Source organism: Buteo buteo, chromosome 22 (genome assembly GCF_964188355.1).
Source record: "Buteo buteo chromosome 22, bButBut1.hap1.1, whole genome shotgun sequence".
Taxonomy (NCBI): domain Eukaryota; kingdom Metazoa; phylum Chordata; class Aves; order Accipitriformes; family Accipitridae; genus Buteo; species Buteo buteo.
This window is the reverse complement of record NC_134192.1, coordinates 13,001,899-13,141,220: the sequence shown is the minus strand read 5'-3', so window position 1 is coordinate 13,141,220 and position 139,322 is coordinate 13,001,899. Positions and strand designations below refer to the sequence as shown.

The 139,322-nt window shown below is 51.6% G+C and overlaps 5 protein-coding genes across 14 annotated transcripts; 3 read left to right on the top strand and 2 right to left on the bottom strand.

Moving 5' to 3' along the window:
- Positions 1 to 75,894: 75,894 nt before the first annotated feature.
- On the bottom strand, positions 75,895 to 81,793 carry BRCC3 (BRCA1/BRCA2-containing complex subunit 3). Its single transcript, XM_075053906.1, has 8 exons — positions 81,655 to 81,793; positions 81,103 to 81,222; positions 80,371 to 80,458; positions 79,584 to 79,672; positions 78,897 to 78,952; positions 78,177 to 78,308; positions 77,565 to 77,608; positions 75,895 to 76,637 (listed from the first exon to the last, which is right to left on the bottom strand). The coding sequence occupies exons 1-8, from the start codon at positions 81,757 to 81,759 to the stop codon at positions 76,486 to 76,488; spliced, it is 786 nt and encodes a 261-aa protein (XP_074910007.1). The 5' UTR covers positions 81,760 to 81,793; the 3' UTR covers positions 75,895 to 76,485.
- A 389-nt stretch (positions 81,794 to 82,182) lies between these two features.
- CMC4 (C-X9-C motif containing 4) lies at positions 82,183 to 92,779 on the top strand. 4 transcript variants are annotated; one of them, XM_075054357.1, is made up of 4 exons: positions 82,187 to 82,238; positions 82,636 to 82,691; positions 87,844 to 87,911; positions 91,284 to 92,779. In XM_075054357.1, the coding sequence occupies exons 3-4, from the start codon at positions 87,854 to 87,856 to the stop codon at positions 91,451 to 91,453; spliced, it is 228 nt and encodes a 75-aa protein (XP_074910458.1). In that variant the 5' UTR covers positions 82,187 to 82,238; positions 82,636 to 82,691; positions 87,844 to 87,853; the 3' UTR covers positions 91,454 to 92,779. The 4 variants fall into 4 exon arrangements, with proteins under 4 accessions (XP_074910460.1, XP_074910458.1, XP_074910457.1 ...); XM_075054356.1 differs by lacking the exons at positions 82,187 to 82,238; positions 82,636 to 82,691 and adding exons at positions 86,399 to 86,612; positions 86,694 to 86,876; XM_075054359.1 differs by lacking the exon at positions 82,636 to 82,691 and having other exon boundaries at positions 82,183 to 82,238.
- MTCP1 (mature T cell proliferation 1) lies at positions 86,004 to 91,297 on the top strand. The gene is made up of 5 exons (XM_075054355.1): positions 86,004 to 86,133; positions 86,237 to 86,407; positions 86,561 to 86,612; positions 87,844 to 87,911; positions 91,284 to 91,297. Exons 1-3 carry the CDS (start codon positions 86,026 to 86,028, stop codon positions 86,606 to 86,608), a joined length of 327 nt encoding a protein of 108 aa, XP_074910456.1. The 5' UTR covers positions 86,004 to 86,025; the 3' UTR covers positions 86,609 to 86,612; positions 87,844 to 87,911; positions 91,284 to 91,297.
- Positions 92,780 to 93,489: 710 nt separating the features above from the next.
- On the bottom strand, positions 93,490 to 101,714 carry FUNDC2 (FUN14 domain containing 2). The gene is made up of 5 exons (XM_075054352.1): positions 101,628 to 101,714; positions 100,970 to 101,120; positions 99,514 to 99,589; positions 98,182 to 98,316; positions 93,490 to 96,405 (listed from the first exon to the last, which is right to left on the bottom strand). Exons 1-5 carry the CDS (start codon positions 101,644 to 101,646, stop codon positions 96,328 to 96,330), a joined length of 459 nt encoding a protein of 152 aa, XP_074910453.1. The 5' UTR covers positions 101,647 to 101,714; the 3' UTR covers positions 93,490 to 96,327.
- Positions 101,715 to 101,778: 64 nt separating this feature from the next.
- On the top strand, positions 101,779 to 139,054 carry F8 (coagulation factor VIII). 7 transcript variants are annotated; one of them, XM_075053736.1, is made up of 28 exons: positions 101,779 to 101,809; positions 102,516 to 102,623; positions 110,984 to 111,160; positions 114,900 to 115,024; positions 115,318 to 115,440; positions 115,929 to 116,141; positions 117,198 to 117,269; positions 117,736 to 117,843; positions 119,765 to 119,986; positions 120,266 to 120,500; positions 122,167 to 122,341; positions 123,334 to 123,427; positions 125,546 to 125,757; positions 126,050 to 126,200; positions 126,347 to 126,556; positions 127,848 to 130,614; positions 130,926 to 131,094; positions 131,928 to 132,134; positions 132,712 to 132,940; positions 133,038 to 133,220; positions 133,427 to 133,543; positions 134,805 to 134,876; positions 135,192 to 135,277; positions 135,770 to 135,925; positions 136,734 to 136,878; positions 137,750 to 137,898; positions 138,214 to 138,390; positions 138,625 to 139,054. In XM_075053736.1, the coding sequence occupies exons 3-28, from the start codon at positions 111,009 to 111,011 to the stop codon at positions 138,778 to 138,780; spliced, it is 6,705 nt and encodes a 2,234-aa protein (XP_074909837.1). In that variant the 5' UTR covers positions 101,779 to 101,809; positions 102,516 to 102,623; positions 110,984 to 111,008; the 3' UTR covers positions 138,781 to 139,054. The 7 variants fall into 7 exon arrangements, with proteins under 7 accessions (XP_074909837.1, XP_074909838.1, XP_074909839.1 ...); XM_075053737.1 differs by having other exon boundaries at positions 101,792 to 101,809; positions 110,988 to 111,160; XM_075053738.1 differs by lacking the exons at positions 101,779 to 101,809; positions 102,516 to 102,623 and having other exon boundaries at positions 110,885 to 111,160; positions 130,929 to 131,094.
- Positions 139,055 to 139,322: the final 268 nt, after the last annotated feature.

The following is a 139,322-nucleotide window of genomic DNA, read 5'->3' as shown; positions in this document are numbered from 1 at the left end:
GGATCCGTGCTTGCCCAGGAACGGTAGACCTCACGGTGTTCGTTCTCAGCAGAGCCTCTTTCCGAAAAGGCAAACGTCCATCTCCTTCTCCCACAAGGAAGGTGCCAGCCCTGAAAGCTCTTGCTGCTCTTCACTGACCCCGTGCAGCCTATTCACAGGTACAGCAGTACTCGGGATATGTACTTGCCCGGGAACGGTATACCTCACGGTGTTCGTTCTCGGCAGAGCCTCTTTCCGAAAAGGCAGACGTCCGGCTCCTTCTCCCACAAGGAATGTGCCAGCCCTGAAAGCTCTTGCTGCTCTTCACTGTCCCCGTGCAGCCTATGCACAGGCACAACAGCACTGGGGATCCCTGCTTTCCCACAGGCGGCACATCTCACGGCGCTTGTACTCGGCAGACTCTCCTTCCGAAAAGGCAAACGTCCGGCTCCTTCTCCCACAAGGAATGTGCCAGCCCTGAAAGCTCATGCTGCTCTTCACTGTCCCTGTGCAGCCTACCCACAGGCACAACAGCATTGGGGATCTCTGCTTTCCCACAGCCGGCACATCTCACGGTGCTTTTACTCGGCAGACTCTCCTTCCGAAAAGGCAAACGTCCGGCTCCTTGTCCCACAAGGAAATTGCCAGCCCTGAAAGCTCTTGCTGCTCTTCACTGTCCCCGTGCAGCCTATCCACAGGCACAGCAGTACTTGGGATATGTACTTGCCCAGGAACGGTACACCTCACGGTGTTGGTTCTCGGCAGAGCCTCTTTCCGAAAAGGCCCACGTCCGGCTTCTTGTCCCACAAGGAAGGTGCCAGCCCTGAAAGCTCTTGCTGCTCTTCACTGTCCCCGTGCAGCCTATCCACAGGCACAGCAGTACTTGGTATCTGTACTTGCCCACTAAAGGTACACCTCACGATGTTCGTTCTCGGCAGAGCCTCTTTCCTAAAAGGCAAACGTCCGGCTCCTTGTTCCACAAGGAAAGTGCCAGCCCTGAAAGCTCTTGCTGCTCTTCACTGTCCCCGTGCAGCCTATCCAAGACACAGCAGTACTTGGGATATGTACTTGCCCAGGAACGGTAGACCTCACGGTGTTCGTTCTCGGCAGAGCCTCTTTCCGAAAAGGCAGACGTCCGGCTCCTTGTCCCACAAGGAAGGTGCCAGCCCTGAAAGCTCTTGCTGCTCTTCACTGTCCCCGTGCAGCCTATCCACAGGCACAGCAGTACTTGGTATCTGTACTTGCCCCCTAAAGGTAGACCTCACGATGTTCGTTCTCGGCAGAGCCTCTTTCCGAAAAGGCAAACGTCCGGCTCCTTGTCCCACAAGGAAAGTGCCAGCCCTGAAACCTCTTGCTGCTCTTCACTGTCCCCGTGCAGCCTATCCACAGGCACAGCAGTACTGGGGATAGGTACTTGCCCAGGAACTGTAGACCTCACGGTGTTCGTTCTCGGCAGAGCCTCTTTCCGAAAAGGCAAACGTCTGGCTCCTTGTCCCACCAGGAAGGTGCCAGCCCTGAAAGCTCATGCTGCTCTTCACTGTCCCCGTGCAGCCTACCCACAGGCACAACAGCACTGGGGATCTCTGCTTTCCCACAGGCGGCATATCTCACGGCGCTTGTACTCGGCAGTCTCTCCTTCCAAAAAGGCAAACGTCCGGCTCCTTGTCCCACAAGGAAAGTGCCAGCCCTGAAAGCTCATGCTGCTCTTCACTGTTCCCGTGCAGCCTATCCACAGGCACAACAGCATTGGGGATCTCTGCTTTCCAACAGCCGGCACATCTCACGGTGCTTTTACTCGGCAGACTCTCCTTCCGAAAAGGCAAACGTCCGGCTCCTTCTCCCACAAGGAAGGTGCCAGCCCTGAAAGCTCATGCTGCTCTTTACTGTCCCTGTGCAGCCAATGCACAGGCACAACAGCACTGGGGATCCCGGCTTTCCCACAGGCGGCACATCTCACGGTGCTTTTACTCGGCAGACTCTCCTTCCGAAAAGGCAAACGTCCGGCTCCTTCTCCCACAAGGAAAGTGCCAGCCCTGAATGCTCTTGCTGCTCTTCACTGTCCCCATGCAGCCTATCCACAGGCACAGCAGTACTTGGTATCTGTACTTGCCCAGGAACGATACACCTCACGGTGGTCATTCTCGGCAGAGCACCTTTCCTAAAAGGCAAACGTCCGGCTCCTTCTCCCACCAGGAATGTGTCAGCCCTGAAAGCTCTTGCTGCTCTTCACTGTCCCCATGCAGCCTATCCACAGGCACAACAGCATTGTGGATCCGTGCTTGCCCAGGAACGGTAGACCTCACGGTGTTCGTTCTCAGCAGAGCCTCTTTCCGAAAAGGCAAACGTCCATCTCCTTCTCCCACAAGGAAGGTGCCAGCCCTGAAAGCTCTTGCTGCTCTTCACTGACCCCGTGCAGCCTATTCACAGGTACAGCAGTACTTGGGATATGTACTTGCCCGGGAACGGTATACCTCACGGTGTTCGTTCTCGGCAGAGCCTCTTTCCGAAAAGGCAGACGTCCGGCTCCTTCTCCCACAAGGAATGTGCCAGCCCTGAAAGCTCTTGCTGCTCTTCACTGTCCCCGTGCAGCCTATGCACAGGCACAACAGCACTGGGGATCCCTGCTTTCCCACAGGCGGCACATCTCACGGCGCTTGTACTCGGCAGACTCTCCTTCCGAAAAGGCAAACGTCCGGCTCCTTCTCCCACAAGGAATGTGCCAGCCCTGAAAGCTCATGCTGCTCTTCACTGTCCCCGTGCAGCCTATGCACAGGCACAACAGCATTGGGGATCTCTGCTTTCCCACAGCCGGCACATCTCACGGTGCTTTTACTCGGCAGACTCTCCTTCCGAAAAGGCAAACGTCCGGCTCCTTCTCCCACAAGGAAATTGCCAGCCCTGAAAGCTCATGCTGCTCTTCACTGTCCCCGTGCAGCCTATCCACAGGCACAGCAGTACTTGGGATATGTACTTGCCCAGGAACGGTACACCTCACGGTGTTCGTTCTCGGCAGAGCCTCTTTCCGAAAAGGCCCACGTCCGGCTTCTTGTCCCACAAGGAAGGTGCCAGCCCTGAAAGCTCTTGCTGCTCTTCACTGTCCCCGTGCAGCCTATCCACAGGCACAGCAGTACTTGGTATCTGTACTTGCCCACTAAAGGTACACCTCACGATGTTCGTTCTCGGCAGAGCCTCTTTCCTAAAAGGCAAACGTCCGGCTCCTTGTTCCACAAGGAAAGTGCCAGCCCTGAAAGCTCTTGCTGCTCTTCACTGTCCCCGTGCAGCCTATCCAAGGCACAGCAGTACTTGGGATATGTACTTGCCCAGGAACGGTAGACCTCACGGTGTTCGTTCTCGGCAGAGCCTCTTTCCGAAAAGGCAGACGTCCGGCTCCTTGTCCCACAAGGAAGGTGCCAGCCCTGAAAGCTCTTGCTGCTCTTCACTGTCCCCGTGCAGCCTATCCACAGGCACAGCAGTACTTGGTATCTGTACTTGCCCCCTAAAGGTAGACCTCACGATGTTCGTTCTCGGCAGAGCCTCTTTCCGAAAAGGCAAATGTCCGGCTCCTTGTCCCTCAAGGAAAGTGCCAGCCCTGAAACCTCTTGCTGCTCTTCACTGTCCCCGTGCAGCCTATCCACAAGCACAGCAGTACTGGGGATAGTTACTTGCCCAGGAACTGTAGACCTCACGGTGTTCGTTCTCGGCAGAGCCTCTTTCCGAAAAGGCAAACGTCTGGCTCCTTGTCCCACCAGGAAGGTGCCAGCCCTGAAAGCTCATGCTGCTCTTCACTGTCCCCGTGAATCCTACCCACAGGCACAACAGCGCTGGGGATATGATCATGCCCAGGAACGGTAGACCTCACGGTGTTCGTTCTCGGCAGAGCCTCTTTCCGAAAAGGCAAACGTCCGGCTCCTTGTCACACAAGGAAAGTGCCAGCCCATGAAAGCTCATGCTGCTCTTCACTGTCCCCATGCAGCCTATCCACTGGCACAGCAGTACTTGGGATATGTACTTGCCCGGGAACGGTAGACCTCACGGTGTTCGTTCTCGGCAGAGCCTCTTTCCGAAAAGGCAAACGTCCGGCTCCTTGTCACACAAGGAAAGTGCCAGCCCATGAAAGCTCATGCTGCTCTTCACTGTCCCTGTGCAGCCTATCCAAGGCACAGCAGTACTTGGGATATGTACTTGCCCAGGAACGGTAGACCTCACGGTGTTCGTTCTCGGCAGAGCCTCTTTCCGAAAAGGCAGACGTCCGGCTCCTTTTCCCACAAGGAAGGTGCCAGCCCTGAAAGCTCTTGCTGCTCTTCACTGTCCCCATGCAGCCTACCCACAGGCACAACAGCACTGGGGATCTCTGCTTTCCCACAGGCGGCATATCTCACGGCGCTTGTACTCGGCAGTCTCTCCTTCCGAACAGGCAAACGTCCGGCTCCTTCTCCCACCAGGAATGTGCCAGCCCTGAAAGCTCTTGCTGCTCTTCACTGTCCCCGTGCAGCCTATCCACAGGCACAGCAGCATTGTGGATCCGTGCTTGCCCAGGAACGGTAGACCTCACGGCGTTCGTTCTCGGTAGAGCCTCCTTCCGAAAAGGCAAACGTCCGGCTCCTTCTCCCTCAAGGAAGGTGCCAGCCCTGAAAGCTCATGCTGCTGTTCACTGTCCCCGTGCAGCCTACCCACAGGCACAACAGCATTGGGGATCTCTGCTTTCCCACAGCCGGCACATCTCACGGTGCTTTTACTCGGCAGACTCTCCTTCCGAAAAGGCAAACGTCCGGCTCCTTCTCCCACAAGGAAGGTGCCAGCCCTGAAAGCTCATGCTGCTCTTCACTGTCCCCGTGCAGCCTACCCACAGGCACAACAGCACTGGGGATCTCTGCTTTCCCACAGCCGGCACATCTCACGGTGCTTTTTACTCGGCAGACTCTCCTTCCGAAAAGGCAAACGTCCGGCTCCTTCTCCCACAAGGAAGGTGCCAGCCCTGAAAGCTCATGCTGCTCTTTACTGTCCCTGTGCAGCCTATGCACAGGCACAACAGCACTGGGGATCCCTGCTTTCCCACAGGCGGCACATCCCACGGCGCTTGTACTCGGCAGACTCTCCTTCCGAAAAGGCAAACGTCCGGCTCCTTCTCCCACAAGGAAAGTGCCAGCCCTGAAAGCTCTTGCTGCTCTTCACTGTCCCCGTGCAGCCTATCCACAGGCACAGCAGTACTTGGGATATGTACTTGCCCGGGAACGGTACACCTCACGGTGTTCGTTCTCAGCAGAGCCTCTTTCCGAAAAGGCAAAAGTCTGGCTCCTTGTATCACAAGGAATGTGCCAGACATGTAAGCTTATGCTGCTCTTCACTGTCCCCGTGCAGCCTATCCACAGGCACAACAGCATTGGGGATCCGTGCTTGCCCAGGAACGGTAGACCTCACGGTGTTCGTTCTCAGCAGAGCCTCTTTCCTAAAAGGCAAACGTCCGGCTCCTTGTCCCACCAGGAAGGTGCCAGCCCTGAAAGCTCATGCTGCTCTTTACTGTCCCCGTGCAGCCTATCCACAGGCACAACAGCATTGGGGATCTCTGCTTTCCCACAGCCGGCACATCTCACGGTGCTTGTACTCGGCAGACTCTCCTTCCGAAAAGGCAAACGTCCGGCTCCTTTTCCCACAAGGAAGGTGCCAGCCCTGAAGGCTCATGCTGCTCTTTACTGTCCCTGTGCAGCCTATGCACAGTCACAACAGCACTGGGGATCCCTGCTTTCCCACAGGCGGCACATCTCACGGTGCTTTTACTCGGCAGACTCTCCTTCCGAAAAGGCAAACGTCCGGCTCCTTGTCCCACAAGGAAAGTGCCAGCCCTGAAAGCTCATGCTGCTCTTCACTGTCCCCGTGCAGCCTATCCACAGGCACAACAGCATTGGGGATCCGTGCTTGCCCACAGGCGGCACATCTCACGGCGCTTCTACTCGGCAGACTCTCCTTCCGAAAAGGCAAACGTCCGGATCCTTCTCCCACAAGGAAGGTGCCAGCCCTGAAAGCTCATGCTGCTCTTCACTGTCCCTGTGCAACCTATCCACAGGCACAGCAGTACTTGGGATATGTACTTGCCCAGGAACGGTAGACCTCACGGTGTTCGTTCTCAGCAGAGCCTCTTTCCTAAAAGGCAACGTCCAGCTCCTTCTCCCACAAGGAAGGTGCCAGCCCTGAAAGCTCATGCTGCTCTTTACTGTCCCTGTGCAGCCTATGCACAGGCACAACAGCACTGGGGATCCCTGCTTTCCCACAGGCGGCACATCTCACGGCGCTTGTACACGGCAGACTCTCCTTCTGAAAAGGCAAACGTCCGGCTCCTTCTCCCACAAGGAAGGTGCCAGCCCTGAAAGCTCATGCTGCTCTTCACTGTCCCCGTGCAGCCTACCCACAGGCACAACAGCATTGGGGATCTCTGCTTTCCCACAGCCGGCACATCTCACGGTGCTTTTTACTCGGCAGACTCTCCTTCCGAAAAGGCAAACGTCCGGCTCCTTCTGCCACAAGGAAGGTGCCAGCCCTGAAAGCTCATGCTGCTCTTTACTGTCCCTGTGCAGCCTATGCACAGGCACAACAGCACTGGGGATCCCTGCTTTCCCACAGGCGGCACATCTCACGGCGCTTGTACTCGGCAGACGCTCCTTCCGAAAAGGCAAACGTCCGGCTCCTTCTCCCACAAGGAATGTGCCAGCCCTGAAAGCTCTTGCTGCTCTTCACTGTCCCCGTGCAGCCTATCCACAGGCACAACAGCATTGGGGATCCGTGCTTGCCCAGGAACGGTAGACCTCACGGTGTTCGTTCTCAGCAGCGACTCTTTCCTAAAAGGGAAACGTCCGGCTCCTTGTCCCACCAGGAACGTGCCAGCCCTGAAAGCTCATGCTGCTCTTTACTGTCCCCGTGCAGCCTACCCACAGGCACAACAGCATTGGGGATCTCTGCTTTCCCACAGCCGGCACATCTCACGGTGCTTTTTACTCGGCAGACTCTCCTTCCGAAAAGGCAAACGTCCGGCTCCTTCTGCCACAAGGAAGGTGCCAGCCCTGAAAGCTCATGCTGCTCTTTACTGTCCCTGTGCAGCCTATGCACAGGCACAACAGCACTGGGGATCCCTGCTTTCCCACAGGCGGCACATCCCACGGCGCTTGTACTCGGCAGACTCTCCTTCCGAAAAGGCAAACGTCCGGCTCCTTCTCCCACAAGGAAAGTGCCAGCCCTGAAAGCTCTTGCTGCTCTTCACTGTCCCCGTGCAGCCTATCCACAGGCACAGCAGTACTTGGGATATGTACTTGCCCGGGAACGGTAGACCTCACGGTGTTCGTTCTCGGCAGAGCCTCTTTCCTAAAAGGCAACGTCCAGCTCCTTCTCCCACAAGGAAGGTGCCAGCCCTGAAAGCTCATGCTGCTCTTTACTGTCCCTGTGCAGCCTATGCACAGGCACAACAGCATTGGGGATCTCTGCTTTCCCACAGCCGGCACATCTCACGGTGCTTGTACTCGGCAGACTCTCCTTCCGAAAAGGCAAACGTCCGGCTCCTTCTCCCACAAGGAAAGTGCCAGCCCTGAATGCTCTTGCTGCTCTTCACTGTCCCCATGCAGCCTATCCGCAGGCACAGCAGTACTTGGTATCTGTACTTGCCCAGGAACGATACACCTCACGGTGGTCATTATCAGCAGAGCACATTTCCGAAAAGGCAAACGTCCGACTCCTTCTCCCACCAGGAATGTGCCAGCCCTGAAAGCTCTTGCTGCTCTTCACTGTCCCCGTGCAACCTATCCACAGGCACAGCAGTACTTGGGATATGTACTTGCCCAGGAACGGTAGACCTCACGGTGGTCGTTCTCAACAGAACCTCTTTCTGAAAAGGCAAACGTCCGGCTCCTTCTCCCACAAGGAAGGTGCCAACCCTGAAAGCTCATGCTGCTCTTCACTGTCCCCGTGCAGCCTATCCACAGGCACAACAGCATTGGGGATCCGTGCTTGCCCACAGGCGGCACATCTCACGGCGCTTGTACTCGGCAGACTCTCCTTCCGAAAAGGCAAACGTCCGGATCCTTCTCCCACAAGGAAGGTGCCAGCCCTTAAAGCTCATGCTGCTCTTCACTGTCCCTGTGCAACCTATCCACAGGCACAGCAGTACTTGGGATATGTACTTGCCCAGGAACGGTAGACCTCACTGTGTTCGTTCTCAGCAGAGCCTCTTTCCTAAAAGGCAACGTCCAGCTCCTTCTCCCACAAGGAAGGTGCCAGCCCTGAAAGCTCATGCTGCTCTTCACTGTTCCCGTGCAGCCTATCCACAGGCACAACAGCATTGGGGATCTCTGCTTTCCCACAGGGGGCACATCTCACGGCGCTTGTACACGGCAGACTCTCCTTCTGAAAAGGCAAACGTCCGGCTCCTTCTCCTACAAGGAAGGTGCCAGCCCTGAAAGCTCATGCTGCTCTTCACTGTCCCCGTGCAGCCTACCCACAGGCACAACAGCATTGGGGATCTCTGCTTTCCCACAGCCGGCACATCTCACGGTGCTTTTTACTCGGCAGACTCTCCTTCCGAAAAGGCTAACGTCCGGCTCCTTCTCCCACAAGGAAGGTGCCAGCCCTGAAAGCTCATGCTGCTCTTTACTGTCCCTGTGCAGCCTATGCACAGGCACAACAGCACTGGGGATCCCTGCTTTCCCACAGGCGGCACATCTCACGGCGCTTGTACTCGGCAGACTCTCCTTCCGAAAAGGCAAACGTCCGGCTCCTTCTCCCACAAGGAAGGTGCCAGCCCTGAAAGCTCTTGCTGCTCTTCACTGTCCCCGTGCAGCCTACCCACAGGCACAACAGCATTGGGGATCTCTGCTTTCCCACAGCCGGCACATCTCACGGTGCTTTTACTCGGCAGACTCTCCTTCCGAAAAGGCAAACGTCCGGCTCCTTCTCCCACAAGGAAGGTGCCAGCCCTGAAAGCTCATGCTGCTCTTTACTGTCCCTGTGCAACCTATCCACAGGCACAGCAGTACTTGGGATATGTACTTGCCCAGGAACGGTAGACCTCACGGTGTTCGTTCTCAGCAGAGCCTCTTTCCTAAAAGGCAACGTCCAGCTCCTTCTCCCACAAGGAAGGTGCCAGCCCTGAAAGCTCATGCTGCTCTTTACTGTCCCTGTGCAGCCTATGCACAGGCACAACAGCACTGGGGATCCCTGCTTTCCCACAGGCGGCACATCTCACGGCGCTTGTACACGGCAGACTCTCCTTCCGAAAAGGCAAACGTCCGGCTCCTTCTCCCACAAGGAAGGTGCCAGCCCTGAAACCTCTTGCTGCTCTTCACTGTCCCCGTGCAGCCTATCCACAGGCACAACAGCATTGGGGATCTCTGCTTTCCCACAGCCGGCACATCTCACGGTGCTTTTTACTCGGCAGACTCTCCTTCCGAAAAGGCAAACGTCTGGCTCCTTCTATCACAAGGAATGTGCCGGACATGTAAGCTTATGCTGCTCTTCACTGTCCCCGTGCAGCCTATCCACAGGCACAACAGCATTGGGGATCCGTGCTTGCCCAGGAACGGTAGACCTCACGGTGTTCGTTCTCAGCAGCGACTCTTTCCTAAAAGGCAAACGTCCGGCTCCTTGTCCCACCAGGAACGTGCCAGCCCTGAAAGCTCATGCTGCTCTTTACTGTCCCCATGCAGCCTATCCGCAGGCACAGCAGTACTTGGTATCTGTACTTGCCCAGGAACGATACACCTCACGGTGGTCATTCTCAGAATAGCACCTTTCCGAAAAGGCAAACGTCCGGCTCCTTCTCCCACCAGGAATGTGCCAGCCCTGAAAGCTCTTGCTGCTCTTCACTGTCCCCGTGCAACCTAAACACAGGGACAGCAGTACTTGGGATATGTACTTGCCCGGGAACGGTAGACCTCACGGTGGTCGTTCTCAACAGAGCCTCTTTCTGAAAAGGCAAACGTCCGGCTCCTTCTCCCACAAGGAAGGTGCCAGCCCTGAAAGCTCTTGCTGCTCTTCACTGTCCCCGTGCAGCCTATCCACAGGCACAACAGCATTGTGGATCCGTGCTTGCCCAGGAACGGTAGACCTCACGGTGTTCGTTCTCAGCAGAGCCTCTTTCCGAAAAGGCAAACGTCCGGCTCCTTCTCCCACAAGGAAGGTGTCAGCCCTGAAATCTCTTGCTGCTCTTCACTGTCCCCGTGCAGCCTATCCACAGGTACAGCAGTACTTGGGATATATACTTGCCCAGGAACTGTAGACCTCACGGTGTTCGTTCTCGGCAGAGCCTCTTTCCGAAAAGGCAAACGTCTGGCTCCTTGAACCACAAGGAAGGTGCCAGCCCTGTAAGCTTATGCTGCTCTTCACTGTCCCCGTGCAGCCTATACTCAGGCACAAGAGCGCTGGGGATCTGATCATGCCCAGGAAAGGTAGACCTCACGATGTTCGTTCTCGGCAGAGCCTCTTTCCGAAAAGGCAAACGTCCGGCTCATTCTCCCACAAGGAAGGTGCCAGCCCTGAAAGCTCATGCTGCTCTTTACTGTCCCTGTGCAGCCTATGCACAGGCACAACAGCACTGGGGATCCCTGCTTTCCCACAGGCGGCACATCTCACGGCGCTTGTACTCGGCAGACTCTCCTTCCGAAAAGGCAAACGTCCGGATCCTTCTCCCACAAGGAAAGTGCCAGCCCTGAAAGCTCATGCTGCTCTTCACTGTCCCCGTGCAGCCTATCCACAGGCACAACAGCATTGGGGATCTCTGCTTTCCCACAGCCGGCACATCTCACGGTGCTTTTACTCGGCAGACTCTCCTTCCGAAAAGGCAAACGTCCGGCTCCTTCTCCCACAAGGAAGGTGCCAGCCCTGAAAGCTCATGCTGCTCTTTACTGTCCCTGTGCAGCCTATGCACAGGCACAACAGCACTGGGGATCCCTGCTTTCCCACAGCCGGCACATCTCACGGTGCTTTTACTCGGCAGACTCTCCTTCCGAAAAGGCAAACGTCCGGCTCCTTCTCCCACAAGGAAAGTGCCAGCCCTGAAACCTCTTGCTGCTCTTCACTGTCCCCATGCAGCCTATCCGCAGGCACAGCAGTACTTTGTATCTGTACTTGCCCAGGAACGATACACCTCACGGTGGTCATTCTCAGCAGAGCACCTTCCCGAAAAGGCAGACGTCCGGCTCCTTCTCCCACCAGGAATGTGCCAGCCCTGAAAGCTCTTGCTGCTCTTCACTGTCCCCGTGCAACCTATCCACAGGCACAGCAGTACTTGGGATATGTACTTGCCCGGGAACGGTAGACCTCACGGTGGCCGTTCTCAACAGAACCTCTTTCTGAAAAGGCAAACGTCCGGCTCCTTCTCCCACAAGGAAGGTGCCAGCCCTGAAAGCTCATGCTGCTCTTCACTGTCCCCGTGCAGCCTACCCACAGGCACAACAGCACTGGGGATCTCTGCTTTCCCACAGGCGGCATATCTCACGGCGCTTGTACTCGGCAGTCTCTCCTTCCGAAAAGGCAAACGTCCGGCTCCTTCTCCCACCAGGAATGTGCCAGCCCTGAAAGCTCTTGCTGCTCTTCACTGTCCCCGTGCAGCCTATCCACAGGCACAACAGCATTGTGGATCCCTGCTTGCCCAGGAACGGTAGACCTCACGGTGTTCGTTCTCAGCAGAGCCTCTTTCCGAAAAGGCAAACGTCCGGCTCCTTCTCCCACAAGGAAGGTGTCAGCCCTGAAATCTCTTGCTGCTCTTCACTGTCCCTGTGCAGCCTATCCACAGGTACAGCAGTACTTGGGATATATACTTGCCCAGGAACGGTAGACCTCACGGTGTTCGTTCTCGGCAGAGCCTCTTTCCGAAAAGGCAAACGTCCGGCTCCTTCTCCCACAAGGAAGGTGCCAGCCCTGAAAGCTCATGCTGCTCTTTACTGTCCCTGTGCAGCCTATGCACAGGCACAACAGCACTGGGGATCTATGCTTTCCCACAGGCGGCACATCTCACGGCGCTTGTACTCGGCAGACTCTCCTTCCGAAAAGGCAAACGTCCAGCTCCTTCTCCCACCAGGAATGTGCCAGCCCTGAATGCTCTTTCTGCTCTTCACTGTCCCCGTGCAGCCTATCCACAAGCACAGCAGTACTTGGGATAGGTACTTGCCCGGGAACGGTAGACCTCACGGTGTTCGTTCTCGGCAGAGCCTCTTTCCGAAAAGGCAAACGTCTGGCTCCTTGTATCACAAGGAATGTGCCGGACCTGTAAGCTTATGCTGCTCTTCACTGTCCCCATGCAGCCTATCCACAGGCACAACAGCATTGGGGATCCGTGCTTGCCCAGGAACGGTAGACCTCACGGTGTTCGTTCTCAGCAGCGACTCTTTCCTAAAAGGCAAACGTCCGGCTCCTTCTCCCACCATGAAGGTGCCAGCCCTGAAAGCTCATGCTGCTCTTTACTGTCCCCGTGCAGCCTACCCACAGGCACAACAGCACTGGGGATCCCTGCTTTCCCACAGGCGGCACATCTCATGGTGCTTTTACTCGGCAGACTCTCCTTCCGAAAAGGCAAACGTCCGGCTCCTTCTCCCACAAGGAAGGTGCCAGCCCTGAAAGCTCATGCTGCTCTTTACTGTCCCTGTGCAGCCTATGCACAGGCACAACAGCACTGGGGATCCCTGCTTTCCCACAGGCGGCACATCTCACGGTGCTTTTACTCGGCAGACTCTCCTTCCGAAAAGGCAAACGTCCGGCTCCTTCTCCCACCAGGAATGTGCCAGCCCTGAAAGCTCTTGCTGCTCTTCACTGTCCCCGTGCAGCCTATCCACAGGCACAACAGCATTGTGGATCCGTGCTTGCCCAGGAACGGTAGACCTCACGGTGTTCGTTCTCAGCAGAGCCTCTTTCCGAAAAGGCAAACGTCCGGCTCCTTCTCGCACAAGGAAGGTGTCAGCCCTGAAATCTCTTGCTGCTCTTCACTGTCCCCGTGCAGCCTATCCACAGGTACAGCAGTACTTGGGATATATACTTGCCCAGGAACTGTAGACCTCACGGTGTTCGTTCTCGTCAGAGCCTCTTTCCGAAAAGGCAAACGTCTGGCTCCTTGAACCACAAGGAAGGTGCCAGCCCTGTAAGCTTATGCTGGTCTTCACTGTCCCCGTGCAGCCTATACTCAGGCACAAGAGCGCTGGGGATCTGATCATGCCCAGGAAAGGTAGACCTCACGATGTTCGTTCTCGGCAGAGCCTCTTTCCGAAAAGGCAAACGTCCGGCTCCTTGTCCCACAAGGAAAGTGCCAGCCCTGAAAGCTCATGCTGCTCTTCACTGTTCCCGTGCAGCCTATGCACAGGCACAACAGCACTGGGGATCCCTGCTTTCCCACAGGCGGCACATCTCACGGCGCTTGTACTCGGCAGACTCTCCTTCCGAAAAGGCAAACGTCCGGCTCCTTCTCCCACCAGGACTGTGCCAGCCCTGAAAGCTCTTGCTGCTCTTCACTGTCCCCGTGCAGCCTATCCACAGGCACAGCAGTACTTGGGATATGTACTTGCCCAGGAACGGTAGACCTCACGGTGGTCGTTCTCAACAGAGCCTCTTTCTGAAAAGTCAAACGTCCGGCTCCTTCTCCCACAAGGAATGTGCCAGCCCTGAAAGCTCTTGCTGCTCTTCACTGTCCCCGTGCAGCCTATCCACAGGCACAACAGCATTGTGGATCCGTGCTTGCCCAGGAACGGTAGACCTCACGGTGTTCGTTCTCAACAGAGCCTATTTCCGAAAAGGCAAACGTCCGGCTCCTTCTCCCACAAGGAAGGTGCCAGCCCTGAAAGCTCTTGCTGCTCTTCACTGTCCCCGTGCAGCCTATCCACAGGCAGATCAATACTTGGTATCTGTACTTGTCCAGGAACGGTACACCTCACGATGTTCGTTCTCGGCAGAGCCTCTTTCCGAAAAGGCAAACGTCCGGCTCCTTGTCCCACAAGGAAAGTGCCAGCCCTGAAAGCTCATGCTGCTCTTCACTGTTCCCGTGCAGCCTATCCACAGGCACAACAGCATTGGGGATCTCTGCTTATCCAGAGCCGGCACATCTCACGGTGCTTTTACTCGGCAGACTCTCCTTCCGAAAAGGCAAACGTCTGGCTCCTTCTCCCACAAGGAAGCTGCCAGCCGTGAAAGCTCATGCTGCTCTTTACTGTCCCTGTGCAGCCTATGCACAGGCACAACAGCACTGGGGATCCCTGCTTTCCCACAGGCGGCACATCTCACGGCGCTTGTACTCGGCAGACTCTCCTTCCGAAAAGGCAAACGTCCGGCTCCTTGTCCCACAATGAAGGTGCCAGCCCTGAAAGCTCTTGCTGCTCTTCACTGTCCCCGTGCAGCCTATCCACAGGCACAGCAGTACTTGGGATATGTACTTGCCCAGGAACGGTAGACCTCACGGTGGTCGTTCTCAACAGAGCCTCTTTCTGAAAAGGCAAACATCCGGCTCCTTCTCCCACAAGGAAGGTGCCAGCCCTGAAAGCTCATGCTGCTCTTCACTGTCCCCGTGCAGCCTATCCACAGGCACAACAGCATTGGGGATCCGTGCTTGCCCAGGAACAGTAGACCTCACGGTGTTCGTTCTCAGCAGAGCCTCTTTCCTAAAAGGCAACGTCCAGCTCCTTCTCCCGCAATGAAGGTGCCAGCCCTGAAAGCTCATGCTGCTCTTTACTGTCCCTGTGCAGCCTATGCACAGGCACAACAGCACTGGGGATCCCTGCTTTCCCACAGGCGGCACATTTCACGGCGCTTGTACTCGGCAGACTCTCCTTCCGAAAAGGCAAACGTCCGGCCTCTTCTCCCACAAGGAAGGTGCCAGCCCTGAAAGCTCTTGCTGCTCTTCACTGTCCCCGTGCAGCCTATCCACAGGCACAGCAGTACTTGGTATCTGTACTTGCCCAGGAACGGTACACCTCACGATGTTCGTTCTCGGCAGAGCCTCTTTCCGAAAAGGCAAACGTCCGGCCTCTTGTCCCACAAGGAAAGTGCCAGCCCTGAAAGCTCATGCTGCTCTTCACTGTTCCCGTGCAGCCTATCCACAGGCACAACAGCATTGGGGATCTCTGCTTTCCCACAGCCGGCACATCTCACGGTGCTTTTACTCGGCAGACTCTCCTTCCGAAAAGGCAAACGTCCGGCTCCTTCTCCCACAAGGAAGGTGCCAGCCGTGAAAGCTCATGCTGCTCTTTACTGTCCCTGTGCAGCCTATGCACAGGCACAATAGCACTGGGGATCCCTGCTTTCCCACAGGCGGCACATCTCACGGCGCTTGTACTCGGCAGACTCTCCTTCCGAAAAGGCAAACGTCCAGCTCCTTCTCCCACCAGGAATGTGCCAGCCCTGAAAGCTCTTGCTGCTCTTCACTGTCCCCGTGCAGCCTATCCACAGGCACAGCAGTACTTGGGATATGTACTTGCCCGGGAACGGTAGACCTCACGGTGTTCGTTCTCGGCAGAGCCTCTTTCCGAAAAGGCAGACGTCCGGCTCCTTCTCCCACAAGGAAGTTGCCAGCCCTGAAAGCTCATGCTGCTCTTCACTGTCCCCGTGCAGCCTATCCACAGACACAGCAGTACTTGGTATCTGTACTTGCCCAGGAACGGTACACCTCACGATGTTCGTTCTCGGCAGAGCCTCTTTCCGAAAAGGCAAACGTCTGGCCCCTTGTACCACAAGGAAAGTGCCAGCCCTGAAAGCTCTTGCTGCTCTTCACTGTCCCCGTGCAGCCTATCCACAGGCACAGTAGTACTTGGGATAGGTACTTGCCCATGAACTGTAGACCTCACGGTGTTCGTTCTCGGCAGAGCCTCTTTCCGAAAAGGCAAACGTCTGGCCCCTTGTACCACAAGGAAGGTGCCGGCCCTGTAAGCTTATGCTGCTCTTCACTGTCCCCGTGCAGCCTGTCCACAGGCACAACAGCATTGGGGATCCGTGCTTGCCCAGGAACGGTAGACCTGACGGTGTTCGTTCTCAGCAGAGCCTCTTTCCTAAAAGGCAATTTCCAGCTCCTTCTCCCACAAGGAAGGTGCCAGCCCTGAAAGCTCATGCTGCTCTTCACTGTCCCCGTGCAGCCTACCCACAGGCTCAACAGCACTGGGGATCTCTGCTTTCCCACAGGCGGTATATCTCACGGCGCTTGTACTCGGCAGTCTCTCCTTCCGAAAAGGCAAACGTCCGGCTCCTTCTCCCACAAGGAATGTGCCAGCCCTGAAAGCTCATGCTGCTCTTCACTGTCCCCGTGCAGCCTATCCACAGGCACAACAGCATTGTGGATCCGTGTTTGCCCAGGAACGGTAGACCTCACGGTGTTCGTTCTCGGCAGAGCCTCTTTCCGAAAAGGCAAACGTCCGGCTCCTTCTCCCACAAGGAAGGTGCCAGCCCTGAAAGCTCATGCTGCTCTTCACTGTTCCCGTGCAGCCTATCCACAGGTACAGCAGTACTTGAGATATATACTTGCCCAGGAACTGTAGACCTCACCGTGTTCGTTCTCAGCAGAGCCTCTTTCCGAAAAGGCAAACGTCTGGCTCCTTGAACCACAAGGAAGGTGCCAGCCCTGTAAGCTTATGCTGCTCTTCACTGTCCCCGTGCAGCCTATACTCAGGCACAACAGCGCTGGGGATCTGATCATGCCCACGAAAGGTAGACCTCACGATGTTCGTTCTCGGCAGAGCCTCTTTCCGAAAAGGCAAACGTCCGGCCTCTTGTCCCACAAGGAAAGTGCCAGCCCTGAAACCTCTTGCTGCTCTTCACTGCTCCCGTGCAGCCTATCCACAGGCACAACAGCATTGGGGATCTCTGCTTTCCCACAGCCGGCACATCTCACGTTGCTTTTACTCGGCAGACTCTCCTTCCGAAAAGGCAAACGTCCGGCTCCTTCTCCCACCAGGAAAGTGCCAGCCCTGAATGCTCTTGCTGCTCTTCACTGTCCCCATGCAGCCTATCCGCAGGCACAGCAGTACTTGGTATCTGTACTTGCCCAGGAACGATACACCTCACGGTGGTCATTCTCAGCAGAGCACCTTTCCGAAAAGGCAAACGTCCGGCTCCTTCTCCCACCAGGAATGTGCCAGCCCTGAAAGCTCTTGCTGCTCTTCACTGTCCCCGTGCAGCCTATCCACAGGCACAGCAGTACTTGGGATAGGTACTTGCCCAGGAACGTTAGACCTCACGGTGTTCGTTCTCGGCAGAGCCTCTTTCCGAAAAGGCAAACGTCCAGCTCCTTCTCCCACAAGGAAAGTGCCAGCCCTGAAAGCTCATGCTGCTCTTTACTGTCCCTGTGCAGCCTATGCACAGGCACAACAGCACTGGGGATCCCTGCTTTCCCACAGGCGGCACATCTCACGGTGCTTTTACTCGGCAGACTCTCCTTCCGAAAAGACAAACGTCCGGCTCCTTCTCCCACAAGGAAAGTGCCAGCCCTGAAACCTCTTGCTGCTCTTCACTGTTCCCGTGCAGCCTACCCACAGGCACAACAGCATTGGGGATCTCTGCTTTCCCACAGCCGGCACATCTCACGGTGCTTTTACTCGGCAGACTCTCCTTCCGAAAAGGCAAACGTCCGGCTCCTTCTCCCACAAGGAAATTGCCAGCCCTGAATGCTCTTGCTGCTCTTCACTGTCCCCATGCAGCCTATCCACAGGCACAGCAGTACTTGGTATCTGTACTTGCCCAGGAACGATACACCTCACGGTGGTCATTCTCAGCAGAGCACCTTTCCGAAAAGGCAAACGTCCGGCTCCTTCTCCCACCAGGAATGTGCCAGCCCTGAAAGCTCTTGCTGCTCTTCACTGTCCCCGTGCAGCCTATCCACAGGCACAGCAGTACTTGGTATCTGTACTTGCCCAGGAACGGTACACCTCACGATGTTCGTTCTCGGCAGACTCTCCTTCCGAAAAGGCAAACGTCCGGTTCCTTCTCCCACCAGGAAGGTGCCAACCCTGAAAGCTCTTGCTGCTCTTCACTGTCCCCATGCAGCCTATCCACAGGCACAGCAGTACTTGGGATAGGTACTTTCCCAGTAACTGTAGACCTCACGGTGTTCGTTCTCGGCAGAGCCTCTTTCCGAAAAGGCAAACGTCTGGCTCCTTGTATCACAAGGAAGGTACCAGCCCTGAAAGCTCTTGCTGCTCTTCACTGTCCCCGTGCAGCCTATCCACAGGCACAGCAGTACTTGGTATCTGTACTTGCCCAGGAACGGTACACCTCACGATGTTCGTTCTCGGCAGAGCCTCTTTCCGAAAAGACAAACGTCCGGCTCCTTCTCCCACAAGGAAGGTGCCAGCCCTGAAAGCTCATGCTGCTCTTCACTGTCCCCGTGCAGCCTATCCACAGGCACAACAGCATTGGGGATCCGTGCTTGCCCAGGAACAGTAGACCTCACGGTGTTCATTCTCAGCAGAGCCTCCTTCCTAAAAGGCAACGTCCAGCTCCTTCTCCCACAAGGAAGGTGCCAGCCCTGAAAGCTCTTGCTGCTCTTTACTGTCCCTGTGCAGCCTATGCACAGGCACAACAGCACTGGGGATCTCTGCTTTCCCACAGGCGGCACATCTCACGGCGCTTGTACTCGGCAGACTCTCCTTCCGAAAAGGCAAACGTCCGGCTCCTTCTCCCACAAGGAATGTGCCAGCCCTGAAAGCTCTTGCTGCTCTTCACTGTCCCCATGCAGCCTATCCACAGGCACAGCATTACTTGGGATATGTACTTTCCCAGGAACGGTAGACCTCACGGTTTTCGTTCTCGGCAGAGCCTCTTTCCGAAAAGGCAGACGTCCGGCTCCTTCTCCCACAAGGAAGGTGCCAGCCCTGAAAGCTCATGCTGCTCTTCACTGTCCCCGTGCAGCCTATCCACAGGCACAGCAGTACTTGGTATCTGTACTTGCCCACTAACGGTACACCTCACGATGTTCGTTCTCGGCAGAGCCTCTTTCCGAAAAGGCAAACGTCCGGCTCGTTTTCCCACAAGGAAAGTGTCTGCCCTGTAAGCTTATGCTGCTCTTCACTGTCCCCGTGCAGCCTATCCACAGGAACAACAGCATTGGGGATCCATGCTTGCCCAGGAACGGTAGACCTCACGGTGTTCGTTCTCAGCAGAGCCTCTTTACTAAAAGGCAAACGTCTGGCTCCTTGTCCCACAAGGAAGGTGCCAGCCCTGAAAGCTCATGCTGCTCTTCACTGTCCCCGTGCAGCCTATCCACAGGCACAACAGCATTGGGGATCTCTGCTTTCCCACAGCCGGCACATCTCACGGTGCTTTTACTCGGCAGACTCTCCTTCCGGAAAGGCAAACGTCCGGCTCCTTCTCTCACAAGGAAGGTGCCAGCCCTGAAAGCTCATGCTGCTCTTTACTGTCCCTGTGCAGCCTATGCACAGGCACAACAGCACTGGGGATCCCTGCTTTCCCACAGCCGGCACATCTCACGGTGCTTTTACTCGGCAGACTCTCCTTCCGAAAAGGCAAACGTCCGGCTCCTTCTCCCACAAGGAAAGTGCCAGCCCTGAAGGCTCTTGCTGCTCTTCAGTGTCCCCATGCAGCCTATCCACAGGCACAGCAGTACTTGGTATCTCTACTTGCCCAGGAACGGTAGACCTCACGGTGTTCGTTCTTAGCAGAGCCTCTTTCCGAAAAGGCAAACGTCCGGCTCCTTCTCCCACAAGGAAGGTGTCAGCACTGAAAGCTCTTGCTGCTCTTCACTGTCCCCGTGCAGCCTATCCACAGGTACAGCAGTACTTGGGATATATACTTGCCCAGGAACTGTAGACCTCACGGTGTTCGTTCTCGGCAGAGCCTCTTTCCGAAAAGGCAAACGTCTGGCTCCTTGAACCACAAGGAAGGTGCCAGCCCTGTAAGCTTATGCTGGTCTTCACTGTCCCCGTGCAGCCTATACTCAGGCACAAGAGCGCTGGGGATCTGATCATGCCCAGGAAAGGTAGACCTCACGATGTTCGTTCTCGGCAGAGCCTCTTTCCGAAAAGGCAAACGTCCGGCTCCTTGTCCCACAAGGAAAGTGCCAGCCCGGAAACCTCATGCTGCTCTTCACTGTTCCCGTGCAGCCTACCCACAGGCACAACAGCACTGAGGATCTCTGCTTTCCCACAGCCGGCACATCTCACGGTGCTTTTACTCGGCAGACTCTCCTTCCGAAAAGGCAAACGTCCGGCTCCTTCTCTCACAAGGAAGGTGCCAGCCCTGAAAGCTCATGCTGCTCTTTACTGTCCCTGTGCAGCCTATGCACAGGCACAACAGCACTGGGGATCCCTGCTTTCCCACAGCCGGCACATCTCACGGTGCTTTTACACGGCAGACTCTCCTTCCGAAAAGGCAAACGTCCGGCTCCTTCTCCCACAAGGAAAGTGCCAGCCCTGAAAGCTCTTGCTGCTCTTCAGTGTCCCCATGCAGCCTATCCACAGGCACAGCAGTACTTGGTATCTCTACTTGCCCAGGAACGGTAGACCTCACGGTGTTCGTTCTTAGCAGAGCCTCTTTCCGAAAAGGCAAACGTCCGGCTCCTTCTCCCACAAGGAAGGTGTCAGCACTGAAAGCTCTTGCTGCTCTTCACTGTCCCCGTGCAGCCTATCCACAGGTACAGCAGTACTTGGGATATATACTTGCCCAGGAACTGTAGACCTCACGGTGTTCGTTCTCGGCAGAGCCTCTTTCCGAAAAGGCAAACGTCTGGCTCCTTGAACCACAAGGAAGGTGCCAGCCCTGTAAGCTTATGCTGGTCTTCACTGTCCCCGTGCAGCCTATACTCAGGCACAAGAGCGCTGGGGATCTGATCATGCCCAGGAAAGGTAGACCTCACGATGTTCGTTCTCGGCAGAGCCTCTTTCCGAAAGTGAAACGTCCGGCTCCTTGTCCCACAAGGAAACTGCCAGCCCGGAAACCTCATGCTGCTCTTCACTGTTCCCGTGCAGCCTATCCACAGGCACAACAGCTTTGGGGATCTCTGCTTTCCCACAGCCGGCACATCTCACGGTGCTTTTACTCGGCAGACTCTCCTTCCGAAAAGGCAAACGTCCGGCTCCTTCTCCCACAAGGAAGGCGCCAGCCCTGAAAGCTCATGCTGCTCTTTCCTGTCCCTGTGCAGCCTATGCACAGGCACAACAGCACTGGGGATCCCTGCTTTCCCACAGGCGGCACATCTCACGGCGCTTGTACTCGGCAGTCTCTCTTTCCGAAAAGGCAAACGTCTGGCTCCTTGTCCCACAAGGAAGGTGCCAGCCCTGAAAGCTCTTGCTGCTCTTCACTGTCCCCGTGCAGCCTATCCACAGGCACAGCAGTACTTGGGATATGTACTTGCCCGGGAACGGTAGACCTCACGGTGTTCGTTCTCGGCAGAGCCTCTTTCCGAAAAGGCAAACGTCTGGCTCCTTGTATCACAAGGAAGGTGCCAGCCCTGAAAGCTCTTGCTGCTCTTCACTGTCCCCGTGCAGCCTATCCACAGGCACAACAGCATTGGGGATCTCTGCTTTCCCACAGCCGGCACATCTGACGGTGCTTTTACTCGGCAGTCTCTCCTTCCGAAAAGGCAAACGTCCGGCTCCTTCTCCCACAAGGAATGTGCCAGCCCTGAAAGCTCTTGCTGCTCTTCACTGTCCCCGTGCAGCCTATCCACAGGCACAACAGCATTGTGGATCCGTGCTTGCCCAGGAACAGTAGACCTCACGGTGTTCGTTCTCAGCAGAGCCTATTTCCGAAAAGGCAAACGTCCGGCTCCTTCTCCCACAAGGAAGGTGCCAGCCCTGAAAGCTCTTGCTGCTCTTCACTGTCCCCGTGCAGCCTATCCACAGGCACAGCAGTACTTGGTATCTGTACTTGCCCAGGAACGGTACACCTCACGATGTTCGTTCTCGGCAGAGCCTCTTTCCGAAAAGGCAAACGTCCGGCTCCTTGTCCCACAAGGAAAGTGCCAGCCCTGAAAGCTCATGCTGCTCTTCACTGTTCCCGTGCAGCCTATCCACAGGCACAACAGCATTGGGGATCTCTGATTTCCCACAGCCGGCACATCTCACGGTGCTTTTACTCGGCAGACTCTCATTCCGAAAAGGCAAACGTCCGGCTCCTTCTCCAACAAGGAAGGTGCCAGCCCTGAAAGCTCATGCTGCTCTTTACTGTCCCTGTGCAGCCTATGCACAGGCACAACAGCACTGGGGATCCCTGCTTTCCCACAGGCGGCACATCTCACGGCGCTTGTACTCGGCAGACTCTCCTTCCGAAAAGACAAACGTCCGGCTCCTTCTCCCACAAGGAAAGTGCCAGCCCTGAAAGCTCTTGCTGCTCTTCACTGTCCCCGTGCAGCCTATCCACAGGCACAGCAGTACTTGGGATAGGTACTTGCCCAGGAACTGTAGACCTCACGGTGTTCGTTCTCGGCAGAGCCTCTTTCCGAAAAGGCAAACGTCTGGCTCCTTGTATCACAAGGAATGTGCCGGACCTGTAAGCTTATGCTGCTCTTCACTGTCCCCGTGCAGCCTACCCACAGGCACAACAGCACTGGGGATCTCTGCTTTCCCACAGGCGGCATATCTCACGGTGCTTTTACTCGGCAGTCTCTCCTTCCGAAAAGGCAAACGTCCGGCTCCTTCTCCCACAAGGAAGGTGCCAGCCCTGAAAGCTCTTGCTGCTCTTCACTGTCCCCGTGCAGCCTATCCACAGGCACAGCAGTACTTGATATCTGTACTTGCCCAGGAACGGTACACCTCACGATGTTCGTTCTCGGCAGAGCTTCTTTCCGAAAAGGCAAACGTCCGGCTCCTTGTCCCACAAGGAAAGTGCCAGCCCTGAAAGCTCATGCTGCTCTTCACTGTTTCTGTGCAGCCTATCCCCAGGCACAACAGCATTGGGGATCTCTGCTTTCCCACAGCCGGCACATCTCACGGTGCTTTTACTCGGCAGACTCTCCTTCCGAAAAGGCAAACGTCCGGCTCCTTCTCCCACAAGGAATGTGCCAGCCCTGAAAGCTCATGCTGCTCTTCACTGTCCCCGTGCAGCCTATCCACAGGCACAACAGCATTGTGGATCCGTGCTTGCCCAGGAACGGTAGACCTCACGGTGTTCGTTCTCAGCAGAGCCTATTTCCGAAAAGGCAAACGTCCGGCTCATTCTCCCACAAGGAAGGTGCCAGCCCTGTAAGCTTATGCTGCTCTTCACTGTCCCCGTGCAGCCTATCCACAGGCACAGCAGTACTTGGTATCTGTACTTGCCCACTAACGGTACACCTCACGGTGTTCGTTCTCGGCAGAGCCTCTTTCCGAAAAGGCAAACGTCCGGCTCCTTCTCCCACAAGGAAAGTGCCAGCCCTGAAAGGTCATGCTGCTCTTCACTGTTCCCGTGCAGCCTATCCACAGGCACAACAGCATTGGGGATCCGTGCTTGCCCAGGAACAGTAGACCTCACGGTGTTCGTTCTCGGCAGAGCCTCTTTCCTAAAAGGCAACGTCCAGCTCCTTCTCCCACAAGGAAGGTGCCAGCCCTGAAAGCTCATGCTGCTCTTCACTGTCCCTGTGCAGCCTACCCACAGGCACAACAGCACTGGGGATCTCTGCTTTCCCACAGGCGGCATATCTCACGGCGCTTGTACTCAGCAGTCTCTCCTTCCGAAAAGGCAAACGTCCGGCTCCTTCTCCCACCAGGAATGTGCCAGCCCTGAAAGCTCTTGCTGCTCTTCACTGTCCCCGTGCAGCCTATCCACAGGCACAACAGCATTGTGGATCCGTGCTTGCCCAGGAACGGTAGACCTCACGGTGTTCGTTCTCAGCAGAGCCTCTTTCCGAAAAGGCAAACGTCCGGCTCCTTCTCCCACAAGGAAGGTGCCAGCCCTGAAAGCTCTTGCTGCTCTTCACTGTCCCCGTGCAGCCTATCCACAGGCACAGCAGTACTTGGTATCTGTACTTGCCCATCAACGGTACACCTCACGATGTTCGTTCTCGGCAGAGCCTCTTTCCGAAAAGGCAAACGTCCGGCTCCTTGTCCCACAAGGAAAGTGCCAGCCCTGAAAGCTCATGCTGCTCTTCACTGTTCCCGTGCAGCCTATCCACAGGCACAAAAGCATTGGGGATCTCTGCTTTCCCACAGCCGGCACATCTAACTGTGCTTTTACTCGGCAGACTCTCCTTCCGAAAAGGCAAACGTCCGGCTCCTTCTCCCACCAGGAATGTGCCAGCCCTGAAAGCTCTTGCTGCTCTTCACTGTCCCCGTGCAGCCTATCCACAGGCTCACCAGTACTTGGTATCTGTACTTGCCCAGGAACGGTAGACCTCACGGTGTTCGTTCTCAGCAGAGCCTCTTTCCTAAAAGGCAAACGTTCGGCTCCTTGTCCTACCAGGAAGGTGCCAGCCCTGAAAGCTCATGCTGCTCTTCACTGTTCCCGTGCAGCCTATCCACAGGCACAAAAGCATTGGGGATCTCTGCTTTCCCACAGGCGGCACATCTAACGGAGCTTTTACTCGGCAGACTCTCCTTCCGAAAAGGCAAACGTCCGGCTCCTTCTCCCACAAGGAAGGTGCCAGCCCTGAAAGCACATGCTGCTCTTTACTGTCCCTGTGCAGCCTATGCACAGGCACAACAGCACTGGGGATCCCTGCTTTCCCACAGGCGGCACATCTCACGGCGCTTGTACTCGGCAGACTCTCCTTCCGAAAAGGCAAACGTCCGGCTCCTTCTCCCACATGGAAAGTACCAGCCCTGAAACCTCTTGCTGCTCTTCACTGTCCCCGTGCAGCCTATCCACAGGTACAGCAGTACTTGGGATATGTACTTGCCCAGGAACAGTAGACCTCACGGTGGTCGTTCTCGGCAGAGCCTCTTTCCGAAAAGGCAGACATCCGGATCCTTGTCCCACAAGGAATGTGCCAGCCCTGAAAGCTCTTGCTGCTCTTCACTGTCCCCGTGCAGCCTACTCACAGGCACAGCAGTACTTGGTATCTGTACTTGCCCAGGAACGGTACACCTCACGATGTTCGTTCTCGGCAGACTCTCCTTCCGAAAAGGCAAACGTCCGGCTCCTTCTCCCACATTGAAAGTGCCAGCCCTGAATGCTCTTGCTGCTCTTCACTGTCCCCATGCAGCCTATCCGCAGGCACAGCAGTACTTGGTATCTGTACTTGCCCAGGAACGATACACCTCACGGTGGTCATTCTCAGCAGAGCACCTTTCCTAAAAGGCAAACGTCCGGCTCCTTGTCCCACCAGGAAGGTGCCAGCCCTGAAAGCTCATGCTGCTCTTTACTGTCCCCGTGCAGCCTATCCACAGGCACAACAGCATTGGGGATCTCTGCTTTCCCACAGGCGGCACATCTCACGGTGCTTGTACTCGGCAGACTCTCCTTCCGAAAAGGCAGACGTCCAGCTCCTTGTCCCTCAAGGAAGGTGCCAGCCCTGAAAGCTCTTGCTGCTCTTCACTGTCCCCGTGCAGCCTATCCACAGGCACAACAGCATTGTGGATCCGTGCTTGCCCAGGAACGGTAGACCTCACGGTGTTCGTTCTCAGCAGAGCCTCTTTCCGAAAAGGCAAACATCCGGCTCCTTCTCCCACAAGGAAGGTGTCAGCACTAAAAGTTCTTGCTGCTCTTCACTGTCCCCGTGCAGCCTATCCACAGGCACAGCAGTACTTGGTCTCTGTACTTGCCCAGGAACGGTACACCTCACGATGTTCGTTCTCGGCAGAGCCTCTTTCCGAAAAGGCAAACGTCCGGCTCCTTGTCCCACAAGGAAAGTGCCTGCCCTGTAAACTTATGCTGCTCTTCACTGTCCCCGTGCAGCCTATCCACAGGCACAACAGCATTGGGGATCCGTGCTTGCCCAGGAACGGTAGACCTCACGGTGTTCGTTCTCAGCAGAGCCTCTTTCCTAAAAGGCAAACGTCCGGCTCCTTCTCCCACAAGGAAGGTGCCAGCCCTGAAAGCTCATGCTGCTCTTCACTGTCCCCGTGCAGCCTATCCACAGGCACAACAGCATTGTGGATCCGTGCTTGCCCAGGAACGATAGACCTCACGGTGTTCGTTCTCGTCAGAGCCTCTTTCCGAAAAGGCAAACGTCCGGCTCCTTGTCACACAAGGAAAGTGCCAGCCCTGAAAGCTCATGCTGCTCTTCACTGTCCCCATGCAGCCTATCCGCTGGCACAGCAGTACTTGATATCTGTACTTGCCCAGGAACGATACACCTCACGGTGGTCGTTCTCGGCAGAGCACCTTTCCGAAAAGGCAAACGTCCGGCTCCTTGTCCCACCAGGAATGTGCCAGCCCTGAAAGCTCTTGCTTCTCTTCACTGTCCCCGTGCAGCCTATCCACAGGCACAACAGCATTGGGGATCCGTGCTTGCCCAGGAACAGTAGACCTCACGGTGTTCGTTCTCAGCAGAGCCTCTTTCCTAAAAGGCAACGTCCAGCTCCTTCTCCCACAAGGAAGGTGCCAGCCCTGAAAGCTCATGCTGCTCTTCACTGTCCCCATGCAGCCTATCCACAGGCACAACAGCATTGTGGATCCGTGCTTGCCCAGGAACGGTAGACCTCACGGTGTTCGTTCTCAGCAGAGCCTCTTTCCTAAAAGGCAACGTCCAGCTCCTTCTCCCACAAGGAAGGTGTCAGCCCTGAAAGCTCATGCTGCTCTTTACTGTCCCTGTGCAGCCTATGCACAGGCACAACAGCACCGGGGATCCCTGCTTTCCCACAGGCGGCACATCTCACGGCGCTTGTACTCGGCAGACTCTCCTTCCGAAAAGGCAGACGTCCGGCTCCTTGTCCCACAAGGAAGGTGCCAGCCCTGAAAGCTCTTGCTGCTCTTCACTGTCCCCGTGCAGCCTATCCACAGACACAGCAGTACTTGGGATAGGTACTTGCCCAGGAGCTGTAGACCTCACGGTGTTCGTTCTCGGCAGAGCCTCTTTCCGAAAAGGCAAACGTCTGGCTCCTTGTATCACAAGGAATGTGCCGGCCCTGTAAGCTTATGCTGCTCTTCACTGTCCCCGTGCAGCCTATCCACAGGCACAACAGCACTGGGGATCCGTGCTTGCCCAGGAACGGTAGACCTCACGGTGTTCGTTCTCAGCAGCGACTCTTTCCTAAAAGGCAAACGTCCGGCTCCTTGTCCAACAAGGAAAGTGCCAGCCCTGAAAGCTCATGCTGCTCTTTACTGTCCCCGTGCAGCCTATCCACAGGCACAACAGCATTGGGGATCTCTGCTTTCCCACAGCCGGCACATCTCACGGTGCTTTTACTCGGGAGACTCTCCTTCCGAAAAGGCAAACGTCCGGCTCCTTCTCCCACAAGGCAGGTTCCAGCCCTGAAAGCTCATGCTGCTCTTTACTGTCCCTGTGCAGCCTATGCACAGGCACAACAGCACTGGGGATCCCTGCTTTCCCACAGGCGGCATATCTCACGGCGCTTGTACTCGGCAGACTCTCCTTCCGAAAAGGCAAACGTCCGGCTCCTTTTCCCACAAGGAATGTGCCAGCCCTGAAAGCTCTTGCTGCTCTTCACTGTCCCCGTGCAGCCTATGCACAGGCACAACAGCATTGTGGATCCGTGCTTGCCCAGGAACGGTAGACCTCACGGTGTTCGTTCTCAGCAGAGCCTCTTTCCAAAAAGGCAAACGTCCGGCTCCTTCTCCCACAAGGAAGGTGTCAGCCCTGAAAGCTCTTGCTGCTCTTCACTGTCCCCGTGCAGCCTATCCACAGGTACAGCAGTACTTGGGATTTATACTTGCCCAGGAACTGTAGACCTCACGGTGTTCGTTCTCGGCAGAGCCTCTTTCCGAAAAGGCAAACGTCCGGCTCCTTCTCCCACAAGGAATGTGCCAGCCCTGAAAGCTCTTGCTGCTCTTCACTGTCCCCGTGCATCCTATCCACAGGCACAACAGCATTGTGGATCCGTGCTTGCCCAGGAACGGTAGACCTCACGGTGTTCGTTCTCAGCAGAGCCTCTTTCCGAAAAGGCAAACGTCCGGCTCCTTCTCCCACAAGGAAGGTGTCAGCCCTGAAATCTCTTGCTGCTCTTCACTGTCCCCGTGCAGCCTATCCACAGGTACAGCAGTACTTGGGATATATACTTGCCCAGGAACTGTAGACCTCACGGTGTTCGTTCTCGGCAGAGCCTCTTTCCGAAAAGGCAAACGTCCGGCCTCTTGTCCCACAAGGAAAGTGCCAGCCCTGAAAGCTCATGCTGCTCTTCACTGTTCCCGTGCAGCCTATCCACAGGCACAACAGCATTGGGGATCTCTGCTTTCGCACAGCCGGCAAATCTCACGGTGCTTTTACTCGGCAGACTCTCCTTCCGAAAAGGCAAACGTCCAGCTCCTTCTCCCACAAGGAAGGTGCCAGCCCTGAAAGCTCATGCTGCTCTTTACTGTCCCTGTGCAGCCTATCCACACACACAGCAGTACTTGGGATAGGTACTTGCCCAGTAACTGTAGACCTCACGGTGTTCGTTCTCGGCAGAGCCTCTTTCCGAAAAGGCACACGTCCGGCTCCTTGTCCAACAAGGAAAGTGCCGGACCTGTAAGCTTATGCTGCTCTTCACTGTCCCCATGCAGCCTATCCGCAGGCACAGCAGTACTTGGTATCTGTACTTGCCCAGGAACGATACACCTCACGGTGGTCATTCTCAGCAGAGCACCTTTCCGAAAAGGCAAACGTCCGGCTCCTTCTCCCACCAGGAATGTGTCAGCCCTGAAAGCTCTTGCTGCTCTTCACTGTCCCCATGCAGCCTATCCACAGGCACAACAGCATTGTGGATCCGTGCTTGCCCAGGAACGGTAGACCTCACGGTGTTCGTTCTCGGCAGAGCCTCTTTCCGTAAAGGCAAACGTCCATCTCCTTCCCCCACAAGGAAGGTGCCAGCCCTGAAAGCTCTTGCTGCTCTTCACTGTCCCCGTGCAGCCTATCCACAGGCACAGCAGTACTTGGGATAGGTACTTGCCCAGTAACTGTAGACCTCACGGTGTTCGTTCTCGGCAGAGCCTCTTTCCGAAAAGGCAAACGTCTGGCTCCTTGTATCACAAGGAAGTGCCAGCCCTGAAAGCTCTTGCTGCTCTTTACTTTCCCTGTGCAGCCTATGCACAGGCACAACAGCATTGGGGATCCGTGCTTTCCCACAGGCGTCACATCTCACGGCGCTTGTACTCGGCAGTCTCTCCTTCCGAAAAGGCAAACGTCCGGCTCCTTCTCCCACAAGGAATGTGCCAGCCCTGAAAGCTCTTGCTGCTCTTCACTGTCCCCGTGCAGCCTATCCACAGGCACAACAGCGCTGGGGATCTGATCATGCCCAGGAAAGGTAGACCTCACGATGTTCGTTCTCGGCAGAGCCTCTTTCCGAAAAGGCAAACGTCCGGCTCCTTGTCCCACAAGGAAAGTGCCAGCCCTGAAAGCTTACGCTGCTCTTCACTGTTCCCATACAGCCTATCCACAGGCACAACAGCATTGGGGATCTCTGCTTTCCCACAGCCGGCACATCTCACGGTGCTTTTACTCGGCAGACTCTCCTTCCGAAAAGGCAAACGTCCGGCTCCTTCTCCCACAAGGAAGGTGCCAGCCCTGAAAGCTCATGCTGCTCTTTACTGTCCCTGTGCAGCCTATGCACAGGCACAACAGCACTGGGGATCCCTGCTTTCCCACAGGCGGCACATCTCACGGCGCTTGTACTCGGGAGAGCACCTTTCCGAAAAGGCAAACGTCCAGCTCCTTCTCCCACCAGGAATGTGCCAGCCCTGAAAGCTCTTGCTGCTCTTCACTGTCCCCGTGCAGCCTATCCACAGGCACAGCAGTACTTGGTATCTGTAATTGCCCAGCAACGGTACACCTCTACGATGTTCGTTCTCGGCAGAGCCTCTTTCCGAAAAGGCAAACGTCCGGCTCCTTGTCCCACAAGGAAAGTGCCAGCCCTGAAAGCTCATGCTGCTCTTCACTGTTCCCGTGCAGCCTATCCACAGGCACAACAGCATTGGGGATCTCTGCTTTCCCACAGCCGGCACATCTCACGGTGCTTTTACTCGGCAGACTCTCCTTCCGAAAAGGCAAACGTCCGGCTCCTTCTCCCACAAGGAAAGTGCCAGCCCTGAAAGCTCTTGCTGCTCTTCACTGTCCCCATGCAGCCTATCCGCAGGCACAGCAGTACTTGGTATCTGTACTCTCCCAGGAACGATACACCTCACGGTGGTCATTCTCAGCAGAGCACCTTTCCGAAAAGGCAAACGTCCGGCTCCTTCTCCCACCAGGAATGTGCCAGCCCTGAAAGCTCTTGCTGCTCTTCACTGTCCCCGTGCAGCCTATCCACAGGCACAGCAGTACTTGGGATAGGTACTTGCCCAGTAACTGTAGACCTCACGGTGTTCGTTCTCGGCAGAGCCTCTTTCCGAAAAGGCAAACGTCTGGCTCCTTGTATCACAAGGAATGTGCCGGCCCTGTAAGCTCTTGCTGCTCTTCAATGTCCCCATGCAGCCTATCCACTGGCACAGCAGTACTTGGTATCTGTACTTGCCCAGGAACGGTACACCTCACGATGTTCGTTCTCGGCAGAGCCTCTTTCCGAAAAGGCAAACGTCCGGCTCCTTATCCCACAAGGAAAGTGCCAGCCCTGAAAGCTCATGCTGCTCTTCACTGTTCCCGTGCAGCCTATCCACAGGTACAGCAGTACTTGGGATAGGTACTTGCCCAGTAACTGTAGACCTCACGGTGTTCGTTCTCGGCAGAGCCTCTTTCCGAAAAGGCAAACGTCTGGCTCCTTGTATCACAAGGAAGTGCCAGCCCTGAAAGACCTTGCTGCTCTTTACTGTCCCTGTGCAGCCTATGCACAGGCACAACAGCATTGGGGATCCGTGCTTTCCCACAGGCGGCACATCTCACGGCGCTTGTACTCGGCAGTCTCTCCTTCCGAAAAGGCAAACGTCCGGCTCCTTCTCCCACAAGGAATGTGCCAGCCCTGTAAGCTTATGCTGCTCTTCACTGTCCCCGTGCAGCCTATCCACAGGCACAACAGCGCTGGGGATCTGATCATGCCCAGGAAAGGTATACCTCACGATGTTCGTTCTCGGCAGAGCCTCTTTCCGAAAAGGCAAACGTCCGGCTCCTTGTCCCACAAGGAAAGTGCCAGCCCTGAAAGCTCATGCTGCTCTTCACTGTTCCCGTGCAGCCTATCCACAGGCACAACAGCGCTGGGGATCTGATCATGCCCAGGAAAGGTAGACCTCACGGTGTTCGTTCTCGGCAGAGCCTCTTTCCGAAAAGGCAAACGTCCGGCTCCTTGTCCCACAAGGAAAGTGCCAGCCCTGAAAGCTCATGCTGCTCTTCACTGTTCCCGTGCAGCCTATCCACAGGCACAACAGCATTGGGGATGTCTGCTTTCCCACAGGCAGCACATATCACGGCGCTTGTACTCGGCAGTCTCTCCTTCCGAAAAGGGAAACGTCCGGCTCTTTCTCCCACAAGGAATGTGCCAGCCCTGAAAGCTCTTGCTGCTCTTTACTGTCCCCGTGCAGCCTACCCACAGGCACAACAGCATGGTGGATCCGTGCTTGCCCAGGAACGGTAGACCTCACGGTGGTCGTTCTCAGCAGAGCCTCTTTCCAAAAAGGCAAACGTCCGGCTCCTTCTCCCACAAGGAAGGTGCCAGCCCTGAAAGCTCATGCTGCTCTTCACTGTCCCCGTGCAGCCTACCCGCAGGCACAACAGCACTGGGGATCTCTGCTTTCCCACAGGCGGCACATCTCACGGCGCTTGTACTCGGCAGTCTCTCCTTCCGAAAAGGCAAATGTCCGGCTCCTTCTCCCACAAGGAAGGTGCCAGCCCTGAAAGCTCTTGCTGCTCTTCACTGTCCCCGTGCAGCCTACCCACAGGCACAACAGCGCTGGGGATATGATCATGCCCGGGAACGGTAGACCTCACGGTGGTCGTTCTCGGCAGAGCCTCTTTCCGAAAAGGCAAACATCCGGCTCCTTGTCCCACAAGGAAAGTGCCAGCCCTGAAAGCTCATGCTGCTCTTCACTGTCCCCATGCAGCCAATCCACTGGCACAGCAGTACTTGGTATCTGTACTTGCCCAGGAACGATACACCTCACGGTGGTCGTTCTCGGCAGAGCCTCTTTCCGAAAAGGCAAACGTCCGGCTCCTTGTCCCACAAGGAAGGTGCGAGCCCTGAAAAATCATGCTGCTCTTTACTGTCCCCGTGCAACCTACCCACAGGCACAACAGCACTGGGGATCTGTGCTTTCCCACAGGCGGCACATCTCACGTCGCTTGTACTCGGCAGACTCTCCTTCCGAAAAGGCAAACGTCCAGCTCCTTCTCCCAGCAGGAATGTGCCAGCCCTGAAAGCTCTTGCTGCTCTTCACTGTCCCCGTGCAGCCTATCCACAGGCACAGCAGTAGTTGGGATATGTACTTGCCCAGGAACGGTAGACCTCACGGTGTTCGTTCTCAGCAGAGCCTCTTTCCGAAAATGCAAACGTCCGGCTCCTTCTCCCACAAGGAAGGTGCCAGCCCTGAAAGCTCTTGCTGCTCTTTACTGTCCCTGTGCAGCCTATCCACAGGCACAACAGCATTGGGGATCCGTGCTTGCCCAGGAACTGTAGACCTCACGGTGTTCGTTCGCGGCAGAGCCTCTTTCCGAAAAGGCAAACATTTGGCTCCTTGTACCATAAGGAAGGTGCCAGCCCTGTACGCTTATGCTGCTCTTTACTGTCCCCGTGCAGCCTATCCACAGGCACAACAGCATTGTGGATTCGAGCTTGCCCAGGAACGGTAGACCTCACGGTGTTCGTTCTCGGCAGTGCCTCTTTCTGAAAAGGAAAACGTCCGGCTCCTTGTCCCACAAGGAAGGTGCCAGCCCTGAAACCTCATGCTGCTCTTCACTGTCCCCGTGCAGCCTATGCACAGGCACAACAGCGCTGGGGATCTGATCATGCCCAGGAATGGTAGACCTCACGGTGTTCGTTCTCAGCAGAGCCTCTTTCCGAAAAGGCAAACGTCCAGCTCCTTCTCCCAGCAGGAATGTGCCAGCCCTGAAAGCTCTTGCTGCTCTTCACTGTCCCCGTGCAGCCTATCCACAGGCACAGCAGTACTTGGGATATGTACTTGCCCAGGAACGGTAGACCTCACGGTGTTCGTTCTCGGCAGAGCCTCTTTCCGAAAAGGCAGACGTCCGGCTCCTTGTCCCACAAGGAAGGTGCCAGCCCTGAAAGCTCATGCTGCACTTTACTGTCCCCGTGCAGCCTATCCACAGGCACAACAGCTCTGGGGATCTGATCATGCCCAGGAACGGTAGACCTCACGGTGTTCGTTCTCGGCAGAGCCTCTTTCCGAAAAGGCAAACATCCGGATCCTTGTCCCACAAGGAAGTGCCAGCCCTGAAAGCTCATGCTGGTCTTTACTGTCCCTGTGCAGCCTATCCACAGGCACAGCAGTACTTGGGATATGTACTTGCCCAAGAACGGTAGACCTCACGGTGTTCATTCTCGGCAGAGCCTCTTTCCGAAAAGGCAGACGTCCGGCTCCTTGTCCCACAAGGAAGGTGCCAGCCCTGAAAGCTCATGCAGCTCTTTACTGTCCCTGTGCAGCCTATGCACAGGCACAACAGCACTGGGGATCCCTGCTTTCCCACAGGCGGCACATCTCACTGCGCTTGTACTCGGCAGACTCTCCTTCCGAAAAGGCAAACGTCCGGCTCCTTCTCCCACAAGGAAGGTGCCAGCCCTGAAAGCTCATGCTGCTCTTCACTGTCCCCGTGCAGCCTACCCACAGGCACAACAGCACTGGGGATCCCTGCTTTCCCACAGCCGGCACATCTCACGGTGCTTTTACTCGGCAGACTCTCCTTCCGAAAAGGCAAACGTCCGGCTCCTTCTCCCACAAGGAAGGTGCCAGCCCTGAAAGCTCTTGCTGCTCTTTACTGTCCCTGTGCAGCGTATCCACAGGCACAACAGCACTGGGGATCTGTGCTTTCCCACATGCGGCACATCTCACGGCGCCCGTTATCGGCAGAGGCTCTTTCCGAAAAAGCAAACGTCCGGCTCCTTCTCCCACAAGGAAGGTGCGAGCCCTGAAAGATATTGCTGGTCTTCTCCATCCCCGTGCAGCCTATCCACAGGCACAACAGCACTGGCGCTCTGTGCCTTGCCTCAGACGGCACATCTCACGGCGCTCGTTCTCAGCAGAGCCTCTTTCCAAAAAGGCAAACGTCCGGCTCCTTCTCCCACCAGGAATGTGCCAGCCCTGAAAGCTCTTGCTGGTCTTCACCATCCCCGTGCAGACTATCCACAGGCACAACAGCACTGGCGATCTGTGCTTTCCCAGTAACGTCACATCACATGGTGTTTATTCTCGGCAGAGCCTCTTTCCGAAAAGGCAAACATCCGGCTCCTTCTCCCACAAGGAAGTTGCCAGCCCTGAAAGCTCTTGCTGGTCTTCACTGTCCCCGTGCAGCCTATCCACAAGGCTCAACAGCACTGGGGATCTGTGCTTTCCCTTAGACGGCACATCTCACGGCACCCGTTATCGGCAGAGCCTCTTTCCGAAAAGGCAAACGTCCGGCTCCTTCTCCCACAAGGAAGGTGCTAGCCTTGTCAACTCTTGCTACTCCTCAACGTCCCCGTGCAGCCTATCCACAGGCACAACAGCACTGGCGATCTGTGCTTTCCCACAGACGGCATATCTCATGGCACTCGTTGTCGGCAGAGCCTCTTTCCGAAAAAGCAAACGTCCGGCTCCTTCTCCCACAAGGAAGGTGCCAGCCCTGAAAGCTCTTGCTGGTCTTCACCTTCCCCGGCAGCCATTCCACAGGCACAACAGCACTTGGTATCTGTGCTTTCCAAAAAACTGCATATCTCACGGCGTTCGTTGTCGGCAGAGCCTCTTTCCGAATAGGCAAACGTCCGGCACCTTCTCCCACAAGGAAGGTGCCAGCCCTGAAAGATATTGCTGGTCTTCACCGTCCCCGTGCAGCCTATCCACAAGGCTCAACAGCACTGGGGATCTCTGCTTTCCCTTAGACGGCACATCTCACGGCGCCTGTTATGAGCAGAGCCTCTTTCCGAAAAGGAAAACATCCAGCTCCTTCTCCCACAAGGAAGGTGGCACTTCTGAAAGCTCTTGCTGGTCTTCACCATCCCCATGCAGCCTATCCACAGGCACAACAGCACTGGCGATCTGTGCTTTGCGTCAGACGACACATTTCACGGCGCTCGTTCTCGACAGAGCCTCTTTCCGAAAAGGCAAACGTCCGGCTCCTTCTCCCATAAGGAAGGTGCCAGCCCTGAAAGCTCTTGCTGTTCTTCACCGTCCCCGTGCAGCCATTCCACAGGCACAACAGCACTGGGTGTCTGTGCTTTCCCAAAAACAACACATCTCACGGCGTTCGTTCTCGGCAGAGCCTCTTTCCGAATAGGCAAACGTCCGGCTCCTTGTCCCACAAGGAAGGTGCCAGCCCTGAAAGCTCTTGCAGGGCTTCATCGTCCCCATGCAGCCTATCCACAGGCACAACAGCACTGGCGCTCTGTGCCTTGCCTCAGACGGCACATCTCATGGCGCTAATTCTCGGCAGAGCGTCTTTCCAAAAAGGCAATCGTCCAGCTCCTTCTCCCACAAGGAAGGTGACAGCCCTGAAAGCTCTTGCTGGTCTTCACCGTCCCCGTGCAGCCTATCCACAAGGCTCAACAGCACTGGGGATCTGTGCTTTCCCTTAGACGGCACATCTCACGGCGCCCGTTATCGGCAGAGGCTCTTTCCGAAAAGGCAAACGTCCGGCTCCTTCTCCCACAAGGAAGGTGCCAGCCCTGAAAGCTCTTGCTGGTCTTCACCGGCCCCGTGCAGCCATTCCACAGGCACAACAGCACTGGGTATCTGTGCTTTCCCAAAAACAGCACATCTCACGGCATTCGTTCTCGGCAGAGCCTCTTTCCGAATAGGCAAACGTCCGGCTCCTTCTCCCACAAGGAAGGTGACAGCCCTGAAAGATATTGCTAGTCTTCTCCATCCCCGTGCAGCCTATCCACAGGCACAACAGCACTGGGGATCTTTGCTTTCCCTCAGACCTCACATCTCACGGCGTTCGTTCTCGGCAGAGGCTCTTTCTGAAAAGGCAGACGTCCGGCTCCTTCTCCCACAAGGAAGGTGCCAGCCCTGAAAGCTCTTGCAGGGCTTCACCGTCCCCATGCAGCCTATCCACAGGCACAACAGCACTGGCGCTCTGTGCCTTGCCTCAGACGGCACATCTCACGGCGCTAATTCTCGGCAGAGCCTCTTTCCGAAAAGGCAAACGTCCGGCTCCTTCTCCCACAAGGAAGGTGCCAGCCCTGAAAGCTCTTGCAGGGCTTCACCATCCCCATGCAGACTATCCACAGGCACAACAGCACTGGCGATCTGTGCTTTCCCAGTAACGCCACATCACACGGCGTTTATTCTCGGCAGAGCCTCTTTCCGAAAAGGCAAACATCCGGCTCCTTCTCCCACAAGGAAGGTGCCAGCCCTAAAAGCTCTTGCTGGTCTTCACTGTCCCCGTGCAGCCTATCCACAGGCACAACAGCACTGGCCATCTGTGCATTCCCACAGACGGCATATCTCATGGCGCTCGTTGTCGGCAGAGCCTCTTTCCGAAAAGGCAAATGTCCGGCTCCTTCTCCCACAAGGAAGGTGCCAGCCCTGAAAGCTCTTGCTGGTCTTCACCGTCCCCGTGCAGCCTATCCACAAGGCTCAACAGCACTGGGGATCTCTGCTTTCCCTTAGACGGCACATCTCACGGTGCCCGTTATCGGCAGAGCCTCTTTCCGAAAAGGCAAACGTCCGGCTCCTTGTCCCACAAGGAAGGTGCCAGCCCTGAAAGCTCTTGCTGCTCTTCACCGGCCCCGTACAGCCTATCCACAGGCACAACAGCACTGGGTATCTGTGCTTTCCCAAAAACAGCACATCTCACGGCGTTCGTTCTCGGCAGAGCCTCTTTCCGAATAGGCAAACATCCGGCTCCTTCTCCCACAAGGAAGGTGCCAGCCCTTAAAGGTATTGCTAGTCTTCTCCATCCCCGTGCATCCTATCCACAGGCACAACAGCACTGGGGATCTTTGCTGTCCCTCAGACCTCACATCTCACGGCGTTCGTTCTCGGCAGAGGCTCTTTCTGAAAAGGCAGACGTCCGGCTCCTTCTCCCACAAGGAAGGTGCCAGCCCTGAAAGCTCTTGCTGGTCCTCACCGTCCCCGTGCAGCCTATCCACAGGCAAAACAGCACTGGGGATCTCTGCTTTCCCAGGAACGGTACACGTCACGGAGCTCGTTCTCGGTATTGCCTCTTTCCGAAAAGGCAAACGTCCGGCTCCTTCTCCCACAAGGAAGGTGCCAGCCCTGAAAGCTCTTGCTGCTCTTTACTGTCCCTGTGCAGCGTATCCACAGGCACAACAGCACTGGGGATCTGTGCTTTCCCACATGCGGCACATCTCACGGCGCCCGTTATCGGCAGAGGCTCTTTCCGAAAAAGCAAACGTCCGGCTCCTTCTCCCACAAGGAAGGTGCGAGCCCTGAAAGATATTGCTGGTCTTCTCCATCCCCGTGCAGCCTATCCACAGGCACAACAGCACTGGCGCTCTGTGCCTTGCCTCAGACGGCACATCTCACGGCGCTCGTTCTCAGCAGAGCCTCTTTCCAAAAAGGCAAACGTCCGGCTCCTTCTCCCACCAGGAATGTGCCAGCCCTGAAAGCTCTTGCTGGTCTTCACCATCCCCGTGCAGACTATCCACAGGCACAACAGCACTGGCGATCTGTGCTTTCCCAGTAACGTCACATCACATGGTGTTTATTCTCGGCAGAGCCTCTTTCCGAAAAGGCAAACATCCGGCTCCTTCTCCCACAAGGAAGTTGCCAGCCCTGAAAGCTCTTGCTGGTCTTCACTGTCCCCGTGCAGCCTATCCACAAGGCTCAACAGCACTGGGGATCTGTGCTTTCCCTTAGACGGCACATCTCACGGCACCCGTTATCGGCAGAGCCTCTTTCCGAAAAGGCAAACGTCCGGCTCCTTCTCCCACAAGGAAGGTGCTAGCCTTGTCAACTCTTGCTACTCCTCAACGTCCCCGTGCAGCCTATCCACAGGCACAACAGCACTGGCGATCTGTGCTTTCCCACAGACGGCATATCTCATGGCACTCGTTGTCGGCAGAGCCTCTTTCCGAAAAAGCAAACGTCCGGCTCCTTCTCCCACAAGGAAGGTGCCAGCCCTGAAAGCTCTTGCTGGTCTTCACCTTCCCCGGCAGCCATTCCACAGGCACAACAGCACTTGGTATCTGTGCTTTCCAAAAAACTGCATATCTCACGGCGTTCGTTGTCGGCAGAGCCTCTTTCCGAATAGGCAAACGTCCGGCACCTTCTCCCACAAGGAAGGTGCCAGCCCTGAAAGATATTGCTGGTCTTCACCGTCCCCGTGCAGCCTATCCACAAGGCTCAACAGCACTGGGGATCTCTGCTTTCCCTTAGACGGCACATCTCACGGCGCCTGTTATGAGCAGAGCCTCTTTCCGAAAAGGAAAACATCCAGCTCCTTCTCCCACAAGGAAGGTGGCACTTCTGAAAGCTCTTGCTGGTCTTCACCATCCCCATGCAGCCTATCCACAGGCACAACAGCACTGGCGATCTGTGCTTTGCGTCAGACGACACATTTCACGGCGCTCGTTCTCGACAGAGCCTCTTTCCGAAAAGGCAAACGTCCGGCTCCTTCTCCCATAAGGAAGGTGCCAGCCCTGAAAGCTCTTGCTGTTCTTCACCGTCCCCGTGCAGCCATTCCACAGGCACAACAGCACTGGGTGTCTGTGCTTTCCCAAAAACAACACATCTCACGGCGTTCGTTCTCGGCAGAGCCTCTTTCCGAATAGGCAAACGTCCGGCTCCTTGTCCCACAAGGAAGGTGCCAGCCCTGAAAGCTCTTGCAGGGCTTCATCGTCCCCATGCAGCCTATCCACAGGCACAACAGCACTGGCGCTCTGTGCCTTGCCTCAGACGGCACATCTCATGGCGCTAATTCTCGGCAGAGCGTCTTTCCAAAAAGGCAATCGTCCAGCTCCTTCTCCCACAAGGAAGGTGACAGCCCTGAAAGCTCTTGCTGGTCTTCACCGTCCCCGTGCAGCCTATCCACAAGGCTCAACAGCACTGGGGATCTGTGCTTTCCCTTAGACGGCACATCTCACGGCGCCCGTTATCGGCAGAGGCTCTTTCCGAAAAGGCAAACGTCCGGCTCCTTCTCCCACAAGGAAGGTGCCAGCCCTGAAAGCTCTTGCTGGTCTTCACCGGCCCCGTGCAGCCATTCCACAGGCACAACAGCACTGGGTATCTGTGCTTTCCCAAAAACAGCACATCTCACGGCATTCGTTCTCGGCAGAGCCTCTTTCCGAATAGGCAAACGTCCGGCTCCTTCTCCCACAAGGAAGGTGACAGCCCTGAAAGATATTGCTAGTCTTCTCCATCCCCGTGCAGCCTATCCACAGGCACAACAGCACTGGGGATCTTTGCTTTCCCTCAGACCTCACATCTCACGGCGTTCGTTCTCGGCAGAGGCTCTTTCTGAAAAGGCAGACGTCCGGCTCCTTCTCCCACAAGGAAGGTGCCAGCCCTGAAAGCTCTTGCAGGGCTTCACCGTCCCCATGCAGCCTATCCACAGGCACAACAGCACTGGCGCTCTGTGCCTTGCCTCAGACGGCACATCTCACGGCGCTAATTCTCGGCAGAGCCTCTTTCCGAAAAGGCAAACGTCCGGCTCCTTCTCCCACAAGGAAGGTGCCAGCCCTGAAAGCTCTTGCAGGGCTTCACCATCCCCATGCAGACTATCCACAGGCACAACAGCACTGGCGATCTGTGCTTTCCCAGTAACGCCACATCACACGGCGTTTATTCTCGGCAGAGCCTCTTTCCGAAAAGGCAAACATCCGGCTCCTTCTCCCACAAGGAAGGTGCCAGCCCTAAAAGCTCTTGCTGGTCTTCACTGTCCCCGTGCAGCCTATCCACAGGCACAACAGCACTGGCCATCTGTGCATTCCCACAGACGGCATATCTCATGGCGCTCGTTGTCGGCAGAGCCTCTTTCCGAAAAGGCAAATGTCCGGCTCCTTCTCCCACAAGGAAGGTGCCAGCCCTGAAAGCTCTTGCTGGTCTTCACCGTCCCCGTGCAGCCTATCCACAAGGCTCAACAGCACTGGGGATCTCTGCTTTCCCTTAGACGGCACATCTCACGGTGCCCGTTATCGGCAGAGCCTCTTTCCGAAAAGGCAAACGTCCGGCTCCTTGTCCCACAAGGAAGGTGCCAGCCCTGAAAGCTCTTGCTGCTCTTCACCGGCCCCGTACAGCCTATCCACAGGCACAACAGCACTGGGTATCTGTGCTTTCCCAAAAACAGCACATCTCACGGCGTTCGTTCTCGGCAGAGCCTCTTTCCGAATAGGCAAACATCCGGCTCCTTCTCCCACAAGGAAGGTGCCAGCCCTTAAAGGTATTGCTAGTCTTCTCCATCCCCGTGCATCCTATCCACAGGCACAACAGCACTGGGGATCTTTGCTGTCCCTCAGACCTCACATCTCACGGCGTTCGTTCTCGGCAGAGGCTCTTTCTGAAAAGGCAGACGTCCGGCTCCTTCTCCCACAAGGAAGGTGCCAGCCCTGAAAGCTCTTGCTGGTCCTCACCGTCCCCGTGCAGCCTATCCACAGGCAAAACAGCACTGGGGATCTCTGCTTTCCCAGGAACGGTACACGTCACGGAGCTCGTTCTCGGTATTGCCTCTTTCCGAAAAGGCAAACGTCCGGCTCCTTCTCCCACAAGGAAGGTGCCAGCCCTGAAACTCTTGCTGCTCTTCACCTTCCCTTCACAGCATCTTCACAGGCACAACAGCACTGGGGATCAGTGCTTTCCCAGAGATGGAATAATCTTACGGCGCTCGTTCTCGACAGACTCAGTTTCCTTAAGAGCAAATGACGGGATACTCTCCCAGAGGGAAGGTGCCAGCCCTGAAAGCTCTTGCTGCGCTTCAACTTCCCTTCACAGCCAATTCACAGCCACAACACCACTGGGGATCTTTGCTTTCCCAGGAACGGCACATCTCATGGCGTTTGTTCTCGGCAGAGCCTCTTTCCGAAAAGGCAAATGTCCGGCTCCTTCTCCCACAAGGAAGGTGCCAGCCCTGAAAGCTCTTGCTGGTCTTCACCGTCCCCGTGCAGCCTATCCACAGGCACAACAGCACTGGGGATATGTGCTTTCCCACAGAAGGCACATCGCACGGCGCTTGTTCTCGGCAAAGCCTCTTTCCGAAAAGGCAAACGTCCGGCTCCTTCTCCCACAAGGAAGGTGCCAGCCCTGAAAGCTCTTGCTGGTCTTCACCATCCCCGTGCAGCCTATCCACAGGCACAACAGCACTGGCGATCTGTGCTTTCCCAGGAACGGTACACGTCACGGAGCTCGTTCTCGGCAGAGCCTCTGTCCGAAAAGGCAAACGTCCGGCTCCTTCTCCCACAAGGGAGGTGCCAGTCCTGAAAGCTCTTGCTGGTCTTCACCGTCCCCATGCAGCCTATCCACGGGCACAACTGCACTGGGGATCTGTGCTTTCCCTCAGACCTCACATCTCACGGTGCCCGTTCTCGGCAGAGCCTCTTTCCGAAAATCCAAACATCCGGCTCCTTCTCCCACAAGGAAAGTGCCAGCCCTGAAAGCTCTTGCTGGTCTTCACCATCCCCGTGCAGCGTATCCACAGGCACAACAGCACTGGGGATCTCTGCTTTCCCAGGAACGGTACACATCACGGCGCTCTTTCTCGGCAGAGCCTCTTTCCGAAAAGGCAAACGTCCGGCTCCATCTCCCACAAGGAAGGTGCCAGCCCTGCAAGCTCTTGCTGGTCTTCACCGTCCCCGTGCAGCCTATCCACAGGCAAAACAGCACTGGGGATCTCTGCTTTCCCAGGAATGGTACACGTCACGGCGCTCGTTCTCGGTATTGCCTCTTTCCGAAAAGGAAAACGTCCGGCTCCTTCTCCCACAAGGAAGGTGCCAGCCCTGAAAGCTCTTGCTGGTCTTCACCGTCCCCGTGCAGCCTATCCACAGGCACAACAGCACTGGCCATCTGTGCTTTCCTACAGACGGCATATCTCATGGCGCTCGTTCTCGGCAGAGCCTCTTTCTGAAAAAGCAAACATCCGGCTCCTTCTCCCACAAGGAAGGTGCCAGCCCTGAAAGATATTGCTGGTCTTCACCGTCCCCGTGCAGCCTATCCACAAAGCTCAACAGCACTGGGGATCTGTGCTTTCCCTTAGACGGCACATCTCACGGTGCCCGTTCTCGGCAGAGCCTCTTTCCGAAAATTCAAACATCAGGCTCCTTCTCCCACAAGGAAGGTGCCAGCCCTGAAAGCTCTTGCTGGTCTTCACCGTCCCCGTGCAGCCATTCCACAGGCACAACAGCACTGGGTATCTGTGCTTTCCCAAAAACAGCACATCTCACGGCGTTCGTTCTCGGCAGAGCCTCTTTCCGAATAGGCAAACGTCCGGCTCCTTGTCCCACAAGGAAGGTGCCAGCCCTAAAAGCTCTTGCAGGGCTTCATCGTCCCCATGCAGCCTATCCACAGGCACAACAGCACTGGCGCTCTGTGCCTTGCCTCAGACGGCACATCTCATGGCGCTAATTCTCGGCAGAGCGTCTTTCCAAAAAGGCAAACGTCCAGCTCCTTCTCCCACAAGGAAGGTGACAGCCCTGAAAGCTCTTGCTGGTCTTCACCGTCCCCGTGCAGCCTATCCACAAGGCTCAACAGCACTGGGGATCTGTGCTTTCCCTTAGACGGCACATCTCACGGCGCCCGTTATCGGCAGAGGCTCTTTCCGAAAAGGCAAACGTCCGGCTCCTTCTCCCACAAGGAAGGTGCGAGCCCTGAAAGATATTGCTGGTCTTCTCCATCCCCGTGCAGCCTATCCACAGGCACAACAGCACTGGCGCTCTGTGCCTTGCCTCAGACGGCACATCTCACGGCGCTCGTTCTCAGCAGAGCCTCTTTCTGAAAAGGCAAACGTCCGGCTCCTTCTCCCACAAGGAAGGTGCCAGCCCTGAAAGCTCTTGCTGGTCTTCACCATCCCCGTGCAGACTATCCACAGGCACAACAGCACTGGCGATCTGTGCTTTCCCAGTAACGCCACATCACACGGCGTTTATTCTCGGCAGAGCCTCTTACCGAAAAGGCAAACATCCGGCTCCTTCTCCCACAAGGAAGGTGCCAGCCCTAAAAGCTCTTGCTGGTCTTCACTGTCCCCGTGCAGCCTATCCACAGGCACAACAGCACTGGCCATCTGTGCTTTCCCACAGACGGCATATCTCATGGCACTCGTTGTCGGCAGAGCCTCTTTCCGAAAAAGCAAACGTCCGGCTCCTTCTCCCACAAGGAAGGTGCCAGCCCTGAAAGCTCTTGCTGGTCTTCACCGTCCCCGTGCAGCCTATCCACAAGGCTCAACAGCACTGGGGATCTCTGCTTTCCCTTAGACGGCACATCTCACGGCGCCTGTTATGAGCAGAGCCTCTTTCCGAAAAGGAAAACATCCAGCTCCTTCTCCCACAAGGAAGGTGGCAGTTCTGAAAGCTCTTGCTGGTCTTCACCGTCCCCGTGCAGCCTATCCACAGGCACAACAGCACTGGTGATCTGTGCTTTGCGTCAGACGGCACATCTCACGGCGCTCGTTCTCGACAGAGCCTCTTTCCGAAAAGGCAAACATCCGGCTCCTTCTCCCACAAGGAAGGTGCCAGCCCTGAAAGATATTGCTGGTCTTCTCCATCCCCGTGCAGCCTATCCACAGGCACAACAGCACTGGGGATCTTTGCTGCCCCTCAGACCTCACATCTCACGGTGTTCGTTCTCGGCAGAGCCTCTTTCCGAAAAGGCAAACGTCCGGCTCCTTCTCCCACAAGAAAGGTGCCAGCCCTGAAAGCTCTTGCTGGTCTTCTCCATCCCCGTTCAGCTTATCCACAGGTACAACAGCACTGGCGATCTGTGCCTTGCCTCAGACGGCACATCTCACGGCTCTCGTTATCGGCAGAGCCTCTTACCGAAAAGGCAAACGTCCGGCTTCTTCTCCCACAAGGAAGGTGCCAGCCCTGAAAGCTCTTGCTGGTCTTCACCATCCCCGTGCAGCCATTCCACAGGCCCAACAGCACTGGGGATCTCTGCTTTCCCAAAAACAGCACATCTCACAGCGTTCGTTCTCGGCAGAGCCTCTTTCCGAAAAGGCAAACGTCCAGCTCCTTCTCCCACAAGGAAGGTGCCAGCCCTGAAAGCTTTTGATGGTCTTCACCGTCCCCGTGCAGCCTATCCACAGGCACAACAGCACTGGGGATCTGTGCTTTCCCACTAACGGCACATCTCACGGCGTTTGTTCTCGGCAGAGCCTCTTTCCGAAAAGGCAAATGTCCGGCTCCTTCTCCCACAAGGAAGGTGCCAGCCCTGAAAGCTCTTGCTGGTCTTCACCGTCCCCGTGCAGCCTATCCACAAGGCTCAACAGCACTGGGGATCTGTGCTTTCCCTTAGACGGCACATCTCACGGCGCTAATTCTCGGCAGAGCCTCTTTCCGAAAAGGCAGACGTCCGGCTCCTTCTCCCACAAGGAAGGTGCCAGCCCTGAAAGCTCATGCTTCTCTTCACTGTCCCCGTGCAGCCTACCCACAGGAACAACAGCACTGGGGATCTGTGCTTTCCCACAGGCGGCACATCTCACGGCGCTTGTACTCGGCAGTCTCTCCTTCTGAAAAGGCAAACGTCCGGCTCCTTCTCCCACAAGGAAGGTGCCAGCCCTGAAAGCTCTTGCTGCTCTTCACTGTCCCCATGCAGCCTATCCACAGGCACAGCAGTAGTTGGGATATGTACTTGCCCAGGAACGGTAGACCTCACGGTGTTCGTTCTCAGCAGAGCCTCTTTCCGAAAATGCAAACGTCCGGCTCCTTCTCCCACAAGGAAGGTGCCAGCCCTGAAAGCTCTTGCTGCTCTTTACTGTCCCTGTGCAGCCTATCCACAGGCACAACAGCATTGGGGATCCGTGCTTGCCCAGGAACTGTAGACCTCACAGTGTTCGTTCGCGGCAGAGCCTCTTTCCGAAAAGGCAAACATTTGGCTCCTTGTACCATAAGGAAGGTGCCAGCCCTGTACGCTTATGCTGCTCTTTACTGTCCCCGTGCAGCCTATCCACAGGCACAACAGCATTGTGGATTCGAGCTTGCCCAGGAACGGTAGACCTCACGGTGTTCGTTCTCGGCAGTGCCTCTTTCTGAAAAGGAAAACGTCCGGCTCCTTGTCCCACAAGGAAGGTGCCAGCCCTGAAAGCTCATGCTGCTCTTTACTGTCCCTGTGCAACCTACCCACAGGCACAACAGCACTGGGGATCTGTGCTTTCCCACAGGCCGCACATCTCACGGCGCTTGTACTCGGCAGACTCTCCTTCCGAAAAGGCAAACGTCCGGCTCCTTCTCCCACAAGGAAGGTGCCAGCCCTGAAAGCTCATGCTGCTCTTCACTGTCCCCGTGCAGCCTATGAACAGGCACAACAGCGCTGGGGATCTGATCATGCCCAGGAACGGTAGACCTCACGGTGTTCGTTCTCAGCAGAGCCTCTTTCCGAAAAGGCAAACGTCCAGCTCCTTCTCCCAGCAGGAATGTGCCAGCCCTGAAAGCTCTTGCTGCTCTTCACTGTCCCCATGCAGCCTATCCACAGGCACAGCAGTACTTGGGATATGTACTTGCCCAGGAACGGTAGACCTCACGGTGTTCGTTCTCGGCAGAGCCTCTTTCCGAAAAGGCAGACGTCCGGCTCCTTGTCCCACAAGGAAGGTGCCAGCCCTGAAAGCTCATGCTGCACTTTACTGTCCCCGTGCAGCCTATCCACAGGCACAACAGCGCTGGGGATCTGATCATGCCCAGGAACGGTAGACCTCACGGTGTTCGTTCTCGGCAGAGCCTCTTTCCGAAAAGGCAAACATCCGGATCCTTGTCCCACAAGGAAGTGCCAGCCCTGAAAGCTCATGCTGGTCTTTACTGTCCCTGTGCAGCCTATCCACAGGCACAGCAGTACTTGGGATATGTACTTGCCCAGGAACGCTAGACCTCACGGTGTTCGTTCTCGGCAGAGCCTCTTTCCGAAAAGGCAGACGTCCGGCTCCTTGTCCCACAAGGAAGGTGCCAGCCCTGAAAGCTCATGCAGCTCTTTACTGTCCCTGTGCAGCCTATGCACAGGCACAACAGCACTGGGGATCCCTGCTTTCCCACAGGCGGCACATCTCACTGCGCTTGTACTCGGCAGACTCTCCTTCCGAAAAGGCAAAAGTCCGGCTCCTTCTCCCACAAGGAAGGTGCCAGCCCTGAAAGCTCATGCTGCTCTTCACTGTCCCTGTGCAGCCTACCCACAGGCACAACAGCACTGGGGATCTCTGCTTTCCCACAGGCAGCACATCTCACGGCGCTTGTACTCGGCAGTCTCTCCTTCCGAAAAGGCAAAAGTCCGGCTCCTTGTCCCACAAGGAAGGTGCCAGCCCTGAAAGCTCTTGCTGCTCTTCACTGTCCCCGTGCAGCCTATCAACAGGCACAACAGCATTGTGGATCCGTGCTTGCCCAGGAACGGTAGACCTCACGGTGGTCGTTCTCAGCAGAGTCTCTTTCCGAAAAGGCAAACGTCCAGCTCCTTCTCCCAGCAGGAATGTGCCAGCCCTGAAAGCTCATGCTGCTCTTCACTGTTCCCGTGCAGCCTATCCACAGGCACAACAGCATTGGGGATCTCTGCTTTCCCACAGCCAGCACATCTGACGGTGCTTTTACTCGGCAGACTCTCCTTCCGAGAAGGCAAACGTCCGGCTCCTTCTCCCACAAGGAAGGTGCCAGCCCTGAAAGCTCTTGCTGCTCTTCACTGTCCCCATGCAGCCTATCCACAGGCACAGCAGTACTTGGGATATGTACTTGCCCAGGAACGGTAGACCTCACGGTGTTCGTTCTCAGCAGAGCCTCTTTCCGAAAATGCAAACGTCCGGCTCCTTCTCCCACAAGGAAGGTGTCAGCCCTGAAAGCTCTTGCTGCTCTTCACTGTCCCCGTGCAGCCTATCCACAGGTACAGCAGTACTTGGGATATATACTTGCCCAGGAACTGTAGACCTCACGGTGTTCGTTGTCGGCAGAGCCTCTTTCCGAAAAAGCAAACGTCCGGCTCCTTCTCCCACAAGGAAGGTGCCAGCCCTGAAAGCTCTTGCTGGTCTTCACCGTCCCCGTGCAGCCTATCCACAAGGCTCAACAGCACTGGGGATCTCTGCTTTCCCTTAGACGGCACATCTCACGGCGCCTGTTATGAGCAGAGCCTCTTTCCGAAAAGGAAAACATCCAGCTCCTTCTCCCACAAGGAAGGTGGCAGTTCTGAAAGCTCTTGCTGGTCTTCACCGTCCCCGTGCAGCCTATCCACAGGCACAACAGCACTGGTGATCTGTGCTTTGCGTCAGACGGCACATCTCACGGCGCTCGTTCTCGACAGAGCCTCTTTCCGAAACGGTAAACATCTGGCTCCTTCTCCCACAAGGAAAGTGCCAGCCCTGAAAGCTCTTGCTGTTCTTCACCGTCCCCGTACAGCCTATCCACAGGCCCAACAGCACTTGGTATCTGTGCTTTCCCAAAAACAGCACATCTCACGGCGTTCGTTATCGGCAGAGCCTCTTTCCGAAAAGGCAAACATCCGGCTCCTTCTCCCACAAGGAAGGTGCCAGCCCTGAAAGATATTGCTGGTCTTCTCCATCCCCGTGCAGCCTATCCACAGGCACAACAGCACTGGGGATCTTTGCTGCCCCTCAGACCTCACATCTCACGGTGTTCGTTCTCGGCAGAGCCTCTTTCCGAAAAGGCAAACGTCCAGCTCCTTCTCCCACAAGGAAGGTGCCAGCCCTGAAAGCTTTTGATGGTCTTCACCGTCCCCGTGCAGCCTATCCACAGGCACAACAGCACTGGGGATCTGTGCTTTCCCACTAACGGCACATCTCACGGCGTTTGTTCTCGGCAGAGCCTCTTTCCGAAAAGGCAAATGTCCGGCTCCTTCTCCCACAAGGAAGATGCCAGCCCTGAAAGCTCTTGCTGGTCTTCACCGTCCCCGTGCAGCCTATCCACAAGGCTCAACAGCACTGGGGATCTGTGCTTTCCCTTAGACGGCACATCTCACGGTGCCCGTTATCGGCAGAGCCTCTTTCCGAAAAGGCAAACGTCCGGCTCCTTCTCCCACAAGGAAGGTGCCAGCCCTGAAAGCTCTTGCTGGTCTTCACCGGCCCCGTGCAGCCATTCCACAGGCACAACAGCACTGGCCATCTGTGCTTTCCCACAGACGGCATATCTCATGGCACTCGTTGTCGGCAGAGCCTCTTTCCGAATAGGCAAACGTCCGGCTCCTTCTCCCACAAGGAAGGTGCCAGCCCTGAAAGCTCTTGCTGGTCCTCACCGTCCCCGTGCAGCCTATCCAGAGGCAAAACAGCACTGGGGATCTCTGCTTTCCCAGGAACGGTACACATCACGGAGCTCGTTCTCGGTATTGCCTCTTTCCGAAAAGGAAAACGTCCGGCTCCTTCTCCCACAAGGAAGGTGCCAGCCCTGAAAGCTCTTGCTGCTCTTCACCTTCCCTTCACAGCATCTTCACAGGCACAACAGCACTGGGGATCAGTGCTTTCCCAGAGATGGAATAATCTTACGGCGCTCGTTCTCGACAGACTCAGTTTCCTTAAGAGCAAATGACGGGATACTCTCCCAGAGGGAAGGTGCCAGCCCTGAAAGCTCTTGCTGCGCTTCAACTTCCCTTCACAGCCAATTCACAGCCACAACACCACTGGGGATCTTTGCTTTCCCAGGAACGGCACATCTCATGGCGTTTGTTCTCGGCAGAGCCTCTTTCCGAAAAGGCAAACGTCCAGCTCCTTCTCCCACAAGGAAGGTGCCAGCCCTGAAAGCTCTTGCTGGTCTTCACCGTCCCCGTGCAGCCTATCCACAGGCACAACAGCACTGGCCATCTGTGCTTTCCCACAGAAGGCACATCGCACGGCGCTTGTTCTCGGCAAAGCCTCTTTCCGAAAAGGCAAACGTCCGGCTCCTTCTCCCACAAGGAAGGTGCCAGCCCTGAAAGCTCTTGCTGGTCTTCACCATCCCCGTGCAGCCTATCCACAGGCACAACAGCACTGGCGATCTGTGCTTTCCCAGGAACGGTACACGTCACGGAGCTCGTTCTTGGCAGAGCCTCTGTCCGAAAAGGCAAACGTCCGGCTCCTTCTCCCACAAGGGAGGTGCCAGTCCTGAAAGCTCTTGCTGGTCTTCACCATCCCCGTGCAGCCTATCCACGGGCACAACAGCACTGGCGATCCCTGCTTTCCCTCAGACCTCACATCTCACGGCGCCCGTTCTCGGCAGAGCCTCTTTCCGAAGAGGCAAACGTCCGGCTCCTTCTCCCACAAGGAAGGTACCAGTCCTGAAAGCTCTTGCTGGTCTTCACCGTCCCCATGCAGCCTATCCACGGGCACAACTGCACTGGGGATCTGTGCTTTCCCTCAGACCTCACATCTCACGGTGCCCGTTCTCGGTATTGCCTCTTTCCGAAAAGGAAAACGTCCGGCTCCTTCTCCCACAAGGAAAGTGCCAGCCCTGAAAGCTCTTGCTGGTCTTCACCGTCCCCGTGCAGCCTATCCACAGGCACAACAGCACTGGGGATCTCTGCTTTCCCAGGAACGGTACACATCACGGCGCTCTTTCTCGGCAGAGCCTCTTTCCGAAAAGGCAAACGTCCGGCTCCTTCTCCCACAAGGAAGCTGCCAGCCCTGAAAGCTCTTGCTTGTCTTCACGGTCCCCGTGCAGCCTATCCACAGGCACAACAGCACTGGGGATCTGTGCTTTCCCAGGAACAGTACACGTCACGGCGCTTGTACTCGGCAGACTCTCCTTCCGAAAAGGCAAACGTCCGGCTCCATCTCCCACAAGGAAGGTGCCAGCCCTGCAAGCTCTTGCTGGTCTTCACCGTCCCCGTGCAGCCTATCCACAGGCAAAACAGCACTGGGGATCTCTGCTTTCCCAGGAATGGTACACGTCACGGCGCTCATTCTCGGTATTGCCTCTTTCCGAAAAGGAAAACGTCCGGCTCCTTCTCCCACAAGGAAGGTGCCAGCCCTGAAAGCTCTTGCTGCTCTTCACCTTCCCTTCACAGCATCTTCACAGGCACAACAGCACTGGGGATCAGTGCTTTCCCAGAGATGGAATAATCTTATGGCGCTCGTTCTCGACAGACTCAGTTTCCTTAATAGCAAATGACGGGATACTCTCCCAGAGGGAAGGTGCCATCCCTTAAATCTCTTGCTGCGCTTCAACTTCCCTTCACAGCCACTTCACAGGCACAACAGCACTGGGGATCTGTGCTTTCCCAGAGACAGAACATCTCATGGCGCTCGTTCTAATCAGAGCCTGTTTCCATGTCGAGGTAGTTCTCCCCACTGAAGGTGCCAGCCCCAAAAGCTGTTTCTCCTCTTCACCTTCTCTTGGCAGCCTATTCCCAGGCACAACAGCACGGGCAATCTGTGCTTTCCCAGACACTTAACATCTCATCGCTCTCGTACACAGCATATCCTTCTTCCGATATTGCTTTGAAGAATCTGCCAAGGGAAGATGAGTACCAACAAGAGCTTTTATTCATGGCAATTTCTTTCTGTGAGCTGTACCTGGACATTTTAAATTTTTGAGCTGGGCTCTGGCATGAGTGGAAGAATGAGGGGATCATTTGGTGGCAGAGAAAGTGCAGAGCCTCAGTGTTGGTGGGCCTTTGAGAGACTACCAAGGGAATGTGAGGTCCAGCAAGAGCTTTTAGTCCAGGCACCATCTGACTTGGAGCCCTTGCTGGACATTTTCTATTTAAAGAAGAACTCTCCTTAGAGTGAGAGAGATAAGGGGATCTTTAGGTGGGTAAGTAAGCGCAGAGCCCCATTGTTGTTGGAGCTTTTTACAGGCTGCCAAGACAAGGTGAGGGCCAGGAACATCTTTCAGTCCTGGCACCTTCCATACGCGAGCCCTTGCTGGGCATTTTCAATTTTGGTGCTGGCCTCTGCCTAGAGTGGGATACTGAGGGAATCCTTAGGTGGCACAAAGCACTTAGAGCCAAGGTGTTGGTGTGGCTTTGCAGAGGGTGTGAAAGGAAGTTGAGGGTCCACAATAGCTATCAGTCCTTGAACCTTCTTTGTAGGAGCTCCTGCTGAATGTTTTCAATTTTGGAGCTGCCCTCCAACTAGAGTGAGAAAGTGAAGGGATCACTATCTGGCAGAGAAAGCACAAAGTGAAAGTGTTGGTGTGGCTTTATAAAAGCTGCCAAGGGAGGGTCAGGGCCAGAAACATCCTTGCACCTTCTCTATGGGAGCCCTCACTGGAGCTTTTCAATTTTGGAGCTGGGCTTTGTCTATAGGGAGAGAGTGAGAGGATTGTTGTCTTTTAACCCCAGCCAGCAACTAAGCACACACAGCTGCTCACTCACTGCACCCCCTGCCCCATCCCAGTGGGATTGGGAGCAGAATCAGAAAAAAAGGTAAAACTTGTGTGTTGAAATAAGAACAGTTTAATATTGAAATAGTATCAAATATAATAAGAATAATAATTGTAATGAATAGGAAGATAACAAAACGAGAGGGAAGTAATACCCAGGATAGGCAAGTGATGCACAACACAATTGCTCACTGCCTGCTGACAGATGCCCAGCCACTCCCAGAACAGTGATCAATGCCCTCCCCAACTCCCACTAGTTTATCTACTGAGTATGACATCCTATGGTATCCCTTTGGCTAGTTTGGGTCAGCTGCCCTGGCTAGGCTCCCTCCCAGCTTCTTGTGCACCTCCTCACTGGCAGAGCATGGGAAACTGAAAAGTCCTTGACTTACATGAAGCACTACTTATCAATGACTGAAATATATGTGTGTTACCGATGTTATTTTCATGCTAAATCCAAAACACAGCATTGTACCAGCTGCTAGCAAAAAAATTAACTTTATCCCAGCCAAAACCAGTACAGGGATCTTTAGGTGGCTAAGCAAGGTGGTTTACCAAGCACAGAGCCACAGTGCTGGTCAGACTTTAAAGAGGCTGCCAAGGGACCATGAAGGCCAGCAATAGCTTTCAGTCCTGGCACCTTCTGTGTGGGAGCCCTTGCTGGATATTGTCAGTTTTGGAATTGGGCTCTGCCTAGGCTGAGAGACTGAGGGGATCATTAGCTGAGTAAGCAAACCCAGAGGCCCAGTGTTGGTAGGTCTTTGAAGAGACTGCCAAGGGAAGGTGAAGGCCAGCAACAGCTTTCAGTCCTGGCACCATCTGCATGGAAGCCCTTGCTGGACTTTTTCAATTTTGGAGCTGGCCTCTATCTAGAGTGAGAGATTGAGGGGAATGTTAGGTGGCAGAGAAAGCTTAGAGCTCCAGTGTTTGAAGAGGCTGCTAAGGGAAGGTGAGGGCAAGCAACAGCTTTCAGTCCTGGGTCACCTCTGCACCCATGTTGTGTGGCCGGTCTGCTGTGCCGCTGGCTGCTGGCTGGGTCCCTGGGTCCCAGTCAAAACCTTGCCCAGGACCTCACTCATGAGGCACTGGGCTGTGTCCTTTACAGCTGCATCATAGGTTGTCAGACTGGGTAGGGCAGGTAACCAGGCCTCCACCCTTGTAGTTCTCCTGTGGTCACCCTGTTTGCCCCGAGCAAGTAAGACAAACTTTCCATGACTTCTGGCTGTGGTGCTAATGGCTGTTTCCCTGCTCCTGCAGAAGATGTAGCGGGTGCTGCCAGCAGACGAGGCAGCTTGCAGGAGTTGCTGGCAACTCCTGGTGGCCAAGCTGCAGGTGCATGCTGGGGTGCTGCTGCCTACCTGGGGAGAGACAGCAAGGCTGGCAGAAGGTCTGTCTCCTTCCGCATCACCCTTCTGTGGGACAGTGCCACCCTGCATACCAAGCTGTTTGTCTGCAGGAGAAGCTGAGGTGAGAGGTTGCACAACTGTGGTCTTTTCTCCCACGCCTTTGCATCCCAGGTGGAAGAGCTCCTGTATTTGAGATTTCTTGCCAGTCCCCAGGGCAGCACTCAGCCTTACAGGCAGCTGCCACCCTGTTCCCATAGCTAGCTGGCGATTGGGCTGATCACCCCACGGCCCACAGCAACTCCTGGAAGCACCCCCAGCATACCCAGGCAGCCTGTCTGGCACGGCACAGCGGGATTCATCTTGCTAGAGAGGCCAGGCCTGCCTGTCCCCTCCTGCACCTCCTTCCTGCCTTTGGCAGCTCCTGGGGCTGAGAAGACATTCAGCCCCGTCTCCCTTGGCCTCCCTACCTGTGCACCACAGGTCCCAGCGGCCTGCAAGATCTCTGGGCAGTGGAGCTGTGGCAACCTGTCCCCATGGCTCCTGCTGCCCTGCGCCCCTGCCTGTGCCTGCCTCCTGTGGGCAGAAGGAGGAGGCATGGGATGGAGGTGGCTGCCTTGGCACAACGCCCACCACAGTACTTGAAAGCCTAGCCCCAGCACCAAGGCCACTCTGTATGGCCCCATCCCACCACCAGCCTCAGCCTCCAGCCCCATCCCTCAACTGTTGCCTCTTCTGCAGTCTCAACAACCTGTCAGTGGGCTGGGAGTGGGCGTTCACCTCTTCATCCATAGGCGTCTTCAGCATCCTCTGCCAGAGACCTGCCATGGGCACCCAGGGGAGATGCTGCCTCCTGAGGGAGCTGCTCTCCTGGGAGTGGGCATCCCAGGGCTCTCAATCCTTAAATTACCCCATGTTCACTGCAGGGACCCTCATCACAAAGGTGGTTGCTGTGGAGATGCCCACGACCCTGACAGGCTGTGCCCAGCATGGGGCAGCCCTGCTCTCCCCTTGCAGAGGCCCCAGTAGGCCAGAAGCCAACAACATCCCACATACCTCCATTGCCAGCAAGCTGTGCAGAACTCAGCTCTGTGTACATTAGCTGCAGGCAATCAAGGAGACTCCTGGAGTGCATCAAGGATAACTTCTTAAGCCAAGTAATAGACAGCCCTACGAGAAGGGATACATTACTGGACCTGTTGGTCACCAACACAAGTGAGCTAATCAGAGACTTCAAGATTGAAGGCAGCCTGGGCTGCAGTGATCATGCACTGGTGGAGTTCACAGTCCTGAGGGATATGGGACAGGCAAAGAGTAAGTCAGGAGCCTGAATTTTAGGAAAGCAAAATTCCAGCTGTTCAAGGAGTTAGCCAATAGGACCCCCTGGGAAACTGCCCTCAGGGACAAGGGAGCAAAACAGAGCTGGCAGATCTTTAAGGACAATTTCCACAGGGTGCAAGAGCAGTCCATCCCCAGGTGTAAGAAATCAGGAAAGGAAGGCAAGAGAGTGGCATGGATGAGTCAAGACATGCTGGTCAAACTAAAGGGCAAGAAGGAAATGTACAGACAGTGGGAGCAAGGACAGGTTTCCTGGGAAGACTGTTAGGGAAGTTGTCTGGTTGTGTAGGGATGGGGTGAGGAAGGCCAAGGTATGGCTGGAGCTGAACTCAGCAAGGGACGCAAAGAATAAGGGCTTCTATAGGTATGTCAGCCAGAAAAGAAAGCTCAAAGAAAGTGTAAGCCCCCTAATGAACACGACTGGCAAACTGGTAACAACAGACAAGAGGAAGGCTGAGGTACTCAACAACTTTTTTTGCCTCAGTCCTCACTGGCAGTCTCTTTTCACACACCTCTTCAGTGGATGGACCTCAAGGCAGGGACTAGGAGAGCAAAATCTCTCCCACTGAAAAAGAAGATCAGGTTTGAGACCACCTGAGGAACCTCAATATACATAAGTCTATGGGACTTGACAAGATTTATCCCAGAGTCCTGAGGGAATTGGCTGATGTAGTTGCCAAGCCACTCTTCATGATATGTGAAAAGTCATGGCAGTCAAGTGAAGACCTCCGTGACTGGAAAAAAGGGAAACATTGCCCCCATTTTTAAAAAGGGTAGAAAGGAGGGCCCTGAGAACTACCAACCTGCCAGCCACACCTCTGTGCCTGGGAAGATCATGGAACAGATCCTCCTAGAAGCTATGTTAAGGCACATGGAGGACGGGGAGATGATTCAAGACAGCCGGCATGGCTTCACCAAGGGCAAGTCTTGCCTGACCAGCCTAGTGGCCTTCTATGATGGAGCAACTACATCAGTGGACAAGGGAAGAGCTACAGATGTCATCTATCTGGATTTCTGTAAGGCCTTTGACATGGCCCCTCCACAACATCCTTCTCTCTAAATTGGAGAGAGATGGATTTGATGGGTGGACTGTTCAGTGGATAAGGAATTGGTTGGATGGTTACATCCAGAGAGTAGTGGTCAATGGCTCAATGTCTGGATGGAGATGAGTGGTGTCCCTCAGGGGTCCGTATTGGGACCAGTACGATTTAATAACTTCATCAATGACATAGACAGTGGGATCGAGTGCCCCCTCAGCAAATTTGCAGATGACACCAAGCTGAGTGGTGCGGTCAACATGCCTGAGGGACAGGATGCCATCCAGCAGGACCTGGACAAGATTGAGAAGTGAGTCCATGTGAACTTCATGAGGTTCACCAAGGCCAAGTGCAAGGTCCTGCACATGGGTCGGGGCAACCCCTGGTATTGCTACAGGCTGGGGGATGAAGGGATTGAGAGCAGCCCTGCGGAGAGGGACTTGGGGGTACTGGTGGATGAAAAGCTGGACATGACCCAGCGATGTGCACTTGCTGCCCAGAAAGCCAACCATATCCTGGGCTGCATCAAAAGAAGCAGAGCCAGGAGGTCCAAGGAGGTGATTCTGCCCCTCTACTCTGCTCTGTTGAGACCCCACCTGGTGTACTGCATTCAGCTCTGGAGTCCTCAGTACAAGAAAGACATAGACGTGTTGGAGTTGGTCCGGGGGGAGGACACAAAAATTATCAGAGTGGTGGAACACCTCTCCTATAAGGAAAGGCCAAGAGAATTGGGATTGTTCAGCCTGGAGAAGACAAGGCTCTGGGGAGACCTTATTGCAGCCTTTCAGTACTTAAAGGGGGCTTGTAAGAGAGATGGGGACAGACTTTTTAGTAGGGCCTGTAGCCCTACAAGGGGTAGTGGTTTTAAACTATGAGGCTAGATTCAGACTAGATATAAAGAAGAAATTTTTTACCATGAGGGTGGTGAAACACTGGAACAGGTAGCTCAGAGAGGTGGTAGACACCTCAACCCTGGAAATATTCAAGGTCAGGTTGGATGGGGCTCTGAGCAACCTGATCTAGTCGGAGATCTCCCTGTTTATTGCAGGGGGCGTTGGACTAGAGGGCCCAAACCATTCTATGATTCCTTTTAGGGCCACCAGCAGCACAGCCCTCCAGGACCATCCTTCAGTGGCTGGATAGCTGAGTGCCTACACCACTCCATGCCCCTGTGCAGAATAGACACAGGTGATTTGGGACAGAGACATCCCCAGAGCTTCTTTGCCCAAGGCAGTGGGAAGAGAATTTGAGCCCCTTTACAGATTACCACACCAGGCAGGAGCAACTGCCTCCTCTGTATTTACTGATACCTTAGAAAGCTCTATCTTTCAGCTCTGCCATCTATTCACAACACTTGCTTTTTCAAGATGCCAGGAACTGAGCACCAAACACCCCATGACAGTCCTTGCCTCTGGTGGGTGACTAGGTTGTCACCTGCTTGGTAGCAGTCCTGGTGGGGCAGCTCCCCTCTGCAGGAGCCATGCAGGGCATAGCTGAAGCACTGCTGTGTCTCCAGGGTGGCTGAAGAAAGCATGTGCTCTCCCCCACCAGCCCCCTGCAGCAACAGCCTGCACAGCTCAGTGGCTGGAGGCTGCCCATGCCTTGCACCCCAGACTCTGCTGTGACAGGGATCTCAAACTCCTCCATCCCAAGCTGAGGAGCCCTTCCCAGTATTCCCCTGCTCTGGCAGGAAGTGGAGAGCTGCCCAAGTCTTGTAAATCCCTTTTTCCTGACAGAGGGTTGAGGCAAGGGAGAAAGCTCACAGCCAGTCCTTATTAGAAGACCTTTTATTCATTAAGCTGTCACTACCAAGGGAATCAAGCTCTTACCATGCACAGCAGATAACCAGCCCTGCATCCATCAGCCACACGATGGCAGAAGAATCAAAGATCATTGCAAAGTTCTTTTTCAAAATATCTGCTGTGAACAGGGAAGACACCTGCCTCTGAATCTGCTGGTGAAAAGCGTATCACCTCTTACATGGCTAACCCAGACCCTACCAGGAATCCAGCCCGGTCAAGAGAAAGTGGGCAGGGTGTGCTGTGCTGCCTGTCAGCTCCTCTGTAGCTTCTCCACAGCAAGGTCGTAGCTTCATTTCTCCATGCAGGAGGTCTCACGTCATGCTATCACGTAGCCCAAACATCACACAAGACCCCTATTAGTCTCCACACACATTAGTCTCCAGGGACCACAAGTGCCTGAAGAAAGAACTCCAACATTTCAAACCGTGAGGCAGCTGTAAATTCAGTGGCACAAGGCCCTGAGCCACCTGTCAGGGTGCAGGCAGTCAGATAGATGACCTCCAGAGGTCCCTTCCAACCTGAACTACTCCATGGACCAACCCATTACAGGTCAGTCTCTGCAGGCAGTTCTGCTCCAGCATCTCTGCACACTCTTCCTTTTGGCAACGGGGCCTCAAACAAGCTGCTTTTGAACTGGAGCGGTCATAAGAGTCTCAGAGTAATCTTCTCACTACACAAGAACTGCTTTAAACACCCAAGAACTATGCTCACAGTCTACAATCTTTTTCCCCTCAGTCAGCTTACATCCTGTGTAAGACTTCTTACCTCACAGGTAAGAGATTCCAGAAGCATTAAACCAGCTCCAGGTGATGTCTTTACAAGAGACAAGTTCCACATCAGAGCCCTAAGTGCTCAGAGTAACAAGCCCTACTCCCACTTGCCATGACATAAAAAAATAAATCCGTACTGCCCACACCAAAAACCACCATGAAACCCAAAAAACAGTGCCTTACCATGTTTTGGTTCATTATCATGTTATTCCAAGGACAAGATAGTCTTTGGGCAGCCTGTCACCAGCCACATGGCACAGAAGCAGCATAAGCATGTGTCTCCAGGGCTGGGGGTGGAGCTGCTCCTCTCTTTCCTGCTATGCCACAGCCATTTCTCTTGAGGAACCCGAGCACTGTCTGTGTGAGGGACTATTTTGGAAAAGGATCTGAGGGACTCCTTAGTTCAGAAAAGTGTCTGTCAATGAATGTACCCCCTGACATAGCTCTCATTTATGCTCCCATTAGCACTCTGGGTGCAATCAAGGGGGGGAATCATGCAACGGGACATGCAGGTTTTTGCTGCTTGTGCCACATGTAGTACCTGATCAGGGAAGCTCTTTTTTTAGGGCAACGTGCTTTAAGACAGACGGTTCCCTCCTAAAGGATGCATGATCTAACTCAGCTACTACCAAATCCAAACACAAAGCCTACCAAGCTCTTTCACAATCTTCCAGATTAGTTTATTTTCCTTCCTCTTTTACAGCTGGATCCTGGCTGAGACAGGGGTTTTGCTGCCTTGCCAGGGCATTGTGTCAGCTCTGTAAGTAAGGGAGAGTGACAACTGCCTCTATTTCTTAGGTGAAAATAATGGGTTTGGCTAGCACAGGGTAAAATGAAGCGCATCAATGTAAACACTCCCTCACATAGTGGCACGCTTACATTTTCACTGTAATTAAATGTGTGGAGCCAAATACTCTGTGCATCCTCCCCAGTTTTCTTAATTCTCTTTATAAGCCCATCCACACAGCCTCTGAAAGATGATCTTGCCATGAAAAACACCTGTTGGTAACATGGAGAGAAGCTCTGTTAAGTGTGAGCTAGAATGAGCTAGCAGGTCATGCCCACATCCAGGTTCCCATTATGAGGATTTCATTATATCCTCAAAGATATTTATATGCACCAGTAATGTCATAGCACCACGGGGCTGATGTGAGTCCTGTGGGTGCTGGATGGGCATCATTTGTGCACGCAGGCTTTGGGACTACGGGGAAGCATGGCTGCCTGCTCAGGCTTGACATTTCTTCTGCTTAGTTCTGTTGTGCATGATTTCACCACACCTGAGGCAAGAGAAGGTACATACTGTAGCTTAAAAACTCCTCTCCCATTCTAACCTTTTCTAATTATGACTTACCAAGAAGATACCATGCTTCCATGGGTGCCTGGAAGAAGCACCTCACAGCAAAACAAGAATATATGAGTCCATTTCAAAGCAAAGAATACTCTAGAAACAGATCTTCAGGAGAAATGTGGGTCTGGAAAGTGGCGTGCTCAGTCTCCAATCCTGTCATTACTGCAGACCAGAAATCACCTGCCAGGCACAGACCCAGCAATTCTGGGTTTGCTGCTGGGAATAAGCTCCTGTTCCAGATCTTCCCAGTGCACGAAAGCGTGGGGATAAGGAGAAACTCTTCCTAAAGCAATAGAGCACAGAATACAACAATATAGGCATTTTTTCAATGCATTGCACTGGATGTAAATGCCAGATGACATCCCAGAGAGGCTTAAACGCCATTTCCCCATGTCAGTAACATGCACACCACTGTGCCTGGGTTCTCCATAATCCAGTCCTGCTACTCTTACATTTTTACAACATGATGCACTTTTTATATAAACTAACACTGATTCATTATTTTGTAGGGGTGTCCTTGAACAATCATGAAGATGACAATCCTGGATTTCAGAATGACTCTATACTCTTCGCAGTGATGATCATTTTGCTGCTCATTGGTTTTGCTGTCTTGGTCTACTTTTTGGTTCACAAGTTGCTCAACATGGGAGGAAAAAGTAATTTACAGAATTCAAATACTTGTAAAGCAATAAGTAGCAAAGCAGCTCCAAATGTTGGTATCTTCCTGGTTTTAGGCACTGACAGACTGATTCATCGTCCATCCAGAGCAACTCCCTCGGCTGACCTTCAACTGTATAACTACATTCTGCTCAATAGTCGGTATACAAAAGAAAGATGGGCAGAAGGTGACAGCAAAGTGTTGGTCTTAGTACTCTGCCCTCATTAGAGGGCAGAGCTGGACACAGCTAACCAGCATTGGTTTCTGGTTTCCTCTGCTGCAGTTGGGTTTCCACGCTGAAGATTGGTACCAGCACAACTGCAAAAAGAGTAGTTACAAAGTTGCTCAGAGTATTTATATTACTGACACCTGTACTTCTAAAGCTTCATGGAAAGCTTACATTCTAAGGACAGAAATTTTGACCTTTCTGGATGCAGCATCAGACCAAAGACTCAAAGTGTTGTTATTCTCTGAAGGGATTTTGTTGACCAATGGAACAAGTGACAGCTGCTTACCATGATGTGCAAATGGGACTGCTTTCAGCCTAAGTAAAATCAGCGCAGTATGACTCTTGAGTTCAGAAGGCCAGGTAAAACATCTCTACAATTTTTAGGTCTCCATGGAAAGACATTGATGCATCTGCTCCCTAGAGTGTTCCCCACTTCAGTGAGGTGAGTTTTAGTCTTTCTCCAGAACAAAAAGCTCCAGCTGAGGTGGAGCAAAAATCTGAGTGACACAGAGCTTATCTGGTAATGCATTATCCCCAGCCTCCTGCAAATCTGCAGTGCCCCTGCTTCAGGCATTTCTCTAGGGTCAACAAGCACGTGCACCTGCAGCACCTGGTGAGACCAAGAAAAAAATATCCAACATGGCAGTACTGTTCACTTACCCCTGGCTGCTACAGAGGACATAGTTCTGCCCATCAGAGGCTTTTGTGTTGCCAGGTGAAAACAATAGCAAAAGCAGAAGAGCCAACAGTTCTGTTAGGTTACACTTAGGCTCTTTCAAGTTGGGGGTTGGGTTTTGGGCATCTTTCTGTGCTCAAATCTTCTCCTGCTCTGTCTCCTTTGGAGCTGGGCAATATTTCTTTCAGAAAGCCACTTCAGGCAACCACTGCTTCCATTTCAGTGCCACAGATCAAAAAGACACCAAAGGACACAAAGACGTTGCAGATGCAAAGGGACCCAAACCACTAAAGAGCAACAAGGCCAGAGCTGGTGAGATACAGGACTTGGCGTGGATTGACATGGGATTTTTGTCTGTGCACTGGGAGGTGGGCATCAGAGCCACTGAGGTGCTGTCATGAATGGGCAATTTACATCACTTATAGAACCATTGTCAGAGGTATCAGCAAAAGTGGTTTTATTGAAATACGATGCTGTAAAAGTGCAGCTTGACAAAGTTTGATGGCAAGGTTCATTCTACTACTGTACTGCACAAAGGATATAACGATGATTCAAAACTACCAAGACAAAAATCAAAGTAATCAAGACACAAGGTTATGCACAATATCGGTCACTTACTAAAGATCTGCCATTGGTGAAAGGTCTCTTGAGGAGCAACCTTGAGAGGTGTCCCAGATCAAGGGGAAATCACAGCTATGCAGCTAGGCTGCTTAGCAGGGAGAGCTCAAAGAAGGCTCACTTAGGCTGTCATATTTATGGAATAAATTGGTTGGCTTGTAGTCAAATTACATGTGATGGAAAAGGTATACATGAGACTCCTTGTACCCACCATTTTCTTTGTTCCTTGATAAATGAATCTTGGAAAAGCCACTCGCTATTCATGTGTTAATCACGTGATTGGTGTTCCAAGTTCATATGCATTGATGCTTACTGTATCACTCTGTTCCTTTGTGGGTTTTCAGAGAACAGATTGAAACTAGAGGAGTTCTTGGCTCAGTTATGGCTTAGGTCTTTACTTCCTTTGGACCCTCTACCAATCTACTGCTAGTTTGGTTGAGTACATCCATCACAAGCATGTTTGTGCAAGAGGTTTGAGATATCCACTCACTGCAAGCAGGTTTTTGTGTATTCAGGCTGTGAAGCAGGTTTATGAGGCAGGTTTGTGCATGTCCAGTTAGTGAAGGAGGCATTTGCAGGGGGATCCAGCGCCTATTCAGATTGTGCATCCGATTTCTGCAAATTCACTTTCTGCTGCAGTTTTTTGCAGTAGGTTTGTACAGGAGGCCTGTGCCTCTTTCGTTTCTGCAATAGGTTTGTGCCTAGCCACTAAGTGCAGCAGTTTTTGCAGCAGGTTTCTGCATACTCTTCCTCTGCAGCCATTTTGTGCATATTCTGGTTGTGCAGTGGGTTTTTGCATATACTTTTTGTGCAGCAGATTTCTTCAGCAAGTTTGTGCATATGCAGTTTGTGCAGTAGGCTTATTCAGATTCCATCTGTGTAGCCAGTTTCTGCAGCAGGTTTATGCATCCAGAGTTTGTGTAAGCAGATCTGTGCTTATTCAGTTTGTGCATGACCAGTTAGCATACCAGGTTTGTGCTGCAGGTTTCCGCATGTGCTGTTTTGCAATAGGTTTGTGCATGATTAATATGTGTGGCAGGCTTCTACAGATTCAGTTTCTGTAGCAGATTTTATGTAGCAGTTTTATTCGGCAGATTCAGTTTGTGCAGGTGTGGTTTTTTTCTTTCAGCAGATTGCTGCATATTCTATCGTTTCAGGCAGTTGTGTGCCTTGTCAGTTTGTGAAGCAGATGTTTGAAGCTGGTTTTGCATACTCTGTTGTCCCACAAGTGGGGTCGTTTACTTGGTGTGCGAAACGCCAATATACACACAGAGCAGAGTTATTTTATTCCAATTCAAGTTTGCACAAAGATGGGGACTAGGTGGTAATCCACAAAGCTAGCACACCTCATGCCTAAACGGGCAAGCAATTTATACAGTTCAGTCATACATATTCAATTTCCAAAGTTCTTCCCCAAAACTATTACTGGTAGTCACTTATCTAGTCGTTTCTATTGGGTTAAAGTTTCCCCACTTCGAATTAAAAAGTGTTCTTTTATTCTACAGCGCATGCTCAAGGAGAGTTGGGGGGTTAAGTCTTTTGGTCTTCAGTTGAGTCGGTGGTCGTGATCGCCCCCTGCCGCCTTTCTTTCCTCCGGTTATCAAAGATTTTTGCTGACTTCATGCCTATTAGCAATTTTTCAACTTCTCTGCACCTCCAGAGGTAGGATGTTCCCTTCTTATCAGTCTTTTAGTTTTCCTTCAGAGGCCCAGTCGTTAGCAAGGCATGCCTTGTGTATACAAAGGGTATCTTATTTCACAAGACCTTTGCGGTCTTCTTAAGTGAATCACTCCTTAAGTACATCAATTCTCAAGTACATCTTTTCTTAAGTACATCACGTTTGTGCAGCAGGTTTCTGCAGAATGTTTCTGCTTATTCAGTTAGTGCAACTGGTTTGCACTTACTCAGTTTGCACAGCAGTTTTGAGCATATCCAGCAGGTTTTTGCATATTCAGGTTTGTGCTACAGGTTTGTGCAGGAGGTTTGAGATATCCACTCGCTGTGTTATAAATGCTCGTGACAAATTGGAGGAGCCAATTTGTATTGGATAAAAAAATCGAATTTATTAGCAAGCGATAAGAGAGCAAAACAGCGCTGGGCGGCCGGGGAGGCAATGCTCGGCCACAAGCTCGCAGCTTTAGGTTACAGTTACATTCCTTATATACATTTCATGTACCCCTTTCTTGTAAGTCTCCGCCTTGTCCTGCTTCTTCTTTCTTCACTTGTGCAGGTCTGTTACTATGCAGATTTGGTAGATTTTCTCAAGGATGAGTGTCCTTTGATGTAGAATGTCTTTTGATGTGGAGAAATACAGTCTTGGTAATTGCAGCTGTTGTCCTTCCTCTCCTTATCTAGTAAGTTATAGCCATTACTTTTTTCCGTTATCTAGTAAGTTATAGCCATTGCCCTCTTCCCGTGACCTTTACGCATCATTTAAGCAAGTCTTGTTATTTACACAAGGCATATGTTAACTCTCAAGATGTCTCTTCCCCTTCTCGATTTTATGAACAAAGTTAACCCGTTCATTACACGCTGCAAGCAGGTTTTTGCGTATTCAGGCTGTGAAGCAGGTTTATGAGGCAGGTTTGTGCATGTCCAGTTACTGGAGGAGGCATTTGCAGGGGGATGGTGCCTATTCAGATTGTGCATCCAGATTCTGCAAATTCACTTTCTGCAACAGGTTTGTGTTTAATTTGTTTTACTTACATGCTATTGCTTCAGGTTTCTGCATATCACCAAGGCACGTGGGATAATATGGGCAGGTATGTAGAAAGCTTGTTACCTCTGATGGTCTGGGACTTCACTCCCAAACAAGTGCAGGATCCTCATTAAGTGAGAGAATGTTTGAAAAAAAGATGCCCTGGCTATTCCAGAGAGGCACAACTTATCACACTGTGCTGGAACCTGGCCTGCACCTACTGAACACTGCTCAGTACTATTCAGCACGCTCAAAGAGAAGTCTCTTGATCTGAAGACATACCAACAGACATTGTGGCTAAACCAGAGACCCAGCTTTCAACTATATCAGTCACCCCTGTAATTAAGAAGAAACACTGGAAGCAGAAGTCAACTCATTTAGTAAGGTGATATAGAGAAGGAACTGCTAATTGCTTAATGATTGTCTCTCTGCAACTTAACATACCAAAGACTGGTGTTTGTCAAGGATTAAGCCTGTCTGAGACTGGTACTTGGGAGTGATGAGCAAGAAGGAACCATGAACAATCACAAAACTTAATTTAATGTTTGATGAACTTACAATCTTGTTGAGAAGACACAAGTAGAGGCCTTGCTTGAATAGTTAGGGCCAGAAAAGATAAGAACTCCTGTCTTTGTTCTCGTCCTTATGGATAATTTAGCTTAAACTAACCATATGATTCTACACCACTAATTAAAACTTAGATAATAAGAACACTAACAAACACTGATGTACCAAAACCAGTAAAAGACCATACTGCGCAGAATCACCTGAGGAGGGTCAAATAGCGGACAAGTGAGGAAGACTATGAAAGACCACCAGAGACCTTCAATGCACCTGTGCAAAGGACATTTGCATATGCTAATAGGTTCCCGGAAAACTAATTAATATGTATAACATTTCTCGGAAATCTAGTGAATATGTATATAGAACATGAACTTAACCTGCACAATTAGACCCGACGGTGTGCACGATAGGTAGAGCGATCCCCCGTGCATCCAGCGCTGCCAATAAAGAATACCTACTTAATAGTTAATCAAACAATTGAGTTAATTTCTTTGAATCAAGGGATAAAGAAGCTTCTCCTAAGAGGGAGCAGAAGAGAGAATCAGAAGAGGGTGCCTGTTCTGCAGCAGAGCAGTCACAAGATCAGGAAGGGGAAAGCACTGAAATCATAAATGAGACAGAAAGCACCCAATCCCTATCCCTAAGTGAGCTGTGATATATGTAAAAATATTTCAGCTGTCAACAGGCGAGAAAATTATCAGCTGATTACTCCAATGCTGGGATATTGGGGCCAGTAGTCAGGAATTAGAGGGTAAGGAAGCCCAGCAGCTGGGATCCCTTGGATAAGGCCATTGACAAAGAGACTGGCAAAGGGGCAGGAGGCCTTAGTCTTTGGAGGTGACTACTGTTGAGAGTGAGGGACAGGTATCCCTTCAACAAAGATCTTGCGAATTCCCGAAGCAAGTGGACCACCACTGAAGGAGGTATCCAGTATCTGAGGGAATTAGACATGGTGGAGGCAATTTAGAGCAACCTGGGTGACAACCAGGTATCCAAAGACCTGGAAGAAATCCAGTGCACATGGTCCATGTGGTGAAATTTTGTACAAAGTGCACCAATGTCATATGCCAACACCCTGGCAATGAGCTGGACAGACACAGAGGCACCAACCGTGGATGGATTGGCCAGACAACTCCGAGAACTCAGAAAGAATCTTGCTTCCTCCCTACAGACCTGTGTCTCAGCTGTGGAGAAGCTGTACCAACTATTGTCCCAGCAATTAAAGGATAGGTCTTCCTCACCCATATTGACCAACATCTCAGCTATTGTGAGTCAGCCTGTTTCTGTTCAAAGGACAGGGTACCGGTGGCACACACCACGTGCCACCCCTGTGTGACCAGGAGAAGGACACAAGGAAGTGGGATGGTGAGCCTACCTGGAGACTAGAAGCTCGGGTACAAGAACTGCAAGAAAAAACAACAGCCAAAAGGCATCCATCCAGGAAAATTACTGCTCCAGTGCCTGTGTTGCCGAAATCTGGAATAAAACTCCTTAACAGCAATGATAAGTTAAGAAGCAGGCACTTCTTTATTGCAGCGCTGGGCACACAGGGGGTCACTCCACCTAGTGTGTGCACCTGTCTAGTTTAATCATGCAGGTTAAATACACACCTGTTATACATATTCACTAAATTTCTGGGAAAAGTCATACATAATCATCAACTGTCCAATAAATCATTAGCATATGTAAATGTCCCTTTACGCAGGCGTGGTGAAGTCTCTGGTGGTCTTCAGAAGCCCTCTGGTGGTCTTCCATAATCTTCCTCACTTTGTCCGATAGTTGACCTCTCTTATGTGATTCTGCGCAGTATGATTTTCGCCATCATGTATTAGATTTACATAAAAGTACATTCAATGTTAATTCTTGAATTTAACGTTACTAGTGATTGGCCCTCAGTCACACCACCTCATCAATATTCTTATACTAAAACCTTCATTGGTTAATCTTACTTAATTCCACTAACTGGAATCTTGATCAAAGTGGGGTTTCTAAGCAACAGAACTAAGGTCCATAACGATCTCTCTTAGTTTCTTAGGACAGAACACTACAAACTAACAAATCGGTCGAAGTTTCTATAGTTAACTAATTTTAGACAATACTTATTTTCTTATGATTGTATACAGCACATTTTGTATGTTCCTAAGTTTCGATGACTACATTGCGAGCTCCAAACCCCTGTATTCTACAATCTTTACCTTTTGATCAAACCCAGCTTATATAAAATGTTAACTTATCAGAATATTTGTAACATTTCCCCCCTTTGAAAGTTATGAAAATCATTTCAATACTTTCACTATAATTTTACTAATTACAAATTCTGGGATTGTTTGTCCATCTTGCTGTCTTGTAACAGCTTGGATGATTATAGTTTTACGATTGATTTTCTTCTTAAAAAATTTAGACAAATCACACAAATTGTATCCTTTCTTTTTTTTAAAACTAACTTTAGTATCTTCATCTCAATATAGATTGTCACAGCTTGTTTAAGGCAGCTAAAAGCGACACAGATTATAACAATGATAATAACTATCAAAATTATATTTTATAAAAGCTCAGTCAACTATCCAGTCAGAAAAAATCTAAAGTTTTAAAATATTTTATTTAGTTAAGAATTTTCTAACATTTGATTTTAATTCTCTACTGTTTTGAGTTACCTGTTTTATTTTGTCTATCTGATGATTTAGATCATCTGTCACATTTGGTATGTAGATATAACATACATAATTTAAAAGTCCAATGTATCTACATACTCCATGTTTTTTTAATAATAATAACTCTTTCATAAAAAGGTGAATAGATCATATATCATCACTATTTACCCAAACAGTTAACCTTAAACTTTTTACCTGTCCTTTAATACAGTCAATTCCAAGTTAAATTTTTCCATTATTAAAAAAAAGGGCCAAATATAATTTAAAATATTATTATAATTTCTATAAATATATCCCCATCTTAGAGCTTTATCTACTAGATAAAGTTTTTGGATTTTTGGGTTACAAAAGAGTTACAAGTATAAATTTTCATACAGTTCTATTTAAGATGTGTGATTTCTTCTGTTTGTCTTAATTAATCTCCTGGTCAGAAGGGATGCACTATTATGTCTAATTTTAAGGGTCCAGCTGTGGAGACATACTGACAAAGTTCTTAAAAAGAATTTCTTAAAGAAATCATAACACCCTTTTAAAAACATATCTCCAAAGGTACTCAAAATACTCAAAACATAAGACTCTTGATATCTTCTTTCATAAAACATTTTATAATGATTTAATTTTTCTTTCTCTTCTGGTTATAGTCTGATTCTTAATAGAGCCATGGGTAATGTGACTGAGGTTTCCTGACAAATTCTGCTCAACTGTTGCTTAAAGGTATAGTTCTTTTTTTTTTTTTTTTTTTCCTTCTTGCTTGTGGCCTGTATGGGGTGTGATAGTCTCAATCTATAGGTAATACTTTGCTCAACTTGTCTCATAATCTTTGTTATAAAATGAGTGCCATTGTCAGATGACATTCTCACAGGCACTCCAAATTTTGGTATTGTCTCTTTGAGCAAGACTTTAACTACTCTTCTTGCTTTGTTGGTGCAACAAGGGAAAGCCTCAGGTCATCCAATAAAATATCAACTAAAACTAGGATATATCCTTCTTTTCAAGACAATTCTATAAAATCAATTTGCTAATATTCTCTTAAAAAAAAATTCCTTATTTAATAATTCCAAAGATAATCTTATTACTCATTTGGGGAGAATTTTATATATAAATTTTACATCCACTTATAATTGTTTAAACAATCTTTTTCATATTTTACTTTCCGTTCGTCAATATACTTTGTTATGTTCAGCTCAGGCAATTTTTCTTATTATTGTGGGTGGGACTATTATTTGACGACTTATCAGTGTTACAGCCTATCCTGTTTCATTTTGTTAGTCTGTAATTTAGTAATTAATTCTTCATCTTTTTCATTATAATTTGGAGTTTCTTTAGACAATTTTACACTTTTCTCTGAAACTAGTGTTAGGATGTCTTTTTCTGTAGCCTCTTTAGCAACTTTATTAGCCAATCGGTTATCTCTTTCAGGAACAGTCTTACTTAACTGATGTGTTTTACAGTATACTATCGTGACCGTTATTGGTTTTCGGATGGCTTCTAACAATTTCAATATTTGTTCTGCATGTTGAATGGTGGCTCCTTGTGTAGGTAACAGTACTCTTTTTCTTCATATTGTTCCATGTGTATGTATTACTCCAAAAGCACTTTGAGTCTGTCCAAATGTTGACTCATTTTTCTTGACTTAGTTCCAGTGTTCGAGTAAGAGCTATCAATTCAGTCTTTTGGGCAGATATTTGAAGGCAAAGCTCAGGATTCAATTACCTCCTCAGTAGTAGTTATTGCATATCTTGATAAACGGTTTTTTTCATGGATGAAACTGTTTCCATCGGTATATAGTTCCCAATCTGTTTCTTTCAGTGGCACATCTCAGAGATCCGGTTGGCTGGAGTAAACTCCTTCGATTGTCTGCAAGCAGTCATGTTCCAGTTCTCCTTTAACTTGATCAGTTGTTGAAAACACAGCAGGGTTAACAATGGTAGTAGTTTTTAAGTAAACATCACCTTGTTCCAGCAACACCACTTGGTATTTCAGCATTCTATTAGGGGATAACCAATGCCCCCTTTCTATTTTAACACAATAGTTATCATATCGGGAACATACACAGTAATCTTTTGTCTTCAGGTGAACTTCCAAGCTTTCTGGATCAGTAGCACAGTTGCAGCGACAGCTCTCAGACAACCAGGCTATCCCAGACTCACTTTGTCTAATTGTTTCAAGAAGTAGGCCACAGCTCGCCGACTTGGTCCCAGATATTGGACCAGGACACCCAGAGCTATACCTCTTCTTTCATGAGTAAAGAGTTCAAATGTCTTTGTGAGATCTGGCAGGCCTAGGGCTGGCGCCTCCATTAAAGCCTGTTTTAGTTGTTCGAAAGCAGCTTTCCCGGCATCAGTCCAATCTATAAATCCATTGTTTGAGGTTTTGAGCTGCTCGTAAAAAGGTCGGACCAGCAAGTCATAATTTGCATTTCACAGGTGACACCACCCAACCATTCCCAGAAATGTTCACAATTCTTTTAGAGTCAGGTTCAGAGAGATGACAAGTTGTCTCCTTTCTCTCAGTTCCTAATTGTATCTGTCCTTTCAGGATTTCAAAACCCAAATAACTTACTTCTCTCTGGGTTATTTGGGTTTTTTTCTTTTGACACTCGATATCCACTGATACCCAAAAAGTTCAAAAAGTTAATAGTTAACTTTGTGCATTGTTCTTCCATCTCAGCTGCAATTATTAAATCATCCACATATTGCAACAGGATTCCTTGATTATTTTCTTTCTTCCAAGTCTCTAATTCTCATGCCAATTGATTTCCAAAAATGGTAGGGCTGTTCTTAAAGCCTTGAGGCAAGACTGTCCATGTATATTGCATTTTTTCCCAGTCTCAGGATTTTCCCATTCAAAAGCAAAAGCTCTTGACTATCAGGATCCAAGGGAATACAGAAAAAGGTATCTTTTAAGTCTAACACTGTGAACCATTCTTGTTTCTCTGTTAGGGTTGTTAACAAAGTATTAGGATTTGCTACTACCGGATGAATATCTTGTACTATTTGATTTATTGTTCTAAGGTCTTGAACCAGCCTGTAATCTTTTCCATTAGCTTTTTTAACAGGCAAAATTGGGGTATTATATTTGGATTCACATTCTATTAACAATTTGTACTTTAGAAATTTTTGTATTATCGGTACTAACCCTTTCCGACTTTCCAGTTTTAGGGCATATTGTTTAATTCTTACCGGACTCGATCCTGGCTTTAAATCAATTCTCACAGGCTCTGCTCTTTGGGATTTACCAGGAACTTCTCCAGCCCAGATGACTGGAATTACAGCATTATTTACTTTGACTGGTATGATCCTCTGCTTTCGGTGACCATCCTGCAACAACAAAGCCACTGCTTCGATATGTTTAGTTTCTGGAATTAGAATTTTAATTTCACCATTTTTAAATTTAGTTTCTGGTTCCAATTTCTCAAGTAGGTCTCTCCCTAACAGGTGTTTAGGAGAATTTGGCAAATACAGAAACTGATCAGTGACCTATTGCTTTCCTAATTTCATTGTCAAAGGTTTAAAAAAAAGGGTCTAGTCTCTCGTTCACCTGTCGCACCAACAACACTAATTTCTTCAGAACTTAATTCTCCCTCTAAGGTATTTAAAACTGAAAAGGTGACTCTAGTGTCAATTCAAATTCAATTTTCTGTTCTACCAGTTTAGTTGTAACCAGAGGCTCTACTGGGAGACTCCCCTCAGGTCCTCGTCAGATACTTTCACTTGAAAGAAAAAATCTACATATGGCACTTTATTCCATTTACTCTCTTCTACAAAATAACATTAACTGTAATATAGTATTATAGCTTAAAGTTCCATTTGTTGGCCATTTTTCCTGATCTTCCAAAACATACAAGGGCCACCAATGATTACAATATTCAATCATTTGATTTTTATATAAGTCATCATGCAATTCACCCCAATGTGCCAACAAACATCCCAACAGAGATGTTTTGGTATCTTTCCGTCAGTGGATAAATTTCCCATACTCTTACTCTTAAATAATTTGGCTAATGCCATTGTGTTTATATATCAAATACCAAATATCTATTAAATATATATATATAAAATATCAAGTATCAAATGTCAATAATCAAATATCAAATATCAAATACCGAACCAAGTATCAAATGCCAAGTATCAAGTACAAAGTTTCAAATACCAAATGCATGTATTAAATACCAGATATCAAATGAATGCAAATAACAATTGTTGCCAGGTAATGGAGTCCACCTACTTGTCTAGGGCACGGACAAAGCCGACTTCCCTAGGCAAGAGCCATAACCAATATCCCCTGGCAAGATTATTAATCACACTTAAAACTTCCAACCTCAGTTGGAGGCACTACCTTTGAGAACTCTATAGCATATAGGTTCCCTTGTTTCCCACAGTTGTCCAACCCTGCAATAGCTTTCGCTTATGACTTACGGGCAGACGCCTAGGCTTCTACACAAACGGGTACCCTCTCAGCCCCAACTCTGCGAAGCTTTCGCCACACCTTACGGGCAGGCTATCCGAACAAGTTTCAAAGAAGTGCCTTAACCTTTCTCCAGGGAACATTGCGAGGAGCTTTATGAGTCGAGAGTGATGGTTCTCCCCAAGAATCCCTCGGTGCCAGCCGGAGCTCGATCAACACTCGATCTCATCCAATCTCACTCGCAAGGTCCTACCTGGGTTGCCAAAACAGGTGCACACACTAGGTGGAGTGATCCCCTGTGTGCCCAGCGCTGCAATAAAGAAGTGCCTGCTTCTTAACTTCTCATTGCTGTTAAGGAGTTTTATTCTGGATTTCGGCAACACCTGTTGGGCAGAGCAGAAGGGCTGATCTTACTTTTGACCCTGATGAAGGGACTTCTGGTTTGCAGTTACAAAAATCAAGTAATGAATGCTCTGGCCAGGAATAGAGGGGCCCTGCCTTTGGCTAAGTGGAAGAAAGGCACAACTGGGTTTACTGGACTGTATGGATTCAATGGCCTGGCACATCAGCCTCATGACAGTATAAAGCTCTAGTGGACACTGGTGCACAGGGCACTCTAATACCATCAGATTACAAAGGGGCAGGATCCGTATGTAGTTCTGGAGTGACAGGAGCATGCCAGGAGCTCTTTGTGTTGGAGGCTGAGGTAAGCCTAACTGGGAATGAGTAGCGAAAGCATCCTATTGTGACTGGTCCAGAAACTCAATGTATCCTTGGCATAGACTACCTCAGGAGAAGGTACTTCAAGGACCCAAAAGGGTACCATTGGGCTTTTGGTATAGCTGCCTTGAGCATGGAGAAGATTAAGCAACCATCTAGCTTGCCTGGTCTCTCAAAGGATCAGTCTGTGGTGGGGTTGCTGCAGTTTAAAGAGCAGATGCCAACTGCTACCACAATAGTGCACCAGCGACAATATCACACCAATCGAGACTCCCTGGTTCCCATCCATAAGCTGGTTCAGCAATTGGAGAGTCAAGGAGTGATCACTAAGGCTCATTCACCCTTTAACAGTCACACATAGCCAGTGCAAAAATCTAACAGAGAGTGGAGGCTAACATTGGACTATCACAGCCTGAACAAAGCCACACCACCCCTGAGTGCTGCCATACCAGACATGCTAGAACTCCAGTATGAACTGGAGTCAAAGGCAGCCAAGAGGTACACAACAACTAATATCGCTAAGGTGTTTTTCTTGATCCTTTTGGCAGCAGAGCTCAGGCCACAGTTTGCTTTCATAAGGAAGGGTACCCAGAAAGCCTGGAATTGACTGCCCCAGGGCTGGAAACACGGCCCTACTATTTGCCATGGATCACTACAGACTGCACTGGAACAAGGTAAAGTTCCTGAACACCTGCAGTATATTGATGACATCATTCTGTGGGGCAAGGTACCCCTAGGGAGGTCCCATGTATATGCTGACACAGGGTCTGAATCATGTAAGGCTCAATTAACCATTTGGTCTTCGGTGCCAGGTCTACAATACCACTGAAAGCAACTTTATTCATGTTTATTTCAAGCAGTGCCTCACTTTTAAAGTGTGTGTGGTTCTGGACTCAGGGCCTGAATTGGTGGTGGTGCCTCCTTGAAGGCCAGGACAGTCCTTTCCAAAAAGCCGTTTGTACCTGAACCATTGCCTTCTGCCATGCAGCAGACTGCGGTGCTCACGAGGGCTGCAGCTGGAATGGGAGAACCATGGAATAGACAACATGTTCTTGCCAAGAACTTGATGCTACCTCCCCACCTGCTTTTTCTTTAGAAGAATGGTGTGCTCTATTTGAGTCTTGCAGTCCTTTGGATTGAAATTGATTTTAAATTCTTTCAGAAAACTTCTTACTGCAATATTGCTCTCCTCTTCAAGACAATTCCAACTGTAAAAACCTTTTGCAGCCTCTTGTGCTTAGGATTTGGTGGTGGGGGAAAGGTATTTTGGTTTTAAGTTCAACCTTCTTCGCCAGGGATGTAAACAACAGGTGTATTTTTTACATTAGAGCTTCCTATTGGGCTTCTGTTGGACAATTTCTGTTTGGCCAAGCTCTGGGAGGAGGATTTTGCCACTTTTTCTTCCTGTGAAGGACAGCTCTGCTCCCATCTGGGTTTCCTGATGGGATGTGGCTCCTTCTCCCTTATTTTTCAGGGTGGCAAGCTGTGGCTTATCCTGCTCTGCAGAACAGGGATCCACCCAATCACTGCTGAAGACAGACAGATTAAATTGGCAGACAAATGGAGCATAGGTAAACTCCCCAGTCAGGGAACATTTCTTGAGCATGATATGGGTGGTGGTGGGGTTAGAGTGCCCTATGAGGCAGGAGGCCAGGGCCAGGGACTGCCCTGCACTGGTCAGTCAGCTCAGCACAAAGAGGCCAGAGGCACAGAGATGCAATAAACTGTATCTGCTGAACAGCTGAAAAGCACTCACACATTTCAATGCACACACATGCTGCAGCCACCTGATGCAGTACCAGAACCCTACTTACCAGCCCAGCTTTGCTGCCTGGAGAGCCAGGCTGTGGATCAGCACAGAGTAATTAATATCTCATTCTTTTGTCATTGGGATTACCATCCAAACATCACCATTCTAGCCATTCTTTGACTGTGCTCCAAGCAGAGCTCAGCTCTTGCAGGCTGCATCCAAGGGCAAACGCAGGATTTCAGCTTTGTCCTGGAGCTCAGACTACATATGGCAGCATGGCGATGGGAGCCCATCAAGTACTGGGAATCTGAAAGGACACAACTTGTCGCTTGGGGAACAGATAGGGGGTACTTATGGTCAAAACCAAACTAGCCTCTTTCTACTATGGGCTGTCTGTAACCTCAAATGGGAATGGCCCCTAGCCTCCCTAGAGAGGGGTGGCAATTCAGAGATCCTGGTTGGGATCTTGAGAGAAGCAGAACAAAACAAACAACAGAATTGCAGGCCTGGACTGTAGGAGAGAAAGCTCATTTGGCCTTTATCTGGGATGCACTTGGCAGGATGCCCTGGGAGACTGCACTGGAGGGCCATGAGGCCCAGGGCTGCTGGGTGATCTCCAAGGAGCTCTAATCAAGCCTGGGGGCAGTGAGGCACACCCTGCCCCTCAACAAAGATCAAGGTAAGGAGCACTCAAACTGGAAAACAATAACAAATACAACAGAACAAAGACACTGACTGTTCAAAAACTAATTAAAGAAAAATACTGTTCACAGCCTGTAGGGTTTAGGGTTTATTTCCACGGGGCCCGGACGATAGACCACCAACATGATGATTAAAGTCGCCAATTTATTGAGCTTAGCTGATCATTTTTATGAAATTCTCTAAGTTGTTTAGAAACTCTGATTGGTTGCTGCATGCAAGCATTTGGTGTCCACACGCACAAACATAAACGGTGATTGGTTACATCGGTACTGTCCACGCGCACAAACGTAAGATAGTTAGTTATACCCGCTCTGTACACGCGCATAAACACAGGACATAATTGGCCGTATTAATTAGAGCATGCAAGACTTGTCTTAGTCCAATTGGTCGAGATAAGCCCCTGAATTGAGGTTGTTTGTGCCAAGTTCCCTTTATCGTGGAATGTGCACCTGTGTTTTTCTAATTGGGATCTTTCTTTTTCTGTCTTCTTGTTTATTCTGTTCAAGGCCTTCTAAAGGTGTCTGGAACGCTCTTATGACCATGAGCAACTTTTAGGCCCAATAACTAAGTTCCCTATAACTGAACCCTACAACAGCCCTTTTAACAAAAAAAAAAAAAAAAAAAAATAGTGAGCATTTTACTTCAAAGAACTTCTACAGTTTGGGGTTTTGCTAACATCAATGCAGAAAGATTGAAGTCTGACAAAAACAAGCTGGCTAAGGGGCTTCCAGGTCTGACAGCAATTTACAGTTGCTAATCAATATTGACCATTCACTGGAAAGAGAGTGCCTCTTTCTCAGCTATGTTACTTTCATTCTCCCAAAGCAACAGTCAAGCTAATGAGCTGTCAGGAATGTCACAGCCTCCATTGCAGTAATGCAGGCAGCTCATTTTCACCTACTTGAGCGTGTAAGGATTTAGATTAGAATGAGGGAGCTGAAACAGAAGTTTAAACTGTGCTGTTAGCTCCCACTGAGCCAGCAGAAACAGTCCATTTTGTAGGGAACCTCAGTGCTGGACATGCAACAATGTTACATGAAGCAAGAGAATACAGACTGTCCAAAAAATGCAGGCATTGGCACTCTAGCATCCATTTCATTTCTACTCCACACAGCTCTGGCTTTGGAATTCTTTATTTGGTTTAAAGTATGCTGAACACATATCCAATGTCAAAGTTCTTCCAAGTCTCTTCCCAAGCTTCTCTCCCACCTCTTACCGTCCTGGGTAGATAACCAGTAATCCAGAACATTAGTAGATACAAGATCACAGTCAAGTGAAGCTACTAAAAGAACGCAAAGTTGGCAGCATCAGACATGACTGCAGGGACACACTTTTGCCCTCTAACCCTCCTGTTCTAGGCTCTTGGAATACAGGTAAAGCAATAAGACTTCTGTCAAAATATAGGGAAGGGAGAAAAGGCCTAGGTATGTGCCCTCCAGAACTGAAGTCTCTTCAGGTGCTGCCCAACTCTACCACTGAACTAGAATCGCACTGAATCATGCAGCACCTGGAGAGATACCACTGCTTTCCATCAAGCTGGGGCAGATAAGGCCCTTATCCTGTAGAAGTGCTCTTTGCTGCACGAGGCAAGAGAAGAGGCACAGCTAATATCTTCACTATAAGGCAATGTAGGGCCACCCTTCAGCCAGGAGTACATCTTGTAGACTTTTTTTTTCATGTCTCTCTTCTGAAGGGTCTGCATTTCCTCCTTCACTCTAAAGCAGCTAGTTCCTCCAGGAGCTGCTCTTTCTCTTGCTGCAGCTCCTGCACCCGTTGTTTGTTCTGCTCTAGTCTGTCCTCCAGCCACTGAAGGAGTGGACCACTGATGGCAGACATCTGGCTGCAGAGGTTCTTTGTGAACACTGGAAAGAGCAAGAACATATCATGACAGTGCAAACACACAAAAGACTCAGTGTGCTACAATAACCCCAAGGCCAAGAGTGTTACAGACAGACAAGGAAACCCTCCAACATCCTGGCCAAGGCAACCAGACATCCCCAGAATCAGCAGCTTGCTAAACAGGGAAACAAGCTATTTCAATCTGACCTGTAGATATCCAGGGGAGGGATGACAGACCTACAACAGAAATCTGGAAGTCTGCATAAGCCATCATTGAAGCTAATTAATTCCTAAATTCAGAAGCAAAGAATGTCTCATTTATTGAACAGGTAAGAACGGACAATGGGGTACTTATCTTGGAACAGAAGTGGGATTAGGATTCACCCTATCTCACTGGCAAAAGCAAAGATGTCATTCGCATGTAACATTCAGGAAGTGCCAGGAGATGCAAGCATATGTATAACCAGCCAGACACTACTTTAAGACTCACCAAATCCAAAATACCCTTGCTGTTGTAATGGGGAAAAAAAACCCAAACCAACCCAAAGTCTATTGTAATTTTAGCCAACTGTCCAAAGGTCAAAGGATACAACAGCATTCATAAACCCCAGGATTAGGTTATTTTACAGCCCTTGATGTTTTCCTTGAAAGTGTTTAGTTACAAGTCTGTTCCTCCACTAGAATTTATGTAACAAGATAACAGTCTCAGGAAATTCTCTGGGTTACACAGTCTTTGTGATTGGAAATTAATTGTATGGCAAAGAAAAAGACAAAAGGTTGTGCTTTTATAGTTATTTAAAAGTGCCTTTTACAGCAAAGGGAGGACTGTTACACAGCTGTGGTCTTCTGTCACCTGAAGTTAGAGCCAAACCAACCCCTGCTCAAGACTCTACTGTTTTGACGCTGGGAGCAGCATCCTGGATTCTCGCATGCAAAAAAGAAATCCTTACCTGAGCCATTATGAATCTTGGTTACAGAGTCTAGATGGGTGAGGCTAAGAGAATGAACAGAATGCAGGTTAGTGACAAGATAGCAGTGAATTGCATATTAGGCAAACCCAGGCTATAGAACCAGCTACCTACAAGTCACTGACACTGCAGGTACATCTAAACCTCTTCACTTATCCTTGTAAATGTAAGGGCTTGACAACAGAGAGCTTACAGCACAGAAACATCAGTCTGAGCACTAGAGGCAGAAAAAAAAAAATCAACTCTGATATTTAATCTCATTTTTCAGACTTCTCAGCACTCTTACCCTGGTTAAACACTAATTACTGTCACACACAGACACATCACTGAAGTGCCAGCATTAGCTTGCACACACTCTAGCTCTTTTTTGTTGCAGGAAAGGAGCAGTTACGCTTAGCTCTTGTGTGCAAGACTGAGAGAATTTGAACTCCTTAATGTGAAGGTATTCAATCAGTTCTTCTACAAAGGCACATGAGCTGCTAATGCTTCTTATTTTCTATACCCCTGCTAAGGTTATGGTACTTTAAGTACAGCAACAGTAGAACATGTTAGCAAAGACAGACTTGGAGAGGGGTGGAGCCCCAGTGTTGTTACCTGTGAATTCTCCTGTAGGCATCTTGCTCTTCTTGGCAAAGGATCTTGGGCAGCTCTACAGCTGATTCCAGACACACTTTCCCAATGGTTTCATGGGGGACAACATGAATAGGAATTTCAATCCTTTCATATCTAAAAGGGTATCAGATACAATTAACTTCAAAGCAGCAGAGATTTTAAAAAAAAAAAAAAAAAAAAAAGGATTTCTACAAACCTGCAACAGTCTGTCCAATGCATGGCATTGCTGCAGGTTTACTTTTGGGAACACATACCTGAGTTGATAGGCAAATGGAAGCCTTTTATAGCCGCACAATTGTCTTAAATTTTAACAATAAAACGCTAAAGCAACTAGATAGCCAGTACCGACAATATGATGCATAGCATGTGTGTGGTTGGTGGGGACTCTACACCATGCAAATCTGAAGCCTCAACCTCTAGAGTTGAAAGCAAAAGGGTGAGCCTTCTACACAACAGATTATGGCACAAATTCATACCCAGACTACATCAAATCTATCTAGGTGAAATTAGTCAGTCCTAATCTTTAGATTCTCTTCAAGCAGCCTGCATCAGCAGAAGTAAGGTGACCTCATTCAGGCATCTCTATACAATATTTAGTCCTCATGATGAGCCTAGAAACCACTTACTTGAGACAACCCTGAAAGGAGAGACAAGATGAAATACAACCTGATGCTAGACATAATATTCTTCTGCTGTACTCACTCTGAGCTCTTCTGGGCCTGAATGGACTGGAAGCAGGTGTAGAGAATCCTGCCTGTCTATGAGAGACAGCAGAAAGTCAGATTCCAAGAGCAAAAAATCATCTGAAATCACACATTCCTTTAGGAAGTAGAATATGCTTTCAAATAGCATTTTAACAGGTTGCAAAGGCACACACTTTTTGCTTTGATTGGTACGCTAGAACTGTTTACAAGCAGATATTGACAGACCCATTAACTATGAAAGAAATCTTAAACAATAGCTACCTGGAAAACCTAGACAAGACACACCACTGTCCAGCTTATCTCACACTACAGCAGCAGCTCCTAAAGAGGCCAGAGACACAGAGGTGCAATAAACTGTATCTGCTGGACTGAACAGCTGAAGGGCACTCACACATTTCAATGCACACACATGCTGCAGCCATCTGATGCAGTCCCAGAATCCTACTACCAGCCCAGCTCTGCTGGCTGGAGAGGCAAACTGTGGATCAGCACAGAGTAATTAATAAATCATTCTTTTGTCATTGGGATTACAATCCAAACATCATCATTCTAGCCATGCTCTGACTGTGCTCCAAGCAGAGCTCAGCCTTTCTTGCAGGCTGCATCCAAGGATTTCAGCTTTGCCCTGGGGCTGATATTTCTCATGAGTACTTGGAGGATTTATTGCCATTTTTAAGTTACCTACCTTTGTGTTTTTGTCCTCAATGAAGCAGGAAAAGATAAGCCCTACAAAACCTTGGTCCATCATCTGATACATAGCTTGTGTGCGGACGTCTGCAGACAAAGAAATAAGAGAATGAGAACTGCACTGGTCACCTGAAGAAGTGCAAAAAAGATTTGCCACCTTTTGAAGGGTGACCTGGAATGTGGTAACAAATGTCACAAGCTTTATTTAAGTCCTTACTCCAGATGACTAAGTTACAAAAAAAAAAAAAAAAACCAACTTAAAATGTAATTAAATAGCAAATCTTAAAAATACAAGATGAGCTAATAGAACAAGAAATTAGCTTAGCATCAACCTGGTGCCACAGATCACTATATAGCCATAATGTCCAACACATCTAAGATACGTACTTCATTCAAAAAATTTTGGTTTTGCATTAACACTCACATATGTCTAAAATTATCACAGCAGGCCAATGATTCCCACAGCTTTTGTTGCTATTCCCCACATCCTAGGTCCAGTTTTCCGGTCTGGAAGAACAACAGTACTAGTAGTAGCTGGTCTGTGACTAGTGAGTCACATGCAATTTGAGCACCTGGAGCGCACACACACAGGAATGGGGCTATACTGGCAGAGGTTCCAGAAGCCCACCCAGACAATCCTGTCCCACCAGAGGACATCTGAGAACCCAAAATTTGATAGTTGGGATGTGCAGCTCTGAAAATCCAGTAAGTTGAGTAATACCGTAAGTATAATACTGTACCAGCTGTGAGTTTTCATATAGAACCTAGACCAAGACTGCTCTTACCAACATGTGATGGCCAGACAGTAATATGAGGATGAGAGTGATACCAGCCCACAACTCTCATGGGACGTCCTGTCATTTCAGCCAACCTGTGTGCGAGTCAAGGTGCTTTTGAAACGAATAAAGCAAAAGGAAGAAGTTTTTTATACAAGGAAAACCAGCAGATTTTAAGAGAGTTTCTCATCAGTCAACAAAATTCCAGATCCCTTTAGAGGGGTGACAAGATACGCAGCAGGAAGCCAATGGAAGCCTCTTCCCCAGCACCAGCACCAGCAGGATGCTACTGGTGCAGAAGCAAACTGGATTTTGTCTGCTTGTGGCAGTAAGCAACATGGCAGCAAGCTGTCCAAAACAGCATCCTTGAGCATACGTAGGGAAAAGGCTCTCCAGTGCACCATGCTTGGAAACAGAGACTTGCCAACATTTCATCTTCTACTAAGTCTCCCTGCTCAACTGCCACCTTCCCCCGAAAACATACTTCAGTTTTACTTGTGACCAAACACAAAAAAAATTATAAAAAACAGTTATAACACAATTCCACTGCAAACACCGGAACCAACAAAGACTCCAGAGAATGGCAACTGCCAGCACAGTCATCCAAACCAAACAGTTGTAGGAGAGAAGGGGCAGACAACTTCAAGCCAACTACGACAAGTCTAAACCACAGCACATAAAAAGAGGTCTGAGGTAAACCACTTCACTGGCAAGTTTGCTGCTGTCTCTACTAAAGGATATCTCTGCTTCAGTAGAAGCAGCTGAAAGCTGCTCTGGCGAAATTTCCACACGGTCTTTTCTCTTATCGGAGCGGCGCAGGATGATCACAGAGTGGATATGAACAATTCGGCTCGTATCAACCTAATGACAAAGAAAGAAAAATCCCTCATTCCTCTGCTAAAGAGATAACCACCGCAAAGGAAAAGGCTGGCTCCTGTACCTTTAGCAGAGAGAAAAGGTACGCATCCGAATACAGTCAGGTGGTGCAGACGGGAACCTTTCCTGACTCTAAGCTTTGACTTTCACAGCAGCTGGAACTACGAGTCGGCGCTAGCCAGGAGAGGGGAGGCCCAAGGCCCAGTGGCACGGCTCTGCCGGGGAACCGCCACCACACAGCCCCGTGCAACGCTCCCTGCCGCTGTGACAGAGTCCCGCTCGGAGGGTACGAGCCCACGGCCCGCGCTGGCGCAGGCCACGAGCCCCGCCCGGGCAGCACCTCCTCCCGCTGTGTCCCCCGCGCGCCACCCATCTCTCCCTGGGGCAGCCCGGACCAGCGCTGCCCGGTCCCGGTACCTCGCCGATGCAGAGCCCCATGACCTCCTCCTTCTCGGTGCTCAGCGCGTGGTTGAGGCACACCAGAAAGGCGTCAGCCTCCAGGTGCACCGCCTGCACGGCCATCTTGCCGCCTCCCGCCCACCCGTCTTCACTCACCACACCCGGAAGTGGGCGGGGACAAGCCCGCTTCCCCCGCCCGCACTCGGCAGCAGGGCTAATCCCGGTGGGGCTCGCCGGCCCGTCCAGCCAATCGGTGCTGCCAAGGTGCGGTCTGGCTTCCGGAGAGGCCGGGCGGTGCCTCTCGGCGGAAGCGCCGTGTCGCCCACGCGAACGGCGGCCCCGGGGTTCCGCGCTGCAGCCGCTGCCCGCGGCGGGGCGGGGCGGACGGGTCGGGGCGGGGCGGGGAGAGCGGCGGAGCGGAGGGGGACGGGACGGGGCGGCGCGGCCCGACCTGACCCGGCTCGGGGCGGGGCTCCGCTGCGCGCCGGCCATTGGGGCCTGCGAGCAGCCGGGGGGGGGAGGCTGCGGGGTCAGAGGGGAGGGCGGGGGAAGGCTTTGCTCGGTGCACACGGCGCTGGCTGTCACCTGGCGCGGGGCTGCAGGTAGGTCACGGGCGGGTGGCCCGAGGGGCCCGGCCCGGCGCCCCCCGCTCCGCCTGGTGCCGTCTCATGCCGAGGGGCGGCCGCCGAGCCCCACAGGCCCGGCCCGGGTGGGAGGCGGTTGCTATGGAGACGTGCTGCGCCCTCTTCCCGCCGCGGCGGCCTGGCCTCCCCGGCCCTTCCTGCCTCCTCCCGCCGCGGCCGGCCCACCGTCCGCACCGGTCCCACACTCCGTCCCCATCCTGCCTTCCCTGCTCCCCTTGTCCGCACCGCCCCCCACGCCCCCTCGGCCGGCCCTTCACCAGGCCCCGCTTCCGTACCCCTTTCCTCGCCCTCCCCTTCTTTCTCCGGGGCTCCCCCCACACTATATCCATCTCGTTTTGTCTTCCTGTTTCTTTAGATCCTACCAAAGCTAGACCTTCCCTCCCCGAACTGCTGGACAGGCCCGGCCGGTCGGTGAGCATCTGCTACCCCTCAGTAGGTTGGGCAGAGCAGAGAGGAATCACGGATGTGCTTGCTCGGGGCAAGTGCTCCAGGCAGAGTAGAGTCCAAACCCCCAAGAAGAAGTTTTAGAGTGAGTCAAGCTGCTCTTACATCAGCAGACAGCTCATCTGATCCCTGACTTGTTGCAAGATGCAGGCTGGGTTTTTCAGGAAAGCTCAGCTCCTTTTTAGCTCCCCAAAGGCTGCACAGACAGAGGTGTGCAGGCAGCTGCACAGTCTCCACGAAGGCCAAACTGGCCAGCTGTGGTCCAGAAGCTGTGTAGCTGGGTTAGTACAATGCTATGCCCAATTCACTGAGCCTCAGCATTGCTTTTTTCCCTTGGTGCCTAAATGGCAGCTGAACTTTTCTAATAATCTGACCCAGTCCCCTTTTAAAACAGAAGGTAATAAAGGGTGGACTTTGTTCAGCAAGCTGAGCTCCAGCTCTGGGGATGGTCCAAGCAGCAGCTGGAGCAATTTCTTTCACTGTTTTCTTAAAGTATTCTAATGTACCTGATTTAAAAGCAAATAAATTGTCTTCACCACAAGATGCAGTCCTCCTCCTGGCCATTTTCACATTTATTCATTTATTGTATGGCTCAGAAATCCACCCAGGTCCCAGAACAGCATTAAACTTCTAAGGCCTGATGCTCAGATGGACAGAATACTTGCAAGTCTTGTTCCTGTCCATGGGGATTGGGCTTTAAATCTCCCCCAATCAATACCTTAAACAGCTCAGACTTCTGCAACTATGTTGATGGGAACATTAAAATCTGTGTCAAAGGATGACGCTGCAATCCTGCAAATTTAAGCTGATTGGTTTTTTGTTGGATGTGGTGGGGGGTTTAGTGGATTATGAAGCAAGCAATATAAGAAATCGGTTTTACAACTTGTTTTAAATATAAGTAAGCTTACTTCTCCTTTCACCTATGTCTTCGTCAGACTTTTTTATTGCTTTCTGATAAAATGTGCAAAAATAGGAGTTGTATATGTTTTTCCCTTCTTAAAGTTTCAGGTGCAAATGTCTAAACGTGTGCTTTTTCAAATCTCCTGTTTCTTTTATATGTTTGAGTACTAAAGACAGACCTGTCTTACTTTAAACCCAGTTGATGGTTTTGCCTGACCTCAAGATTTTATTTGTGGCACTAACTGGGCACCTTCATAACAGTCTTAGAGACTGTTTAAAAGAGAGGCCAGACTGCGCCTTTGAACTTTGGCAACTGAACTCAGAGCTATGGAGTTCCGAGGAAGTTTGGGACAAATTAGTGGGGCAAAGGGTGAAAACACATTAACTGCTGCCCATTCTGCACAGCGTCCTCTGCATGAGACCTTGTTCTGTCGGTCTTGTATCTATCATTACTGCCATGTTCGTACACAATAAATACAAACATATGTGTTGTGCTTTAGTCCTCCTACCTGTAGTTCAGTAAGACTGAACCAGGTTAGTATTTGGATAGGAGACCTTCCAGGAGAGTTTACTTGCTGTAGGAAATAATGTTCACTTACTGAGTAATATTTTTCCATTACTGAAGTCAGTTGTGAGTCTTCTGGTTCCAAGGATGATGAGCTCTAGAAATTCCAGCTTTGTATGCAATAAAAGCAAGTTCTTGAGCATTTTTGGTCATGATGGAGCTTTTGGCAGTTTACTGCAGAGTAAGAGAGTATCCTGGCCGAATTCCAACCTGGGTGATTACATTCAGCTGACTGAAAATGAGCAGTGGCAATTGCTACATTTCACTGTTGGGCAAAGTGATTTCCACACATGGGGTTAAATTTGTAAAGTGACTTAGGGTAAAGCAGAATGAAAAAGACTTACAGAAATTTCCCTTTAACCCTCATAGTTTATTCTTGAAGGCCTTGTGAGACTTGTCAGTCTGCTGTCACGTTCCTCTAAATGTCAGTGATCCAGATGTTGGAGCATTGCTTGAAATGGCTGTACCACATCACAGGATGGTCTTCAGAAAAGTGGTGCTTTTTATAATGCACAAACACGTTCCCACACATAAGCAAGGAAACAAACAGAATGGGAGAAAAAGAAATAATAAAAGAATATTCAAAGTTTTCTTTGTTGGAAATTAAAATACTGTGACAGTGCTGTTCAGGCTGATCTGTGGTTGGTGTTTTGTTTCAAAAAGGCTAAGTGATCCTTTGATTCAAAAAGGTAGAGAAGCACTGATGTAAGATATAGAAGGCAACATGGAAGTGTATTTCCTGTTATATATGTACCCCAATGTATAACAATTTTTTTTTCTCCCTGACTTTCCCTACTTTATTTTGTACCCAGATTTTCTTGCTCCTGTCTGAAATATGCCTTATAACTTTACAAGTTTTCAGAAGACCACTGTGTTTCACTGGGATAGGAATATTGCATCTGCTTCATAGCAGGAGGATGTTATATGTATTACAGCTTAATTCTGTTCTACTTTAAACCTAGATAAAGAATGAAGACTGTCTGTACCATTTTGATTACCTCTTCTAGGGTTCAAAGAGAGAATCATTTCCCCTGACCTTCATTTGCTAATGACTCAGCTTGATCTAACTGGTATACAGATAAACTTGCTGTTAAACAAAAAATCCGGTAGGAAGAACCACCTCAATGTCCAAAATTCCTTTGCCCCTGCTGGTATCGGTGGCTCTCTGTAACCATCTAAAAGCTGAACTACGCAAAGTCACGAGAGCTATTCACAAGAAGCTTTATATGAATGGACAATGCTGCCGTCCTCTTGAGAGATGAGACGAAGGACCCTTCACAATGACAGCTCTGCAAGTTCCAAATATGAGAGTCGTGCATACGGAGTTTCATGCTTTGTCTCCAGTGTGATCTTCGTTCTTGTTAAGCTAATTCCACCTGTTGTCACAAGTTTTCCTTTTGGGATTTAGACCATCATTAGCCACGGAACTCCTGTGTAAATCATTTTTTTTATTTTTCTGTTTTTCCCTATTTTACACAAAGACTGTTAATAGGACTGTTAGTGGAATAAGCAAAGCCAATATTCACAGGGTTTAACTTTGTACCAATAGCACCTTTTGCCCCAGAATGCCTTACAAACGCCATACAGCACGCATGTCCCAACGTACAACTTGTCATGAAACTTCTGTTCACTTAGGCACCACCTTAGTTTCCCAAGCTGACTTTTAGGGACGTTTCAGCACATAGCATCTCATACAGTAAGTCAGACGCCACCCAGAGGTGCCTTTCAGGTCTGAGAGCTTTCTCCGTGAATGTATTCAGAGCTAAAGAGACCATGCATGCATCCTGCGGGTTGATGCCGTCCACCTAACGGGAGCATCCTGAAGTGACTGAGGGAATGGCAGAAGGAGGGCACGCTGGCGCTCCTCCTGTCCGACTGTGGGTGCGACGCGTAGGTGTTTACTGCGATGAGCACCGCAAAACGTGGCTTGTGGCTGCGGAAGAGGCAAGTGTCCTTTGAGCTTCCCAGTGATTCTAGCTTTGCTATTGCAGGTGCCTCTACTGCATTGCCAGTAACTGCCTGCTTTTTTTTTGTTACTTTCCCCCAGGAGGAAGGTATGCTGAGGGCTCGGATCCAAAGAGTTCAGGTTCCCCTGGGTGAGGCGCTGCGACCCAGCCAGCTCCCCCCATCTCGGCTGCCTCATATGTGGCAGCTGTCCCAGGGTGAGCAGTACAGGGATAGTAACTCTCGCGTTTGGGAGATAGAGCACCATCTCATGGTAAGGATGGTGGCAACAATAGACCATAGTCATGCCTGTTTGTGAAGTCATTTGAGATCCTTGAGGGACGGCAAAGGACTGTTATTTTGTTGAAGTCCATTAGCTCAGCCACAGTAACTGTAGACGTATTGAACTTTTCCTTGTTGCTTACAGCTTGGTGGTGTTGAAGAGCTGCTGCTTAAACTCGTGCCTGGTGATTAATCTGGTATGTGTAGACATTACCCCTGATTTGTACTGTGCTCTGTTTATTTCCAGTCATTCTTTAATACAAATTTTTGTCTTTCAGGAGCAGTGGCTCTAGGAAGATGTCGTTGTATATTTTGTACAATAAATGATTCTCTCTCCACTGAAATGCAGCCACCTCTGAGGTGGAAGCAGTTAAACTTCACACAGCAACATCATACGAGAGTTTAGGACAGGCAGTGAAGAGGAGTATTGTGTCCAAGTGAAACATCAGGGGGAGTTCTAGGTAGGCAGAATGTAATTGCCCCAAGTGGAGTTTGGCCAGGATGCTGGAAATAATGCCCTAGTGGTATTGAAAAGTGCTCTGGGCAGCTGAATTATCAGAAATTTGAAAGGCAGCACCTCCCTAGCTCTGGGCAGGGGCAGGAGCTGAGCTGTGGCTATGAGGGAGTTGAAGTCCCACCACCACTTTCGGTAACAGCGGTGCTGTCCTGTAGAGGTCTCCCATCCAACTACTAGTACCATTCGGTTTTGCTTATCTTTTGATCTCTCATGGAAGATCACAGTTACAGTTGTCACAGCTGCAGAAAGTCAAACTGAGTGTCTGAAATCCTGCTTTCTAGGGATTTGAACAAGTTGGAGCTGTCCTCCAGTCTGTTGGGGTTTTGGTGGGGTTTTTTCGGAGGGTGGGGGTTTCCAAGAGACTTTCTCCTGGCACAAAAAAAAAAAAAAAAAAGCCCTCCTTGTTGTCTTTATGGGACATACACAACTAAGTTGGTTTGTTTTGTTTTTTTTAAATGCCTCCTCCAGCTGCAGTTATATGACTAACACCAAATCCTTGGTTGTGTAGAACTCACAGAGAGGGCTTTTACACAAATACATATTTTAGTATAAGGTCTAGAGACACAGAGCTGCTAAGAATTAGTCAGCCATGTTAATTTGAATCTTTGTTGGAATCTTTGTGCATCCAAGTGGAAAAGGACACATTTTGACCAGAGAAAAGAAAAAGGCCTTCAAGCATAGCAACATAAAACTTCCCATATCCATTGTCCACATTATCATCCTTTAGTCAGACACAGAGAATTCTTGTGTATGTTGGCAGCCATCTGCAAGCAGCAATAGATGTCTTCTGAACTGTCTGTGACAGAGAGAAATTGGGAGCTCTTTAAAGCCTTGGCTTTAAGACAGTGTCTTGCCCCCCAGACCCCTGAAAAGCATGTTGTTTCTACAGTAACATTTTCCTATCATTTTAGTTCTCTGAACATGTCCCAGAAGGATCCCTGCCAGAAACAAGCCTGTGAAATACAGAAATGCTTGCAAGGTACCAAGTGTCATTTTGTCTTTTTGGTGTCTTGATTTTTGCTGGAACTTAATTCTTTTAACTTAACCCCGTTCTCCTTTACCTTGAGATGGAAGAAAGCAAGCACATTAGCATCACCTGGTTGCAAAGCAAACAAAATTATAATGTCTGGGTTTAATAGATTTCCCTTGTGCTTGCTTGTAAGTAATGAGACACCATTAGTACAAAACAGAGCATTTGTAACAGTAATGTGCTTATTTCAGAGTGTTCTCCATGCTGGTAGTGAGATCCCATGTGTAGTCTTGGGACTCAGCTGTAGGCAGGGAGAGCTAGACATTATAATAAGCTCTCATACAGAGTGGGTAGTGAGGTAGTGGGTGGATTGTATGAGAAGGCTGCAGAGCTTCTAGCTCCAGGGGTGTTTTAAGAGCAGGTCAGACAGATGTCTCTCAGGAATGGGTTAGGTATATGTGACCTGGCCTCAAGGTATGAGATTGTGTCCCTCTGGAGACCTTTAACAGCTGTTTTGTATTAGTTTAGCTAAATATTTGTAGGGGAAAGGGAGATTATGTGATAATGTGTTTTGGGAGCCTGAGTTGGGGAGAGTAGACTTGGTACTTGCAGAGGACAGTATTTTTAAAAATTTTGGTTGCTTCTTGGGAAAGGATTTGCCTTATGGAATGACGAAGAGAAAACATTCCTCTGTGCCAAGGCAGCTTAGCCATATGGGAAAGAGTTTTTCCTAACTCACCTGGTGGAGCCCTTAGCCAGCATGCTCTGAGCTTTACATGAGAATAACTCATGGTGTTAGCCCAGGGATGACAAGGCAGGAGGCTAGCGATGCTGCAGCTAAAATTAGCCATGCCAGTTCCACAGCAACTCATTTCTGCTTTTATTTACAGACTACAGGCAGGTTAGCTAAAATATAGCAGGGAGGAAGGAGGGTGTCCTGCTGGGGAGGTAGAGGGATGGCTTTGCAGGCTGCAGCAAACATAGCAATTGCAATCTGTATGGGTAACACAACAGTCCCAGTGGCTGGGGAGGAGCACAGGAGGAAAAGCATCTGGGAAAAAGGGAAAAGCAATAGTCAGTTATTGGTAGATGTCTGTCTCTCCCAGGACTGTATTTTGGAAGCTGTGTTAAGCTCAAAGCAAGGGCTCAAACAACTCCCTCTACATGTCCCCAGTATTTGTCTAGATACTACTTTGTACTGTCTTCATGGTTTGGAGTGTTCTCCTATGAACGGCTGGCTGCCTTCTCTCCCCACAGTAACTGCACTTAAAAGCTAATGTTTGACCTTGTTTTGGTCCTGTCTGTGACAATGTTCTTTTTATAACATTCAATAACATTCATGGAGGTTGTTCTGAGTGGTTTACCTGTGTAGGTTTGTGTACAGATTTGATCTGAATGGTTAAGTGTTAGCAAAGAAGCTCCTTGAGTTTGTTATGTGCAGACTCCACTGTCCACAGCTTCTCTAGTTATCATTTTGGAGTGCTGCTGTTGTTCACATATTACCATGCTGTGGAGTTGTCCGAGTTGCACAGATGAAGCAGCTATGTCAACAGCAAAACAATTTTTCCCTGTAAGAATTAATGCAATAGAGGATGCATACAGAGCCTTAACTGACAAATACTCAGAGGTGGTGTATACAGTGTGGAGGACGAAGGGCGGAAGCAGGACCTTTGGGAGATGCTGGCTTTTCAAAGGCTGGTTTTGGAGTGGGTCATTGTTCCAAAAGATCTTGCCTGCTTCCTCTGTGAGACTGAATGTCCATTGTAAATCTCTTTTGTGTTTTGCTATCCATTGTATGACTAACCCTTGTGCTTTTCAGGAATGCATCCCTGACAGATAGCAGGGTGTGCCTGTATGTAGCTGTAGTTTTGGAAACAAACCTGCACAGGCAGAGGAACAGTTAGGAGAGCCTTGAAGCATTCATCATTGGCGGGTTATAGCAGAGAGAGATGAGCTCTCCTCTCCAAGGGCCTGCCATGCCTCCTAGGCTGCCAGCTTGCACAAAGCAGTAACATCACCATAATCTTTTTCTCAGGGGTGATCTCTGTGCTTGTGTTACAGGTCACTCACCAAGCCAGTTAGGGAATTCATAGCCCAGCAATCAGAGCAGGCTGGCTTGCTTGTTAACCAGAAGGCATTCACTGCTGCTTTCTGGGCTCTCCAGTGGTTGCTGTGTGTGTCTCACGTTGGGTTGCTCTTGCTTCTTTTAGTCTTTTAAAAATCAGGGCCGGGGGGCGGGGGGGGATGAGTGCAGCTGTAGTGGTTGCATAGCTCATCCAAGGCAGAGCGGGTAGCTCTGCACACCCTGCACTTCTTTGCAGACAGGCAGGTAGTTATTTATTCAAGCCACAGATTCAGCCTGCTCATATACCCACAGAGCTTCTCTCCAAGAGCCTGGTGGCCAGCCCTGCAAAGCATTGTGGGCTTTGCCACCTCAGCCGACAGTGTCAGCCAGCGAAGCACTAGGGCAGAAAGGATGCTGGACAAATCACCTGTGTCCTGCAGTGCCTGAAACTGCCAGTGCAGTGAAATCTCTCTGAGGCTGAAACAAAGACAATATGGAGAAAGTAGTGGTGGGCGTAGCTGTGCCATCCACCAAGACATGAGCCGAGTCATCCCAGGTCAGACTAGGAGCTTGTTTAGCCCTGTTTCCCAGCTCTGGCAGTGTCCAAGTGAAGAATCCTAGGAAGGAAGGTGAGAGGAGGTCAAGTAAGGGACCTCCTGAGCTAGAGCTGGGACTTTTGTGTGGAAGGTGTTCATGTCACTAGCTCTGTGCAGTTGGCTTCAGTAGCTGGCGTCTGGCTAAGCATTCCTGCTAGCATGCTGCCTGCTTCGGTTACGCTGCAAAGCTACAGCCTGCCCACAACAGGCCACCGGTAGGAGGTTGGCTGTCATGCTCCTCGTCCCCTCCTTTTACAAATGCTGCAGTGCTGAAGGGTGCACATGTCCCTGTTTATACCAGGTCATCCTTGGATGCTTTTATATTTACACTCAGCTGTAAACCTTATAGTGACATGGCAGCTGAGTTGAAGACCATGAATGACAAGATCCAGCTTAAAAGCACACAGGCTAGAGAAAGTAAGGATTGAAGGGCAGCAGTAAGGGAAACCTTATTCTTACTGTAGTGAGATGTGATAGCTACAAAACTGTGGGACTGAAGATGCTCCCATCCACAACAGCAAGGCTGCCTTTGCATGGCTTTAAATAGCTGAAACTAAAGAGATTGTTGTAGAGCAGAAAAAGTGATTAAATGCTTGTAAGCAGCTCTTGCTTTTCAGAGAAACATGCTGCCAGCAGCTGAAGGGCTGGGCTAGATGTGTCCTCTCCAGGGACAAAACCTGTTCCCCTCTGCAGACTTAGTGTCTCCTTCTTATTTTCCAGTGAACAACTACATGGAGTCTAAGTGTGAAACCGTGCTTCAGGAAATGTGGAAGTGCTGTGCCCAGTACCCCAAGGGCAGATCCGTCTGTTGTTCGGGGTTTGAGAAAGAAGAAAGGGAGAGAGAAAAGTTTAAGGCGACTTCAGAAGAAATTCCCCCACCACCTCAGTAACGCAATGCAGCTCCAGCAGGTGCCAGAGCATGGACTCACCTGCAGAGCTGATCTGTGTTTTTTCAAGCCTTCTTTAGACTTTCAGGAAAGCCAGATCGCTCCTAGAACACACTACCTGGCACACCAAAAAGTATAATGCAGTACCAACAGATGGCCTGGTTAACAGACTTTATTTTCTGTACCAAAATATCATCTACATTGTCTCTGCATCGCACCTGTGTGTGTGAAAAGTCAACTTGATGTTTTTAGAATGCTTACCTTACTATAATCCATCCTTGCTCTCAAAATGGAGAACTGGAACCAAGTTATTCTGGCTTCTGGGGCGAGAGGTACAGGAAATGAGCTCAGAAGAGTGAGTGAGTTTAAGCGTGACACATGAAACAAGCCCATCTTGAAACAGCAAAGGTATTGCTGCCATCATGCAGTAGTTCCAGACAACATTTGCCTGTCCAGTGGTTCAAACTCAAGAATGGGAATCAGGTCTGGGGATTGTTCCTAGGTCTTGCATAGATCACGAGTGACTACAAGTCACTTTGCCTAAGTGCCTCACTTTCCCACTGGACAGACTTTTGGTTACTTTATATTTGAATTGCCTACACGCTGCTATTTGCATGACAGAGATGTTAGGAACATTATTTCAGGGATCGCTACAGGAATAGGATTTTTTTTAAAAAAGCAATATTCATTTGAAAGATTAGACTGTTGATATAAAATTTATGAATTTATGTATAATTGAACACCTTTAAGCAATATGTTATGAACCCAGCGTAGTTCAACCCGCTGGTACCCAGAGGCCTGTCACAAAGCCCTGGGCTAGATCCAAGAACTGATTTAGGTGCTGCTTACTGAACAAGCAGTTGTAGGCACTTGCTTTCAACACAGCATTCCAGACTCACTCACAAGCTGGCTGTGTCTGGACCCCAGGGAGAGATGGCTTTTCAGAAGCTCCCACCTGTGCAGCAGAATTTCCTGTGACCTGTAGGAAGAGCTCGGTAGACAGGTTCCTGCATTGCTCTTCAGAGCTGCCTAAGTCTCTCTGTCCCCTGTAGCTGGAGTCCAGCACCTCAGTGGGTGCCAAGTCCATTACACAGCCTAGGCACCTAAATATCAGACTTCAAACCCCCTAGGCCCCTAACTCTGTCATTAGATCTAGCCGTAAAGGACTTTTGTGCTGTGATAAAGTACAACTTACTTATGAAATAAGCTTCTATAAACAGACCACTGTAGTCTAGGCACAATAGTTTGAGTGTATTGAAGCCTAGAAGAGAAAACCATCTGTATTCACTACTCTGAAATACCATGATACAAAATAAATGACTGGAACAACTTGTAGTCTCAGTTTGGTTGTTTATTGAGAATACAACATAGCTGCAAGCTGCACAGCTTGGCTTCTATTCACAATCCAGAGCTACATGTGGTATCATCATGTTTAAATAGAAGCTGCTTGATATTTTTATAACTGGGGCTCAAGATCAGAATAATTCAGGGCTAGCCTTCCCCTCCCAACGTCCTCCCCCCCCAAAAAAACCCTTAAGACAAAATTGGGGTTTTAGTATTCTTGAAAAGTAGGGGACAGTGATTACAATGTTGTGAAGCAGCTCAAACACTTGACAAGTAGCTCATTTTTCCCTTTTGCCCTATCTGAGCAGGAACAGTGGAAAGTCACTAACAGATGATAAAAAATAAATACTTAGTCTTCTGTTGTGTCTAGTAACAAGAAAAGCCTCATCTCCATGCCCACATCTACTTGGGTGGAGCAAACTTGCTCAGCAGGGAGACTCTGAAGCCAGGCTGGCAGCAGAATCACCTCCTGCCCCAGAAGCATCCCACCTACTGGGAACATGGGTGACTGGTGCCAGGATCATCAAGGAGGGATTTATTAAGACAGCCCATGGTTACCTGCAGAGGAGAGGGAAGGCTGGTGGCTTCATGCTACTGGACTGGCTGTAACTGCTCCCGTGAGTCAAACACAACATGCAGGGTAAGACAAAACCATGCTGGTTCCCAAGAAGTCAACAGACCTCACACATAGAAGCTATTAGAGCAAAACTGTTTAATAAAATATCACTTCAACAAGCATTTACATACAATATATAAAAACACTTTAAAAGCCTAATGAGTTTTAAACCTTATAGTGGAACAGACACCAGAAGTTGTTGAAACGAGACCAAAACTAGCGGGGGGGGGGGGGGGGGGGGCGGAGGGGAACACCTCATCTTGGCACCTGCAATAATGAAAATGCATCCCCACAGAGGTTCATTCAACATCAAAGCTTCCAGTGCAGGCCCACAGCATCAAATGGTGCCAGCCACAAGCCCGACACTGCCTTTGATTTACCAGATCCTGATGTCCTTGTTGATTCCCTGCCTGCATTCACATCAAACTCAACATGAATTTGTCACTTGTTTCCCCTTCCAGCAGCAACAGAGGCATTTTAACTCCCTCTCTGGGCCATTTCTCTCTGTAGCAGCAAGTCAGGACCCCATGTAGCAGAACCCAATACACCCTTCCCTGCAGCTGGGCAGAAATAGTGGCTTATTTGAGGCTGAAAAACATCCCTAAGGTCTGTTAATGATCTACTTTGAGTTTTGTCATTGGAGAAAGCTTTGTGGAGATTAGTGCATCTCAGAAGAAGTTGTGTTATGCAGCAGACCAGGCAGAGGGACAGCAATGCTGTTTTCCTAGAGGAACAAGAGATACCCTGCAATACAAATGTATCAATTCATGCACTTTCAGCCCTGCAGGGTTCCTAAAAAAACCACCAAAACCAAAACCACCACCACCATCTGTTACTCCACTTCCAAACATCAATTTACTGAAGACTTATTTGCTGCATCACATCACTCCTGCAGTCCTGAATGGCTTTTAGGAAGACCATCATTAAAAGAACATGAGCCCAGCTGCTCTTTCATTCTCCTTGGCCATGTATGGCAGAACAGGAGCAACAATACCAACTTCTGTTTCCTGATTACCTGCAGCGTCTTTTCAGATCCTGAAGGTGAGAAAAACCTCAGCTAAATCAATGTGTTACTACACTGACACTTCAATCAACAAAGCTGAAGCAAAATTAACAACTGCAAGTGTTCATCCCAAAACCTCTGGTGGAAGAATGTCCAGCAGCTTTGGGGGAAGATACCCATTTCTAGCTATACTGAGAGTAGCAGCAGATGATCAGAAAGGCCTTACACAGTGCGGGAGATGGGGTGCAGCCGCTGTGCCATGTACTGCATCCTGATCACCCACATGCATCATCATTCCCTAGCATGTTTCCCATTGAAGGATGGGCTGACTTTCACATGAAAAAAAACCATTCTTGGCAAGAAATCCTATATGGACCTGCTGGAGGACATCACCGCACCGTCATGCAAGTCCCCACACCCTGGAAAGCAGTAATGCCAGCCCAGCAGCCAATGCAGAACACCTCTAAGGGATTTTTTTTTTTTTGTAATTTTCTCTTGTAGGTTATTAGAGTTCTGCTCTGCACACAGCTGCACTGGGACAGACTGTCCAAAAGCAGTTAGGCTCTGCATCTGGGCTGCCTCATGACCTGCAGAGGGGCTGCAGCTGATGGAATTAAGCAAGCAGCTTTTTTTTGTGGCAATGGTAAATGCAAAGAAGGAAAGAACATAACCAAGGCAGAAAGTATGGAAATGAGCCACTCCACAAGAACACAACCTAGTTTACCCAACAGTTTTGTCATTTCAGTTGCTCGCAGAGAGGGTTGTGCTCAGCAAAGGCAGGTAAAGGACTGCACTCGATTTCACATCCTCCCCCCACCCCCCGACTCCAGTAGAGCTGGCAACAGGGACCCTGGACCAGTACAATGTACCCTAAATAGGGATGCATTTCCTGTCTACAATCCTGTCCCACATGGTTACAGCTCTAAAAGCATCACCAACACCAAAGTGGCCGGAGAAGGTCATGGTAGACTTAGAAACAGCAGTCTGAGGCCCAAGGTGATTTACTGGCATACCGCCTGTGCCAGCTAGCCTGACACAGACAAGTCAAGCACGTTGGAAGACTGCCCACCACAAGAGAGCGCCTCAGCACACTTCAAAGGCTTGAGCAGTCAGCTAGCAAGTGAGAAAGGTGCTCTACAGTGCAGAAAGCTTTGTGACTTTCAGAACTCGTGATGAGGAAAGGGCCTGGAGAGTCATCCATGGTGCTCAGTTTCCATGAGCAGTGCCAGTGCTGCAATTCCAGTAAGGGTACAAATAACAGCAAAGGAGAAGCCAAACGGCCATCTATGTGCAATGCAATGGTAGGGAGAGGGCAGGAGAACTCCCAGCACCACATATAGCATCAACTTGCTCCTTATCCACCTGCCCTAGACACAGTCCAGTCTGTCCCCTGGCACTTCTGCATCCACCCCAGCACAACTGAGCATACTTTGGATTGCACACACCATCTTTGTGCAGAAAGAAGCACAGGCTTTCAGGTACCGGGCCATAAAAAGTGCAAGCTAAATAGCAGTGAACAGCTGACAGCTGTTGTACACATATACTGGCAGACAGATGTACACGTAACAGCCCTGAGCACCTGGAAAGAGGCACATTTAAGAGATTTCTCTGCCACTATGTGTTTATGAGGCTGCAGCTCATCAGAAAATCTGGGACTGGACATAATTGGTAGGGAAAGGAATCACAACAATACACCAGGAGTCATAAGCTTTCAGACTGATCCCAGCACCCTAACAGCCCAGACAGCAGAAAAAGTTGGAAATCAGAAGCAGTGTTGTAAGAAACAAGGGCTGGAACCTGTGAGCAGAAGGGACTGAGCCTGTCGGCAACATCCTTTGACTTTATAAGTGAGAGAGAACAGCAGTAGAGGAGGGGAGGGAAGGCTGGGCATGAAGGGAGAGTCGAGAACAGTTTCTAGGACGCCATTCCGAGCAGGAATCCTCCAGCAAACCCTCCAGTCAGGATAATATTCTTCTTCAGAAATATGATCACCTAAGCAGGGGAGAGAAGAGCCAACAGCATTCAACAACAGCAGGTCACCCACCCACCCTCCCCATAAGAAGACATCCCTCAGGCTGTTCTCCAAGGTGAGTGATGCTCAGAGACAGGCCACTGCTTGGGTCTGCGAAAGTATCCTGCCTAACAACCTCTCCTCCCTCATCTCCCTGCTGCGTGTACAGCTCCTGAATTGATCCAGTCCCAGTGCAACCCAGATCCTCTGAGAGCTGCAGTCCAAGCCTACATGCTCCCAGGCTCTCTCACAACCAGCATGATCAGTCTGACAGAAGGGGCTGCTGGCTGTGCATGCCAGACCAGGGTACAGGAGAGTCCAGAGTAACTAGGCCACTCTGCTGTGCTTTTCTTGTCAGACTGAAGAGACACTTTTCCTCGCAACCCCAGCACATTTTCTCCTAACCCCAAAGAATTTGCAGCAACACACAGTGAGCTGGTGTCATGCCTAGAAGCCACCCTGACTGTCTCAAATATGCATAGATGGAATCATAGAATTACTTAGGTTGGGAAAGGCCTTTAAGATCAAGTCCAACCATTAACCCAGCACTGCCAAGTCCACCACTAAACCATGTCCCTAGGCACCACATCTACACGTCTTTCAAATATCTCCACGGATGGTGACTCCACCACTTCCCTGGGCAGCCTGTTCCAATGCCTGACAACCCTTTTGGTGAAGAAATTTTTCCTAATATCCGATTTAAACTTCCCCTGGCACAACTTGAGGCCATTTCCTCTTGTCCTATCACTTGCTACTTGGTAGAAGAGACAGACACCCACCTCGCTACAACCTCCTTTCAGGCAGTTGTAGAGAGTGATAAAGTCTCCCTGAGCCTTCTTTTCTCCAGACTAAACAATCCCAGTTCCCTCAGCCACTCCTCATAACACTTGTGCTCTAAATCCTTCACCAGCTTCGCTGCTCTTCTTTGGACATGCTCCAGCACCTCAATGTCTTGTAGTGAAGGGCCCAAAACTGAACACAGTATTCAAAGTGCAGCCTCACCAGTGCTGAGTACAGAGGGACAGTCACTTACCTAGTCCTGCTGGCCACATTATTTCTGATACAAGCCAGGATGCTCTTGGCCTTCTTGGCCATCTAGGCACACTGCCAGCTCATATTCAGCCAGATGGCTGTTGACCAACACCCCCAGGTCCTTTTCCACCAGGCAGCTTTCCAGCCACTCTTCCCCAAGCCTGTAGCGTTCCATGGGGTTGTTGTGACCCTTGTTGAACCTCATACAACTGGCCTTGGCCCATCAATCCAGCCTGTCCAGATCCCTCTGTAGAGCCTTCCTACCCTCAAGCAGATCAACACTCCCACCCAACTTGGCGTTGCCTGCAAACTCACTGAGGGTGCACTTGATCTCCTTGTCCAGATCATTGATAAAGATATTAAATAGAACTGGCCCCAATACTGAGCCCTGGGGAACGCCACTTGTGACCGGCCACCAACTGGATTTAACTCCATTCACCACAACTCTTTGGGCCCAGCCATCCAGCCAGTTTTTTACCCAGCAAAGGGTATGGAACCAGTTTCTCCAGGAAAATGCTGTAGGAAATGGTGTCAAATGCTTTACTAAAGTCTAGGTAGACAACATCCACAGCCTTTGCCATCTCTCCAGTTTTGCTGTCATGGAATGGAAGCATTCTCTCCTGGTATTTGCACAACGGAAGATCCATAAGAGCCCAGGAGTCAATCCTGTTTTCTGCTGTCCCTCCACCTAAGCACCTGCACATGCCCTGGGAAAGTTGTCTCACCTCATCCACTCTGCTTTTCACTTCTGGAGACATTTTGTTACCACTGCTGTGAAATTTCAGCTGCTGCTTGGCTTTGTTCACGTCCCGTTCTACCAGCTTCCAGTCCACTTTAATGTATCCTGTGTGGTTTGCAATCTAGAGTTTTGAGGAGTGGAAAAAAAAGTTCCTGGAGTAAAGTCCTACATGACCACGGCTAAACAGACCCCCTTGCCCACCCACTTTCCCTGACCATAGCCACCTCCCACACACTGGTCCAGTGGGCTGAGAGGATGAGCACACTAGCTTAAAAATTGGACAAAGGACCACCCCTGCAGCTGTATTAACTGTCCCACAACATCTGTATCCCACAGTAATCCCCTAACAGCAGGGCACACATTGCAGCTTAGCCTGTTTCAGCCTCTATTCTCTAATGTAAAGCTGGCATCACCTCCCCCTCACAACTGCCACATGTATCATTGGGACTCTGCAGCTCTCCTGCTGCTGTGGGTGGACACAGCTATTAATAGCCTGTTCCTCTATAAGTATTTTATCTGGTCAGGATGATTCAGCAGTGAAACTCTCCCTGCTCAGAGCAAGCTTTTGGCTTTCATCAACAAGCAGAGCCAGAAAACCAGGGACAACAAGTCACACATGAGACAGCACCTGAGAAGCAAACAAATAAGACTGCTGAGCAAGGCCTGAGAGCCATTCTGCCTCATGCAGGACATACAAGCTAGAAGTCCACATTTGAGCAGCTCCCCTCAGTGCCAGGGTTCTCGGAAACCAGGAGAAATGCTTGAGGACAGAGAGAGATCTCTGTTTCTCTTCTCTTTCCCAATGCTTTACAGAGAGCCCCATCTGTGCTGGCCTGACTCCTCAAGTAGCCAGGTTCACCAGAACCATATCACAGACACAGACAAATCCCTCTTGACAGCCAGGGCTGTTGTTCCAGGGACAGCATCTCCACAGGCACAGGATTAAGTACAGTAGCCAGTTCTGACCAGACAGTCCTGCAGCAGCAGCAGCGTGCTTTGCCACAGCTGAAGGCTGCCTCCTGCTTCACTCAGGTGCCCCTGCGATAACAGTCCCCACATGTCTTTGGCCTGGCCTTTGTTAGCAGACCCTAAATGGATAGGACCTTTCGGCAATCCTTAATTTTACACATGCTGATCCTGCTTTGCTGCTGCATCTACGTACCCCAGGGAACACGCGCCCTTGACACCCATGGCCACACAGAGCTCCTGACAGAGCAGCAAACTGGCCCCACACGTCCCAACAAATAATGATCACTAGACAGCCCTTTGTCCCTGCCAGCACAGTTCTTGGAAAGCCTGGCCCACTATTCATACACACCTGAAGTAGGAAAAAGCCACCTCCCACCGCTGTCGCTGCCAGCTTTCCAACTTTCTGGAAGACGAATCCAGTACACCTACAAATCAACCAGGATCCAGTCAGGTGAATGAGATACCAAGCACACACTCCTCAGCATGCTTCCCACAGGCAAGGCAGCCTTGGCAGTAATTACCCACAACTCAGAGACAGCCTGATGAATGGCGGAAGAAACCCACGTGCAACCAGAGAGAAAGAGAAAAGGTTTGTGCCCAGCCAACACTGATGCTTTATAGCTTTTTACTTCTCACTATCACTGCCTTTTGCAGTTTTGATTCTTATCTCTTCAACATCAACGTTCTCCCAAAGGAGTAATCGGAAACACGTGATCTCACCCAAATCAACAAGTGATTTTAGCTTTTTTTTTTTTTTAGCTGGTATCATCTCTGAAGGGAAATTAGGCAGCACATCTGCTGCTGCTCCATGATAGAGCATGCAGAGCAGATCACAAAGCAAGCTTCTTTGTTGCCCAAACAATTGCTTACTTTTCATTTCTCAGAAGAGAAAAATGCTGAAACAAGCAGACAGCAGTGGCCTAAAGTGGTGTCCAAACTGGGTTACATGCTTTCTGACATGAAAGACATCACTGCAGCCACCAGAACTCAAGCAAGCGCCACCCCATTGCTCAGTCATGCAGCAAAGGGCTAGCGTATTGTTATCACCCAAACCAGACTTTACTTTGAACAGTTTCCTTATCGGCATTGCAAAACAACAAAGCAATGTGCTCCTACCCATTTCTGAATACACACACTTAGTGAAGATACAAGAGAGAGGTAGCCAGCTCCTATTTTTATCAGAAAATGGTGATCTGTCTTACACTTTTAAATGGTTACCCCTGTGCCAGATGAAGAACACAGGCACAGCAAGAAGCAAAGCAGTGTGATTACACCAAGCTTTCAACTCAAACAACACTGCTGCACAAATGAAGTTACAAATAGAGCCAAAAGCCACCAGCACTTGCTACAAGCAACACAAAACCCCAGGAACCATGCCCACAGGCACAATAAGCCACATCCACAGGAGACTTTTGTGCAGATGCCTGAAGCACATCCACCTCCAGGGAAGACGGTATCCTTGTTCCAAGAGGCTCATATTTGCCTGTCCTAAATTCAAAACTACCACTTTATACCAGAAGTTAAAGGAGAATTATCTCATCTCAAAAATTAAAGCCTGATGCCATTTTCTTCCCTACGAGACAGTCTCAGTTCTTCAGCTCCACAGCAGAGACAGCTTTTAAGACCTCCCACAGCTCAGCAGAGCATGCCAGGGCACAGTTGGCTGAGCAAGCTGGACACCTGCCTTCTCTGAAAGACTGCCAGCTGACCACCCTGCACCTGTCAGTGTGTTCCCAAAAGCATGGTTAATACCCACAGGCATCCTGCCTGCCACAAGCAGCAATAGCAACCCCAGCACATCTTACCATCCCGTGACCCCTCCAATCACCAGCTGTGTGGCCACATTGTATTTCTCCGCGCTTGACCCCGAGCTGGGGGCAAAGACTTTGCGCCACCATGGCCGATTCTTGGTGTACTCCGCCAGGTCCAGCACGTTGAATGAGTCCTCCTTCACACCTGCAGGCACCTGGAGAGGCTCAGTGCCAGAACTGCTGTCCCACAGCCCCCTGCCAGCCACCCAGGGCCTCCCCAGGGACACCGAATCTCCACCCAGTCACACAGCCTATGGGGCTTGGCACTCTCCCCGGGCCTTTGGGAACCCCCAGGCCCCACGCCCTACCCCGAGGGCCTCAGACCACCCCCCAGAGCCCCTGAGACCCACTCGGACTCTGTCCCCGGGACTCCTCACACCCCTCGGTGTTCCCGCAGGTCACGCCCGTGATGCCGGGGCGCGGGCTGAGAAGCCCTGTTCCGGGAGCCGCCTCCAGAGCGTCCTGCGGCTGTTCGGGCCCTCAGGCGGTGCCAGGCCCCGGTACCGGTCGCCGCGCGTTGCCAATGGAAACGGTGCCGCGCAGGGCACGGGGTCTGCTCTCTGCCGGAGGGGCCGCGCTGGGGGAGCCGGGGACGATGCCGCCATCCCGCCGCCAACCCGCCGCCATCCCTCCCATCCCATCCCGGGCCCACCTCCGCCCGGCACCGCCATGGCGCCGCTGGGCTCCCTTCGCCGCCGCCGCAGGCACGTGACCAGGCTGCGCAGGCGCGCGACCGCCCCCTCACGTGGCCGCGCCCCGCCACGCCCCCGGCGCGTCACTGGGAGAAGGAACGCGCTGGCAGGGCGGTGAGCACGTAGCGGCGCCGCGCGTGGGGTGAGCTCGGGCACGCGTGTGGGTGTAGAGCGGCTGCGGCCATGCATGTGGGCACGCGTTGGCCTCGACTGTGCGCCCACTGGTGTCCATCAGTGTGCCCCTTTAAAAGATTGTGCCCTCTGCTACTGCAATAGCATCATCTGGTCAGGCCCTGTGTCCCTGGTGCCGTGGGTGGCTCTGCTGTGGGGTCTTCCAGGAGGACTGGCTCAGGTACAGAGTACAGTGCAGCACGAGGGGGCCTGCGGCATCCAGGGGCAGGACAAAGCGGGCTCCAAGGGTATCTTAAAAGCTTCCTAAAGCCCATGGCAATTTGCTGCCTCTGACATGGGAGGCTCTTGCTCAGCTGCGAGCTGTCACTCCACAGAAGCAGCACCTTTTGCCATTTGCTTAAAACAAATACAGCCTTCGTGGGCAGCTCAGCACCCTGGCACGTGGGCCAGGACTTCTTTTCTCATGTTGGGTCACACAGAGGAGCGGTGCAGGTGTGTGGTGGAGCCGGGGTCTCAGGCGTGTTGGAAGTGGTATGGAGGGTCTGCTTGCACTGTGTGCAGCATGCATACCCAGCTCTGCCCTGATGTGCCCCTGCCTGACCCCGAGCCCATTTGGGCAGCCCAGGCATGCTGCCTGGCAGGAACACATTTTACTGTCTCCCCTGAAACAATGATCCCTCCAATTTCTGAGCCATTATTCACTTGTACTCCTGCAGAACAAAAGCCACCTACTTCCCACCTGGGGATGCGGCTGCCCAGGAAGTAGCAAAGCTGGAAAACCTGAGACACAACAGGCAAAAAAAAGAGATCCTCCTGGAGAGATTGTAAGTGAAGGAGGAGCGGATTTGACCCTCCTGTGGGGTTAACGGAAACCAGTGCTTGAGTGGGAGCAGGAGCACAGGTGGTGCAGACTGGGTGGGAGAACAGACAACATTCTGGGAACCAAGAGCAGCAGTCTGCCATGGTGGCCGGGACACCCCACAGCAAATAGCAGAGCACCTCCTTCCCCCTCGCAAGCAGGCGGGGACATGTCAGGAGCCACAGCAGCACCACAAGTGTTTCCTGCACTGCCCTGATTAGGAGGAACCGGCTGGAGCACTGTATCCACACCCAAACCAAAGTGGCAGGACACTTCCATGGGGACCGAGACGTGATGTCTTGCACACAGTCGTCCTGTGGGGGCTGGTGGCTGCTACCCACAGCAGGTTTGGGCCTTGGGACTCAGCCATCTGAGGTGCCAAGGGCCAGGCAAGCCACAGCTGGACTGATGGGCGCTGTGGGGGTGCAGGAGGAGAGAATCCAGGTGTCCAGCCCAGTGCCCAGCCCTTGAGCTCCAGGGAACCTGTAGATAGGATGGTCCAAAGGGCTTTTGCCCTCATAACGAGACTGCACTCCACAAGGGTTTATTTACTTTCTGGCAACTGGAAAGCTCCTGCATTTGCTCTCCTGGGCAGCCAAAGCCTCATGGCACTACTCAGGATCAGGGCTCCCCTCTGCCCCCACCATGCTCCCAGGCAGCCCCAGTCGTCCTGTCCCCAGCAGATCAGAGGGCAGCTCCTGCAGGTGCAGCGTGGTCACCCTTTGGTGACCCAGTAATCAGATGTAGCTGTTAGCGAGACTGTCAGACAGATCCTACACTGACTACTGAGCAGCCAAGAGCACCATTTCTTTGCTGGGTCTCTGTTTGGCTCTAGGCAGGGCTGGCAGCAAGCAGAGCAGCTTCCCCTGGGAGAAGATGTGACCAGGGAGGGCATGGCCTATGTGGAGGGATTGCTGGGGCCAAGTGGACGCCTGGCAGCAGTGTTTCATCTTGGAAATCCCATCTGAACACCGGTGTCAGGTGGCACTTGTGTCTCCTGCATGACCAGTAGGTGGTGGGCTCCCATCCCCGTGCAGCAAGTCCCTGGTTTTGTCTCCCTGCAGGCAAACAGCTGCCCCCATGCCCTGGGACCAGCCTCGGTTCCTCTTGTGCCTCCTCCCCGGTGCCACCTGGGGGATCCTACACACACTTGGTCCCAAGGGCACCCACTAGCCTGAGCATCTGCAGCGTGGACCTATCTTTCCCAGCTCACCTGCACCATCGCCCAGGGCAGGCGCTTGGCTTCCTCCCACGGTGGGGAAGGAGCTGGGCTGACAGGGAGGCTGGAGAGGCTGCAGGGTTGGGGGCTTCTGTGTAGCGGGCTCAGGCCCAGCTTGGTACAGAGGGTGGCACAGGGGCCAGTGGGTGCAGCAGCAGAGTCCAGCACTAGCACCTCAGTACTCCACAGCTATTGGAGCTCCCTGCAAGGCACCCTTCCTGGTGAGCAGCCCTGGTCAGCTCAGAAGACACAGGCACGAAAAGCTGTTCCCTGTCTCCAGGGCTTTCCCTCCCTCCTGGCACTACCACCACCTCCCAGCCTGTGTGGCTGGGCTAACCCACAGCTCACCAGCCCATGCAGGCTTCCAGTGGCTGTGCACAGTCAGGGCAAGCAGTACCAGGCAATAACATGGTCAGCAAAACCATGTCCCCCACTTGCAGAGCCCCCCAAAATGCTCTGTAAATGGACCCATGGTGCCCCCCCAGGCACCTCAGCGAGGCACCATACCTGGCCATCTCCGCCAGATGCCAGGGTCCCCCGTCGATAGGAAACATGTCCCTGGTGTGCAGGGACCTGGAGGGCTGCAGTGTCCTGGGGCTCTCAAGCTGCTACTCCAGTGGCTCTGCATGATGTGGCCCCAATGCTGCTGGCCTTGTGGCCCCGGCTGCATGGCGCTTTGCCGAGGAGGCCACCGTGTCGCTGCTTTTAGTATGGTGAGAAGCAATGTCTGAATTCCCCTTCCCCCAGCTGGGACATCCGTGCTGGCGTCACGCAGCTGCATCGGGACAGCCCCAGCTTGGCGGCTGGCTGGGGGCACGCTGCAGCTTGCAGAAAGGAAATTTGCAGCTCAGCCCTGTCAAAGTAAGAGCACAGGGATTTTCAGTGGGGTTTCTCTCACTGCTGCTCTCTCTCTCCCTTTTCTCATTTTCTGGAAATGAAACAAACTGAGGCTCCAGCCTGTCATGCCACTCAGTGTCTATGGATGGGAGCAACAGCCTTTCTTCTTCACTCCCCTCCCAGCTGCCATGGGGACTTTTTAGCATAGGCCAGCTCTCCCCCAGCCTCCCCCACTTCCATGCCACAAAGGAAGGGGCTTTCTGCTCTCTCCTGCCAGCAGCTGGGATTTCTGCCAGCCAGATTTAGGGAACAGGAGGGCAGCCTGAGCAGCCTGGCACCAGGCACAGCGCTGTGCTGAGAGCGGCAGTGAGCTCCCAACCACCCCTCGAGCCGTCCCTCCTGCCGAGAAGCACTGATTTTGGACAGTGAATGGATGCAGCCAGCCTGGAGCACAGCAAATGATACTGAGCAGCTGCTCAGGTGATACAGGCGCTCTCTTTCTGACTTGCTGCTGCCTTGCAGGTGACTGTGGGCAAGTCCTGCTGCTCCCTGCAGCAGTTTCCCCAGCTGTACAAGGTGAATAACAATTCCTGGATGTGCCATAATCTCCTTATTCAACTCTTGCCTGTTTTCTGCCCCTTTGGCCAGGATCCTGGTTGATCTTCCCTGACAATCCCTCCATCTCATGAGTCTGCAGCCTCTCCTGTTGCTACCTGGCCAGAGTCACCCCTGCCAGCCCCAAGGCCTGGGCTGGGCATGTGGGGACAATGTGAGCGCAGTGCATGGACACTCATGGACGCTAGCGGCAGTGGCATCCCCAGGCTCAGGGGTCTGCCCCAGCGACAGGCACAGCTCAGGGCTGGGGGGCAGCTGGGTCGACGTCTTCAGGCTGCCCAGGAGCTTGCTACAGCTCCCTGCATCCAGCTCTCCTTTATTCTTGGCAATGATGACGAGAGTTTTCCAAGACAGTGCTTCTCTTGAACAGCCATTCCTGTGGAGCGCCGTTAAATTCCTGTTGTTAGATTTAGACCCTTTTCTGGCTGACCAGGAGCTCTGTCAGTGCGAGATTGCCAGGGTTGAGCAGCACTGAGCACCAGGGAAGAGGGGTAAGGCAGAACATGACCATGTCCCTTCCCCGTGGCCCCAAGCACAGCATCTGTGGAGGAGAGCCACTTCTTGCACAGTTGAGGGAAGCTTTGCTGAATATGAGCAGCCCTGGGGGCTTATTCCAGGAGTTTTTGCAGCAGCCAGGGTGTCTCAAGAGATGAGCTAAGCACAGCACGCAACAGACACAAAAAAACCAGACACCTCGTGGGAACATAACCCCATCTCCAGGCTGACTCAGCAGCAGCAACCCTCAAAGCAAGCCCAGGAGAGAGCAATTGCTGTGAGCTTCATTTAATCAGCCCAGGGTAATTAGGTGACTTATGAAGGACATGTGTGCCTGGAGGCTGCTCTTGTTTTCCCCAGGCTGCTCTGACACTTGAGGAGCAAAGACCATTTAGCAATAGCCGTGCAAAGCCAGCAGCTGCAGGGAGCATCCTCTGGCCAGTGAGATCCCTGAATGCTTGTCCTCCCTAGCTCCTGCAGGCACAGACCCCTGAGCACCCTGTGTCAGGAGCATGGCTGTTGTGCTCCTGCTGCCTGAATCATTCAGAGATGCCTCCGATGTGAGAAACGAGAGAGAAAAAGGAGAAATGCTCCGCTGACCCACTTACTGTAGGGAAGGCCAGGGGAGGAGAGATGGCTTGTTTTGGGGACCTCCTCCACATCAGCATTTGTGCTCTGGGGCTAGGGAACCTCAGGGCTGGATTTGCCAGATATTCAGGGGTGTTGGTGCCATCGGTCCCACTGTAGTCCTGCTCTTTTGGGGTCCTGCTGTCTGCAGGTCGGCTGATCTGTGAACTACACGGGGCTGCAGCCTCTTCTTTCTCCATCATTGCTGGGGTGCAGCAGCCAAGCAAGGTCTGCCAGGCCTTTCTCCTCCAGCCCAGAGCTTTGGTTCCAAAGAAGGGAGGTTTTTTCCCCCAAGGACAAGTGTGGGCTTTGTTCCTGCTGTGATTTATCTGCACTAAGCCCAAGGTTTGTCTCTCCATCTGGCCTGGTTTTGCAGCAGCCTGGATGAAGACAAAGCACCAGGAGGTGACTCTTTTGGTTGGTGGTTTGTTTTCATATTTTTTCCTTCTAACTGAGACAGTGGGTTCTGAAAAAAGCAGCTCCCCTAAAGCACCTCTGCCCTTGCAGAGCACAGTGGGGCTGGTTACATGGGATAAACACATCCCCTGTGACTAAACCCCAGTGCTGGCTCCGGAGAGGAGGCTTCTGCAGCACCCTTCACTCCGACTGTGCAGGGAGGCACTGGAAAGGTGACAGGGATTTCCTGCAGCATTTGGTGAAATGAGTCAGCGTGGCACACATCCAGGTGGGTATGGGCGGTAGGCTGGGCAGGAGCCAGCCAGCAGCATGCACCCGGCGGCATGGGGAAGAAGCATGGCAAGCCCATGTGGCAGGGACTTGCCCAGGGCAGATCTGTGGAAGAGCAGGGATGTGTCCCGCCGAACCTCGGGCTGCTGTTCCTCTTTCTGGAGCAGCTGCATACCAAAATTAAGCCCTCCCCAGGGCAGGCAGGGTCCAGGTGGGATGCGGGCAGCAGCAGGAAATGCTCCAGCTTGGAAGCGCTTGGTACAAGGGGTCATGCCTTGTCCTTCCGCTGGATTGCTGGTGCCATGCAGCACAGCCAGTGTCTTGGTGCCCTCTGCCCATGTGAGTGCTGGGAAGGGCGAGTGCCTGTGGGTGGCTGCTGCTTCTGACATACTCTGCATTCCTGAGAAGCTGCCATGAGTCACTCGCTCTCTCACATACACACACGTACACACAAAAAAGTCCCAGGAGAGATTAGACATGGCTCACTTTTTGTTCTGAGTCATTTTTATCTGCCCCAGCCCTGTATTGAGCTGAGAACTGCACAGTTTGGGGAAACAACCAGCACTTTCTTCATGCATGTGGATCCTTGGCTCTGGCCAAGCAGGTTTCTCTGGGACTTTCAGTGGCAGGAGCCTGTCCTGGCTTCCCCATCACATTTGCATGGGAGGACAGTGCCCTGGCGCTGTCTCATGGGGAGGTTTGGGGATGGGCAAGTGTGCTTACACTGTGCCTCGCTCCAGGCAGGCCCAGAATGCCAATGCCTCTCTGCAGCTCTCTCAAAAGTGCAGCTGTCTGCTACTGTCTGGCCCATCCGTGCATGGGCAATGCTGATGCTTTGCAGTGGCACCCATATGGGCTAGCAGAGCCCTCGGAAGAGCCAGGGCTGCTAATGCCACCCCACTTGCTGGGACCATGCATGCTTTTGCTGGGGCATGTGGGCTCCAGCTTAGCAGGCTGTGCCGGGGGAGGAGTCAGGGTCCCTGCAGATGCCCAGCTGTCCTTGGCATGCTTCACTCTGCACTGGCTGTTATGTACTTGCACAAAGCTACCCACTGCGTGCAGCAAGTGCCAGGATCTGGGCCCCCTCCCCAAGTTACTTCCAAGTATTCTCCAGTTTCAGACCTGGATTCCTCTTCCCACAGCCTTGAGTACCTTGATAATATAATTTTCTTTCTGCTCCCTCGGGTTAGACCCCATCTCTCCAGTTTAGTCTTATGTCTCTGGGTCAAGAACCTGGAGCTGCCTTCCAGTAGCTGAAAATGTTTAAACTCAGCAATTCAGCACCTGCTAGTGTCACAACCATTAATTTGTGACTGTGTCCAGGCTCCTGCCACTGCAGCCCCTAAAGGAACCTTTGCCTGACTCCCCTCTGTGATCCCTGGATGTTGTCATCCCACAGTGCCTGGAGCATCCCTGCCAGGGTTAGAGGCAAGAAGCCCCCATGCCACTCCATGCAGATCTCCAGTACCCAGAACTGGAGCACCACTCCTGACAGGCAACCCCAATCCTCCCACATGCCTATACCATGCTGCCACCCCCCGACTGCCCTCTTCACAGTCATGTTGTCTGCTTGGTGACATTTTCCCTATCTGCTTGTTTCTGGAAGAAACACCTTTTCCAGTCTTTCTGGGTGAGCACAGTCTCACAGCACCAAGAGATTCCCAGACAGGATGACTGGGATAAAGTCACATCCGTACTGCAGGGGACACCAGTGCCAGAAGCACAGCTTGGATCTCCCATGTCTCTCCCAGAGCTCCAGACAACCCCGTCCCCTCCAGCACTGTACAATACCCTTCTGATTCACCACGCCAGGGCAGGTGGTGCAAAGCACCCAGGGCATCCCCGAACGTCACACATGGCTTGTTTTGCCTCAAAATACTTGCTGGAAAACATGGGGCAGGTTGTTGCTCATCTTCCTCGCAAAGAAAAGGCGCACCAGGCTGGGCACGGAGCCAGCTGCCAGCGCATGAGCTGGAGGAAATGTGTTTCTCACTGGCTTTTTGCTTCTCCTGGAGCAGGCTGGGTGGTGCAGTGGGGAGTGCTTTCTGTCCCAGCTACTGCTGTGTCAGCCAGCCTCTAGGCGAGCCCAGGAAGGAGCGGGGAGCCCCTTGGCAGGTTGGGGTTTTACACCAGCCGAGGGGGAGTTCCTCCAGGCGCTCCTTGCTGCTGCCGTGGGAGCCCTGGCCAGACACAGCTGCCTGGGATGGTTTTCCCCCTCAGGCCCAGGGCTGCTGTAAGAAGAGGGGTGGGAAGAGAGGGGGTGTCCCCAGCAAGGTGGCAAGAACTGGCCCCTCTCTGGGGGAGGGGGACAGAGAGCTGTCACTGACCCCATGGACATAGGGTGCTCCTGCACGGTGAGCCCATGCGGCTGGGATCCTCAAGGTCATTCCCAGGCTATGCTGGGCTACATGGGGCAGTGGGACATCGGGGAATGTGTTCCTGCATCCGCTGGGATTACCCCTACCTGGGGGGCTCAGCTCCTATCCCCCATCCCATCCGCCCCGCACTAAGGATTCACATCTGGGACCCCAAAACACCCATCCCTCTACCATCCCCACCGCCTCCCTCTGTTGGCCAGGCACCAAGACCTGTCACATGGATGCTTCTGCACACACTGGGACTATGACCAAACGGGTCACTGCCCCCGTTGCACTCCTGCTGCCCTACAGCATCATTTATGGGACATTTCCCCACCTCACTTGCCTAGTGGACACTGGAACCATGCAGGGTGTTCGTCCTCACCTTCCTGCCTTTGTGAGCCAAGGGAGAACCACGTGCCAGCGTGTGCGCCTGAGCACGTGTGTGTGCATTTGGGGGTGGTGGTGGGGGATTTCCTGGGCTTTTAAAAAGAAACATTGAAAATTTGTGAGTTTATAATGGAAGAAGTTTGCAAAAACATTTCAGTGCATCTTCTCTGAGCTGTTCTGCAGGACCCTGAGACAAGAGAAGAAGCGTGAGGAGCAGCTGGCAGGAGGGGGACTCCCAGGGATCACCCCGACACTCTTCCTCCCATGTGGCTGGAAGCGAGATTGTGTGGCTAAATCATCACTGCTTGGGGTGCAGGCACCCAGGGGACAGGGATACACTACACATATGTACATGCATATGTGCATCCCTGGCTATTTCCTCACCTCCAGCCCTGTCCCTGCAGATACAAAGTGCCCTGCGGGCTCCAAGCACTGAGGGGCACAGGGCAGCCTCTCCTGCTTCATAGCAATAAGCCATCTGCATCCTGAAGGCAAATTTTCCCATAAATTGCCATTTCCTCAACTATGTGGGCTACCAGGTACAGAAGGCAGCTGCCAGCTCCCTGGGCCAGCCCTAGACACAAGCCCAGACTGACCTGTGGGGGAAATAAAGGCTCCTGTGCCAGAAGCAGCAGCGGGGCGCTGGCCTGCTACCCGCTCTCCTCCTTCCCCTCTGCGGTGAGAGGGAAGGTGGGACCAGGCAGAGGCCGCACCTAAATTCCCCTTCCTCTGCAACCCTCCCTTTTCCTCACCTCACTCCTGGACATGGGCCAGGACACCAAGCCAGCTGGGTCCTTCAGCAGAGTTTACCGCTGCCCTTGCCCTCCCTTTTCCTTTTGTTTTTTCCTCTCCTCCTGTCATTGCCACCCCAGAGGAAGAGAGGGAGAGTCAGTCGCTCACACACTCCTCTTTGCATTAACTCACTCAAGTGATTCCTCTCCTGATGTCTTTGGGAAACTCTCCAGAGCTCTGACTGAGCCTCTGGGTGCTGGCTTTAAGTCATTGTCTCCTGTGGATTACAACAGCTGGATGAGAAGATAAAGGCTTTTCTCTCCTCTTTCTGTTTTCATTCCTTCCTTTTCACTTTTCCTTCTGAAGCCAGAGTGGTTCCCAGCCAGCAGGCATGATGCTAGTGGGAGCCCTGCACAATCTCCTGCTCCTCTGCCTGGTTGAGGAGGGCATCAGCAAAGTCAGAAGATACTACATTGGTGCAGTGGAAACTGCCTGGGACTACACGCACAGCGACCTGCTCTCCGTGCTGCAAGCGCCTGCAGGGTAAAACTCTTTCTATTGCAATTCCAGCAGCCTGCTATGGGTGTTCTGCTACACTGGCATGCACAGCACTGTGAGCTTGGGTCCAGGCAGGCAGGTGCATGGGGGCAACCTGCCACAGTGAGTACACTGAGCTGCTGGTACAGCTAGGAATGGGTATTTCAGTGCAATGAGGAGTCACTAAATGCAACCCCTGATAATGCACAGGTGGACTAAATCTGCAGAGAGAAATGCAGACCTGCTCTGCACTACTGCACTGCTTTACCTTAATGCTGTTTGCCTGTGACCCTTTAAAGTATGGCCCAGAGCCAAGAGCTGGTTCTCCAGCTGTGCTTTCTCTTTTGCTCTGTATCCTGGGAGGTTTGGGGAGATGTGAGGGGAGATGGGGTCCTGTGCCTCCCTGCCTAGGGGCTGTAGAGGGAGGTTGGCTGTGGCCCCGTGACATAACTCAGAGCAACACAAGGCTCTCCACTGTGTCTGCCCCTGGTAAAACGCAGCTTTAGTTATTTATACCTTTGTGTACATTACATTGCTGGGGCTGAAATTTTTCCTTTAGGGAATGAAAATAATTTTTAGTGTTTGGTCAAAGAATGGTGTTTGTACACAGTCACAAGAGGGAGGAAGGCATAGTGGGTTTTCCCAAATACTTTCGAGTAGGAAGGAAACGTGGCAGTTGCATTGCTCAGGCATCAGGATGGTGTTATCTGGAGACGCAGCTGGCTTGGACACTCATGGCTGTGAACGGGCTGCTCTGAGCTCAGCATGAGGAGCAGAGCTGGGTGGCTACATCCCCTGTGGATCAAGCTGTACCCCTTCACTCCGCCCTGCTGCCACACCCTTTTCCCCAGGCTCTGTGCTGGGGTGATGTGAGCCCATGGCCCCATCTCAGACCCACACTGGCTTGAGCAGCGAGGAGCTGTGATTAGGCTCCAGTGATGATCCCAGTCAACCTGACTAGCTGCCATAATCACTGTATCAGAGTTACATTGTTTTTCCCCCCTTTGGTTACTTCAGTAGGAAAATTGCATCCAGCAACCCCCCTGTTTTACTAATGCCCCCCCTGCCCTGCTTTTACTAACATTGCACTCAGATCCATTAGGCTTCAGTGGAGGTGAGGTCACTCGTGCTGTTAATTCAACCCTGCGGCTTTCCATTTTGGCACTGGCTTTAATGACATGCTTGCACACCGTTTCTGACCCAGGAGTGACTCAGGGACCTGGCCCTGCCCTGGGGATGAGCGGGGCATCAGCAGGCAGTCTGAGATCACTTGTCCTTCTCTAAAATGGAGAAAGATAACTCTGGCTTTCTCAGAGGGACTTGGTGGTGTGCTCCACCCTGGAGAGGCAGCGTGTGCCCCGGCAGCGTGGCTTCTGGCAGAGCCATGGCAGGAATCAGGGCTTGCTTGACATAGCTGTTCCCAGCTAGATGATGGTGGTTTTTCCCTGGTCCTGCAGCCTCAGCCCAGTTCCCCCTGCTCTGGGAGGGCACAGGTAAACAGCCAGGCTGGGGAGAAGGGGCATGCAGGAGCAAGCCAGGAGAGCGTGGCAGGAGCAGAGCTGCTACTGGAGCTAGGATGCCTCCAAGCTGTGCATAGGGTGTCTTCTGCTCCACCTGTTCTCCCTCATGGTACCAGTATCTCATGGCAACCCCCAAGGGTGCACCTCCAGGCAGGACATCCAAAACCCCTGAATGTATCCAGTGATTTCTCTGGCACGTTTGTGGAAGGCTCTGACAAATGAATGGGCTATGGCATACCAGGCCATAGCTGCTTATGCCTTCCCCATGATTTCAGTTTCTCTTCCTCCCAAACACAATCCTACCAGCAGAGTCAGAGTCAGGACCAGCACGTCCTGTGATGGCCCCAGGGATTGGAGCTGGCAGCCACATAGCAGCAGCCCATGTTTGAGTGCTTCAGCAGTGCAGGGTGTTTATCTTGGCAGGCTCTCAGCTCCGAGAGATGAACAGATAGTGCGGCTAACAATGCTGATTGAAGGCGCCAGGAACTTATCTCCCTACCTTGGCTTCAGCCGCCCTTGGGGTTGGAAGTTCATGGGGACCCCAAGTGCAGAGGACTGGCCAGAAGCACTTGGATCAGATGTCCCTGCACTGAACTCTGCCTCCTCATTCCCTGCAAAGGCCGTCAGGCTCTACCATACCAGCTGGGACCCAGTGCTGAGCCCTGGTGTCACCAAGTCTCCTCCTGGCCATGCCCCTGCATGCCAGCAAAATCCCCCTGGCTTCAGAGGATTTCTGCCTTGTACACCGCAGAATTAGCAGGAACAGACCCTCATATCTCAGGGATGTATTTTCAAAGTTGGGCTTTCTTTGAGTCAGAGATTAAGGCACAGCTTCCCAACAGTGGACAGCCCCGTGCCAGAGACCATGCAGCACTGCCACCTCCCAGCATGGGGTCACCCTGGAGAGCAAAGCTTGGTCCAGACCATACAGCCATCAAGCAGGAGTGGTAACAGCTCGTGGGCAAAGTCAGGTGAATGCAGTGGCCCTGTTCACTGGGACTGTGTCTGCTGGGGGCTTCCTGCCAGCCCAAACACGGGGTTATAGCCATGGTGGGAAAGGCGGGAGCTGGGCACATGTGAGGTTTTCGTGGGTGCCCATCCTGCTCTGCCACCAGGGAGGTGAACCCTGCTCTCCCCACAGCATCCTCTGGCTGCTGGTGACTTTCAGCTGGCAGCATGGGGGTGAGCGTGCGTCGCCCTTTCCTAAATTTGAGTCACTCTGACTCCTTCCTCTTCCTTTTGAGGAAGAGTCGCAAAGGGAACTGCTGCTTAAATGAAGGCTTAGTCAGAAGGGGCGAGCAATGCTTCTTCAGAGGGAAGAAAATACCACCTGGCTTTTGCTCCAAACAAAACAAGGCTGGAAGCAATCTGTGTGATTACTGGAAATGGTCTCAGTCCTGGGGCTGATAAGCCAGCATCTAAAATCCCTGGAGAAATTCATGGCTTTGTTATCCTGATAAATGTGCTGGATTCCTTTTGGAAAATGAATTTGTTAAGCTGCTTACAGATAGAAAGTGGCCAGCAGAGATAAGTGGGGTGAAATACGTTCAAGGCTCCTTTATCCCACTGCTGCAGGGAGTAGTTTTTTAGGGGTGGCTATAAATCCCAGTTTGGTCAGAAAAGAAACAAATGTGGGGACATTGCTCAGACTGCAGAGCAAACTGCCACAACCTGCCATGCAGCCTGACACAGGCTCTTTCCCAGGGGGAGCTCAGGAGGATGCTTGAGGTTATATGTGTGATGTGATGTGTCTGCCACACCTGAAGGTGCTGGGGATGGGGTGGGGGGGTGGCTGTGGGACAGAGGCCACCACGGCACTGCTATCACGGCACTGCTATCACAGCACTGCCAGTGCCTGAGGTCTCTGCTAGTGGGGAAGCATGAAGCCAGGCAAGGCACAAGGCGGGAGGCTGGCCACAATGCCTGCGGCTGTGGCCACTCCCAGCTGCAGCTGGGTACAGCTCTGTGCCTCCTGCCCTTCTGTCTTCTTCCATCATGACTAACACCACAACATTAATCACTGCCATGTTGTCATCTGTGAGCTGAGCAAAATGTTTCCAAACACACCTGTGGGTTGTCAGGAAACCCAAAGGACACAACAGGGTGAGAAATCTCTAGGACTGGCATGGTACAGGCAAATTGGTGGGGGGGGAGGAAGAGGATGGCTGCTGCTCATATATGGACGGGGCTGTGCAATCAGCCTTGGCTTTTCCTTCCTTCTGCAGTGTGTCAGGGCACCCAGGCCCACGGCCCCCCATACTTGGTGTCCCTCCCCGGTACAGGAAGGCCGTGTTTGTGGAGTATCCTGATGCCTCGTTCACACAGCCCAAGCCCAAGCCAGCGTGGATGGGTAAGAAGCACCCGCAGCATGGTGAGCCCTAGCTCTCCTTGACAGCGGCCAAACTCATCTGGGGTTGGGTGCTTGGTGACCCCTTGGCCAGCGATGGGGAAGCACCTGGGTGGAGTCCCAGTATGGCAGAGCTGCTGGGGATGCAGGTAGCTTTGCTGGTGCCAGAGCAGTTGATGGTGCCACACTGCGAGGGACAACCACTAACTGTGCAGGTGGGAAGCCCAGACCTTTTGGGGCCATGTGTGTGAGCTGCCTGACCCCAGCTGCCTGACCTTGTTGTCTTCCCCCTTCAGGTCTCCTGGGCCCCACCATCCGAGCAGAAGTCTATGACACAGTGGTCGTCATGTTTAAGAACCTGGCCTCTCGCCCATACAACCTCCACGCCGTCGGGGTGTCCTACTGGAAGGCATCAGAGGGTAAGTCAGGCAATAGCAAGGTGGTGCAAGCCCTTGCGCAGCACCTCCTGCTCTGCTACCTGCCTGTCAGGAGGGAGCACGTCCCTCGCTGACCCTGCTATTCAGGTCCATCTACGAGGACAGTCAGAGAGATGGCTTAGCCTGGGGCAACAAGACCATGCCCAGCCCAGACATAAGCTGAGATGAGCAAACAGCCCAGAGCAAACCCATATCAGTTATAGAGGTAATACATAGGTTAAACCTGAGGTTGGATGCTTAGGGCCAGGATGGCTGTGCCCTCCAGCATCAGGGCAGGTGGTGGGTGCACAGCCCAACAAGCAAGTCTCCAGCACAGCTCTGCTCACTGCCATCACTGGTGGGAGTTGGGCTGGCCCCGGGGGCTGGGGTGGAGGGAGGCTGTGCTCTGGGTTGGGGGAAGAGGCATTTCTGTAGCTACGATGTGTTGGGGATGAATCTTCAGTGACATTTGCCTGTTCCTTTGGCTTTAGGTGCAGGGTATGAGGATGAGACCAGCCAGCCAGAGAAGGAGGGTGACAGGGTGGATCCAGGGAAGACACACACATACATCTGGGAAATCCAGGAAAACAAGGGCCCGACGGATGGTGACTCACCATGCCTGACCCACTCCTACTCTTCCAACACTGACAGCGTGAAGGACATCAACTCTGGTTTGATTGGAGCTCTGCTCGTGTGCCGACCTGGTAAGGACAGCACAGGATGGGGACAGGTCACATGCAATCGTGAACTGAAAAGCAGAAAATTCAAAAGAGGCTGAACATAGCAGTGGAGTGAGTAAGCTGTGGTCAACAACAGCACTTCTGGGGTTTGGCCCTTTCATCAAAGAGTCTATTCCCAGTGCAGAAGCCAAACACACTTTGGATTTCCCTGTTGGAGAGAAATCAGTTGCTTCTTTCCTTTGCAAGATTTCAGACCACAGATGAAATCTCCTACCTTGTATCTGAACCTTATCTAAGATGAGTTGCTATGGAGGCATAAATGTTTGTCTTTCCTTCAGAGCTTCACCAAGCTGTGATAGTTCAGCGTCAGCCAGGGTGCTTTGTCAAACAGGGTTTTGTCAGAAGAACTAGAGGGACGTTTGTATCTACAAGGTTAAGGATGAGGCAGGAGAGAGGCAGGACACCTGGGGCACTGCCTGGTCCACAGTACCTGTGCCTGCTCCTCTTCCTTCAGTAAACATGGAGATGATGAAATCCTGGCTGTTAATACTTGCTGGATGCAAGGCACCAAGAAGTGTACCTAGGGTGGGATTGGTCACCCCTGGTTGAGCCAACTCCTGGAGGTAGTTGTCTAGACCCCTCTGTAGTCACTGAAGAGGAATGGGCACGAGTCACCTCCTCCCAGGGCACTGTCTGCAGGCTCCAGTGTCTCACCAGAAGCAGTTTCTCCACTAAGCAAAGTCTAGTCAATGAGCAATGAGCGCACACAGACAATGGTGCTGATGAGGGGGCTAGATAAAATGGGTTCTTCCAGGTGACTAAGTGGATCCTGAGAGCCTTCAAGTGGAAGGCAGCACAAACTGACCTTTTGATGCCTTCTGAGTGCAGCTGCCTCTCAACCATGGGCTTTTGGGGACTGCAAGGCTGGAAACAGGGCTGTGCCAGTCGTGAGAAGTGACAAAAGCAATCCACAGCCTGTCCTTGATTTACCAGTTCTTGGAGGGCACAAAGGGAATTCCCTGGGAGACGGGCATGGTACTTACTGACCTATAAAGAGATGCATCCTGTGGCATCTTGCAGGCACCCTGGCGAGTGATGGGAACGAGGACACGCGGCAAGAGTTTGTGATGCTCTTCGCAGTGTTTGATGAAGGTAACTACCCTGCTGTCTGGTGTCAGACCTTGAATTCAGCTTGGTCCGGGGCGCATGCTTTGGCCATGGTGAGAGCACAGCTGCTCAGCTCCCACACTGCCTCCTGAGGGTTTGAGCCTTATACAGCCTCCCCAACCAATGTGTTCCTGGTGCAGTACTGACACTCCTTCTTCAGTTCCCCAGATGCAGGGAGCTTGCAGCCCCCCCCCAGCTCCCCCATCCCATGCCCTGGCCTTGTTCCCATCACACAGGCTAAAGCTGTGGGGAGTTATGCCCTGTCATGTGGAATGGTCACCACCACATTCATGCAGAGCCATGGCCAGGTCTGCTGTGGATTTCCAACAGGCACCACACATTTGACCTCCCTGGATTTTGGCTTTTATACTGTTTCACCCCAGTGGGAAGGTTTCCTTTTTATTGGAAATGCTTTCAAGTGAAAGCTGACTGCATCCTCCTCTCTCCACAGGGAAAAGCTGGTACACTGAACCCAGCTCCCTGGCAGCTCCTCAGCCCCTGCCTCACAACAGGACGGAGCTGCACACCATCAATGGCTACATCAATGGCTCATTGCCTGGTGAGTACAGGACAGGGACAGAGGGCATGGGAGGTGCTAGGAACAGGGGTGTAGCCAGGTCTGTGAGATAGCTTGTGAAAGGGTGCGAGAAGGGACATCAAGAGGGGTTTCCAGGTGATGGATCTGTTAGGCTGTGTTCACCCCAGAGAAACTATCGCATCTCAACTCCTTGATCTGCCTTGCCCATTTACAGTGGGGCATGACCTGTTTCCGGCTGTCTGTGTTGCCAACGCAGCTGACCTCCTTCTCGGTCTCCAGGAATAGTGCTGGTAGCAAAGAGTTTCATCTCTTGTAGCCCTGTGAACGAGGCTGAAGGTAGCGTTGAGGGGAAAATTCAGCTCTCACTAGCCTGGCTGTGGCAACACACCTCTAGGATTTGGGGAATAGAATCACTGAAATTGGAAAAGACCTTTAAGATCATCAAGTCCAACCATAAGCCTTTCATTGCCAAGTCCACCACTAAGCCATGTCCCTAAGTGCCACATCTACATGTCTTTTAAATACCTCCAGGGATGGTGACTCAACCACTTCCCTGGGCAGCCTGTGCCAGTGCTTGATAACACTTTCATTGAAGAAATTTTTCCTAATGTCCAATCTAAACCTCCCCTGGAGCAACTTCAGGCCATTTCCTCTTGTCCTATCACTTGCTACTTGGGAGAAGAGACAGACACCCACCTCGCTACAACCTCCTTTCAGGTAATTGTAGAGAGTGATAAGGTCTCCCCTCAGCCTCCTTTTCTCCAGAAAAGCAAAAGAAAAGGCCATTTGTGGTCTCAGTGAAGACAAAAGTTGGCATTTTCTGATGTTCTTCTGGGAGAAGGTCCAAAGCTGCTTGAGAGTGAAGAATGTCCAAGGCAAACTGGGAAGCACTGTCAGGAGAGTCATTACCATAAGCAACCTTGGTGAACCACACCCTGAAACCTCCCACCTGGGTCTGGCCATTCTCCAATAGAAGGCAAAAGCAAAACTCACCTAAATTCCCTGTCCTGGTAGATCCATGGAGCTTAAGACCTGAGTAGACCTCATGGTCAGCCACTGTAGCTGCACAGTGGCTTTCCCGTTGAGAAGATATCCACCTCCACCCAGCAACCCCCTGTCTGGCTGCAGGACCTGGCCTGAGAGATGTCTGATGGAAAGGTGGCAATGGAGAGCTGAGGGCCTTGGGACAGAGCCTCCACCCTGTCTCCTCCTGGGCTCTTGGGATCTGTTCCAGTCACCTATCACACTCAGTGCCAAAAACAAGTGGTTGACTCTGTATTTGACTTTGTTTGGCTTCAGCTTCCAGGAACTTGTTCTTGTTATTCACTTCACTGCCAGATTACAGAGCCCTTCAGCACACACTTAATTTCTCCCCAGGAAAATATTTTTACAGTGCAGTCAAGTCCTCTCCCATTTCCTAAGCACACTGAGCTCTTTGAATGTCTCAGAGGAAGGAACTTTCTCCAGCCTTCAGATAATCCTGGTGACCTCTCTCTGCCCTTTTTGTGGTATTTCAACTACTGCTGAGGACGTGCTGGAGCCCTGTCCCAGATGCAATGTTTTAGTATCAGGCTTTTCAGTGTTGTGATCAAACAAATTATTCCCCTCTCCAGTTCCCGATTCCCCTGTTTATAGAGTCAAGGAGCATATCTGCCTCTTTTTCCACTGCATCCCGCTGTGAGCTCCCATCAGCATGCCTCCCAAAGCCTTTGCCAAAGTCCCCCACTCTGTAAACCTAGTCTTATCTCAGAGGGATGATGTGGCCTGTGCCTCTGTTTTGCTCAGACAGTCCACATTCACATGAGACTTCTCCAGCCTGAAGCGACCACCTTGTGATGCAGGGGACTCAGCACATGTCAGGCTCTGAGTCCATGACACCAAGAGTGGGGACAAGGGATGGATGCAGTGCTGACTCCTGGATGCTGTCCTTCTCTCCTGGCAGGTCTCACACTGTGCCTCAAGAAGCAGGTCCACTGGCACGTGATCGGGTTGGGCACTGGGCCAGAAGTCCACTCCATCTTCTTCGAAGACCACACATTCCTGGTGAGAAGCCACCGTCTCAGCAGCCTACAAATCTCTCCTGCCACATATCTCACAGCCCAGACCATGCCAGGAACAGCTGGCTCCTTTCGGATGTTCTGCCAGATTCTGTCCCATCATCAAGGTAACCTTATTCTGCAAGAGCTCAGGGGAAATGAAGTTCAGGGGATGGCCCGGGCTCAGGGTTCTATCCAGTGCTGCAGCTCCAAGGCCCCTCCTGCTGCATAGTGTTACATCCACATGCAGTCTGACCTGTGACCAGGATGTTATAGGTTGACGCATGTGATGGTCCATTTGATGGGGACAGTAGTGGAGAGGACATGTCCCAAGCAGAGCGTGGGGGAGTGCACGCCTGTGCTGGCATGTCAGTGTGACCCTTTCTGCCCGGCTTGTCTGAACCCAGCTGGCATGGAGGCCATTGTGAAAGTGGAGGAGTGTCTGGAGGAGCGCCTAATGAAGATGGGGAAGCTGTCAGATGAGCCAGAAGACATGGATTACCCTGAAGAAGATGAGGAAACATACCATGTGATCCAAGTGCGCTCTTTTGCCAAAGAGAAGCCTGTGACCTGGACTCACTACATTGCAGCTGAAGAAATGGACTGGGACTATGCCCCTGTGAAGCCAGTGTCTCTGGACAGGTGAGAGCAGGCATGCGTGCCCATGAAGCTGCTCCTTGAGGCAGCCCTGCCAGCTCTTCCCCTCTTCTCCAGAAATTTATTTTCCTTCTGCCCAACCTGGACAGTTTTGTTCTTCTTTATTAACACTAACAGTATGGACGCAGGACAAGGATGGTCTTGGGGAGGCCATGGGAAGGCAGGACCTGGCTTTGCTCCATTTTACCAAATGACCCACAAAGGCATTTGTCTCTGGGGCATTTGTCTCTCTGTTGCCCAGGTCTCCAGGGCCAGTCCCTTCTGAGCAGGCAGCAATGCCTGGTGACCCTTCTCACCTTCCAGCCAGGAGACTGTGCACAGCTGGGACATGTGCCCGCAGCCCCAGAGTGTGGGTGTCCTTGCCCTGTCTGGAAGAAACTGCTCTAGATGGCAGAGGCAATTAGCCCCTGTTGCTGCCCCACTTCTTGGAGGGAGAGGTGATGCAAGCACAATATCTCAGCAGAAGTACTTTAGTCAGCACTAAATGGTGATGATGCTTGTCAACAGTCCTGATGTCGCTCTGCTGACACAGGTTGTGTGGGCTGGGGCTGGCATGGTATTGGGGTCACCAGGTTCTGCCCTAGATGGGGATCCCAGCCAGTGGCTGCTGGACCAAGGCATGTGGGGCAGAAATCCCTATCTGCAGCCCCTTGGAGGGTAAGCCAGAGGAGGTGTCATGGTTTAACCCCAGCCAGCAACTAAGCACCACGCAGCCACTCACTCACTTCACCCCCACCCAGTGGCATGGGTGAGACAATCAGGGAAAAAAAACATAAAACCCATGGGTTGAGATAAGAACAGTTTAATAGAACAGAAGGGAAGAAAATAATAATGATAATAATAACAATAATAAAATTACAACAATAATAATAATAAAAGAATTGGAATATACAAAACAAGTGATGCACAATGTAATTGCTCGCTACTCACCGACCAATGCCCAATTAGTCCCTGAGCAGTGAGCCACCCCCAGGCCAACTGCCTCCAGTTTATATACTGGCCATGACATCACGTGGTATGGAATATCCCTTTGGCCAGTTTGGGTCAGCTGTCCTGGCTGTGTCCCCTCCCAACTTGTTGTGCCCCTCCAGCATTCTTGCTGGCTGGGCATGAGAAGCTGAAAAATCCTTGACTTAGTCTAAACACTACTTAGCAACAACTGAAAACATCACTGTTATCAACATTCTCCTCATACTAAATCCAAAACATAACACTATACCAGCTACTAGAAAGAAAATTAACTCTATCCCCACCGAAACCAGGACACCAGCTTAGGGCTGGCCTTGCTCCTGGGAAGGAGTTGGGATGATCAAGAAAAAGGCAGCTGCTCTGCTGCCTTATGCCTGCACACTGGGGGTGTTCCCTGACACAGGACAATCTGCCATGCTCTCAGCTCTCACAGTCACCACTTCCCTCCAAGGCAGTGTCAGCCCAAGACTGCTACTGTGCAACCTAGTTGAAGCTTTGTCCATTAAAGAAGCACTGAATCACTTGAAACATTATTCCCCAGGATGCATATTATGATTGCAGGGGTGGGTATCGGCACTGTGCACTGGTCGTCCCTGGACAGTTGTGTAGGTCCTTGGATGATGGAAGGTCTTGCTCTGGTTCTGACAGCGTCCCGTTTGCTCTTTCTCTGCCTTGCCTAAAGAAACATCACAAGCCTGTTCCTGGAGGCTGGCCCTCAGCAGATCGGTTCAAAGTATAAGAAAGTGATGTTCGTGGAGTACGAGGATGCAACCTTCAAGAAGCGCAAGGTGTCAGATCAACTGGACAAGGGAATTCTGGGGCCTGTCATTAAGGGGGAGGTTGGAGATCAGTTTAAGGTAAGAGAGAGATTGCTTTCCACAAAGAGAGACTGGAAGGGGAAACTTCGAAGCTTGATGCTGTTGTTCCTAATAGCTCTTGGTTTGTGGCTAAGGTCTGACATAAGTCCTTGAGGTGCTCTGTCATGTTTGGTAATGTCCAAAGTTCACCACAAAGGCAGATGTTACTGAAAGCTAAAGCTAAATACTCTCAGTGAGATCAGCAGAGATGCACCAGATATGGCCCAGTCCCCTTGATTTGACTTCATTGCAGACATCTTGGGAATCGTGTGAATTAATCCATGACACATGGCATCCAGCACCTTCCTCTGAGGCAGGAGTGTTCTCTCATCCTCCACTCTTCTCCATCTGTGTGCTCTTACCATGCAGTATTGGGGACTGTCGCTTGTGTCTCCCCAAGTGTCTCTACTGACCACTTGACTTGTTTACTGCTAGGAGGAATGAGATGGTTTCCAGGAACTTCACATTTCTGCTCCCTGCCTGGGATTTCCTATGTAGTTGTGGGCATGGACCTGAAGGTAACACCTGTGGCAAAGCCCCGACAGAGGTATTTAGAGAAATAAATGAAGGGCTTCATGCAGTGAAGTGGGGAGCACTTTGAAGCTGTTGACTGCTGTGCATACTTAGCGTCTTGGTCCTCTGAGGCCTCCTGGACTGACAGACCTCTTCTCTGCCATATGCAAAGTGAGACTAAAGACAGCAACTTTCCCTTTAATAAATCTGATATTTTCATGCCCTCCCTAAAATGGGCATCTCCCAGAAAGATGGACAGTGTAGACTAGTAGAGAAATAAACAGTCATTTCTTCTATTTTGACTCCTACTTTGTGGTCCCAGACACATCTGGGCTCCTCCCCACTGGACACTGGCAGGCAGCTGATCCCAGAGCACCGCTACCCAGTGTGTACCTCTCTGTGAGGACACTGAGAGCAGCCTCAAGGATTCAAAATGTTCAGAAGGCATTAAATGTTCCTGCTGGCTGTCCTTATTTCAGATCGTGTTCAGGAACCTGGCAAGCCGACCATACAACATCTACCCTCACGGCCTCACCAGTGTAAGGCCATACCATGCCATGAAGCCCTCTCAAGGTAAGGCAGGCCATGAGAATTTGGGACATCAATTGGCCACTGCTATTCTGGGCCAGGACAGCTTCCTGTAGCCCGTGGTAAGACTGGTTGACCAACCCATCCATCCAAGTGCCTCAGCCCTGCAATCCCAGAGATGATGATGATTCTTGGTTCATGTACCCCTTGGTGCCATGTAACCCTGTCTGTAAGGAAGTCTTGGATGATGGCTGGAAGAAGGGGCACTGTCAAACAGGGAGCTGGGACCATGTTGTTTGATCCATCGCGGAGGTCTCCACTTTCCGATGAGGCAGGAACCACCCTGGTGATCCTGCCTGTGTTTGCCAGTTCGCTTACAGTCCTCATTCCCTGGGGTCCCCCCATCCCTGCTTTAATGTGGGGTGTTCATTATGATTCAGACTCTCCCTCTTGCAGCTGTGCTGTTGTCCTGGTTTCAGCTGGGATAGAGTTGATTGTCTTCCTAGTAGCTGGTACAGTGCTATGTTTTGAGTTCAGTATGCAAAGAATGTTGATAACACTGATGTTTTCAGTTGTTGCTAAGTAATGTTTAGTCTAAAGTCAAGGATTTTTCAGCTTCTCAAGCCCAGCCAGTGAGAAAGCTGGAGGGGCACAAGAAGTTGGCACAGCCAGGGCAGCTGACCTAAAGTGGCCAACAGGGTATTCCATACCATGTGACATCACATCTGGTATAGGAACTGGGCGGGGGGGGGGGGGGGCAGGGGGATCCCCGCTGGGGGACTAACTGGGTGTCAATCAGTGGGTGGTGAGCAATTGCACTGTGCATCATTTGTATATTCCGATTCTTTTATTATTACTGCTGTCATTTTATTAGTGTTACCATTATCATTATTAGTTTCTTCTTTTCTGTTCTATTAAACCATTCTTATCTCAACCCACAAGTTTTACTTCTTTTCCTGATTTTCTCCCCCATCCCACTGCAGGGCGGGGGGGGGAGGTGAGTGAGCAGCTGCATGGTGCTTAGTTGCTGGCTGGGGTTAAACCACGACAGCTGGTTTTGCTCTGTGGTTGTTGAGTTACCAGGTCCCTTTCCCAGACTGCTTTCATCCCCTGCCAGCATGCTCCCAGGATCACAACTTGTGCAAGGCAATCCCATATCCCACCAGGACAAAATTGTGCCTCCCCTCCTCTTCTCTGCCCTTTTGGGTGCCTTGCTATGACAGGCGCAAGTACAGAGGCTGGAGAAAAGCTCCTCTGCTGCAGCAGAGGTGGCAGAACCGGGACAGCAGGAGTTCAGTGAACTAGGTCAGCTTTGTGATGTGTTACTATCTAAATTAAGGTTTTCCTTCAGGAGAGTCAAAAGGGCAAAGCAGCCCATCAGCTGGCAGGACTAAAGGAGCCAAGCCATGCAAGGGAGCTGAGAGCCCTGTCCTTGCCCCTCTGTCAACATCCCCCAGCCAGACATGTCTCACCAGCTTTGGCAGCTATTTAACTCTGTGAAAGCGGGCAAGTCATGGTCCTGGAGCACAGGGATGATGCTCTTTAGGGGACTATAAATAAAAAGAGCTATTCCTACCCTGACATATGAGCTTTGCAAACCATGCTCTTATAGCTGCTCAGCTGGGCACTTGGAACAGAGAAAGGTCTTTTCCTAAAGCTATGTCAGTGCAAGATCCTGCTGAATGCTCAGAGGATTTATTTGCATTTGAGTTTTCCTTCTGTTCCTTCCAGACCTCCTTGCTTTTCTCATGGTCTAGCTGTTTTTGCTTAAAAATCTATCTTTCCTTGCATTGTCTTTCAGCCACTTCTGGTACCCAGCTCTGTACCTTCATCTGCAAACTCCTTTAGGCAGCCCAGAGCCCAGACACAGCTAAGACTGGGCAAATTTTCCAGTTTGCAGGATTTTCAAGGGCTTTCAAAATCAGGCATATGCCTCTCTATCCTCATCTAGTCCCAGGGGCTCCTTTTGTCCAGATCAACTTTCCATGTAAGCATATGCTAGCAGCTAGTGTGCCATCCCAGTGTGGGCATGGGTTTGGGTATTATTCTATGCAACTTGTGTGGTCAGGAAACCTCCTTTCTGAGCTCTTTTAAAAAGTGTGATCACCCCTTGCAGGAGCAACCCAGACCTAACTGATCTGCCCTTGGGCTGTGTGTTGCTAGATAAGGATGTGAAGGACTTCCCTATCCCCCCTGGCCAGTCATTCACCTACAGCTGGAGGGTCACCACTGAGGATGGGCCAACGCAGGCAGATCCTCGCTGCCTCACCCGTTTCTACTACAGCTCCATCGACCCAGTCCGAGACATGGCCTCAGGCCTGATTGGGCCTCTTTTGATCTGCTTTAAGAAGTCCATGGATCAGAGGGGAAATCAGGTGGGTCCTTCCTTTGTTGCCTCAACTGCCAGGCTGAAAGGCTGGAATAACTGTCGTGGGTGAAATATTTGGGTAAAACCAAATTTGTCTGTCCTGTTCTCTTCAACCCTACCATCAGTCCCAATGCCCCTGCCTTCCCCATACTCCCTTGCATACTCCCTTCTCTCCAAACATGGACACTAACTCCTGTGAAATAGCAGTAAACTGTTCCCCATGCACCCAGGCTAAGACACTGGGCCCCAGGGGCACTCCGATCAGACCAGGAATGACCGCTTCCCTCTCTGCCTTCCAGATAATGTCAGACAACATGAGGTTGGTGCTCTTTTCAGTCTTTGATGAGAACCGCAGCTGGTACCTGGAGGAGAACATCAGGCGGTTCTGCACTGACGCAGCCCATGTGGATACCCAGGACCCCCACTTTTATGCCTCCAATGTGATGCACAGTGAGTGCTCAGCCAGGGGGTCCCTGCAAAGCCCTGGCAGACACAGGCTCATCTCTGCCCCAGGGAACAAACGGGGAACATGCAGCAGCTCGGCAGCCATGGGGGAATTAGGTCCTGATGAAATGTTTCACTCCACTCTCTTTCAGCTATTAACGGCTATGTGTTTGACAACCTCCAACCAAAACTCTGCCTGCATGAAGTTGTGTACTGGTACGTCCTGAGTGTTGGGGCCCAAACAGATTTCCTCTCCATCTTCTTCTCTGGAAACACATTCAAGCGCAACATGGTCTTTGAGGACGTGCTTACCCTTTTCCCATTTTCTGGAGAAACGGTCTTCATGAGTTTGGAAAAGCCAGGTTAGTAACATAGGCTATTCTACAAACCATGGGCTTGTCATCACAGCAGAGATAAGTAAGGACCTCCAGCCAGGTCTCTGGTACCCTATCACATTTTGGCAGCCCTGAGAGCAAAGAGACACGCAACCTGCTGGAAGAGCAAAGTGAGAGGCACTGATTAAATCCTTCCAAAGCTTAAATCAAAGAAATTAAATTACTGTGGTTTATTTCATTAACAGGGTGTGTTAAGGTCAAACATGCTGCCAAGCCAGTAAGCTGGCTGCAGTAATGTGAGCCCCATGGACCTCTGCACCCTTAGCTCCAAGCTCGGAGGTCAAGGAGAGCAGCAGTGCTGTCCCTGCTGTGGTTTCAGCTGCTGCTGCTGGCATACCATTTATCTCCTGCAAGATTTCTGCAAGGACAGGAATTGCAACCATGGAGAAGTCCTAGAAAGGATTTGCTTCAGAGTTTGGTTTTATTTCCCCCCACTCAGCATTTTTTCCTTAGCATTTGCGAAAGTGGTGCCGCTAACCGTTTCGTTACTCACAGAGGAAACAGAATTTACCATGTGATAGCAAACACTGATATGATGATCATGAGCACTGCACCCCAAGCAAGCTGGCAGGGTTCCTAGATACCTCAGGAAGCTTTCTAAAACCCAGCCAAACATTGCATCAGTTTGAGCTCTGATTTTTGCCTGCTGATCCGAAGCAGGCAAGCAGCTTGCCCAGCAGCAGATGACTGCTCTCTCCAGCGTCAGAGCCTGGTTATTACACACCTCTTGGTGCCTGGAGAAGAGGCATCTGCTGTGGGGAGCAAATACATTGACTGGGGTTGTGATCAAGGGGCAGCCTTTTCATTTGTTTCTCCTTCAGTGGGAAAGACGTGATGAGCCTGTCTGGGAGAGAGGTGTATTTGACAGCACCAGCATGTCTTTGAGGGTGGATTAAGTTGACTACTCTGCTGCTGGCAATAATCCTGGAGGCTCTGTGAGTACTCAGTGCATTAACTGTTCACCAAGCTATTGCTGGGGCCTCTCAGGTGTGTGTAGCTCTCTAAGCTCTGGCAGGAAACACCGGCCCTGCTGATGGTGCTTGTCAGGACTAGCTCTGATGTTGCCAGCAACCCTGATGTCTTGCGAGTCCAGCTGTAAGATACTCTAGGGATTATGAAAACATGAAATCACTGCCACAAACCAGAGGCTGCCTGAAAATACAGGTTGCACTAGCAAGGGAGCGGCATGAGGATGGCAGGTCTTCTGATTTCCTGCTGTGGTGGGCTGATGGTGTCCTCTTGTCCTCTCTTGAGACAGGCATCTGGACGCTGGGGTGCCTGAATCCTGATTTCAGAGACCGAGGGATGCATGCCAAGTTCACAGTCTTGCAGTGCCAGCATGAGCAATACCCTGATGGGGAAGACTATGTGGATTTTGAGGAGGAGGAAGGTGCCTTTGACTTCCAACCCAGGGCCTTCTCTAAAAGAAAGAGATGGTATAGGCCATGTGTGAATGAGCAACTGAACGTCACCTCTTCCAGAAATGAGACAGAGAAGCCAAGATTGTGCTTGACAGAACCCAGCCATGGGGCCCTCCTGAGCAGTGGCAGGATTTCTGATCCCCCTTCCAATGGCACATCAACACTTTTAGGAACAATCCCACATCCACCTGATATTTCCATGTTTTCTCTGCCAGAGACAAAGTATGAGCCAGTGTCCTATGAGTCCTTCCTGGAAGATGAAGAATTGTCAAAAATCACCAGCCAGGACGAAGGGTTTGGAGCTCTCCCACCTGGAGAACACTTGGCGAGTGTCAGTGGGAGGGTCCATGGTACAGTGAGCTCAGAAGGTCAGCAATGGCTGCACCAAGCCATACAAACTCCAGGAGATACTCTGGCAGGAAAGAAGGAGACAAAAATCTCAGAGGTTCAGGAGCCAGTAAAAAGGACAATAGTCCAGTCTGGTGGTACATTAGACATCCTGGAACCAGAGCCTCTGAAGACAACTACTCATGCAACTAGCTTGTGGGACTCAATTGCTTATGCTGCTAGCAAAGCTCCTCTTCAAGAGAACAGGAGCTCATTTCACCAGAATGACCTGGAGCGCAATCTGGGACTTCAAGGCACGTCTTCACAGGGTGCTGAGGACAAGTTGCTAAGAGGGGTTGATAAAATATCCTTAAATCTATACAAGTCAAAGCAGACAATCAATACAGAACTGGCTTTAAGTACTGATCATAACTCTTCCTCCACACTGGACAATCCTTCTGCATCTTCAGACAAGACAGAAGACAACAGGACTTCTCGTGCTGTGGTTCACAGTCACACCAAAGAAAACAATTATTCTTCAAATGAGCTAGATGCTAGGCTGGAAAAAAGACCTCACAAAGTGGTTTTGCAAGGCGTTTATGAATCTTTTGAAAGGGAAAATGTTTCTTTCTCAGACCTGGGACCCAGCAATCCTGTACAGGAACAAATCCTCACAGATGAGAGAAACTCCTTGCCTGCAAAAAGTGGCACAGAACAAGAAGCCAGTGAACTTGCCAAAGGCACAAGCATTCTTGAAACCACCTTTGTACACACCGATGACCTTGAGCCTTCCAACTATGTAATGACGGAAGAGAGGGATGAATTAATCTTGGAGGAATTGTTTCAGGATGGTACAACTACTAAGGAATTGCCAGAGATGGACAATCTTGCCTTTCCTGAATCAAATGTCGTGGCCAATGACACAAGGCAGTTCCCAAATGCTTTCTTAAACAGCCCTGAGCAGTTTCTGAGACACAGAAATCCAGCCCCGAGTGTGAGTGGCCCTGACAGGAGGCCTCGACAAGCCAGGTCACTGGAGAGCAAAGGCTTGATGCATGGTCTGGGTCTTCCCAACACCAGTTGGCCTGGCAGCAGGGAGCTCCTTTCTAAGGGTAACAAAGCAGAGCAGGATCTGGCCAGCCAGACCCCTGAGACAGCAGTGAACAAGAAAGCCGCAAAGGCGTGTGGACCTCATCCCCCTTTTTGCAGCACTCACTTCAAAAAGAGGTCCTTGATATCAAGTGACACTTTGCCTGAGGTGATGGTGGCCCAGCAAAGCCTGGAAGAAAAATCAAACATGGTTGAAGGGAGACTACACATGGGCAGGGATACTCCACAGGCTCTGCTTGGAGATAGTGCTGATGAGATGCATCCTGAGGAGAGGCCAAGCACAGTTGAGGGTGTACAGAACAGCAGTGAGGGGGCCCAGCGCAGTGGACATTCCTTCCCCATGCAGGGAGCACTGGGGAGCAAGGTGGCGATGGCAGCAAGCAGCTCAGAAACACAGGCTGCTGCTGTGGCTGCAGACCTGGCCTCAAACTGGGATCCAGTCTCCTTTGGGGCAGCAGGACACACTGAGGGCTTGCAGAGCGCAGCTTTGGCTGAGCTGCAGCTGGGCAAAGGTGCTGTCTGGGGGGCTCCTGGGAGTAAGCAAGTTCAGGGGAGAAGCCAGATGGAGGAGGAGACAAACTCTGTGGAGCAGCTAGGTCAGTTCAGTCCTCAGCCTCAGCAGCTCAAGGCCAATGTCATGGAGGACTATGTGCCTGAGAGCACATCTGGGCAAAGCCCAGAAGAAATCCCTATAAGACCAGCTTCCAAAGAGAACTATTCCCTGTCTCCAGGCAGCCTTGCTCACAACCACAGCACTACCAAAAAACCAGCCAAATACATGCCAGCCAGTCCGGATGGATGGCAGGTGCTTGGTGGGGAAGACGTCCTCAGAGAAACCAGGAAAAGAGAGGACCAGGGCCTAGGAGAGCCTAAGGAAGATCAGGAAAGCAACAGCACAGCTGGAAAGAGGAACTATGCCCCAGGACATAGGGAGAGACCACTATTGAACAACGGGACCTATTTAAGCCCCTCGAGGGTAAAGGCTGACAAGCCAGACTATGACGAGTATGGTGACACAGAGCAGACCATGGAGGATTTCGACATCTATGGGGAAGAGGAGCATGACCCACGCTCCTTCCAGGGGGAGGTACGGCAATACTTCATTGCAGCGGTGGAGGTGATATGGGAATACGGGAACCAGAGACCCCAGCACTTCCTAAAAGCCATGTAAGTGTGACTGTCCCGCAAGTATTCCTCCTGCACTGTGTGGCATGGCTTGATGCGTGAGTTGGCATGTCCTGGCAGGCAGGATCACAGGTCTATGACTGTACAATCCAGCCAAGCAGCCCAGGGGAAGGATGCTCCCAGCTCCTCCCCTCCACCTGGGGAGTTTCGTAACTCCAGCAACCTTGAGCTTCCTTGCAAATGGGTCAGGGATGGTCTAGGCTCTGCATCACCCTTGCCCTGCAGCAGCCCTGCCATGGATGCCCTCCCCATGGGACAGTATCACCTGACTTGCTTAACTGCCCTCACCCCAGCAGGGACCCCTGGAGTGGCAGGAGGAAGCCTTTCCAGCAGTACCGCAAGGTGGTTTTCCGAGAGTACATGGACGATTCCTTCACACAGCCGCTGCTGCGAGGAGAGCTGGATGAGCACTTGGGCATCCTTGGGCCATACATCAGGGCAGAAGTTGAAGATGTCATCATGGTGAATTGAAAATTCCCATTTCCCATAAAACCTAAAATCCTCCCATTACTGTCTGTGCTCAGCAGTGGGAGTGCTGAGGTGGGCCTGCAGGTCACCTTCAGGGCTCGGGGGCAGGAGCTGCCCTGTTGGCACCCTGCATGGCATGTGGATGGCACCAGGTTGGGAGGCAGAGCCACCATTCAGAGGGACCTCAGTGGCTGGAGGAATGGGCCAGCAAGAACCTTGGAATGTTCAGATGCAAAGCCCTGGACCTGAGAGAGACCCAACTCTAACATCATGGCCTGAGCAGCTCCTGGGGCTCCATGGAGAGCCTTTTGGGTGAAGGGATCTTAAAAAGGGTAATGAGCTAAGCAGGGTTCAGTACAGCTTCTTTGGGTGCTCTATGTGAGGGCAGGCTTGGGCTTCCCTCACCACCAAAGGTCCCTCAGCACCCACTTAAGGAAGAGGTGAAAGGCTCTTCACCAGGCTTGGGACTCTCATGCCTGGAGAAGATGCCCAGTTTTCACTGAAATCTTCACCCAGGTGGATTCAGCACCTTTGGGCTCCAGAGACAGTAGTGTAGCTGACCTTGGTCTCATTGAGCAGGGAGAGGGCCTCATCCTGCTGGCACAACTGGGATGTGCTTTTCACTGGGGATCACACTGCACAGCCACAGCTTGTGGTTCAGCAGGAGTTGGCCACTGCATGGAGCCCAGCTGGAGGTCTAAGCACAGGGGACATGACTGCCTCCTTCCCGCCAGCTGGCTGGATCCAACCCCAGAGTCCAGGGCACTCTCAGTGCTGAACCTAGCCTCCTCCCACACTCCCTTTGCTTTGCCTTTCCTCCTGTGCAGGTTACATTCAAGAACCTGGCCTCGCGGCCCTTCTCATTCCACTCCACACTGCAAGCCTATGAGGACATGCAGGGTGCAACACAGGGTGGAGATGTGGTGAAGCCTGGCGAGCTCCGGAAGTACTCCTGGAAAGTCCTGCCCCAGATGGCACCCACCACACAGGAGTTCGACTGCAAGGCCTGGGCTTACTTCTCCAACGTGGACTTGGTATGTGGGATCCTGCTCCATGGGGCATCCTGGAAGAAGAGATGGGCAGCATGCCTGGGTCCTGGCTGTGAGGTCAGGGCTTTTCATATGGTGCTGTGCTGAAAGCAGCCTGAGGCGGTGTAGGTTCTCAGGTGTCTAATACAATGATGATGCATGCTGGTGGTTTCTCTTCTCTTCCCTTCTCTTAATTGGGTTTTTCCCCCATTCCCCAGTTGTACCAGTTTATGAGACTTGTAGGGAACTAGCATTCTGCAGTCCCCTACCCCTCTGCCAAAGCTGGCTGAATTTGGCCCATGGGTTCCAATCGGGTAGGGACTGTTGGACAATTGGACAGACTTCCTTTGAAAGCACGTGCAAACACTTGCTGCACAGCCTTTCTTAGCTAGGGGCAGAGTGGGGATCCCCCAGTGAAACCAGCATGTCCTTCCTACCCTGCACATGCCATGCCCTGTGCATAAGGGGGAGCGAGGCCAGGGATGCCGACAGGGCCACCGCTTTCCTCACTGTTGTGCCACTTGCGGGCATCAGTGTTGCCTCCCTCTCCAAGGCAAACTCTTCTTTCCCGGCTCTCTGGCAGGAGAAGGACCTGCACTCAGGCCTCATTGGGCCACTGATCATCTGCCGCCGTGGCGTGCTGAACTTCATTTTCAGGCGGCAGCTGGCTGTGCAGGAGTTCTCCCTGCTCTTCACCATCTTTGACGAGACCAAAAGCTGGTACTTCCTGGAGAACATGGAGAGGAACTGCCGCCCTCCCTGCCACATCCAGCAGGACAACCCTGACTTTAAGAGAAACCATTCCTTCCACGGTGAGGACCCTTGCCCTTGCCCTTTCCCTCCCACAATCTATATTGGGATGGAAAAACCCTGGAGCCTTGAGCCACTCCTGACTGCTGCCTTCCCCAGCCATCAACGGCTATGTGAGTGACACACTGCCTGGGCTGGTGATGGGTCAGCAGCAACAGGTCCGATGGCATCTCCTGAACATGGGCAGCACTGAAGATATCCACTCCATCCACTTTCATGGGCAGATGTTCAGTGTCAGGACTAGCCAGGAGTATCGCATGGGAGTCTACAACCTTTATCCTGGTGAGATGCAGCAGGGGCACTGTGCACACCCCAACTGCCAGGGCTTCATGTCCATGCCGGTTAGGAAGTGCTAAGCCTGCGGGGTGACAGCAAGAAGGGTGAATGGATCTGGAAGAATCTGGCTCTGTGTTTGCACAGTGCTTGGCACTGTGGCATCCCATTACAGCCAGTAACTCTCCTCTGGTCTGCTCTCCATTCCTGGCCAGGTGTCTTCAGGACGGTGGAGATGTGGCCCTCACATGCCGGGATCTGGCGGGTAGAGTGCAAAGTGGGAGAGCACCAGCAAGCTGGGATGAGTGCTCTCTTCCTCGTGTACAACCTGAGTGAGTGATCCTCTTTATGCCCTGGCCTGCTTGCTGCCATGGCTATGGCCAGCATTTTTTTAAGCTCCATCCCCCAGGTCTCTCAGCGTTTCCCCTGGGGTGGCCCAAGTGGGGTCTTCTGGGTTTTCACTCTGAAAGTCACAACTTCAGCCCTTGCAACCCTATTCAGCCCAGCAGAGAGCACAGAGTCAGGGACATGGTTGGGGTGAATGCTGGGAGACCAGCTTCATTTGCCTCCAAATATTTGCTCCCAGAGCTCTTGTTTTCCAAAACTGAGGGTCCCTGGACGCGCTGTAAAATGCGTTTACCCCAGCAACTGCACGCACACACTGGTGCCTGCCCACACTGTCAGGAAGGTACAGTACCCAGATGCCTAACCACAAGTCAAGAGGCAAACTGAGGCACGGAGTGATGGCAGGAGGCAGCAAGCAACACCACCTGACTACAGGTTGCTCTGATAGAAAGCGCCCCAAGAGCAACTGCAAAAATCCACAGGAAATCTGACTCCATTTGCCCCAGAACAACATGTTTCTACCTCACCATATGTAAACACTCGGGGAAGTGGTTTGTGAGAGTAGTATTTTATTACACAGTGACAGTCTCTCTCCTCTTCCTAAAGGAGTATTAAATGCCAGCCAGAAAATGTTTCCATAAGTTAAAAATCTGCTTAAGATTTCAAATTCGCATTTTCCCCAGAAGCATTTGCCATTCAGCAGAGATGCCAAGATGTGACAAGTCACTAATAATAATGGTTATTATAAAAGACAAACAGCCCTGTGTTCAGTGGACCAGAAGAGAGACACAGAGAGACAGGGGTGTCAGGCAGACTTTCCTCTAGCGACATGATACTTGTGTTTAAAAGATGCGGCCTAGCAACAAAAAGGCCCAGGAGCAAGACATGGGTATAAGGAAGAGACACTTGTCAGCATTGCTGGGAGATCACGACATGGGAATGAGAGGTCAGGGTCTCAAGTACAGGAATTCAGCAAGAGGCTGCTGTGGCTGATACTGGGAACTCTCTGCTGCTGACATTGGGATCGGGAGCAAGAACTTCCAGCACCCCTAAAATTCAGGGATGGATGCGGCAGCATCTGAAGCCCACCATTTGGTGTGAGACAAACAAGCCTGGGGGCTCCTGGAGGCTTGAGACAACTTCCATGAGCCTGGAGGCTGCTACCCAGCCTAAGCTTTTCCTTCAAAGGCCTTGTTATCTAATCAACTCTCCCTGGTTTTCTCCCTCCTTCTCCCTGTTTGGCTGCAGACTGCCGAAACGCCCTCGGCCTGGCCTCGCGCCACATTGCAGATTCTCAGATCACAGCTTCAGGGCAGTATGGTGAGTAGGGATTGTTGCTGCAAGGGAGACAGGTGAGGTTGGGCCAGCTTCAGCCAACACAACTCATGGGCTTGCCTGCTCAAGGCTCTGCTACGCTGGGTCTCTGGCAGAGTCCATCCTCCATCCATGCCCACATCTGTGTCCCACTAGGGACCTGGAGGTGCCTTGCCACATGTCTGGCCCATCATGTCAGTGCTCAGCCACCCTGTACGTGGCTACTAAATCCTAAGGCGATCGTCAGGCTCCATCCTGCGGATGGACTTCTCACCACCTCAGGCTGGGCAGCATCCTTATATCTGTGCACTCTCCTCGCAGGGCAGTGGGCTCCCTACCTGGCCAGGCTGCATAACACCGGCTCCATCAATGCTTGGAGCACTGACCGCAGCAACGCCTGGATCCAGGTAAAAGGGGCCCTGTGGCTGAAGGCACTGCTGAGGGCATTGCAAGGGCATGCTCATGGCTGATGCACTGTGCAGAAGGACCTGCGCAGATGGCCAGTGTCTCCCCATCTGTGTCCTGCTATTTCCCTTGCTTCCCCTCTGGGAGGGGAGCTCTGAGATCCTAATAGCAGTTGGTCTGGCCACAGTTGCTGCTGGCCTGACACCCAGATCCATCCTCAGTGCAGCAGAGGAATCACTTGATGGTCCAGCTGCAGCATTGGATTGTGCAAAAATCCCCCCAAGACCGGGTGAGAACAGCTCACCTCTCCAAACAGCTCTTCCCTGCCCTCTCCTAGCTGTTGGCTGACTTGTGCCCTTATGAACAACTGTTTTAACTAGTTTCATAATCTGTGCGCAGTTTTATCATGAGTGAGTTCTATGGGTTTATAGTGCATTGCCTGAACATGGCTCGGGTTTTCCATCAGAAATGAATCCCTAACTTTTGTTCCTCAGGTGGACCTTTTGCATCTCATGATTATTCATGGCATAAAAACCCAAGGGGCCCGTCAAAAGTTCTCCAGCCTTTACATCTCCCAGTTTGTTGTCTTCTACAGCCTTGATGGGCAAAGGTGGAGGAAATACAAGGGGAATGCCACTAGCACCCAGATGGTAAGGCGAATGTGTCTTGAGGAGAGTATCTTCCCAGAGTAGGGTTTCTTGGGGTGATGAGGACTAGGGAGCTCTGTGTACAAGACAGAGATCTCCTGAGCCCCTGAGATATTTGATTAGGGCAGGAACAGTGAGCATTCACTGCCAGGATGACTGAATCCTGCAAGGGACTTGCTGTCTGTGTCCATCTGTCTCATTTTAAATTGAGCTATTTCTTTCCACGATCCCAAGTGGCTGTAAGATCCACCACTTAATGTTATGTTGCATGTTACTTAAAGCTAGGCATAAGATTTTGCCTGAATATCTTATTTGACCCCAAAGGCATATTTGGCTTTCTAAGAACATTGTGCAGATGCCGATGATTTGTAGGATCTCTACTCATTAGAAAAAACCACAACCTAAATATGCATAAGCTGATCATTCCAGCAGGAGAAGAAAAGTATCCAGAAAAGCCTCCATCATGTACTCCAGCTGTGGCCAGAACTTTTCCCAACTTCAAAAGTCCCAGGACTGACTTTTTTTTTCTTCTTTTTCTCCCCTCTGTTTGGTGAAAATATAAAAACATGTTCATTTGCACGGACCCTAAGTTTCTCCTCCTCCTGTTTCTCAGGGGTTCACCCTGATGTGGCCCATTCACACTTATTTGGTCTGAATCACTTCTCAAATCATTTCCCTGAGCTGCCGTTCTCTTGTAAGGATGGTGATAAAATACAGAAGTGTCAGACAGAAATGTTCTCCCCACTAATCCTTGTCCTGTCTAGCTCTCTTTCCGCTGGTACAACAATCCTTTTCCTCCCTTTCCTTGCAGCTGTTCTTTGCAAATGTGGATGCAACCGGAGTGAAAGAAAATCGCTTCAACCCTCCAATCATAGCCCGGTACATCCGCATTAACCCCACTCACTACAGCATCCAGACCACGCTGCGTATGGAGCTCATTGGCTGCGATCTGAACAGTATGTCCCACCTCCAGATACCAAGCACCAAAGCCGGGGCCTGATCCAGTGGGGTGCTGAGTGCCAGCTCCATGTGTTTCAGGACTCCCCAGGCAGTTGTGGAGGGGGAAGGAGGAGGCTTGAGATGGCATTGAGGTGTTGGGGGAACAAAGCTGGAAAAATTCGTTATGGTCTTTGATATAGCAATACCAGAGGGAGAACACGGGGCCAGCTCTCACCACCACTTTTTCCTGAACCACCAGAAACCTCCAGCAGCAGCTAAGCTGATAGCTGGGGAGCTGCTGCCTCAGTCCGGGGGAGCATGGAACAAGCAGAGACAGACACTATTGGCTTTTCCTCCGCTCCAAGGCAAGACTGCTCTGGCCCACAGTGTGACCTGGGGCAGTGGTTCTCTGGGATCCTTTCTTTAGCTTCACACACTAGCAGGACAGACTCTCCAGCAGCTACAAGCAGCAGTGGCTGTGCTGTTGCCCCATACCACAAGACTGCCAGCTGGCTCTGAGGCAGCTGTGCACATGCACACCTGATCACACCATGTGCAGGGTGTCTCCCTGCCAGGTATTCTTGTTCTTCCCCTGGAGGCAGGTTCTCCTTATGTCCTGGCAGATGCACAAATTCTTCACATTCCTCCTAGATAAAATTGCCAGGCAGAAAAGAAGGTGGGACAAGTGGCAGGTGTAGTTTGGCACTCCCCAGCCAGAGCCATGCTGCACACAGGGGCCCTGAGCCGTGCCATGACACTGCAGCAAGGCACAGGAGAACCTGTAACCAGGGAAAGTGCACGGAGGGTGGCTGGGGCAGTGAACAGCCAGAAGGCATCTCCGTGATGGGACTGTTCCTCCCTCTGACAAGCATCACTCCTCTCTTCCAGGCTGCTCTGTGCCCCTAGGAATGGAGAACAGAGGGATCCCTAACCAGCACATCTCCGCATCCTCCTACAGCACCAACCTCTTCTCCAGCTGGTCACCCTCACAGGCCCGCCTGAACCTGCAGGGGAGGACCAACGCATGGAGGCCAAAGGTAGCCCATGCAAGGAGATCCCCAGGCAGGCAGCTGGGGCATGGGCAGGCAGGTGGGATCCTAGAAGGCAGGGTACTTGCAACCTCTCCTAGCCAGGGCTGCATGAGGAGTGTGTACAGCCACGTGCACTGTGCAAGCTGCCTGCACACAGGCAGAAGAGTTGCTGCACTGATTTAGCACCCAGCAGCTCCAGCCAGACACCTGGTAGGGCAGGTGAAGCCCAGGACTATGTGTAGGGCCAGCTTGGCTTCCGCTGCAACGAATGTGTCTTTCTCATTGTTGCTGAAGGTCTGAAGGAAGTCTGTCCTTCCCCAGAGCAACAGCCCCAGTGAGTGGTTGCAGGTGGACTTTGAAGTAACCAAGAAGGTGACTGCAGTCATAACCCAAGGTGCCAAAGCTGTCTTCACCCACATGTTTGTGAAGGAGTTTGCTGTCTCCAGCAGCCAGAATGGCAAGCACTGGAGCCCAGTCCTGCAGGACGGCAAGGAGAAGGTAGGCTGAGCTGCTCCACGGCCAGAGACAGACCATGGCCATACCTAGGGCAGCAAGCACAGCCCTTGGCAGCAAACGTGCTCACGGGATTTTTTTGCAAGAGCGGTGAGCTGGGCTGTGCTTTTTCCTCCCTAAAGTGTTCCCAAGTGGAAATTGGGTTGATCATGTCTTCAAGTCATGGGCTTACTATACCAGCAGAGGAGAGCACACCCCTGATTTCTCTCTCCTCTCCAGATTTTCAAGGCAAACCAAGACCACACCAGCACAGTGATGAATAGCCTGGAGCCCCCCCTCTTTGCCCGCTATGTGAGGATACACCCCCGCCAGTGGCACAACCATATTGCCCTGCGGATAGAGTTCCTTGGCTGTGACACTCAGCAGGAGTACTGATGGCTGCAGGGCCAGACATGGGCAATGCTGGCCCAAGGACCTGCATCCAATCAGACACTGAACTCTCACCAGGGCCAGAGCCAGCCCTTCAGGGCCCTGGCCAGCCCTGCTGCTGGGGAGGAGAAGGCCTGCAGAGCTGTCACGGTGGCTGACTCGTTATCAGCCTCTTCCTGTCCCTCATCTACCAGATGCCATATAGTCAGACGTAATGCTGAAGAATTAAACAGTAATTTTCCAGTATAATGCTGAAGAATTAAACAGTAATTTTCCAGTATCTCTCTGCACTTTCTCCTCTGCTCCAGCCTTGGAGTCCCTGGGGGCTCAGTCAGCATTACCAGCAGCTAGTAATTAATTAGCCCCAGAGCTCCTCAGCTTCATTTTGCACGAGCTCCCACTGCCTGGTCACAGTCCTGGAGGAGGAGGAAGCAGCTGGGGGAGGGAGGCCCTGCCCCAGGCCCCAGCGTCCATTTCACAATCAGTGGGGATCGGTGGCTGGCAGGAGGCAGCGCTTGCTCAACCTGACTCTGGGCTTTGGTCCTCCA

What these genes read in the sequence shown, in the direction of transcription:
- BRCC3 (XM_075053906.1), bottom strand. Translation starts at nt 81,759, where the DNA reads ATGGCCGTGCAGGCGGTGCACCTGGAGGCTGACGCCTTTCTGGTGTGC. An exon ending in CAGGCCCAGAAGAGCTCAGA is followed by an intron (nt 78,309 to 78,896) that starts GTGAGTACAGCA and finishes ATACCCTTTTAG; the next exon opens with ATATGAAAGGATTGAAATTC. An exon ending in CAAGATTCATAATGGCTCAG is followed by an intron (nt 76,638 to 77,564) that starts GTAAGGATTTCT and finishes TGCTCTTTCCAG; the next exon opens with TGTTCACAAAGAACCTCTGC.
- MTCP1 (XM_075054355.1), top strand. Translation starts at nt 86,026, where the DNA reads ATGGCAGAAGGAGGGCACGCTGGCGCTCCTCCTGTCCGACTGTGGGTG. An exon ending in GGCTTGTGGCTGCGGAAGAG is followed by an intron (nt 86,134 to 86,236) that starts GCAAGTGTCCTT and finishes ACTTTCCCCCAG; the next exon opens with GAGGAAGGTATGCTGAGGGC. An exon ending in AGATAGAGCACCATCTCATG is followed by an intron (nt 86,408 to 86,560) that starts GTAAGGATGGTG and finishes TGTTGCTTACAG; the next exon opens with CTTGGTGGTGTTGAAGAGCT.
- CMC4 (XM_075054359.1), top strand. Translation starts at nt 87,854, where the DNA reads ATGTCCCAGAAGGATCCCTGCCAGAAACAAGCCTGTGAAATACAGAAA. An exon ending in AATACAGAAATGCTTGCAAG is followed by an intron (nt 87,912 to 91,283) that starts GTACCAAGTGTC and finishes CTTATTTTCCAG; the next exon opens with TGAACAACTACATGGAGTCT.
- FUNDC2 (XM_075054352.1), bottom strand. An exon ending in GTGGCTTTTTCCTACTTCAG is followed by an intron (nt 98,317 to 99,513) that starts GTGTGTATGAAT and finishes TCAAAACTCTAG; the next exon opens with ATTGCAAACCACACAGGATA. An exon ending in TGAAAAGCAGAGTGGATGAG is followed by an intron (nt 96,406 to 98,181) that starts GTGAGACAACTT and finishes TCCCCTGCTTAG; the next exon opens with GTGATCATATTTCTGAAGAA.
- F8 (XM_075053736.1), top strand. Translation starts at nt 111,009, where the DNA reads ATGATGCTAGTGGGAGCCCTGCACAATCTCCTGCTCCTCTGCCTGGTT. An exon ending in GCAGCAACGCCTGGATCCAG is followed by an intron (nt 135,278 to 135,769) that starts GTAAAAGGGGCC and finishes TTTGTTCCTCAG; the next exon opens with GTGGACCTTTTGCATCTCAT. An exon ending in CCAACGCATGGAGGCCAAAG is followed by an intron (nt 137,899 to 138,213) that starts GTAGCCCATGCA and finishes GTCCTTCCCCAG; the next exon opens with AGCAACAGCCCCAGTGAGTG.